The following is a 105,470-nucleotide window of genomic DNA, read 5'->3' as shown; positions in this document are numbered from 1 at the left end:
AGAAAGAAGCATAAAAATCGCAATCTTCAATTGTTTTTAGGACTTTGTTAAAATTAAAACGACACCACAAAAGTTTGTGGACACCTGACCATAACATCCATATATGGGCTTTCCATGAACTGTTGCCACAAAAATTCGGAGCACACAATCGTACAGTCTTTGAATGCCGTAGGCATTACAGTTTCCCAAGCCTGCTCCAGCATGATACAGCGTTGGAGTGGAAGAACTGGAGTGTCCTGCACAGAGCCCTGACCTTTGGGATGAACTGGAACACTGACTGCTTGCCAGGTCTCCTCACCCAACATCAGTACCTGACCTCACTGATGCTCATTTGGCTGAACACGCACATCCCCACAGCATCACTCTGAAATCTAGTGGAAAGTCTTCCCAGAAGAGTGGAGGTTATTACTGTATTACAGCAAAGAGGGAATAAATCTAGAATGGGATTTTTAACAAGTATTATATGGGTGTAGCACGAGGTCAGGTGTCCCAAAACTTTTGCTTATATAGTGTAACAAAAACTAATCGAAACAATAGAACAATAAAGACAACATAATATACTGTAAACATTAACACAAGCATTGTACTCTGGGTTCAATCTTAAGCTTGAAGTACCTTCATGTGTTCCCCCTGGTGTTCGCATTTGGTTTCCTCCGCATTGCTACTAGGGTGCGAAGGAGTGTGTAAATGTCTGTGAAGTGTGGCACGTGCTGGAACAGTGCCCAATCCTAAATGAATTCTCCCACCGTGATTGGCTCTGGATTCACTGCGACCCCAGAGATAAAGGTGAATGAAATAATGAAGAAGATATAAAAGAGTGGAATCTGTCCACGGCTTTAATGCTAGTGACACGTTGGCTCTAGAGGTGTGGGGTTGTTTTCTGTCTCCCAGAGGCATGGGAACACACACAGCAGAGTGGAGATGATTCCTCAGGAGGGACGAATGAATGAAAACCATGGACGGTCTTGTGAATGATGAATATTTTACAAATAAATAATCATCGGATGTGTAGTATGATTCCAGGGGCAAGGTTCTTTCCAGGAGTCGAGCATCTTCACCCAGGTTTTCACGTTATAATTTGTTAAAGAGGTCACGGTTATCTCAAAATCTTAAAATAAAACAAAACAAAAACTAGAGATGCACCGATGTATCAGCCGATAAAGGCTATTTTTCCCTGCTAGCGGCCATCGGCCGACAGTTTAGAAACATCCGATGATCGAGGCCGATTATATCCTGTCGATCAAAAGGGCGGGAAAACACATGGATTTCATGCTGTGTGTAAAGATGATGTCTCTTGTGTGGAATGATATCAAAACTGCAGTTTGTAAGTGCTGTAAGCTCTGCACTGCTAAAATTTTACACCGGTGAAGCAGGAGATCCGGTGTCTAATTTTTTTGCCGCGCTACTCGCGCTGAATTAAAGCGCTAGTACACTGATGAAAGATTTAAATGAAGATGAGTTGACAAAAGTGTATAAATGGCACAGAAAAATATACTTGTAGGGTAGTGTATTTCATATCCAGTTAATGTTAATATATAAAAAAGTTGATATTATATATTACCAGTTTGATGTCAGTGCTGAAGTAGAAATGCTTTTGTTTGTGGTGAATGAATGTGACACTAACATTTAAATAATACAAAAATTACACAAAAATAATATATATTTATATTTTTTTTTACAATTCAGTCAATGTTAATATGAATTAATAACATTTAATAAGTTCAGAAATCTTACTTTAATCTTCAGAATTTAGTTCATGTGTTAATGTTAATTAGAGTAATGTGTTTTCTGTTTATGAGACCAGTTACTGTTAAACAACTTGCTGAAATGGAGAGAATAAAGTTTTTATTTGCATTTGCTTCAGAATTGTGGAATTATCATTAATTTAAAAGAAGGTATAAAAGGCAGAACTAGCGGTAACGGCCGATATCACTCTGAATAATCGGTCATTGGTATCGGCTGAGAAATTTAGTGTTGGTGCATCTTTAACGAAAAACCTTTCTGTATCTCCATTCAAGTGGAGGCTTACAAATTTGTTAAAGGAATGTTGACTCAAGTTTTATCAGTAAAGGCTGAATTTATTGTTTAAAGACATGGAAGGCTCTGAGGTGGACATTATAAAAAAGATTTCTGAGGAACAAAGGAAGCTACAATAGAAAAGTTTAGCTGTCACAATAAAATGGATGCTTAGTGTTCTTGAGAGAAAAAAAAAACAACAACCCAAAAACCAACGTCTTGATTGACAGTACATGTTTGAGCTGTATACATGCTCTTAAATGCCACAGTTTAGTGTTCATGAGAGCAGTGCAGTGACAAACCACACACACACACACACACACACACACACACACACACACACACACACACACACACACACACACACACACACACACACACACACACACACACACACACACACACACACACACACTCGTTCCAACAGCTCCACTTTAGTCAGATCCTCCTGTTCCAATGAGAAACTGTAGCAAATGAAATAAATAAAATCTCAGAAACAAGCAGAAACATTGACAAGAGTTGTGTGCATAAAGTGCAGCCTCCAGGTCATATTTCATCATTTTAAATCATCATCTACAGGATCAAACACCCCCAGAGTTACAAATTAATCAGATAAACACAAGGATTTCCTTAAGTCAAGGATTAATGGAAATGCTGCATCATCATGAGTGTTTTCTTATCACCATGATTCATGTTTAAAGTAACACGAGGAGCAGCATCATTGCTATTGAAACATGAGTAGGAGCATCACTGCCATTCATAAATTAGTGAGATTATAAGATTTACATCATTTTTCAAGTGTCAGTACAGAAAAACAAAAAAGAAATGTGCATCGCTTCTCCTCCTAATCTGTAGTCATAGGCTCACAAATTACTCACCATGGTTTCATGACAGAATATGGCAGGCCAAACATTTGACAGTGATTTCATGTAAACAATTAAAATGCATGGACGATTAATTCAGTAGTCATTTTTTTCAGTACCAACCAGGGCCTGTTGATATGGCATGTGATTTTACACTGATACACTCACACTCACTTTCTCTTTATCGCTCTTACGTCCCACAACGCTCGTTCAGCTGCTTCTATAAAGAAAGCAGGTTGGAGATACGGTGAAATCCACAAAAAAAGACGTCAACGACAGACTATCCCTGCATTTAAAGTTTTGCTCGTTCCATTTTTTGTCGTGGGACATAAAAAAAAAAAAAATGCATTCAGTGATCGACTATGTTGATTGCTACGTTGTTTAGAATTTATGGCAGAATTAAAGGATCTGATGATGCTGCTCCTTACATTAGCAACAAAACAATTACATATACATTCAGTATCCTTTTTAACAAAAGTATCCCATCCTCTCCAAAAAAAAGAAGAAAGAGGAAGAAAAAAAAGGCGAATACACAACTCATGCTAGAACGTGCAAGGAAGTGACGACCCTATATGGTCTGTCTTTGAGAACATCCACCAAAATCAAGAATTCACGAGATCACGTTACAATCAGGTAGTAAAGGCATCTAGATCACAGTTATAACCCCCGAGTCTGTTTAATAAAGTAGTCCGTAAATCCCATTATGAATGAGACTGTTTCTGCAGCCGAACCCTGACAATAATCAATAACCTGCAATCTAGCCAATGATTTGCTGGATAGTCGGCTCTGCTTCAGTACGTAACCACGCAGTGGTAAAACAACCCAATGAGATGGTAATTGTAGGAGAGCCACAGCAGCTGTGTTTAGGTCAGCTGTAAAACCCTGCATGGAAGCAAAGTACTTGGTGCATGCTTAATTTTTTTGTTCCCCCCCAGTGTGTTCAGTTACAGCTGAAGCCACAAAGAACAGTCGTAACATTAACAGTTTGGCTCAAGACTGCAAAACTGACACAGGTTTTATTTTATTTTTTTTACCAGAGAACGAAAAACGACAACCCTGCATTTCCATAGATAGCAAGTTGGAGTGTGTCCAGGTAAATACTCACTTTCAGAGAACAGTTTACATTTCTGAACCCATGAACCTACTGATTACAAACTTCAGACTAGTAACACAAAATAGGTGCATAATGCATAAATACCATGATCAAAAGGATTTCTCCCAAAGCAAAATGGATTTGCAATCACAACAGATTCCTCCAGCCAATGGTGATGCAGGCGATAGAGAGCCAGTCGTACATGATGTGAACAAGCCGTCATGAAGCAGCATGAGTGACTCGGTGAACTCGATTAGATTTAAGTTAGTGTGTAGTAGCACAAGTGGCTTTTTTCCATGTCAAGTAAGAAAGGAAATGGTCGAGCCTTGTTAGTGTTTGCTAGCTGCCCTCCAAGCCCAAAGGAAGAAACGTATCCAGAGTGTGATCCCCCTGGTCCGGACAACACAAGGGTCCTGAAGCACAGCTTTATCCGATCTCAGTACAGTGTGTTTGCTTTTGATCTAATTATAGTCTGTCTAGCTCTATATACTGAACGTAGTGTGCCTCACTGGTGCACCTCGTTGTCGATGAGACTGTCCTCTCCTGACTGGAAATCCCCCTCATTGACAACTGAGCCCGGTGCCATGAGCTCGTCATCCTGCGGGGAACTCTGGCCGTATTCCTCACCACTCCCGGAGACTGACTCCTCTGGGCCCTGCTCCTGTAGGACCTGTGCGATGTACCTCTGTTGAGGGACAGAAGGAAAAGGGGGAAATGTAATCAAACGTAAAAGCAACTGGAGGTGGTTAGCAAACACGTGTTCTATATTTTTTTTAGCATATATTCATTATTCTTTGGTGTTTTAGAGCAAGGACCAACATAATCCCAATACATCCCCAACATCCAGATTTGACAACCTTGAGAAACAAGCTGTAGTGTTTCTCCATCACTAGAGTATGCCTCTCTGTTAGTGCTGGGCAATATGGCATCACTATACTTTTGTATAATACACTGATATGTTACACGAGATATATATATATATATATATATATATATATATATATATATATATATATATATATATATATATATATATATAAATAGAAAAACAACTGCTGGCAAAACAAGTGCAGGTCATAAAACGTCAATATATGATCGATTGTTATTTATTTTAAAATGACATTTGTAATTTTGTAGCTCTGGGTGACCAAAAGGAAGAGTTCTAATGGATCTTGTAAATAGGCCTGATCTCGCTAATGCATTCACGAAAAAGTAATCTGGCTCCATCTACTAGATCTTCCTGATACAACACTGCTTGCGTGCTTTTAATACAACTGGTAAAAGCCACTTAAAACACCCCGTTCAACTTGCAATTTCAACTGGTCAACAGTCCCTTCCCGGTTTACTGAGTGACTTCAAATCAACATGGACGCTCACACTGTGCACAGTGTAAAGTCCCCCTTCTGTACTTTTAAATGAGTTTACAGCAGTATTGGCTTTTGATCAGTTAATATACAGACACAATAAAAGAGCGGTTAAAGCAGCTGTTTATGAGTTTTAGCTGCTTTCACAGAGTAAAAAAAGACATGCGTTTGTGGAGGCGTCCATGTTTTTTCCCCACTTGGTGGGATATGAACTATCATAACTTGTAAATGACCACTTACAAGGCACCACAGATGCAGGATAAAAGTAGGCCTATATGCTATGGGTTTAAGCATACATGTTATGTTATGTTTGAAAATTTCCAGATTATCGGTACATGAAAGGCATCAATCCCAAGCCTAATTAAAACCCTAAAAAATATATTTTTTTAAAAGACTGAAAAGGATGGAAAGAATTCCACTGTTAATTAATTCACACATTTCTTTACTCTTTATATGTGAGAATACCAAAATGCATAGCACTTATGACAGTTATGTAAATGCACGTGATGGTGTGATGAGTTGAGAGAATGACAGACAGCAGGCTACACTCATAGCCATTCACTCTCACCGCAGATTTGGTGGGTGGGGAGGTGCCAGGCGGCTGTCCGTTCTCTACCCCATCCACTTCCTGCGAGTCAATCTACAGAGAATACATGAAGCACAGGTTCACAGAGACGTAAAATACAGTACAGTACACACAACCGCTTTCATGGGCACAGACTTACCTTGTAATTATGTGCGCTTAGGTACTTAAAATGTCCGAAAACAACGTGAGAGACGCAAATTATGATGGTGATTATCAGAACCACAAATGTGAACATTGAGGTGGCAGTGAGGAACCCTAGAAAGAGCGAAGACGACAAAGAACAGATGATAAAACAAAAAATTTTGTTTAAGGAAAAACACACACACACACACACACATATATATATATATATATATATATATGTATATATATATATATATATATATATATATATATATATATGTGTGTGTGTGTGTGTGTGTGTGTGTGTGTGTGTGTGTGTATAAAGGATGTCTTTATTAATTCTATTCAAATTAACAAATGAATTAACGTTCTAAGCCAATACATGAATACTGAATATTGCAAATCTTTTACAAATGGCACCTAGATAATAGGCAACACATTTTATCCACTGAACAGTCTCTATGTCAGATAAGGTTTTATCATTTAAGGCTGGGCGTGCTAAGCAGTGCAAAATATACACAATACCTAAGCTATTGGAATTTTACATTAGCTGTGTGCAGTAATCATTTATGCATGGTAGCAGCAAAAACATTGAATGAAGGAAAAAGACGAAGACAGTTTCCTAAAAGGCCGCTCACCTATGCGTACAATGGAGAAGAAAAGCAACCAGAAGAGGCACAGGATGGGCGCAGCCACCACCTGGTTCACAGCTCCGGAGTGGATCTTCTTATCCAGTTTGGACGGCAAGTAGGCGTAGTACATATTATACCTGTCCACGAGGTGCTTTAACAACATGTACATTAAGCCTAAATGGAGGACAGAAGGAGTGGTTAAAAGGTTCAGGTAAATTTTCATTAAGTCTGCTTTGTGATTGTTTTTGCTGTTGTGCCCTTTTGTTAACCATAGCATTAATCTTCTTGTCCTGCTGTGAGTCGCCCTGTAAAATATTATCTCAATGGAAAGCTGGAGGTGTCAGATCAGACTCGCTACACGTTTTTTCGGACTCATTCGTCATATGACATCAGTTCCTGGCATAAGCATCATGTCTGTGTAACTGCCATCAAGCCACAATTTAAGGCATCAGAGATGGCATGGCTGTTGTGCTAATTCACAGCTACTTTCATATTAAACATTAGGCTACTACTAATGCTTTTTACTAGAGATGCACTAATGTATCGGTCGATAATTGGTATCAGCCGATAAAGGCTATTTTTCCCTGCTAGCGGCCATCGGCCGACAGTTTAGAAACATCCGATGATCGAGGCCGATTATATCCTGTCGATCAAAAGGGCGGGAAAACACATGGATTTCATGCTGTGTGTAAAGATGATGTCTCTTGTGTGGAATGATATCAAAACTGCAGTTTGTAAGTGCTGTAAGCTCTGCACTGCTAAAATTTTACACCGGTGAAGCAGGTGTCTAATTTTTTTGCCGCGCTACTCGCGCTGAATTAAAGCGCTAGTACACTGATGAAAGATTTAAATGAAGATGAGTTGACAAAAGTGTATAAATGGCACAGAAAAATATACTTGTAGGGTAGTGTATTTCATATCCAGTTAATGTTAATATATAAAAAAGTTGATATTATATATTACCAGTTTGATGTCAGTGCTGAAGTAGAAATGTTTTTGTTTGTTGTGAATGAATGTGACACTAACAGGAGGTTTTTTTTTTTTTTTTAAACAATTCAGTCAATGTTAATATGAATTAATAACATTTAATAAGTTCAGAAATCTTACTTTAATCTTCAGAATTTAGTTCATGTGTTAATGTTAATTAGAGTAATGTGTTTTCTGTTTATGAGACCAGTTACTGTTAAACAACTTGCTGAAATGGAGAGAATAAAGTTTTTATTTGCATTTGCTTCAAAATTGCAGAATTAATTATTATTCATTTAAAAGAAGGTATAAAAGGCAGAACTATCATGTCGGTTATCGGCCGACATCACTAATCGCATCTCTACTAGATGCGGTATCGCATCTCTACTTTTTACATTCACAATAAATATTATTTATTTATTTCTACCAATAGCTACGTTACCCTATATCACATGACAATACATGGACTGAAATGCTTTGACCATTATGATATGTAAAGCTTTTTTTATTATTTTCTCCCTATATCACTTTTGTAATGCTTAGGGCACTAAGACAATGCCAACAGATAAGTACATCCTCAGAATAGAAGTCATTAAGAACGCTTTATGACGGAGAACGTAGTGGGCATTACAGCCATTCGACTGTGCAGGGTAGGATTACAAAATAATCTTCAATTAGTTGAATTTTCAACAGTCAAAAGAGACTGCTGCTTTTCTTGAAGATGTGTTGTGGAGTAAAACTCAACAGATAATGTTTAGATATATTTTTAAAGCTGATAATATTTAAAGGCAAATTTTCATGTCTTTAACGACATGTGCGCAGTAAAGTCGTACATTTTTTTTTTCTTCTTCCCATTTTTAAGGGTGGGGTGGGTTTGAGAAGCTTACCGAAAGGAACAATAATCGGACAGGTGATGCTGTAGGTCATGACTACAGTGAAGACGTTCATCAGCCAGGCATACGCTGCCCCGAACTGGAACTCGTACGCTTGATGCTGTGTAGAAAATCTCACATTAATTCAACTTTGTGATTCATTGCATTTTTATTATCCTAATGAATGCATCCGGAAGAGCTTTGATTTAAAATGTTTAAGTAAGAAGAATCGAAAAAAGAGCAACAAAAACAACCCAACAATGTAGAAAGGCATATTTTTTAAAATAGCAAACAAAAATCTATTTTATTCACGGTTCATTCCATTGATCAAGTTTGTGCTCCCTTCTGTACGCACATGAAGGGGTTTATGAAGTAGTATACATTATACGGCCAAAAGTATGTGGACACCCCCAATTTTTGAGTTAAATTTGTGCTCTATGTATGTCTGTTATCTTGTACTGAAGAGCTTAGTGAAGTGGCACTTTCATAAGATGCCACCTTTGCCACAAGTCAGTTCATGAAATTTCTGCCCTGCTAGATCTGCCCCAGTCAGCTGTAAGTGATGTTATTGTGAAATGGAAGCGTCTACGAGCACACCACCACTGGACTCTGGAGCAGTGGAAACATGTCCGCTGGAGTGATTAAACACATGTCACTATCTGGCAGTCTGATGAATCTGGGTTTGGCAGATGCCAGGAGAACACTACCTACTGGAAGGTATAGTGCTAACAGTACAGGGGGGATAATGGTCTGGGGCTGTCTTTCAGGGTTTGAGCCCCTTAGTTCCAGAATAGCATAATGCTAATGTTACAGCATACAAAGATATTTTCGTCAACTGTAGGCTTCCACTGTGTAGCAGCACTTTGTGGAAGGCCCTTTCCAGTTTCAGCATGACTGTGCCCCTGTGCACAAAGTGAAGTCCATATAAACATGGTTTGATGAGTTTGGTGTGGAGGAGCTCAAGTGGCCAGCATTCCCAGAAGAGTGGATGGTGTTATACAGTGCTGTGAAAAATGATTTACGGATTTCTTCTGTTTTCATGTATGTGTCATACTAAATTGTTTCAGAAATTAAAACTAAATCTAAGATAAAACAAAGGCAACCCGAGTAAATACAAAATACAGTTTTTAAAGGACAATTATTTATTGAAGCAAAAACATTATCCAATACCACCTGGGCCTGTGTGAAAATTTATTTGCCCCCGTAGTTAGTAATTTCCCAAATCTATGAAACTGCATTCATAATGGGGTTCAGCCAAAACTGAAAGAAATTCCAGAAATGATGAGGAAGAAGGGGATTAAAATACATCAATCTGGGAAGGGTTACAAAGCCTGTAACCTGGGAAGGGTTACATTATCTCCAAATGGAAAAACTCGGCACAGTAGCGAACCTTCCCAGAAATGGCAGACCTTGAAAAACTCCTCCAAGAGCACAGCAACTACTCATCCAGGAAGTCACAAAAGAGTCAAAGACAATGTCAAAGGTCAATCAGTAAAGATGACTATTCATGACTACGCAATCAGAAAGCAAAAAATGGCATCCATGGAAGAGTGGCCAGGTGAAAACCACTGCTAAAGCAGAAGAATAATTTGGAGACTGGAGAAGTCATTATAAGTTGCATTTTCAGTTGAATTTGGTGAAACCACTTGAAGCATTCGTTGTGTTAACTATTTCAATCGCTTTTGTTTGATTTGTTCATTGCAAACAGCTGAAAGTCTGTACATTTTGATAGTAAACCTGATTTGCAATGGGGACTGAATAATTTTGATTGCAAGTGTAGGTGTGATGATTGGGTGTCCACATACTTTTGGCTATATCGTGTATATAATGTTAAACGTGAATATGGCATTAACTGGTTCTCTATTGTTAAATGGCACCTAATAATTTATACATGCACATGATTTGCCAAAATGCAACCGCATAGAAATATGGAGCCTTCAAATATGGAGGAAATTCAATACCTTCTTTACATTGCGTCTCTCGGCTGCAGAGCGAGCCAAGCACAGACGAATCATGTACATGAGCAGACCCGGAATGCGCAATAGGTCCATAGCATTACCAATGAAGGCTGAGGCAATTACGTAGTTTACAAAAAAAGCCCCATTGTCCGGAAGAAATACACATCTGAAGCAAGGAGATAAAGTTTCAGCAAAAATCTGTGGACAGTCATATCAAGAAATTATATCTATTTAGAGCTGTTAATGAGCAGTGTTCAAACGACAATTGGCATTACTGACATTATTATAACACTCTAGCCCAAGCCTAATCTAAAATAAAATTAAACTGATAGTGGTATAGTATAATATTCCAATAATCCCTTAAGGTACAGAATGGCCTGCTCATGCATCAACTTACTCGAATCTCACTGTAGCATTAGCCAGGAACATCTTGTCAAAAAGCCAGCGAAAAAACACATCCAAACTACATTAGGAAAAGAATGAAAACATATAATGAAAATATTACTAAAGTGACAGTGCACTCACTCAAAATGTGCAGCCTTTATCTGCACCTAAGGTTTACAGGAACTTATATGCCCAGAGAAATCTTTGATACAAATAACACTTGAAAATATTGAAAAAATATAGAGAATTTAATCTATATACAGTAATATAAACAAGTGTAAGATAGGCAAAAGTTTCCATATTTCATTTTCCTCCAGTCAACTGAAGAAAATAATGTATTCCAAGTCTAACCTGCTGAGGCCCAGAGACGGCAGCAGCAGGACCATAAAGATGAGGAAGGTGTAACACTTGTGCATAGTGGTTCTGTTCTCCCCAGAACTGTTAGGAAAAAGTCCAAAAACACCAGAGTGAGAAAGAAGATAGCTTTAAGTGTGTGTCCAACAATGCATGTAGGAATGACACTTGTCCTGCTTAATAATTAGCAGCTTTCTGTTTTTAAAGAACATAAAATATAAATTATAGCTGCAGTACGGAACATTTTTTTTGGTCAAAAATCAATTATTGAGCAAGTACATGAATATAATAAATAAATAAATTAGTGTTCAAAACTGTTTCTTTACCTTACCCTGATTTACAGCGGTAAGCTTATAATAATGATTTATAATTTCAGCTGTAGGGTCGGATTTTGTGGGAAATATCAGTTTGACGTCATTTGTCCTTGTGTGGTTACGTCACGTCCGTAAACAGAAAGAAGAGCCGGCTACTATATCGCGTGTGTGGGTGCTGGGGATGGTGGCGTGTTTGTAGCTTGTTCTTACAGCAGTTGCTCAGAATTTAAACTTGTCATCTAGATTAATCTGGATCGTTCTAAACGCAATCATCGTTGACATCTGGGGAATCAGCTGTTGTCAAAACCTCGAACTGTGGAGAGCCTGCAGTTACAAAAGGAAAGTGAACAAGCCCGTGCTAAAATGAGAATAAATATCGGCATGGCTTTTGAGAAAACTCTGAGATGTGAAGGGACTGAGGACTGATGCAGAGATGTTTTTTTCTGCTGAACAGTTAAGACATTTCAGTGGCTCAATAGGTAGCTAGCTAACATTAGTGCACTTATTCGCTTGATTCGGCTGGGTATCGAATTTCCCATGTATTTTCTTTTTTGCTATGGTCAGTGTGGTAAATTGCACTAATCTTCTGCTAGCTTTAAGAGAGAGCAACTCGCCTCTACTCCAAAAAAACCTTATCCGCCACCACCTCTGTTGTCAATTACTGGAGCTAATACGCAACTCATACGTATACTTCAAATCATCAGATTAATCCGCGCAGAGGAGCAGTGCTGAAGCACAAACCACATGAAAAAATAACTCTGCAAGTAACTTGCAGTTTTATATTTCAAACAGAGATGGCGATAGTGAGGCAAAAGTTCAGTACTACAGCTTTAACATAAACTAAAATATATAAAATAAACAACTGCCAGAACAATAATCTTGTTCTATACTATGAATGTCAAAATGCACAGAACTCTTAATCGTTCCTGTGCCTCCATTACATGCTCTTAACTAGCTAATGTGTGTGAAAGAAATGAAGCAGGGATGCGAGTGTGTACCGTGTCCAGTGTGCCTCAAAAAAAGCAGAGTAGTACACGATGGTGGGCAGCAGGGCCGAGAAGCTCCACAAGAGCAGAGTGGGGAAGAACTGGGTGATTATGGGATTCTGGAAGAAGTCCAAACCAAAGCAGAACACAGTGAAGGGGAAGGATGTGGGAAAGGGGTGACAAATTAAAATGCATTCGGTTGATTAATTTCTAATATAATATCTAACTTTGCATTAAAAGGAGTCCTAAAACACCGACAATGACTAGTCCTACATTTCGTTTTAATCTGGTTATTTCACAAACGGCCATGTCGAAGCTGCGTAAAACAGCATACAAGAATGTGGAGAGTCATACTCGTGCTCTGCGCAACACCTACTTACATTCAGGTACTCCACAGGTTTTGTAACGTTAAACTTGTCCATGGTAGATATGATGATGGCAGGAGTGGTGAGAAAGAAGAGCAGGAGGAAGAGGAAACAGTTGATAACTAGGCAGCGGAGCCACCAGGATGCGCCGCCTATTGACAAGTGCTCCCTGCAGGAGAAATGGCAAAATTAATACCTAACCTGTAACCTAACCGACTGCCTCATTTGCCAAAAAAGGGCTGTCTATATGCTTGTACTGTCTGTGCTGCGATTACGACGGGGGAGAGTCGGACTGGTCCTAACAGAGTCTCTTACCAGTAGACATTCTGTGGGTCAGGAGCGTAGGTGACTGACCAGTTGTGTGTATGTAGGATGCTGCTGAAGGGTGAGGATTTGGGCTCGCGCTGACAGTGACAGCCATGAAACTTGCACGCGTTAAAGTCTTTAAGAATACTAAGAAGGAGAAATTACAAATGTGTTAAACATCAAGTCTAATAGCCTATGGAATTTTTTTTTATAAAAGTGACAAGAGTAAAGAGAATTCTACAAGTTTTGTTTTCAGTCAACATTGCCACAAGAGACATAAAAAGTCAGTTCAGCAGAAAGCACCATACTAATGCACCATTTATATCTGATATTAACACGCGTCTTCAGGGCAATGTATGGTCAGAAAGCGTGCAACAAATAAATCATTAGGTATCACATTGAAATTCCAGTCTATTGGATATGTTCTTTAGTTATACATTTTGTAACACAAAATGTATAACTACAATACAGGGGCATTGTTATCACTATATTTGGATGAGTTTAAATAAATAAATAAATACTGACGATCGAGACAAATTCTAAAAGCTACAGATGAACTCCAAGTAACACATATTTATAATACATACAAAACACACAGCCTCTCAAACCTACACTGCAGTTATGGCTTCACTCTGGAAGGTGACGAAAGCCATGTCCAGAGGCTTAGTGGTGACCTTCTCTCTCTCCTTCTTATATTCCTCTCTCAGCTTGGCCTCCAGATCAGTGTAGTAGGTCATTGCTTCCACCTGCACAACACCATGAAATAGCAGTTTTCACTTTCATTGACACAAGGTCAAAGTTACATATGAAAATATGTAGGTGTTCACTGGAGTGACTGCGCAAACAATCCTACAGATCGAGCATTTGGAGATGATCAGCTAGATTCCTGTCCCAAATACAGCAGCGTATATTCGTCAGTCACATACGTTCGAAAGTACACATTATTACATAATGTGTATATGTTTATATGCGATATGTTTATTATGAAATAATTATTATGAAAATGGTACACACAGAAAAAAAAGACTCAACACAGTAACAGATGATGAAATATGAATGCCATAGACGACCAAGTGGTGTAGTGCTAGTGAGGGGTGTAAGGATCTAATGAAGTCCCAAACTAATCAGATTAGCTAATGAGCTAATCTAATGTGTCTAGGCCATCACATGGTGTAATTCCAAATACACGGTCACTAGTGAAATAACAGCTTTTAACAGACTAGTCAAAAACTAATCAGAAAAATATGAGGCAAGTGAGAAATAATGCAAAGACTAAAATGGCACACGTCTTTAGTAATTTACCAGCCACACAGCACATCTGTATGATTACAGCTGGGTTAATATTTTGTATAGAGGATTTGACTGTTTTTCTTCCATTACTCTATTTCAATATACTCTTACCAAACAATGTTGCTGCTGCCGCCTGTTAATTAAGTTTCAATATCATGTTAAGTCTTCAATATGTTGCTTGCTTTCATTAGACTTTCATTAGGCTTCAATCAAGAGAAATAAAATATTCAGGCCATTTCTTAAATATACTTTCAGTGCATATATCCACATCAAATTAACATATATTATAATGTCTTCTGACTTCGTACCTATAAATATGAAAAGAAAAGTATGTACTCAAGTATAAACAAAGATACATTAAGAAAGTTTAATTGATATGGGGGGTGGGGGGGGGGGTATTTGAACAATACAAATTAACATTAATGCTTGGCAAAGCCTTTGTTGGCGATTACAGCTTCAAGATGTCTAGAGTAGTAATTCACCATTTACAGCACTGTGGTTTAGTTTTGGCCCGTTCTTCTTGGCAAATCATCTTCAATTCCCTAAGGTTACGAGAATCCCCCGATGGACTTACAATATCAACCAGCAAGTCCCCCCAACCGTCCCCCCAAACCCACTGACCCCAGCCCCTTTTAAAAAAAGGCAGGCCATGCCTTCTTTTCCATCTTCTTTTTTAGTCAACCAGTCTTGAGTTCTAGATCTACTTTCTCCCCAGATTCAGTTTATCGGCTGATAAAACTCAATTCTGCTCTAACGTGTCCTGGTACATCGTTCCAACCTATGAAATAAATCTTCCCGACCAACGCTAACAGCTTTTTGACACCTGGTGCAATTTGCCTAAAATGTTACATTTTGCAGTGTTTATATCTGGAACTTTATTTATGTTGATGTACACAGTTTTAAGTGTCTGATTAATTTTTTCCCTATCAAATTATTTTTCAACACATCTTTGCTTATCAATGCATACCTTTTTTTCATACAGTATTTATATGTACAAAGGCAAAAGATATAATGTGTGTACATCTGAAGTGGATATATAGAGAAGCATGTTAAATAACAAAAACAACCTGAAACTCATTTCCCCTCACTGCACAGGAAGCATCTCATTTTCACTGTTTTTTGTCAGCCTGTGCATTTACAGAGCATGCAAACAAAACTGATGCAATCCTACGGATCATGGTTTGTAACAGGACCCATAGAGTGGATGATATACAACAGTATATTACATACAGTTGAATACTGTATGCAGTCCAAAAGTGAACCATTTCTGCTAAACAACTTGTGTTAGAACATGGTTCTGTGTTCTGCATTTTATCCAATAAATACCTGCGGCCCTAAAGAGGCCTTACCTGCTCACAGCCCTTTATGACGCAGCAGCACAGGTGGCCACATGGTTTGGGGTTGATCATAGTATGCACGTGTTCCTTGTTGTACAGGTCAGTGTAGAACTTCTTGCTGCGTTCCGTCTTCCTCCTGTGGAGAATAGCTCAGCATTGACCCTATCACCACTTGGTCATACAGTACTGTGCAAAAGTCTCAGTCTTTTGTAAGTTTAGTACAAACTTTGTTATAGACTTCTATTTTATGATTTTATCTACATTAACCAGTACAAAATTTACAGTACAAGATTTGTTTTCCAGCACAAAATTAAATGTTACAGAAAAATGTTTGTATGTTATTTAATGAAGGCAGCATATTAAGTGGTAAGAGACACTTTTCAGACACAAAACACAATGAAGGCTGCTGGATTTTGCTGCAAAAATAAGAAGCAAGTGCGACAGTCAAAGTCTTCAGAAGAACAGTGTCTGGTTCTGCAAGATGCTCAATAAAACCTACAGCTCACTTCCTTATATAACTGCAGTAATTGTACCTGAGCCTACTTGACTACTATTGAGTAACATTTAATTTCATTATTTTTGAAGGCATCTTTGCTCTACAGCATTTCTTTGCATGTGGCTAAGACTTTTGCACACAAGCATGCTTTTAGCTGTTTAAAAGTAATGAGTTGCACACGATTAAAGTTCACCTTTCTGAGTCCAGAGACATGAGTTTGGCCACGTCATAACAAATGCGAGCTTCCAGCACAACGCAGTTTTCATATGCTTGCCTATGTTGAGAGAGAAGAGGTGAGGAGAACAGAGAAGACAAAAAAAAAGAAGACAGAAGGAAAGACAGTTCGATTAGTGACTAATTTTCTGAAACCCTGCAGGAAAATCAACACAAGAACCTTGTTTAGAAGTGAACTAGTTCAGAAAAATAATTACAGCGAACAAAAACTTAAGTTCTTAAGTCATTTCTAACAGCATTATGTAAACCTATCTGAGATAACCAGTTAATCTTTCTACCTATAATGAAGCCTTTAATGAGTATCTGCTGCAAATGGACATCTGAACTGCCACAGTGCTTGTGAGTAGGGATGTCACGAGATAGCCAGTTATTTGTTAACGACGCTAACACATTGCAGTGTTCTAAAATACCTCCTAATGGGCCACCATGCATCAAAATTCAGCCCGTGTCCTGTCAGCTAAATGTAGCCTAATGTCACTAATAATTATTCAAATGTTCATGCTTTTAATAATCAATTAAAAGGCCTGCCACCAAATCAGTGTATTTAAACTAATGCTTGCATTCAGAGTATAAGGGTGTGTGTGTGCGCGTGTTTAGGAGTGCACCTTAGCACTTGTAGCCTCCACTGTTTTATTAGTCATTGTCAGACAGTGTTTGATAACTAAAATACCCCCCCCCCCCCCCCAAATTAAAAATTGACAGTTTTTAATTTTATTTTTTAATTTAATTTTTATAACACACTGTGGTATCGACTTTGGTATCGAGTATTGTGTACTTTTGGTGGCATTGTGACATCCCTACTTGTGAGCGGCCTCATTTACTTTCAAATGTCTTTGTGAATGTGGTGTTGGGTATAGAATTTGTCATCTAATATATCTGTTATTACAGAAGTACACATTATTTTGTAATGGTGCCTGAGTAACTAACTAACTAGTTAGGAGGCCTAGCTAGCTTTATATATATATTGTGTATTATACTGTATTTGGATTTTCCTAATTTGTTCATCTCCCAATTCCCATCCACCAGCCAGATCCCCGCATTATACAACAGCTACGGACTGGGGACAGTGAAGGATTTCATGTGCTTCCTCTGAGACACATTAAGCTTACTCCATGCTGCTCGTGCTGCGTCACAGGGCAGCTGAACACACTCAGAGGAAAGCACTATCTACCTTCTTCCGCATTCCCGAGCTCACAGACACCCGTGATTCGTTAGTGTCACTGTGATTGACAGGGGAACAAGAGTACGTCATCCCTCCCACAGCAAGAACGCCTGACTTCGGATGGCTGTGGTGTTGATGAATTATAACATAAATTTTGTACTATGCTTTTATAAAGTGTTATGCTAGATACCAGTTGCTCTTCATTTAATATGTAGTGACTGTATATACCTATTTATAACTTTGATACCATTTGATGGCAAATGAGCAACAGATAATCTTGGTTCCTTTGCAGACAATTACAAAAAAGGCTGTGATCGTGTCTATATGCAGGAATCAAAGCGACTAAGGTGCAACTAAAATAATATCAATTGTACGTGATGAAACAGTTCATGTTTGAGTGTCATGAACATTAATGGCCTTACTCAAAGTGCAGCTTTATCTGACTCTCTTCTGAATATCTGTTGATGCCATGAACGAATAAAGTGCGTTTCACCTGTGAAAGGAACAACAAAATAAGTTATGAATGATGAAGTACTTCATTTGGAGAGTGCTCTTGGTAGAAAAGATTACAATATTCCAGCAGTGCTGCAGCCCCACTCACCAAATCGTCTTCCTTGTAGTGCATCTTGGAGGTGTGTCGCCTCATGCTGTAGACGGTCAGTAGCAGGTAAAGGAATGCAAAGATAGTGTGCAGCCATAGCAGGTTATTCCTGGGTTAATATAAAGGGGACAGAACTCATACATCAGTTTTAATTAAAGACAATGATTACAGACATATATAATTCATGTATTCATACAAAAAAAAAATGTAAAAAAGGATTTTACCCAGAGTTCAAGTTAGCTATTGTTGTTCTCCCAAAACTATATGCACTATGATCTGTGAAGCACAAGGTAAGTAATAATGAGCAATTCCTGAATGCTTATTTCAGAGCACAGAAATCTATTTAACTACATGACTGCAATTCAACATGTGACTCCGACTAACTGGAGAAACTGGTGGTTGTTTTTTTTTTTTTTTTTGTGGGACAAAAGACAATTATCAGACTATCTCTTTGGGATAGTCCTGTGCACTGATGACTCACCCTGAAGGTCTCCTGAGAAGTTGACTGGCAGGATAATGCCCACGGACAGCACGCCCACCACCACCAGCAGACCGATGATGTGGCGCTGGAATGAGAGGTAGTGCACTGCGTCCTCACCACATTTCTCCCTGATCTCATCATCTCTGAGGGAGGTGAGAGAAAGAAAAAAAAAGAAGCAGAGCCATATTTCGAGTGCACAGATATACTATCACACAAACAATATTTCAAAAAGCTTTCGCCGACTCATCTTACCCTTCCGGCACTCACAATGACTCAATCAAGGGCTTAATAAAAGTACACAGGACTCACTTGATCCTGAAGATGGCCGTTAGCCAGGAACAGAAACCCTGCAAGGAAGACACACAACACCTTTATACAATGTGTACACACGAGCATAAACACGTGACACTCACATGGTATTAGCTTTGCAGTGTGTGTGTGTGTGTGTGTGTGTGGTGCTGCATTATGTATATATTATAGAAGTGCTGCGATAAATGACTACGTGCAAGGAGGGGGTATCTGATAACCTGCCAACCTAGTGTATAAGGAATATGAGTCATTAAATTATTCTTTACGAGTTTCTTTCTTAGTCATGGTACGCTAGCGCACACACCAGATTACACATTGTGGCCTGCTCGCTGCGGAAAGTGGGATAGGGAAAGTCAAACAAGCGGCTGTCAGGCTAAGCCGTGTAAACTTTTATGTGGATGTGTATTTAAGGCCTGCCCAGGGAGTGACTTGGTGAGAGGTGTGTGCCAGTGTGTGTTGGGAAAGCGTTAGGTAAACTTGACAAAGCTGATCTAAATAAAACACTTACGCTGTCTCTTTGGTCGAAGTCGATGGAACTGGAAACCGAAGTCAAGCGCTCGTAACGGGAATCAACTGGCGTCTGCAACGCGGAGGCCACGCTGTGCACAAACACAAACCGGTTTACTCAGTGTACTCTGCATGAAGAGGCAGCGGAATTCAGACCGGTAGTCTATACAACACACAGCACTATTATTTCCCATGCTAACGTTTCACCTATTTGTAATCTGTTCAAACAAAAGTATAATCGGGCTGGCTAGATTTGTACAAGGCCACTCCATGTCTTAAGAGAAGATTTTTATTTCAGTCAAATGTCATTTAACTAGTATGCTAGACTCAAACTTGAATTATTTTACTTTTCTTAAGTGTACACATAGTTAAGGATACGCGGCAAAGATAAAGGACAAAGATTCCACTAGGCCAAGAGAGAAGGTGACATGCAGATGAAAGAGGAAAGACAATTTAGTGATGGTTAGAGACAGAGGGAGAGAAATCACCACTGTTCCTGAAGACATGAGTGCACTGCTACTACGAGAGGAAGAGAGAGGCAGAGCTAAACAGCATAAACACACACACACACACACACACACACACATACATGAATGAGGTACTGGGTGGACAATAGGTGTATCTGAACCAGCCCTCTAGCTCCCTATGTCGTGAATCAGTCTATCGTGTACACGATCTCAGGCATTGCTAAGGATTCTGGCTCACTACACACTGCGACACTGGTGACTCAATTTCCGGCGACATGACTGCGTATCTTCGTTGTAAAACCACACCACTGGCATTTATCAACAACAGGCAGGACCGATATCTTTCTGACATTATATGTCATATAATGTGTTAGCTTAATCAGAAGCATTTATATCACGGTACTTCAAGCAGGATCTAGTGTATTTTTAAAAAATCATTAACACTTAAAAGTCGTTAGACTAAAAAAACAAACAAACAAACAAACAAACAAACAAACAAAAAAACACATATAGAATGTCAAACAAAGTTAAAAATTGCTAATGTAAATAATAATTTGTGAGCTACAACACTGATAACAAGCTACTTACAGTTGTATACGGGTTTTATTTATTTTTCGAGCTGAGAGGCTTCAGAAAATATGACGTCATTTCCAGTGGAGACATAGTGAGCATCGATGCTCCTTGGTTTTTTGCGCTGCATTGTGGGATTTGCTTTAGGGCGCGACCACTCCACGGGAAGGATTTTGCGACTGAGACAGCCCTTAAAATGGCCGAGTCTTTGATCAGTGCCCTCACTACTGAACTAGGGAGCTGGTTGAGACGCACCCAATATATGAAATCAAATCCCAACAGTTCAGTTAGGATGGCTTTCTGCACTTGCTAATAACTAAACCAGTCACAGAAATAATAAACTAACTACCCTATAAACAGTTTAATTTTTTTTTTTTAGCTAATAACTCTAATAAGCTTTACCTCTCCCTGTAAGCAGTCGGCTGCTGAGAGGCAATTGGTGCAATAGCCAAATCCACAAAATGCATGCTGAGCATCAAATAAACACACATGCATCACTGATTAGCCCATAACTACCGTAGATTAAAAAAAAAAAGCCCTCCACCGCTGGGAAAAATGTATAGGAATACTAGAAAATGATGTAATTATGTAAGAGAAAAGTGTTGACACAGCCATGTTAAAGCAATCCACACCACGCATTTCACACCAAGTATTCACACCATGGAACGAAAAAGGGAAAGAGAGAAGGTTAATTCGATGTTTGGAAAAAGAGAGCAGGAACTCCTAGGAAGTGATGAACGTAAAACCATGACATACTATTCTAGTTCGTCCAGACGCCGGTATCGCTGATCCTGCCTTGAAGTTAAAAACAGAGAGAGAGAGAGAGAGAGAGAGAGAGAGAGAGAGAGAGAGAGAGAGAGAGAAGAAATGGTTGTGATGAGATCATGTGATGACAGACCCACTGAGGAAACACATGTCAGTGAAAACTTTTTCAACACCACCGCCATTTAAAGTGGTGATTCTTATCATCATTAATGTTACTACAGGGTGCATACAGATGCTTCATAATGAAATTCCAAGACTTTCAAGCACTATTTTTTGTTTTGTTTCAAGGACCATACAAAAGATATTGTCATGTCAGCTGACAAAGGAACGAGTATGAAATAGTGACTGAAAACAGGACCAATTAAGAGACTACATGTTAGCCAGCAGTCACTTCCAAGCTGCTGCTCTGCACTGCTAAAATCCTGATTTATAACCGTGACGTCGTCTGACAAAATCAGCAGACACAGAAGTTTAAGACACCTGCTGTGCTGCGATTTTGGCTATATTTACATGTGGAACGATCGCTCAGAAAGAAAGGTAGAAGTGAATGAATGTGCTGCTCCTCTCTGCCACTCACTGAATAGAGCAGCCACACACATACAGAGAGAGAGAGAGAGAGAGAGAGAGAGAGAGAGAGAGAGAGAGATGTACCTGCAGCACCTGGTACAAAGCAGGACCTCACGCTCACGGGGCAGTACTGGCTATTCTCTTCTACTGAACATAGTTTGCCCAAAAAGTCGCTAAATTTGTTGCTTTTTTGAGTGAGAAAAAAATCACTAAAGGGGTCTGAAAAGTGTCCCGAAGCTGTTTCTGTTAAAATGAGTGAGTGAACAGCGTGAGGAGGAGGGGGAGGGGCTCCAGCAGGGTGTTATATTTTGAGTGAAAGGATTACATTCATGTTCTATATACACAGAAAATAAACACTTTAAAGTTATTTAGTGATTTTGTGTTTATTTACTTTTTAATCATTTTAGCACTTTTTAAGCACAACTATATAGAAAATGGTTTAAAAATGGCTATTTTCAAGGGTTTATGGTACTTACACTTTAAAAAAGCCAAATTAAAGCACGTCAAGCACCTTGTACGAACCCTGCTACTAAAATTGACTGTTCAAGTCCAGCGCAATTCACTGGAGAAGCGTGTGCTGAACGTGTCAATGACAACCACGCAGGTAAACAACATAAAACATACACCGATCAGCCGTAACATTCAAACCTCTGACATGTGAAGTGAATAACACTGATTATCTCGTTACAGTGGCACCTGTCAAGGGTCGGGATACACTGGCAGCAAGTGAACTCTCAGTTCTCAAAGTTGATGTGTTGGAAGCAGGAAACATGGGCAAGTGTAAGGTCTGAGCAACTTTGACAAACTGTGACAACTGGGTCAGAGCGTCTCCAAAATGGCAGGCCCTGTGGGGTGGGAAAAGTGGTCCAATGAAGGACAACCAGTGATCCGGTGACAGGGTCACAGGCGACCGTGGCTCAAATTTCGGAGGCACATGGGGGACCTAGGTGGTTTAATGTTATAGCTGATCGGTGTAAATCTTTCAATTAAAGCAGCCATGATCTAAAAATACGGTGGTGATGAGGGTTTTGTTGTATGGTCATGCTGGAACCAAAATAGGAACTGCACCTTTTGACGTTAAAGACTGCAACAAATGTGATAAAGCAGGTTGGTATATGTGTGTAACCTCAGATTGTCAGAGTGTGGTAAAAAAAAAAAAAAAAAAAAAACCTGAAGCTGCAGAAGGCAGCTGCTCATCAATATGAAGCAGACAGACCTTCTCGGAGAAATAGAATTAATGCTGAATTAGATGGGTCATTGTAGCTTGATTTTTCTTACCTGTCTGCATCCGAGACCAACGCCAGACGCCCATAATCCCACGCTACTTTCCTCAGGAAAGAGAACACACAAAGTAGCCCCTGGATGAACACGAACACACACACACACACACACACACACACACACACACACACACACACACACAAAAACACCCCTAACTGTTATAAAGGAATGAACTTGTTTTGCAGGTGTATGTTATGGCAGTGTAGCATTATAACGGTTCTGTAATCGAGACTTCCTGCTAAGCTTTTGTGTGCTAACTTTTGACTTGGTGGTGCATTGCAGGGTCTCTCTCTCTCTCTCTCTCATTTACTCTCTTACACACACACACTGGGGAGGGTGCATTTGTCTTCTGCATCAATTTCCAACTGCAATTTCATTTGCTTTAATTGTTTTCCTTTAAGATTCAATCAGGATTTAGGTGTGTAAATGGATGTAACCGTATCGTGGAGTGTTTTTTAATCGTTTGTGTCACTAGGAGTTGTGGCCTGTTCTACTGAAAGTTGACTAGAGTCACGACTATAATTTATTAACGTTTTTATCTGTACTATGATTGTCTCTTTGTTAACTGTAGTTTTGGTTTACAGTTATAAACACCAGTTCCCTCAGCTGCCCCGCTTCTCGCTCTTGAATTTAGGTTGAAGTTAAGTAGACCTTAGGGTGAAAACATGGATCAGTGGCATCATATAGCCACTGTTAGAAAGGGGTCAGATATGCCATTTTTATGATCCCTCTTATTTAATTATTTATTTTTAAGACTTCCGCAGAGTACAAGTAAACCTCAGCTGTAGATATACTAGGTGTTTTCAGTCATTCTAACCAACTGCAAGTCAAAGCCATGACATACCAGGAAGAACATGAAGTCGAGGGCGAGGACAGTGGGCACTCCTCCGAATGGAAGTCCCTGCAGCACGGTGCTGCTAATCCTTGCCTTATAGCACCACTCCTTGGAGTCATTTTTGCCCGGTGTGCAGTTTGCCGAGCCTGAGCAGGCCAGACTCTCCCCCAACACAGCCATCATCAGCACGAACAACCCCAGCATCATGCACAAGTAGAACCTTCACCAGAGCTTCATTCTGGATCACACACCACCTGCAGAGAGACAGAAAAAAATATAATATAAATATAAAAAAATACATCAAATGTATATATCTTATACAGAGAAAGTTACATATACATACATACATATATATAAAGATGGACACCCCATGGAACCCGTTGGCTTTTTTTTTTAAACACATATTTGGACAAGCAAACACTTGATTTGAAACAGGAACTACATGCAAGAAAACCCTCAAACTTCGTGCAACTGAAAGAATATTGCATGGAAGAGTGGTCAGAATATCTAGCAACTGGTGGACATTTATACAAAACACCTACAAGAAGTTATTCCTGTTAAAGGGAGCAATACTAGCTTCTGAGGCCAAGGGTGTACTTACATTTTCCATAGAAGAATATCCTATCTATTGATATTTCTGCTGAATAAATGAATGGAAAATCTATTTTTCCTTCATTAATAGGCATGTTTTCAAAGATGATCAAATGTTTGCTTGCCCAAATATGTGTACTTATTTTTTCATATATATATATATATATATATATATATATATATATATATATATATATATATATATATATATATATATATATACATACAAAAACAGCTCTACTGGCAAAATAAATAGAGCAGAAAAATACATAGCACCACCTTGGTATGCATAAGACAGGAAAGACAGGTTTAGAGAGAACACGAGTGATTCTGAGGAACGAGAGAACAGCTAAGCTAAACAGATAATCAGAAAACAGAAACTGGGCAGAACCAAGGGTGGTGGGGGGTCATGGGAGAAACCCTAACCAGACTACCCACTCAATACAGCTTACAAGTCACCAAGGGAGGATGAGTATTTCTCCGTGCATGTCTCAGTCTCTCAGCCACTTGCTGGAGCACTCCCTCATACTCACAGATTCCAACAAACATCCTTCACAGAGTCGGGACACTGCGAGTCTCAGGTGTGACTCAGAGATTACGTAATGGCAACAAAAACAAAACAAAGGCTGCAGTTGGCAACTGAGAACTGTTCTCTCTTACATGCGGAGATGTGTATGATCAGTAAAGAACAGCCTCACAGGCTCAGACTATTCTCTCTCACTCACACACACACTGAGCACTCTGTGTGACATCAGCCAAGAAGGAGGCTCAACAATAGACAAATGGAGGTCAGTCAGTTCAGTTCGTCTTTCCCTCACCACCAGTATATGCATGAAACAACAAACTTTCTATCCTGCACGTTTATCCAAATAGGGGTTTGATACATCTGGATTCGCATTTATAAATTAATAAGGCAGATCTTATCACTGACAATCCTAAGAACAGGAATTTGGGCAGCTGTATGAATAATCTAAAGAGTAAACACTCAGTCAGAATATGATTCGGTGACAGGAAAAATAAAGCTGTTGTCATTCTGTGAGCAGCAGACTCCTACAGTATGTACCTCGTGCTAATGTAGGTAAGAGTTCATCACTTAGTATGAATCATCAGTCTTCGTGCACTCCAAGAATGTCTTTAAGCACACACTTTTTTTTTTTTTAATAATGTTTTGTGTAGCAGCAACTGCGCCCGCATTCGTGCTGCTCTTGGTAGTGGCCCAGGAACCTGTAGCTCATAACAGGGTATTTTGGTTTGGTTGTGACAGAGAACATACCAATACAAGACATCAATTCTGATAAACATTTGAAGGGTGTGCATTACGAATAACACACACGCAGTTGTACTGAATGGGTATATATAGCACATCATGTTTGCATGTGTAATATTGCTTTTATACACCAGGTCTACAAACAAGAAATTAATAAAAAGCTCCAACAACGAAAATAGTTCCCAAAGAAGTCACAGGTGAATAGAGAGTTGCATGCTACCATGACATGCAGACTGACAGCCTGTAGTAAGTGTGGTAATGGTTTCGGTGTAATGAACTATCGCATTGCAAATAAACAAACAAACAAACAAACATTCAGATAAAGGTCAAGAGCTTCAGTTAATGTTCACATCAAACATCAGAATGAAGAAGAAATGTGATCTCAGTGACTTTAACCGTGGCATGGAAGTCGGTACCGGAAAGCCTGGTTTGAGTATTTCAGAAATCTCCTGGGTATTTCATGGCCACAGGCTCATTAAAAATGGACAGTTGAAGATTAGGAACAAGAAAAAAATTCCCATGATATCCTCTGATTTTTGTTCTTGGCTGAAAGGAGACGAACCTGATGTGGTCTTCTGCTGTTGTAGCTCATCCACCTCAAGGTTTGATGTGTTGTGTGTTCTGAGATGCTTTTCAGCTCACCACATTTGTAAAGAGTGTTTATTTGATTTACTATAGCCTTCCAGTCAGCTGAGACCGGTCTGCTCATTCTCCTCTGATCTCGCTCATCAACAAGGTGTTCCATCTAAGCTCTTGACCTGTGTCTGCATTACATTATGCACTGTAACGCTGCCACATGATTGGCTGATTGGATAACTACATAAGTTATCCAGATGTGCATGGACGGTGAGTGTAAAGTGTGATGTTAAAATTAAATAAATAAAAAAACAGACATCCAAACAATAATTGAACTAATAAGCGCTATCTTGCAGAAACTCTAACATTACATCAAGTACATTAAATAATAATAAAATGTTCCCCTTGTGTCAATGTGGGTTTCCTCAGAGTTCTCGGTTTTCCTTCCACTTCTGAAAAACATGCAGTTAGGTTGGCCAAAAGTATGTGGACACCTGACCATCACACGTATATATGAGATTGTTGAAAGATCCACCTCAAAAACCAAACGCATTAATATGGAGTTGCACCGCCTTTGTAGCTATAACAGCCTCATCTGAGCTTTCTACAAGATTTTGGAGAGTCTATTGCACCCATTTTGTCAAAAGATCATTTTTGAAGTCCAGTAATGTTGGACAAGAAGGCCTGGCTCACAATCCATGTTCCAATTCATCCCAAAGATGTTCAGAGGGGTTGAGGTGAGGGCTCTTTGCAGGCCACTCGAGTTCATCCACACCAAACTCATCAAAACATTTCTTCATGGACTTGACTTTGTGCACAGGGGCACAATCATACTGGAACAGGAAAGGGCCTTCCACAAACTGTAGAAACAAAGTTGACTAAAATATGTTTGTATGCTGTAACATTAGCATTAGCCTTTACTGGAACTAAGGGGCTCAAACCCTGAAAGACAGCCCCAGACCATTATCCCCCCTCCAACAATTTTACTGTTAGCACTATACATTCCAGTAGGTAGCGTTCTCCTGTCATCTGCCAAACCCAGATTCATTCATCAGACTGAGATAGAGAACATGTTTTCACTGCTCCAGAGTCGACGTACTTTACTCCACTCCAGCCAATGCTTGGCTCTGAGCATAGTGATCTTAGGTACAGCTTGTGTACAGCTGCTCAGCCATGGAGACCCATTACAAATACATAAAATTAAAATATAGAGAAACAAAATGTTGGGATGTATAATTAGACTTTTATGGGTAAAAGCTCAGCTCTTCATGTATAGGCTCTTTTCCCAAAGATGATCAAATGTTTGCTTGTCCAGATATGTCAAAAAAGCCAACGATTTCCATAAAGTGGAAATTGGAGGGGGGGGCTTATTATCCTGTTTATGTTTATACCCATTATGAACATCATTATAGCACAGATACTGCACAAAAATTTTAGGTAAGGAATAACACACGACAGATCTCGCTCTTTCTCGCGCTCTCTCTCTCTGTAAAAAAACAAAAACAACACAAAACACATCCCGTCATTTTACAGAGGAACCAGAAAGCGTAATCTCCTCTGTCCTGAGGAATTTCCTGTGCTGGGAAACCTTGATTGTTATAAAGCTCATACAACTGAGACTCCTTCCATAAACATTAAATAAAATACCACCTAAAAACGTGCCCATATCAACGATTATTGCTTTTACTTTGTTAAAAAAAAAATCCGTTTATTATTCATCTTATGTGATTATGATTCAGATTATGTGAAGTGCTCGCTGTACAAGTCCCTGTGTATGAGCTGTTACTATAGAAACAATAACGTACTAGAACGAGCGCATTAATATTAATCTATTGTTCACATTACAGCCAGAACTACTGTGCGGAACTTTCATTTTCCCTTATACCACCACCTGGTTAACTGCTCAAATCTGATTGGCTGGAAGGTGTGCATTATTTTTCCTATAACATCACGGCTCAGACAGTGCTTACGCTGTAATGATAACCATAAACAATAAACAGAGTCATCAGTATGATTCCATATTTAACCACCCTGAAGGTCAAATGTTAGCTTGTTTAAAAATGTTTTATAGGCAGCTAGCTGCTGGGATTAACACTCAGAATCAAGCATTTAAAAAAAAAAATCTAGACACCCCCAACCCCTGAATTATTAGCATTTATTTGAATAATTTTCAGTGGAATTGTCATAATGGTGTTTTATGGTCACGTTATTAATATAGTGAGATTGGTTGATGGTAGATCTTGCCTTAAAAGATTAAATAAACCCGTGTCATCAGTACTCCCACAGTACTACTGTCTGGCATCCACCTAAAACACACGAGTGTGTCACACCCTTATCAATTTTACTGTACGGATCATGTGCCCTTGTTTTTATTTAGTATATTTCATATCATCCCGCTGAAATGACCTCCTGACTACACCACTGACTTGCACGACCCATTTTTGATAATACAGTGCCCTCCACTTATATTGGCATCCTTGGTAAATATGAGAAAAGAAGGCTGTGCGAAATTGTATTTATTGTTTAACCTTTTGATCTTTGGCTCAAAAATCTTTTTATCAAACAATTGCAAATAAAAACCTGACTGCCTCTGCCAGAAAGCAGAGTTGAAACCCCTAGAAATCCTGACTTGAAACACATAGAAATCCTGTGGGATGAACTGAAGAGAAGAAATTTGAAGGAGCTGGACAGATTCTGTATGGAGGAATGGTCTCAGATCCCTTGCCACGTATTCTCCAACCTCATCAGGCATTATAGGAGAAGACTCAGAACTGTTATCTTGGCAAAGGGAGGTAGCACAAAATATTGACTAAAAAAGGGTGCCAATAATTGTTGCACACCTATATTTAACAAAGATAAACTTTTAATAAACCAGTGTTGTTTGCAATTGTTTGATATTCATGAGAGCAGAGTATTTTTTGTTAACATAAGGTCAAAAGGTTAAACAATAAAGACAATTTTTCACAGCCTTCTTTGCTCAAATTTACCAAGGGTGCCAATATTAGTGGAGGGCAGTGTAATTGAAATACATATTTATTTTCATTTATTATTATTATTATTATTTTTTGCAAATCTTGTTGAGAAATACTACAAAAACAGGATTAAAATATTATTATTGGTCTTCAGTAGGCCAGAGGGTGAGCTGTTAGAAAGATATAAAGTTACTCACTATATCCAATTCCAAGGAACCAGCATACACATGAATTAGTGATGCTTTAATATAATGCTATTTGAAGATAATGAATAATGGATGGAGCTGACACTGGTTGAAGGATACAGTATGTACGAAGTACACTGAACAATGTAACAAATGATGGCACCAATAAAGATTTTATGAAGCTAAAAAAAATTTCTGCTAACTAATAATGTCAGCTTTTTTCCATGTGGTTAGTAAGTAAACTGACAGAAAGAGGTTTACAGGGCTTTTGTAAACTTTCAGAAACTTCATATGAAATCAATGAAATTTCAATAATTCAAATACAGGCACTCAAACAGAATGTCTTTCATCTATTTATTTATTTTTTTTCCCGTACTGCGAGTCTGTCATGCAGAATATCAAGTGATATACTTCATAGGGCTGGGCGATATGACAAAGATAACATATCATGATACCTCAGGACATTTCTACGATACATGATGTTTATCATGATGTATAATTTAGCTTACAAACTGTCTGCAAAACAGTAGTAAAATAAACAAACAAACAAACAAAAACATTCAACTTTAAACAAACTTTTCTTTAATGCCAACAAAGACAAAAATTAAGTTTGAAAACAAATTATATAAAGTCAACTGCATCCATTTAATTTGCAATTATTACAACGTAAACAATACATCGCCATACCAACGATATCAGAGAAAAGTGTACCGTGTAATCATTTATCACGATATTAATATTATATCGATATATCGGCCAGCCCTACTACGACATTCCTGTAGACACCAGTCAAGCAGCTGACAGCTAATTATTCACACTAAATAATTAAGCACAACTGCCATAAATAAACAATTTGGCATAGTTAATTTTTGTTATTCATGTCTCCAAACCATATTATTAGCTAACAGCTACAGTGTGATAATGTGATGTCTGAAAATATCGAAAATTTTGGTTTTTATATCGGAATCGGTTGAAACTGAGAAGAAGGGGATTTGAAAATGTGTCAAGTTTAAATCTATTGCACACATATTTCACTGTTTTTGCTAAACTTGCTTAATGCAAATTGATAAATGACGTCTGTGCAGTTGCACAGTGAGGGGAAATAAGCATTCAGACGCATTTTGGTTTGTTATCTAAAATACTTCCTGTTAACATATCCATTTCAAATTTACACATAATATCTTTTGACTTTGTACTAATGAAAAAATAAAAATGTGTTCATAAGCATGAAAAACTAATGTGATATGGGGAAAGTATATATGTAAAGGGCAGTGGTGGCTTAGTGGTTAAGGCTCTGGGTTACTGATTTGAAGGTCGGGAGTTCAAGCCCCAGCACTGCCAAGCTGCCACTGTTGGGTCCTTGAGCAAGGCTTTTAACCCTCTCTGCTCCAGGGGTGCTGTATCATAGCTGACCCTGCGCTCTGACCCCAACTTCCTAACATGCTGGGGTATGAGAAGAAAAGAAACACACTGTGCTATAATGTATATGTGACCAATAAAGACTCTATCAGTAGATCAAAAATAAATCAAGTTCTAGATGAAAATGTTTTCATGCAAATTGTACCTGGTGTCATTATAAAAGACACTGGTTGGGAAGATTTCACGCAACAAGTAGCAATCATGTTGGTAGAATTTTCAACACCACTCCCTAAAGTGTAGAAAAGACCTTAAACATCACCATCAGTACAACTGGTTTATTTACAGGCAGGTGGAAAGTTCAAGGAACCACAACTGATACGCCACACGAGATTTCACAATGTGTGCTCAGACTAAATGATAAGGAAGGGAAGAGAGAAAGCAGCAGTCACTAGAAAAGAGTTGCAGGACGACTTGAAAGCAGCAGGAACAACTATTACACAGTGAACAATTATCAATAAACTGCACCACAATCATCTCTGGGAACAATATACACTGGTCCGATAAAACATGTAGAAAAATAGAACTCTCTGGCATGAATTCAGCTTTTAATGTTTGAAGAAAGAAGGGTTGCAAGTATGATCCCAAAAACACCATACCCACAGTGAAGTATCATGATAACTGAAACTAGAGCATCACACGTCATAGAAGGAAATATGAATGGAGCGATGTACTAGAAAACATTAGAGGATAATTTAATCTCATGGGTCAAGAAACTGAATCTAGGGAGAAGATGAACACTTCAACAAGACAAAAGACCCCAAACAAACATCCAAAATTACTCAAGAAGGACTTGCATGGCCTAAATAATCTCCTGACTTGAATTCCATTTAAATACTATGGATGGTTTTGAATTTGAGTCTATCAGAGAGATCCTCACAACCTCGGGACATTGAAGATGATCTGCAAGAGGAATGAGCCTAAACTGAACTATAACACTGCAGAAACTAATTACTTCTTACTGCAGGCACAGTCGCTCCAGTATTTAGTGATTTTGCAATCACAGAAATAAACGCTAAATCAAGGAAACTCGGCGATATTCGCAGAAGCTTGCGATTTTTCAAAATTACTTCAGATTTTCCGTGGATTTGGGCGAAGACGTGTCATGTGACATCATCACAACGAGCATTTAGTCAAAATATAACAAATATCACAGAGAAAGACCCTGCAAAACAATTTCGTGCAATTGAAACTTCGCCAATTCAAGTAGATTTTCGGCCAAAAAAACCCTCAGAAAGTTGAATCAGAAATTTTTTAGAAAGCTGCAGCTACATCAAGCATTTTTGGCTGCAACAATCGTAAAAAAAAAAAAAAAAAAAAAAAAACACCTCAGCGAAATCCTGTATGGACTCGAATCTGTAAATGTCCACAACAGCTATGTACTAAAGTTGATCATTTGTGGTGGCTGCATAAATTTTTCCCTAATGAGTTTGTCTGTAACATTTCTTTTTCATATACTTTTCTGTTCATATTTATACATGCAAAGAAAAATGACATTATGTGTGTAAATTTGAAGTGGATAGACATTTCAAGAGCAGCAGTGTGCCATTGATGAGCTGCTGTCCACCTTCTGCTCCAGTTCTGATCAACATATCAATAAAGCCTGCTCACTGCAAGCAACCTTCAGAGTAGACTAGCATGGGCCTAAAAATGCTTAGCAAGAGAAGAAAAAAAAAACCCACAAGTATGCTTTTGGAGAATTTGCAAGTAGCTCTGACGTACCATTAAGACGGGATAAGTTTTCCGGACATGTGTGAGTGTTGTTGCTGGAGGATGTCTGTAGTAATTCTGTTCAGAGGATAAGTGATCTCTGGATAAATCATACTTGCATCTCATATCTGATTGTTTTGCCCTTTATTATTACCGCTTGTTGCAGGAGGGTTTATGGCTGCACAGGTCATGCTGGATCATTAGCAGGTCACATGACCATAATATGAATGCAGGTTATACCTGTACTAGCAACTCGATAACAAAACAAAACAAAAAACAAAAACCCTGGAAACATTACTTCTCTAAAATATCTTGTGAAATGTGGTCTACATGTTATTGTTCTCTGTTTTATAAACAATAGATATGGGTTTCGGTTTGGTTTCAACAGGAGACAACAGAAAAGAGGAATCCTCTTTGCCTGCATAACACGATAGACTCTTTACAAGTATGTCAATCTGGACAGGATATGCATTCCCTGGGGCTCTCTCTACGGGACATTTTATCGACCTGTTTGACCATAACTTATGACCAAAAGCTAAAAGCAAGTGTTTTTGTTCATATTTATAAGCACAAAGTGGATAACATTATGTGTGTAAATTTGAAGTGGATATACTTAAGCAACGGCAGCATATTAAATAACAAAACTGTTCCTCGAATCAGGCCTGTTTACGTCTAGTCCAGCTGAACCCCATTATGAATGCAGGTTCAAAGACTGGGGTAATTAGTAACTATGAGGGCAAATACATTTTCACACAGGCTCAGTTAGTATTGGATAACTTTTTTGCTTCAATAAATAGCATTATCCTTCAGGTTTTAATACTTGTTTTATCTTCGTTTTAATTTCTGAAACTATTTAGTCGGAGATGTACACAAAAACAGAAGAAACCAACATTCGCCGATATTTACATCAGAGAGCAAAACAAAGCAGTGGCAATTAAAGGATAAAAAACATTAGGTCATGTACAGTCAGATAATTCAACAGCAGAATCACTTTATCAAGCTTTATAAACATAAACAAAAGTTTATAATGGCGTTACTTGTGAGCTAAAACTAGCCAGTGAAGTGTAACTAGCCTAGTGTATCTGCCAGGATAACGTTAATGTTACCATAACTAGATCGACCGGCAGGTTGATGCGTGAATTAAATAATTTGTTCCGACAGGTGTTGTACACAGCTTTATATTACTGAACATCATCACAGGAACAAACGAATACATTTTTGGCTAGCTTTCTATCTACTCGCCAAGCTTACCTTTTTATGTAACTAGATCCGTTCATCTATCACAGACAAATCCTCAGATTATTTATTTAACCTAGTTTATACAGACATGACCTATCCTATAATTAGGGGACGGATTCGGAGGTGACTAAAATCCCAGAATTACTCCAGTGATAACTGTATTACCCCACCTCCTTGTGTAAAGCTAATCCAGTCCAGATACAGCTTTAAGCCTCAAGTTAGCCAAAGACTTAAAGCCACTACTGCGTATAACAATTTGAGAGATTTTGCCATCTCTGGCCAAGGAAGCTAGTGGAAGAACATTTGATAATGTAAAGAACAAAACGATCGCATCTGTTCGCTTGGGGTGTTTGTATTTTATTACGTGATCTATGTTTATTGTCTAAACTGTGTATTTTGTTCAGCCTGGCAAACATGTTAGTTTACTAACTTAAGCCGGGTGCACACTGTGCGATTTTTAATAGTCCTTTGCAACTGCTGCTTGTTGGACTGTACGAACATGATCCCCGCTGTAAGCCATGTTATACTGTAGGATCTCAGTTGTCATTAATGTCACACTGTAGGATCTCAGTTGTCATTAATGTCACACTGTAGGATCTCAGTTGTACGACAGTCAAAAAAAATGGACGCATGCAAGAAGACTCGTACTGAGTAAGAGAAGCCACACTACAGGACTGTGCCTCAAATCTTCTGACAGTGCCAGAATTTAATCGGAGGAAAAATTTGATCGCAACGGCCATTAATCGTCTGTCGGGGAACATGTCAAACTAGTGATCAAAGACTACAGATTTTGGGATTATAGGGATCTTTTAGGATTCAGACGAGCAAATCGTGGCCAAAATCGCACAGTGTGAACCCGGCTTCACTCTAGCGATATAGCGTAAATAAACGGCAATATCCGAACAGTTTCAGTATAAAGGTTGTGTATAAGGTTTCAGGTCGAGTTTTCCAACATATCGTGAAGTATCTAAAGTATTTAACAAGCAAAACGAAACATTTGTGTATAGGTTTCAGTATTCACTCTGTTCCAATGTCCTCCATAATTATTGGCACCCCTCACGAAAATGAGCAAACGTTATTCTCCCAAAAGTCTAATACGTGATCTTGATGTTGCTCGTCTCCAAGACAGAGCGCCGCATCTATCTGGGATTATACAGCATACACGACGATCAGCTGCTGAAATAGAAGAATGGATCTGCAGGGTATATTAATATTTATACCGGGGTCTGTCTGAATACTCAAATTCTGATTGGCTGGAAGGTGTGTGCTCAAACCGTTCAATACACAGGTCGTTCCAGTCAGTTTAATCACCATTCTAAATTAATGCACTACCTATAAACAACTGTAACCATCATAACATACAGTTACAGCTGCATACTGTAGTTAAACTCACAGCTTCATTATTAGTAGAGGCGCGGCACAGACACAGGTAATTCACTCATGCGCAATCCCTCTCTCGCGCACTCTCTAATAACTATTTGTTATAATTCATTCAAATAAATGACACTACTTTATCTCGTTGTATGATTTAGAGCGGGCAGAATCCTAGATCTAATGACCCAAATATAAAATAAGTAATGAAAATTAACTGTTATTTTGATCCTTTCAGTCAAATTTTGCACTGCAAACATCAACAACAGCTTTCAATCATCAATGCTGGCAAGTGACCATGGAAAAAGTGGGATAATCCACGGCTAGGTGCGTGTTAGACGATTTTAACGCGACTTCACGTCGGGTGGTTCTTTTCCTTCACGCCGTGCATTAAAATCGTGTAACGCACACTTGACCGTGGATTATCGCACTTACATATACTCACTGCTTTCAAAAAAAGAAAAAAAAAGAAAGCAGAAAAACAACACAGACACTGCCTGCTGTCACAAGTTTGCTAAGGTTGAATCAAACAGATGCACCAATGTTACACAACCTTTGTGAATTGAAAAGAAAAAGTTAAACGTATCGGTACATGCTGTTTATGGTTAAAAAAAAAAAAAGGCCAGGCTAACATCCACACCCTGTCCTACTCTGAAGACTATAGCGAGAATATAGTTGTAGGAGCTTGCTTTGCTGCCTCAGGGCCTTGGACACTTAAAAACATTGAGAGAACAATGAATCGCAGTTCTTACAGCAGAATGTCAGGTGTCTCCTCTCCATCTGAACTAAAACGAGACCGTTCAGGAAACACACATGACCTCATTCATATTGAAGTGCTGAAAAGGGACTTCCAGTAGAAAATCCTAAAAAGTGACGTATCCTGAACCTAAAATAAATAGTAATTTATAATAATTATAGATAAATAAATAATTAGAGTCACTAACTTAGGGAAGTCCAGTCAGTTGACGAACCAAACGGAAAGAGCACATTCTTTGTCTCCTCAGTTAAATACGACAAGCTAAGCGGCATATCAATCTGCGCATGTGGATGCGGCTGCGCATGTGGTTTGAACTCTCCGATATTACTGGTGTGTTCGAGTCATGTTGCATAAGATCGCATTTATGATTTGAACGCACATGAATGGCACCACAAAGTCGTAACGGCAAGTGGGAAACTGGATTTTCTTTGAGCTCGGAGTTTCCGAGTTGGGCGCGTGACAGTAAGAACACATGGTGGAATCGACGGATACAATGTCTATAGTTGACGATAAACTTGCTGAAATCGAATGTTTAATCGTCTCAGAAGCAGATTTCAGTTAATCATGTTTAATATTATTATTAAGCTAATTTCCTGCACAAAATATGATAGCATTGTACAATTATGATATGTAGTTTACAGTGGCTTCCTCTTTTGATTAAAAATATTTTATAAAAGCTAAACACACCTGATGCGCATAGTTTGTTCTTCATTTTTTTAATGAAGTTAAAAAACCTTGCTGTATGTCCTGTAGTTAATTAAGAGAAGGTACACCATCATCTTGCTCCGACCAAGTGACTTGAACGCACTGGACATTGTAATTAGGACTTCCCAAGTACCCAGGACGACTTGAACGCACAGTAGCTGACACCACCTGGAAGCCCCGCCCCCTTCCCGCCATCTGACACGCTCTCGAGCTGGACTCGCAGCGCCCACTAGTTTGTTTGTTTTTTTTACCCCTCAATGGTAAATTCCAATGGAAAATGTTTTAAGTTCCTCATGTTTGAATTAGCTTTTCGAATTATACATTAGACAAGTATATAGTTAACATTACAACTACATAAAAAAAGATTAAATAGACCTACAACAAACTGACAAATCTAACACTTTACAAATAACATTAATGGTGATGATAATGAGAAAAATATTAGACATGGTGGTTTAATTTTTAAGCAGTCGGCACGAATTCAACTCGTGTAAATGTCGGCCATGTGAACATTAGACTTGTAGATTTGTAAACGGATTTGAAAATGGACATTTTCAACAGTTTACTGTGGATTACTGCCGAATCCATCGTCCAGCTGAGCTCTCGTGATTGCCGCTGCCAGCAAGCAGTTCCCGACTGTATAGCTGGTGATAATATTACACTCTTTCCTATTCTCCTTAAACCTGAAATGGTGGAAAAGCTCACTTTGCTGTCATCATCTCTGGTTCATTAAAGGGTTAATCGTGATTTTTTTTTTTTTAGGTTAATCAAGAGCAGGTAAAAGTAAATATTTCCCAATCCTATCACTCATTGCTTAACATAAATAAGCAGTGAAACTCACCAATGAGTCAATGCTAACAGTGGTGCTGATGGGACATTGCTCATTATCTCACATCCACTATATATAATAAACACCAATAAATAACAGCTTTAGCTTATTCAAGCTGATTTACAAAAGGCCACTAGTGTAGGAATCAATCGGTCAAAGATTGAGATCCGTTGATTTTCGGTCTGATCGGCAATGTTGTTTTTACCTAGCTGATACAGCAAACCGCTCAATGACGCAATTATCAATCTGTCCAGCCCAAGCAGACGCTAAATACAATGCAAAGAATTAACACCGCTAGCCTGACACGACACTTAAGAATAAATCATGCAACTGAATACGGTGAGTATCAAAAGCTAACAGACTCTGCGATCTTGGATAGCAACGCCGGCAGTAAGCATTTACTCTACTAGATCACCATCCATTCTTGCGTGTTGAGGATGTTGGAATCTTATTTCATTTGGAGCTGTGTTCTGCACTTCCTAGTCGGTGCTACTTTTCAAATGTCGCCCTTCCTAAGCTTCTTCAAACAGTTCACACCCACATAGATCACCTCTTGAAGAATAACATGACCTCACTGAAGCTTTACAAGCAATATATGTTGAGTTCTGTTGTTAGTCCCACGTCCATATTAAGCTTAACAGCTCGACAGTGGATCGATCAGACAGCGCCGCGTAACAGTAATCCCTGAATCATGGTGTTTAATAAGTAGGTAGCTTTTATTCATGGAAGCTTAACGTGAGCTCATTAAGCAAACGTTTTAACTGAAAAAAAGAGGGGAAAATCCCTATGTAAACAATGTGAATAATAGAGAAGTGAAAATTTACACTTTAGCTTGGATATACATTTTGGTAAAAACCAATGTGGGTGTTTCTTTTCAGAAAGCCAAAGAAACCAGTTCATTACTTCTGAAACAAAGTCTTTATGATTGTTTTTAAAACTGTATCTATTGGGGCTGACAACAACCCTGCACTCACCGTAAACATTTCTACATGGTTAAAGCTCTAGCTTCAGCTCTTTCCTTTCAGTTTGATGGGTGATGATAGTGTGTGAGTGTGTGTGTGTGTGTGTGTGTGTGGCGGGGGTTGGTTAACTGGTTTGCTCTTTGATCCCTGTTACGTGGACTTTACTTTTCATATTGATTACGTTGCTCGCCGTTTGTCTACTTCTTATCTGAACATTGAGACAAATAAAAAGCAAAAGTATTCTGCTTCCCAAACAGAGGAATCATCTGGAACAAAGTGTGCAAACATGCTCCGGTTACTTTCTATATAAAATTCGTTTTGTTATTACAGTAACGTTAACTTTATGAAGTCGACGGCTGCCTCCGGATTCAAATCTGTTACGGTTCCTTAAAAAAAGAAGGAAGAAAACAGTGGAATTAAAGAAGTCTGTTCTCTTCAGTAATCTGCCTGCTGCGAGAATGAGTGATCACGTTACACTGAATCTTACACCACTTGATTAAGTCTCCTGTATCTTATAGAGTGGAGTTAATGATCTTAAATATTTTACTTTTTATAAGTCTTGTCTCTCTTAAACAGAATGACTTTTAGATTTGTTCCTAGATCATAAAAAACAAATGTTATCTCTGGTATAAGGAAGCAGCCATAGTAAAAAACTTTATACACAGTAAACACCTTTATAGCAAACTGTTTCATTTAGCTTTTGTCTGGGAGTTTCTTTGGTTAGTTTCAACTAATCAGATAGTAAATAAGACTATACTATTCATCACATAGTATATTAATAAACTGCATAATTTATACACTTGATATAATAATAGTCATAACAATAATAACGATAATAATTAGGGCTACAACTATAGATTACGTTCATAATCGTTTAATCGATTATGTGGATTATTATTTTTTGACTAATCAGATAGAAAATGAGCTATTTATACATTATTTTTTGTGGATGCATAAAAGAAGCACTGATAATTAAACTACACTCCTAAATTAATAATAAAATCTCACTTTCACTGTACCGTATGGTTTCTGTTACTCACCTATTGTTTTACTTTATGTTTACTTTGAGCGTAGTGGTTTTATTAGACATTACAGATTTTACTTGCGCTCCCACTGTTTATCACCGCGTCTATACTGTCAGTGAGGAGCAACACGGCCTTGTTAATAATATCTCACTCATGGTATAATAAATTATATAACTTACGGTAGCTTTTAAGCAACTCCTCAACCCCTTGCACACAGTGGAGCATTTTGGATATAAACAGAAGTTTGTGCTCGTGCATCACTGTCGTGCTTCCGTCCTACACAAGCTCCGCTTTGTAAAGTTTACAGGTTACAATCTTCTTCAAGGTATTTCATATAAAATGCTCACACCCCGGAGGTGTGAGGCGAACGTGCTAACCACTAAGCAACTGTGCGCCTGTTCAATCACCTATAAAAAGTCCTAAATCTAAGATGAAGCTTTAAAGCTTCCTGGTAATACGATATAAAATGTTTTTTTTTTTTTTTAAATAATAATACTACTAAGGATCTGTTATTAAAAAAGCATTTTACAAGAATTAAGAAATATGCAGCATACATGACTCCATCCATCCATCTTCTACCGCTTACTCCTTTTCAGGGTCATGGGGAACCTGCAGCCTATCCCAGGAAGCATCGGGCACAAGGCGGGGTACACCCTGGTCAGGGTGCCAGTCCATCGCAGGGCACAATCACACACCCATTCACACACCCATTCATACACTACAGACACTTTGGAGACGCCAATCAGCCTACCATGCATGTCTTTGGACTGGGGGAGGAAACTGGAGTACCCGGAGGAAACCCCCACAGCACGGGGAGAACATTCAAACTCCGCGCACACAGGGCCCCGGCGGGACTCAAACCCCAGACCCTGGAGGTGTGAGGCAAACGTGCTAACCATTAAGGATAAATAAGCATTTTACAAGAAATAAGAAATAAACGGGATACATGACTAACTACAATTTAATAATGATAAGTAAAAGCTACAAAAAGTCCTAGTTTCAGCCTGATCAGAAACACAAAAACCTCACCACAGCTCTAGCGCTAGAACTTCCCTCATCCAGCTAGTTTAAAAACCTCCACAGATCAGCGGAGCATAGCGCTGCAACGTGCAGGAGTAGCGTTCACATCACGCCTGGTTTACTGAAGTACATTAACTTCCTACTAACACGCTTCACTGGGAGGCTTATTAAAGCATTTAGGGCTTAGACTGCAGTACGAAGAGGGTGTTAAACTCTGCGCTGCTGCTGCTGCTGTAACCCCGGATATGAAGCCTTCACAGCCTGAGAAGTCTTCTGCCCTCAAACAAACCACGTTGCAATCTTCATTTACCTGCGCTATGGGTTATGAATAGAAACGTGCCAAGTGGCGTGATATAACTAAGACGGTGGCCTCCCACATCGCTAAAGATATGCTCCCTGTTAGAGAAAAGGAAAATCTGAAATTATAGTTTATTTTAATCAGTCTGGACTTATTGTTGTAAACAACTGAAGGAGCATTCTCAGACAGAGAGATAGGCCTATTTCTATTAAAAATAGGCTATTTCTTTTATAGAATTTTTGCATTTACATATATACAGATATATTGTGCAGCTGTGTATTTTCAAACAAGGAAGGAAACCCTGCATTTTTCTTTGATCCCAGTCTGTTTTAATAAAAGCGCTCGTAACTTTAACTTACAACTGAACATTTCGCTCAGCTTATAGAAAATACCGAGATATATATCGCTTAATCGCCATTCAGCCTAAAAATACCAAGATATGATTTTTGGTCCATATTGCCCAGCCCTAATCAGACGTAAACAGATGAATCATTTTTATGAAAACTTTGGTAGCACTGCCATTTCCTCTACCAAGTAGGGTTGTCCCGGTACCATAAACATGTCTTACGATACTATACCAGCTGAAGTGTCACGATTCCAAGTAGTATCTCGGTATCATGCAACGTTGGGTAAATTACTCAAAAATGTAATACACTACAGATTACTAATTACTACTTTAAAATTGTAATCTGAATACATTACTGATTACTGCATGTAAAAAGTAATCAGATTATCAATTACTTTACATTTACATTAGTTTCAAAACCAAAAACTTACAAAAAATACACTACAAAATGAAACTCATCGTTCTGTCATTAATTTTATTGCACATGCACAGAAAAAGTTGTCTCGGGTGTTGTCACTGTTTGTAGGACTACCAGACTGATAAAACATAAAACTTTTCTAACTAGACTGGTTTGGTGTCAATAGCCAAGGCAAGGCACAGCTAAGCTATCATTGTCTGGGTTTAGCTGCTACAGTGCCATGCAAAGCACATGTTATTTCCATATCATGTACATGTAAACTGGAACTCATGTAGACATTTACACACCTTGTTTTCATGCTCAGCATCAGAGGATATTACTGTTTCAGTTTCAACCCATTTACTAGTTTAAAAAAATTTGCGTATATCAATTTTTCACTGACCACACTGACTGTGAGCTAGCGTTTGGCAGACTTGAGAACTGTCAGCCAATAAGACACGAGTATTTCCACATATTTTACTGTAAACCCTTTCTGATTGGTCTCGCCTCCATTCACTGAAGATATAATATTACAACACCATTCAGTTACGTAGCGACAAACCGCTCCAAGTGGAGAATTATTCAGGGATAAAAGGGATTTATTTTAAAAATACATTTCACTTAATATTGTTTTCTTAACAATAAATTTGTAATGCAAGTAACAATTTTATTGACATCAGTAACTAATCAAATTACATACATTTAAAATGTAATGCATTACATTACTGTCATCATAAAAAGTCATTAGATTACTGGAAACATCTTGTGCTTCTGCCTACACATCCAAGGTAAGCACACAGCGTGGTAGTACCACTCCCAGCCCCTCTACGCCGTGTGTTTCTCTTTGTGCAGGGACCGTGCACCCAAGACTTTTCCAGCCGAGGTCTCAGTCACTCCGAGGTCTCCACCTCCGGTGTTTGAGATCCCAACTACGAACCGCTTCGCCCCTCTCCGTCAGACCAGACCAAACGCTGTGATCGTCGGGGACTCCATTGTGCGAAATGTCCGCGTCGCTTCAACAAAGGGTAAGGTGCACACACATTGTTTTTCTGGTGCTCGTGTCCTTGATGTCGCTGCGCAGGTATCCGGGATCCTGAAGAAGGACGAGTGCCTTGGAGCGGTTGTGCTGCACGTGGGGGAAAACGACATCAGGCTGTGACAGACGGAGGTTCTGAAGAGGGACTTCGCCAGCCTGATCGAGACGGTACGAGGCAGATCACCCACCGTGAAGATCATCGTCTCTGGACCTCTTCCCACATACAGACGTTGAGCTGAAAAGTTCAGTAGACTTCTTGCTTTAAATGACTAGTTAGTTTCTTGGTGTAATGAACAGAATCTGCTGTTTGTTAATAACTGGAATCTGTTCTGGGAGCGTCCTAGGTTGTTCCGTCCTGATGGCCTGCACCCCAGCAGCCTCAGAGCGGAACTGCTGTCAGACAACATCTCCAAGACGCTACACACCAAGTGACTGCCTACTGTAAGTACATCTTCCTACAATAACAACATTAATCATAAGAAATGTTCAATTAATAGTTCAACACCTGTAGTACATACTATAGAGACTGTGTCTGTTCCCCGAGCTATACAAATACATAGAAAATTTCGGAAAGTTTGTTTTAGTAACCTAATTAACATAAAATTAAATCACACTGAATGCACATCCAGCACCTTTAATCTGAAGTTAGGACTATTGAACATTAGATCTCTTGCGTCTAAGGCTCTTGTTTTGTTAACGAAATCATTACTGATCAGGAATGTAACTTAATTTTTTTTACCTTGGATTAAACCAAACGAGTACATAGCATTAAATGAATGCAGTCCTCCTGAATACAGTTATATACATCAGCCTCGTTCAACTGGTAGAGGAGGAGGTGCTGGTCTCATCCATAGTCAAAATCTAGGCGTCACACAAAAACCTAGTCATAAATTTTATTATGTTGTAATTCTTTATACCAGTATAACTTATGTAGCCACAAAAAATAACTCAATTCCTCTAATTATTATTTATAGACCCCCAGGGCCATATACTGAATTTCTTAGTGAATCTCAAACCTGGTTGCTTCTGTAGATAAAGCATTAATCGTCGGTGATTATGTATTAGTGTATGAATGTATTAGTCAGGATTTAGACCTCATCATAGCACAGAGACAGCGTTAGTTAAAGTAGTAAATGACCTACTACTGGCCTCTGATCAGGGTTGTGTCTCGCTGCTTGTGTTGCTTGACCTTAGTGCAGCTGTTGATACTATAGATCATACTATTCTCCTTGATAAATTAGAAAATGTTGTTGGTATTAAGGGAACAGTCCTCTCCTGGCTCAGGTCCTATTTGACCGATCGTTATCAGTTCGTAGATGTAAATGGAGACTTCTCCACGCATACCGAGGTTAAACCTTGTGTTCCACAAGGTTCTGTTTTAGGCCCACTGCTTTTTACTTTATATATGCTACTTCTAGGTCAAATTATTCCTAAACATGGAATCAGCTTCCACTGTTATGCTGATGGTACACAGTTGTATGTTTCAGTGAAGCCAGAGGTCAGACAGCAGCTTAGTAAAGTTGAGGATTGTGTAAAGGACATTAGATGTTAGATGCTAACTTCCTTTTACTTAATTCTGATAAGACAGAAGTACTTGTGTTAGGACCACGTGTAGCTAGAAGTAAGCTTTCTGATTACATAGTTACTCTGGATGGCCTTTCTGTTTCATCATGTGCAGCAGTAAAAGACCTTGGTGTGATTATTGACTCCAGCCTATCATTTGATGCTCATGTAGATAATATTACTAGGATAGCCTTCTTTCATCTCATTTCAAAATATTTCTAAGATAAGAAATATATTGTCACTACGTGATGCAGAAATATTAGCTCATGCATTCGTCACCTCTAGACTAGATTACTGTAATGTCTTACTGTCTGGATGTTCCAGTAGGAGCATAAACAAACTCCAGTTAGTCCAGAATGCAGTGTTTAAGTCTAGGCTTAAAATGTATTTGTTTACTCAAGCCTACCATGACTAAACTTTCTGTTACGCTAAGAACAATCCTAACAATCTCTTCTCTCCCGCTCTTCTTCTGTCGAGCCACACACGATTTTATGGAGATACTAGAGATCCTGATCCTTTCTGCTCTCCGGACCTGCCTGATCCGTTTCGGATGTCCTACCTCAGGATGGAGCTCTCATCTACTCCAATTCCAGATTGCTGGGACTACGGCTGCTTCAAGGCCAAACAGACTTCATCTAAATTCATAATGAACTTTTTCACACTATCTGCTGTTACCCAGATGAGGATGGGTTCCCTTCTGAGTCTGGTTCCTCTCAAGGTTTCTTCCTCTTAACATCTTAGGGAGTTTTTCCTGGCCACCGTTGCCACCAGCTTGCTCAATTAGGATAAATTCGCACATTTAATATCTGTATACCGTGTTGATATTTCTGTAAAGCTGCTTTGAGACAATGTCTATTGTAAAAAGCGCTATACAAATAAAATTGAATTGAATTACAGCAGCGCGTTACTTGGTAACGCGTTACACCCAACTCTGATACCACGCGAAATTGTGTTAATTCATAATTCAAATCTACAAAATGAAATAATTTACAGAAATACATACACACACACACATTATATATATATTTATATTTATATATATATATATATATATATATATATATATATATATATATATATATATGAGAATAACTGACAAGCAACTAATTCAATGTGCTACATATTTCATCGATTGTTCTCTAGAGCAATGAAATCATGCAAACGGAAACTGTCCTCAGAGTACTAAGAAAGAAATCTTTAAAGATTAAGGTAAAGAATTTAGGTTAAATGATGTGTCTGAAATCTTTGTGTGTTGTTCACATATAACATTACTTACATAACTGATGCTTTACTATCATGATACTATGGTAGTACCAGTAAGCCATACAACCCTACAACAAAGAACTTGAATCAGCAAGAAAAAAAAAAGAAATTCAGAAATCTCATAACTGAAAAAAAACCCCCAAAACACACAATGTTGTTTCTTTTGTGGTTAAATCACTACAAAAAGCTAATTACCACAAAAAGCTAATCATTGAAAATGATTTGACGGTCGCGTTAAAGTCGCCACCATGGCAACATTTTGCCTTCTCAGTCTTTCATGAAGTCTTTCATCAACGTGTGTGTGGTGGAGAAAAGCAGGCTGAAACACAATAAACCTGTGAGCATACATACACAAAGATCACAAGCACCTCCAGATAAAGAAACAACCCAAAACTGCAATTCATATAAAACTAAACCATCCAGGCCTGTGAGATCATGTGAAATACACCACCCCTAACGACCGCTGGCTAACGACAGCGTCGCTCGTAGCTTTGGAGGAGTGTCAGCTCCAACTGGCATGTGTGTACAGGGTACTGCTGACATACCCAACATGTGTCGTGTACCTGTAACTTCATTACACAAAACAAACAAACAATGAAGATGATTACAAGACAACCGCAGCTTACTTATTAACAAAGTCAGGAACGCTGGAGTGTAAATAAACCTACAGAACCTACAAAACAAACAAACAATGAAGATGATTACAAGACAACCGCAGCTTACTTATTAACAAAGTCAGGAACACTGGAGTGTAAATAAACCTACAGAGTTATTAGTAACTAAAGCTTATAAATGAAATGTAAACTGTAGTTTGACAGTCGCTCCATCTATCTGCGATTCCCAATACTATCTTCACTCGTCTCAGGCAGCTCTCCTGCATCACAAGTGCAACAGGAGCTCATTTCAGAAATGGCCGTTCAGCTGGACCTGCACCCTGTTATATGACAGCATAAAGGTTAAAAGTGATGGAGAGAATAAGCAGCGCATGAGCCATCGCCCTGATGAGCCTTTACTACACGAGTTTTATACGAGCCACTTCAGGGCTTTGTATTATTCATAGCTCGACCTCAGAGTGTTATCAGATCACTATTTTGTACAAGAACATACAACTTTAATGAATTTAACTGAGCTAAACTAATATAAACTGTAATATAAATCATTAGAGATATGTAGAATTAAGACATTTCTAAAATGAATTTCCAAAATATTATATTTTCAACGTTCAAAACTGGAAAAAAAAAAAAGAATAAATAAAAATCCCTAATGGGGTTTCATGGAACGCCTCTCAGGATTCAGCACTTCTGTGTGATTCTTATACAGGTTTTCACTTGTAACACCGCTGCTTAAATTAATCATCTTCAGCATCATTCAGTCAATAGTACACTCTGTACAGGATTTCGTGGAGGGTTTTTTTTTTGTGATTGTTGCGGATAGAATTTTTTTTTTTCCCCAAAATGTGATTCTTGTGCTTTTTTCTCATTTGTTTTGCACAGTCTTTCACAGTGATGTTTGTTGGTAAAGGAGACGTTTTAGCTGTACTCATGTTCGACGCACATGAATCGAAGAGGGCTTTGACTGATGAGGTCACATGACATGTCTTGGCCCAAATCTATGGAAAAATCTGCGGTAATTCTGAAAAATGACAAGTTCCTCTGCATCTCCTTGATTTTCCATTCATTTCTGTGACTGCATTAACCTGGAGAGACTGATAGTTGACTCTTGTTCATACATGTATTTATTTCACCAGAAGCTCACTTAATCTTTGTATAAAACAGCTTCCTGATGCATTTTCACCGGTGCGACCGCATTTTCCAAAATTCGGTGTACTCAAATAATTGCTGACATTCTGTTTTACTAATTAAGACTCATCTTTCCTATTGATCAAAACTGTGCTGTAACCATATGCACGAGTGATTAGGCGATATGCAGGAACCGGCTGAAGTAAAGCAGAAGCTGAAAGCTGTGCTCTGACAAAATCTAATCATGCCAGGTTTGCCTCGGGGCTGCAGTGCAGAGCTGCACCTCGCTTTAACACACAGGACGCAACTCGATATACGAGTTTCAGTCTTCTAAAACCAAATAGGCTTATAAGAAATGACAAAGTAGGATGTCTCATTTGTTGCATATCTGCCAACGCTGTTATGCAACGGAGTTTTTTTTTTTTTTAAATGATCATGTATAGGAAAAATACAGACTCAATGTCCTCTTAGTGAATGTCCTGCAATATCCAATGAGGCCAGAGGGACTCAAAGTGGAGTCCAAATTCAGGGTAATATACCCATGCACCTGTTTGACCGGTCACGTGAAATGAACGTGTTTAATCCAGGGTTTTCACTAGGTTTTCCGCCGGCTTAGGTGCTCTCTGGGCTCCGGGAAGTTGTGGTGGTTTGAAATCATTTGAATGAAATATGGAGTGATTTTTTTAAGCACCTGTTTTACATAATAATCCTATGGAGTAGACTGTGTTTTCAAACACACCCTGGGCTTCTTGGCCCTGGGACTGAAATTACCACATGCAGTTTTGCACTCGGGTCTCCTTTGAACAGTGGACTAGTTCAACAAACAGACTTCATATAAAACCATAATGAACTTTCTTTTACTTCCACACTATCTGTTGTTACCCAGATGAGGATGGGTTCCCTTCTGAGTCTGGTTCCTCTCAAAGTTTCTTCCTCATATCATCTTAGGGAGTTTTCCCTCGCCACTGGCTTGCTCAATAGGGATAAATCCACACACTTAAAATCTGTATCCTGTGTTTATATATTTCTGTAAAAAGTGCTATATATTACAATTTATATAAATTGTAAAAAGTGCTACACAAATAAAATCGAATTGAAATTGAATTGAATTTTGGGATGCCCTCAACTGCGGTTTTCATCAGAAAAAGACTAGATACTATTTATACTATTGGATACTGACGATAGTTTGGTCAAGGTTTCTTTATGTAACGTAGCTATGTTAGCCGTTTCTTTAGTTCAGCAGGCTGCATTACTTATATCTTTCCTCTATCTGCTACAGCTATTGTTAACATCCACAAGAATTACTCCTGAACAAAAAAGTTTATACTTCATTTATTCTTTTACCTTATCAATAGCTTGCAACTTGCTTATCATAGTCGATGGCTGTAACTACCATCCCAAGGTAACGGTACAGAGAAATATCTAATCAGCTGTTTGATTATCTTGGTGAAGAGCATCTGTCCCTCAACAATCACGCTAATGTTCGTCCCAACACTGATTTTTGATAGGCCGGTCATTCCTGTTGCCAGCTTTCCTTTCCGTTTGAGATCGAGTCACCTCTCTGGTTATTTATTTATTTTCAGCAAGTAGAATACTCTCACCGTTGTTTTCACAGTCAATCCGATACGTCGTCCAAATGGCTTTTTACGGTCGTTTGACTTAAGGTGCTCTGCTCAAGCCTTTCTATTGTAGGGAAAATAACTCAATATCAAGTAGCAGTATCAATAATGTCAACTCAGATCTGATCAGAATTTCACCAGCTCAAATATCACGATACAAAACACTACTGAGACGATTATCTTGCATCAGCGATCTTTCTGTTTAATATCAATCATGAGCTCTAGCTCTTCTTAAACACTAGAAGGCAGCACTAAAGGTAGAAGCATACAGAGCATGAAGTTTACGAGGGGAAACCTATATGCCTCAAAGCATATCCAAAAATTCCTGAGTATAGGGCAGCATGATTCCTGCCCCAACAGACCAATATTAGTGCTTGCTGCAGTTCTCATTTTCAACCACTGAGTAAAATAACTCCGCGGAAGCTAAGGGGGCAGTGAGAGTACCATGCCATGGATTAAAAATGGCCACTTAATGGAATTGAAAAAGTATGGAGTTTGTAAATGAGGTCTTTATGAAGATTAACAATTGTTGAACCACTCTGCAACAGCTGCCCCTATGGAGAAGCTGCCCCTGCTTTTGAACTTTCAACTGAAAAACACACTAGGGTCCATCTATCAATTTCCATCTATCCCTTCATCGATCCATTTTCCATACCACTTATCCTACACGGGGTCATGGGGGAGCCTGGAGCCTACCCCAGAGAGCTCGGGCACAAGGCACGGGGTGCCAACCCCATCACAGGGCACAATCACACTCACATTAACACACTACGGACAATTTAGAGATGCCAATCAGCCTAGAGAGCATGTTTTTGGACTGGGCGAGGAAACCGGAGTACCCGGAGGAAACCCCCGAAGCACAGGGAGAACATACAAACCCCTGGCACACACGGTGGAAGCAGGATTTGAACTACCTATCCACAACCCCGGAGGTGCGAGGAGTGTGGTGTGAGGTGTCGATAAGTGATTAGTCAAATAATCAGTCAAACTTTTAAAAAGTCAGGTTGTGATTTCCACTACTGTGAGAAATTTTTTTTTAACCCACACTGTTACAAGACAGAACAGCACACTAATCTACCATGTAACTCTAGGGCCCAGTTGTTCAAAAGTAACCTGATTGGATTTTGCCTATCGGATTGGATCTAATCTTGAAAAATGGGTTGTTGAAAAGAAAACAAATCAGATTAGATCATGTATTCCAATCTTTCTTTTGATCTGGATCAAATCCTCAGGATGTGTTGTTCAAAACTTTTTAGCTGGATTGGGATACCTGTGATCCAAAAAACTCCGAATTATCCTGATCCCAGCAGAAGGGGGAATTCAGGGAGGATTTTTTATTACCGGATGTAATAAAATCAGCATCTATCTACTGCTCTGATAAGCTAAGCATGCTAGCTGGACTTACGTCTTAGCTCCTGCTATCTGTGGTAAAACTTCGAGCTGGGATGTCTGTGGTCATGAGCTCACGAACGTGTCTGCAACATTTCAGGTAGACAGGTTTCTGCAAAACAGCGTCTGCTTGGCGGTGTGTAACGCGGCTCAATACGGTCTATGAGCCTACGAAATCCAAAGTCCTCCCCAACAGAGAACGGCTGATCATCTGAGGCAATAAATTCCACTGTTTTCTCTGTAATGCCATTTGCAATCATTTGCTAATTTCTTTGCTTTTTCAAAGACTGTGGCAACCGATGATGTTTGTGTGCTAGTAGAGGACTCTTTTTTTTTAAATTTATTTATTTTATTAAAGTGTTGTTGTTATGCTGTACTCTGCATATTGAACATCGTGGATGTCGTGTTTTCAGGTGGTGTATCAGACCTGTTGTGAAGAAGTGCTTCGGCACTGTACCCCCTTTGGAAATTTCTGCTGAACAAACGCTGCAGATTGCAAATTTTATGTCCTTACTTCATAACTTTGAAGTATTTCCAAACTGCTGACACGATCGCCCTTTGCTGGGTAGCACTGTAACCGTCGGCTAGATCGAGAGTGAAATCTGAGCGCTGAGCTTTGAGGGGCGGGGCGTGGCGGGATGTATTTTCTGCTCATATTTTCAGCCAAAAACCGAAAATGCTGAGTTTTGGTGCATCACTATTTGTGAATAATGTATATTTGTTTGTTTGTAGGAAGGGGATGTTTGTATTGTTTTATTGTGCTGTTTTCTGTCTCTGCAAAGAAAAACACTAACCTGTTGTTCTTAATGTAGCTAGTAGCATGAAAGGTGTGTATCTGGATCAGGGAGAGCCGATCCAATGGATTACTTGATCCTGGATAGCAAATCCGGATCCGGATCATTAAGTATTTTGCTATTTAACCCTGATGCTTTACAGAAGCATTAAAGTCCCCGTAATGTGCCCTGAAACATGCAGCGTTATTCGATGCGTTGACGTAATTTCCACTGAAACAGGAAATCACGGTGGGACAAATTGAGTAGCTCCTCCCCCTTTTTAAATAGCCAATAGCATCTAACTTTCCTCACATCCCCAGCTAAGCCATACTTGACTGGCACTTTCCAACTGCACAGTATGGCTCGACTGTGCTCTGCTCCCTTTTTGGGGGCTTTCCATTGTGGATAGTACCTGGTAGCTGGTACTGTTTTTTCGAGCCACCACGGTCGTGATTCTGAGCGAGCCGAGCCGATACTAAAAGTGAGCCACATGCTGTGGGAGTAGAGAATTCTCCTTAACGAGTAGTTCTGTATTCTGCCTGAATAAACGTGTCATTTAATACAGACTTTGTGTATGGAAATATTCTATTAATTGAAAATTATGCATCATTTATCTGGTTACAGATAAAATTACAACAAAAGTTTCCGTATTAGAATTTTACATCTCGCTTGTTACTGATTTCCAAACAGGAGTTTATCAAAATCGCCCCTGTCGCCGCGGAATCTAACCGAAGTCATATCGATTATGATTATCGGTCTAAACCGCCGTTATTTTACATGCTTTACAGGGTCCGTGTTCTGTGAACAGGAAAGACATTTGGGATACGGCCTGACCATGTATCAGTACAGAGCTTCGATAATACAACATTATTCTTGCGTGAAGGCAAGTGGAAGATGGCGCCCGCGTCAAGGCAGCATTAAAGTGCAGTGGAAACGCACGCTCAGAATATAAAGCGAGCCGAGTCGTACCGTGTGGTGGAAAAGTGCCTTACCACGGACTCGAGCCCGAGCAATAACATCAACGAATTCAAGTCATTTCCTTCAAAAGCAACTAACAGTTAGAAAACGGAATATAAAACACACGCGTTCGAACAGGCAAAGACACTTTCACGACCCGTGCTTGCCAATATGATTTCTCTCGCTCAACAATGGCAACTTCGGCAAGGTGATCTGCATAATGTTTAGGGGGCGTATCACTCTCTGAGACAACTCATTATTCCTGACCAATAGATGAACAAATCATTCAGAGAAAGAAAGAGAGAGAGAGAGAGAGAGACCGACCGAGAAAGAGAGCGAGCGAGAGAAAAAGAGAGAGTAAGAGCGAGAGAAAGAGAGAAAGAGGAGAGAAAGAGCGAGAACATTTTGAATGCATACATCATCTAAATGTGAGTTTGCCAGTGTTTTGGAGAACATGTAGTTAAATGTAGTTAATAGAGGACTTTAGGCTGATGTTCACACTAAAAGCCACAGGAAGTCAGTTTTAATTTCATGCGGACTTTAAAGTCAGTTTAGGCAAATGATCAACATCATCATCATCATCTCCATCACCATCAGTGGATCACTTAGCGATTGGGGTCTAACTTAATTTGTCATGACTATAATAAAAGCCACAAAGCGGGATGGATGGATGGATGGATGTTTGTGGGATGGAAACTCGCGTCTGTCATCACAGAAAGGAAAGAGAAAGCGCAGAAATATGAAGTGTTTTATATCGCTGTGGATTTTCGAGGTCATGTGAAAACACGTCCTCAGCGACCCTGTAACTGACCGTCTGCTTCTTCCAAACATTTTTATTCATCAGTTTTCACGTCTCTGCACAAATCCCGTCTTCAAACTCACAGACACACATTGGTAATTATCTAAACGAGTGAATGCTTGCTAAGCAGCTAGTCCTCTATTCAGACAACAGGCTTTCACTCAGTAAATATAAATACAATACAGCAACGACGGCTGGCGTTGTTGCTGTTGTTGTTATTGTTTTCAACATTATCCGTTGTTACACTCCACTTTCTTCTCAGTGCCACGCTATAATAAAGTGTTATCTTTCTGAATAAAAGAATGCTAGCCAAGCAGCTAACTCACCTCAGTGGAGTGTTGAAAGCAGGCACGGCGTTAGCAGCGATGCTAAATCTCTTCTCAGGCTGAGAATGAAGCGCGAGGCGCTGAGGGATTGATTCCCAGGACGTCCTGTGCTAATGTCTTCTAGAACAAAAACGCTCAGAACCGCCACAAACCTAAAGAACACGCGATATAATCCATTTCCAACGAGTCCCAAACCGACACTAAAATAAAGGCAGAATAAAAAGAATAATAAAATAAATAAATAAATAAATACACCGGCTGTGATAAAAGTTGCGTCGAGCTGGCTGGTTAGCTGAAAGCCTGAGCGGGGCGGATAGTGAGGGTTGCCAGATCGGAGGCAAAAAAGTCCACAAAACAACAACAACAAAAAACAGGACTCAAAACCGCCCCAAGACAAACACTACTGTTTTTAACCTCCAGTATCATGACTGTTAATATGAAAATATATCATAATACACTCAATAAAGTAGTAAAATATGCAGTTTCCCCAAATCATTCTTAAACCAAAGTAAAGTATATAAGGAATAAAACACTCGTGGAGCACGCTGTTATAGGAAAATAATCAGCAACAGGGTAAATCGACACAAAGCAGAGTGACTGTTACTGACGTCTGAAGTGTTTTTTACTCTTATACCACAGTAATTTGTTAATGATTCAATATTTTAATTTACTAATGACATCGATGACATTTGTACACTACATGACCAAACGTTTTTGGACACACGACCATCACACCCATGTGTAGGCCTTCTGAAAACCGTTGCCACAATGTTGGAAGCACACAATTGTCTAGAATGCCCTTGTATGCCGTAGCGTTACAACTTCCTTCACTGGAACTAAGAGGCCCAAACGTGTTCCAGCATAACAATGCCCCTGCACACACAGTGAGCTCCATGGTTTGCCAAGATTGGTTTGGAAGAAGCCCATGATGAACTTTGGGATGAACTGGAACGCTGACTGCACCCCAGACCCCCTCACCCAACATCAATGCCTGACCTCACTAAGGCTCTTGTAGCTGAATGAACACAACTCTTCACAGCCACGTTCCAAAATTTAGTGGAAAGCCTCCACAGAACATTGGCGCTTATTATAACAGTAAAGGGGGAATATATCTGGAATATGGGATGTTCAAAGAGCACATATGGGTGTCGGGTGTCTGCAAACTTTTGGCTATTATAGTGTAATTATATCTAATGTTGTGAGATACCCATGAAATAATTTAGTTCCTATTATCCCTTACATTGTAGCGGCTATAAACAGTCGTTCCCTGACCAGCCTCTCTTTTTAATTCTCTTTCTTGAAGTTAACAAAGAAAGAAAGAAAGAAAGAAAGAGAGAGAGAAAGAAAGAAAAACCCAGGAGCTTGTCAAGATACAAAAAACCCCCAGAAAGTCCACCAGAAAGACTCTCATGTAGTAGAAAGCTTGGTGTTACAAAGTGCTGACACCAGAGCCTACATGTACATGTAAAATAAACATCTCCTTACAGGACGCTTCATTACATCAATGATTATACATCTTTGTTAAACGCCATGTTGTTAAAATCTGTTTAATATTGGGTTTCGATTATGTAAAGAATGATCTGTAAATATAGAATCAATAACACTTTGGAAAGGGAACATTAATATAAAACTATGACTTGAATTATGGCCAAAACGACTGCAAGCGCTGTTATAGAAAATTAACCAACACGTTCTGACCAATCAGAAGGAGACAACTGAGGCAACTGAACAGAGAGGGTTACAGGTCTTGCTCAAAGGCCCAACGGTGACAGTGTGTTGGTGCTGGGATTTCAACACTAACTAATTATCAGTACAGTGTATGCACTCTGCGTGGAATCGGCGTTTGTGGCAACACTGAAACCTGTCAGGATATATGAGCTCAGCTGTAGTGCAGTGAAACAGCGGGACGTCAAGTTCACAACTAGCCTACAGCTGCCCCTGGCGGTCATATATAGAAACAGTCAACGTTTATGCCAATTACATTCATTTATATATATATATATATATATATATATATATATATATATATATATATATATATATATATATATATATATATATATATAGGATTTAATTAGATTTTAAACTAATAATGCTTCACTGAAATAAATTATTAATAACCCAGTTCAGCTTTAATAACTTTGTTTAGTCTGGAATATCTTTAACAAAACCGTTTGTATTACTTTCATTTAAAATGTTAAATCGTAATTTCTAATTTATTTTGAACACATCAATTTTAGCGTTTATTTTTTTAAAAATTCATACTGAAGGCTTTATTAATAATCCATGGCAAACCATAAGCGCAGTGATTCTCAGCCCTCATCCTGCAGCATAACCACAACAAACTAAAGTAGCTTTAATGTGGTTATATAGGACTGAGAGGTATATAGACAGATTGTCTAATTGTTAAATAATAAATAAATAAATAAATAAATAATCCACAAGTCTTCTTGTGTCTTGTGTGAGGAATATATATATATATATATATATATATATATATATATATATATATATATATATATATATATATATATATATATAAAATATTTATACCGTACATTAAGAATGAGTTCCTTTGAAACATTGTACCACAGCGATATCTAGTGGCCAAATGCTTACTAATAAAGCCCCAGTTTGGCAAGACCTGATTAAAACACACCTTATATTTGTAAATAAGAATATAGTAAATCGTTATACACTTAATTATAACACTAACATGTTTGGAAAGGAGCTACAGACAGTGAGGTGCAGGGTGAATACTGATGACAGCTTAATAGCAAAAACAATGTTTAGGTAATAACTGTGTGTAAGAAGTCTACAGTATTCTGGGCAATCAGTATTATATATGTAATGTCATATGAAGCCCAAAGACAATTGATGGGAAGCCCCAGGATGGAGAGAAAGCCCCTGGATTCCTGAAGATTGGGCAGAAGTAGGCTGCACTTACACAGTAAAAGTCCAGCCATTTTGTTGCAATGTCATTATATGGGAATAAATACATTTTGACCTGGAAAAACCATTCAACCCGGCCTTGGAGTGAGTTTTGTCACATTCACATTCTAAAGTCATAACATGAGAATTCCTGATATTACAATTCTATGACTATGTTCATATAAATATGGGAATACAGCAGAAAGATTGTAATTTATTTAATAAACAAGCCTGATGTTAAAAGAAACATTGATGAACATTTAATTGTTTTTTTCTCTTTTTTCCCCCCCTTCAAAATCCTTTCTCTCTTATCTTCTTCTCTGTTCAAACTCACTCACTCACTCAACCAAGGTCTTCTGCCCAATCAAAGGCTTCATCTGCAAGGTTGCAGCTGCACTCATTGTTTTTGTGCTCGTTTATACTTGTTTACTGGAGAGAAAAAATATTTCACACTTTCTGTTGACATACACGACGACTTTCAGACGTATTTACGTCGGGACACGAACCTTTCTTGGTATGGGATGGAAAAAGGAACTCATGGTTTTACCCATCCCAAAACAAGTGTGCCATTTGTGAACGAGCAGACTCTTTAGATGACTCACACAAAAGGTAGAATCATATGTTAGTGCACATACATTTATTCATTAAAATAGATTTCATAACAGCACACATTGCAAATCTAATCTCGTTGCTTTCTTAATAAGAAGGCAGAGCAAATAATAATAATAATAATAATAATAATAATAATAATAATAATAATAATAATAATAATCCTGGAATGGATCAAAGACTTGGCATTGAAAATGGCATTGAGTCGTTTGGAAGTTCAAAGAGCCGACTCTTCTTGGCGAGCTGAACCGATTCATGCTCCTATATCTACATAAGGCATGCTGCGTCAGCCAGTTTAGTCACATGACCATTTTCAAGCTACCACATGATGCCTGAAATATAGGCACAACATTGTCAGGCTCTTTTTTTTTCAGTCTGATGTTTTAGTGAGCCTATATTATATACGCGTTAGTGAAGCTATTTTATGTGCATGAAGCCCAGGTTGCTTTGATAGCGGCCTTCAGCTCGTCTGTATTGTTGGGTCTGGTGTCTCTCATGGATTCTCTATGGGGTTCAGGTCAGGCGAGTTGGCTGGCCAATCAAGCACAGTAATACCACGGTCAGCAAACCAGTTACTAGTACTTTTGGCACTGTGGGCAGGTGCCAGGTCCTGCTGGAAAAGGAAATCATCATCTCCATAAAGCTTGTCAGCAGATGGAATCATGAAATGCTCTAAAATCTCCTGGTAGATGCTGCATTGACTCTTGACTTGAGAAAACACAGTGGACCAACACCAGCAGATGACATGGCCCCCCAAATCGTCATTGACTGTGGAAACTTCTCACGGGACTTCAAGCAACTTGGATTCTGTGTCTCTCCACTCTTCCTCCAGACTCTGGGACCTTGATTTCCAAATGAAATGCAAAATAAACTTACATCTTCCCCATGATTGTGGTTGAGTGTACTGAACCAGACTGAGAGATTAAAGGCTCAGGAAACCTTTGCAGATGTTTTGAGTTAATTAGCTGATTAGATCTCTTCTCAGTCGACATTTCTGTAATAAAATTAATTATTCTAACATTTTGGGATAATGGATTTTTGATTTCCATGAGCTGTAAGCCGTAATTATCGAGAATAAAACAAAAAAAAAAGGCTTGAAATATTTCACTTTATGTGTAAGGAATCTACAATATATGAAAGTTCCACTTTGTGAATTAAATTATGGGAAAAAAATGAACTGTTCCCCGATATTCATGAGATGCACCTGTATTTCTCTGAACAACAGGGAGTGCAGATCAGTATATTTTCTTTATAACTGGTGTGATTGTGTGTTCTGCAAAACTGACATTCAGCAGTGAAAGTTATACCACAATGTTGTTAAATTCTTGAAGCTGATTGATCAGAAGGTGTTGATTAGTTTCCTGTAACAGCGTGCCTCCGACAGTAATTCCAGCTGTAATTCAAATGATGGATTTATATGAATCCTTTCTCACAGTACACTGGAGTTTGACATATCAGACATTTTCAATCAGTAATTAATTATTTTATCGCTGCAGTTCTGCTATAAGATTAGTCAGAACACTGTTGGGTTTCTGTGAGTAGAGTATCATGACTCTGTGTTTAGCTGCTGGTGAGCAGGGCGATGGGAAAGGGGAGGGGTGTGAGCCCACTGCTGGGCAAACAATAACACTGGTAGAGAAATAAAATGGACAGCATAACCAAAGCCTTTTTTTTTTTATAGTAAAACACTGCATACAACTGCCACAATAAAATGATAACATTTAAATCTAGTAGGCTAGGTTAAAAAATAATTAATTATTATTTAAAAAACCTACAAATTCTTGAAGCCCAGAGTGTCTACTTTCATATAACCACTACTGTGGAGTTTGACATCACAAATACATTCAATGTTGATGACATCTCAAGGATGTACCATAACATGAAATGTAACTATAAACAGTTAATCATTGTAATTGTTGTAATCGTTGGGAAAATGCTGTGGTATAAGAGGAATAAAACACTTCAGGATGTTTTAAAGAAACTGCAGGGTGCTAACAGGAATGTCTGCTTTGAGTTCACACTACCAAATTGTTGAATATTTTCTTATAACAGCATATCTGTACATGTTTTATACCTTAAAGAACTATTCAGGGAAATTGCATATTTTACAACTTTAAAAATAGAAAATTTATACATCAGATAGTTCCGGTGTCCTGACATTTCATCCTACTCGTAATATTGTCCTACAAGGGGTTATTGTGTATGCGCCAGGGATGTCACAATACCAAAAATCTAGTAGTCGGTACCGATACCAACAAAAGTACACAATACTCGATATCAAAGTCGAGATCACGGTGTGGTATAAATTTTTTATTTTAAATATAATTTTAAAAAATAATAAATTTTAAACTCCTGGAGGACATCCTCCTCTGGCTAAAACTGGCAAATGGGGGGGGGGGGGGGGGGGTATTTTAGTTATCAAACACTGTCTGACAATGAGTAAAAAAACAGTGCTAAGTGCTAATAACAAGTGCAACAAGGTGCACTCCTAAACGAAGGAATGGGTGCGCGCACACACACACACACACACACACACACACACACACACACACACACACACACACACACCCCTTATGATCTCAATGCAAGCATTAGTTTAAATTCACTGATATGTGGCAGGCCAAAAAGATTTATTAAAAACATTAACTTTTGAATAATTATTAATAACATTAGGCTACATTTTGCTGACAGGACACGGGCTGAATGGTGATGCATGGAGGCCCATTAGGAGGTAGTTTATAACATTGCAATGCGTTAGCGTCGTTAACAAATAACTGGATATCGCAAACATTACATGGTACATAACATTAGCTGGTTTTATGGCGACAATGCCTGCTGCCTCAAACAAACACGATTTAGGACTGTCTTTCAGGTGTTTTGCCAAATTCCAGGTGTTTTCTTGCTTTGTTTGAAATGAACGATAGCATCGATTGTACACCGGCTTCAGAGCATCCGCCTCGAATGCAAAGTATTTCCATATTTGACTCTTACCACCTTTCCTCTCAACAAGTCGGAGCAGAGCTAAACTTGTCGCCATCTTCTGTAGTTTTTCCTGTGTGCTTGTAGGCGTTCTTCTTCTTTTTTACCACTTGTGGACCAACTAAAACACTTACGCATATTTGCTGCCCCCATCAGTTCCGGAAGAACTGCAACTCCGGTACCTTTATTACCAACGGTACCCAGGCTACTGCAGAAAAACAAGTACCGTCACGTAGGGCTGCACAATTAATTGAATATTGCGATTATGATTTTGACTGCCTAAGATTAAATGAACATGATTGACTGCGATATTGAAGTTTTAAGTTCGTCCTCCACTAATAGAAAACTCTGCTGCAGATCAAATCAAGCGCTTCCTACACTTACAGCCAATCACCATAGAGTGGCGCAGGTATGACGTCATTTTGTAGTGCCAAAACCCCGAAACGGAGTTAACATTTTAACCCTTGAGCTGCCAGCTTTGCTTCGAACTCCAGCACTTTGTGCGAGGGGGAAATTATGACATTAACATGATGCTAAATGGCATTACAGAGGTTGTCAGGGACAATAAACATCATCACGCTGAACGGGAAAAACTTTGCAGATAAACTCAGGGCTCTACAGTGCGGCCATTTCACTCGCATTTTTGACCGAAAAGTATTTTGTGCGACTGTGAGTAAATATTTATTTGCACCGGTGCGAGTGACCTGTTCGGAGTTGTATAATACAATCAGAATAAAAACTACAAGAAGTCCAAAATATATCTACACTGAGCAACAGTCACTTTCACACTGCTTTTCATCACCTCAGTCAACCGAACAAGTGTGTAAATACTGCAAAGAACCATTATGATGTCAAGTAACTCTGTACATCATCTGCTTCAACTTCCCGATCTCACAAACCGCCATCTTTTATTGATCCTGCAAAATGACCTGAACTTGCACCTGCTCGTGTAGACAAAGCGGCTTCGCGTGGAGTAAATTAATAATAATGCTAACGCTACACGGTGGGTTTAATTCAAACTTCTTTATTTAAAAAATCCTCACCAATCATAAGCAAGAGTAGCAACTGTTCAGTCGGTAAACATACAGTATGCTGAAGCTCTCCTTCACTAATTCTAATTCACTTCATTTAAACTCATGGTTGCCAGATATCACTAGAAAAGTCAACTCCAGTTTCCAATTTTTGTTTTTATCACCCCAAAACACAATATTATCAGCAGACATGGCAACACTGTACTGGGGGAACCAATCTAAAACTGATAAACAAACAAAAATAAAACTACTAAAATGTAAAGACAGAAAATGTGCTTCGTTATAAAGAAATCATTTAATATAAAAAAATAGATAATAACTTCATAAAATATAAATAAAATGAGAAATGAAATAATGTTTAATCACTATGGGTTGCATTTAATATCAATTTGACATTAAGCTTAGTTCGCTATTTTCTTAGAAAGCTATTAGCCTTTTTCCTAATATGGAGCATTTTTGGGTTAGTCTACTTTTAATTAGGATTCTTTATTGTTTTTAAAATATTTTAAAATAAATATTTTATGCTCGTTTATTTATCAATTAACCAACCATATTTCTCGTTGCTATTATTTTAACTCAATTAACAGTGACCATGAGCAGAGAGCGTACATTTAACTGTTTTTGACAGACCTCCTGATTAAAGTTTAAACAAAAAAGATTGGTATCTGGATCGGTATCGGCTGTAAAAATCCTGATCGGTGCGTCTCTAATGAACACCATTAAACTTCCCATCTGACGGGTAAATGAACTCACCCAATCACATCCTATATGAGATTATTCAGATATATACACAATATACACAGAGCGGTTCGAGAACTGACTCCAGCCCAGAACCATGACAGCAGAAAATGTCTAATAATGTAGCTTTAAATATATTTAAGAAGAGCAAACTTCAAACACTGAACATTGATGTTTATTGCATTTGTTTACAAGGTGGAACAGGTTAACGGTTGTTTTTTGCATACAGTCTGTAAATTAACTGAAAATATTCAATTTAGTTTATCGGAAGGTAAATTAATGTGTCATGGCTCACACTATGTTCCTAAATTCTGTCATAATTGACCAGCTCAAGTTTTCTCATGCCTACTTGTGTGTTATATTGTGGCAGGAGAAAACCTAATAAATGTGAAAGTGCAATAAAAATATGTTGTCACTAAAATCAATTAATAATCATGATAAATAATTGAGGTCTCAATATTGATCAAAATAATTGGGATTATCATTTTGACCATAATCGTGCAGTCCTACCGTCACGTTTTATGAATGTTGGTACCGAAGTATCGGTTTTCGTGACATCCCTAGTATTAGTAGTAGTAGTAGTGGTATGTTTTTTTGTGGGTAAAATGATTAGATGTGGATTCATGTTAGTGTTAAATATAAAGTTTTAGTCCTGATGTCACGGTTTGGATGGTTGAGCCAGAAGCAGATGCAGACGCAGATGCAGATGTAGATAAAGACATTTATTAAACCAAACGTACTATGAAACAAAGACACTATGAAAACTTGACAAAACACACTGTGGCAAGAAACAAACATCGAGACATGAACAACAGGAGTCTAAGACAACGAAAGACAAGCTAATAGTGCAGACAAGGACTATTTATACCCATGAGTGCTCATTAACCAAAACATGAATCAGGTGCAGGTGGTCATGTGACAACTAGTGCAGTGCAGTGGCTGATGGGAAGTGGAGTCCAGAGTTTCTTGATACGTGACAGAACCCTCCCCCAAGGGCGCTACTCCCGGAGTGCCCAAAATTATACGTCCTCCATCGGGTGGTCCTGGCCCCCTGGAAAACATGTCCCCAGCAAAACCAGGAGGCCGGGTGGCTTCCACAACGGCACAGAGAGGCTGAGATACTTCCTCAGCTGAACATGAAAGCGGGGCAACGTCCTCGGCAGAGCATGAAAACGGGGCAACGTCCTCGGCAGAGCATGAACGCAGGGCGACGTCCTCCACGGGACAGGAGAGGGGAGCGATGTTCTCCATGAGACTCAAGGGGGGAGCGAGGTTCTCCGCGAGGCCAGGAAGAGGAGCGAGGTTCTCCGCGAGGCCAGGAAGAGGAGCGAGGTTCTCCGCGAGGCCAGGAAGAGGAGCGAGGTTCTCCGCGAGGCCAGGAAGAGGAGCGAGGTTCTCCGCGAGGCCAGGAAGAGGAGCGAGGTTCTCCGCGAGGCCAGGAAGAGGAGCGAGGTTCTCCGCGAGGCCAGGAAGAGGAGCGAGGTTCTCCGCGAGGCCCAAGGGAGGAACGATGCTCTCCGCGGAGCATGAGGGGGGAACGATGTCCTCCGTGGAGCAGAAAGGGGGAGCGACATACTGAGAGAAGCGAAGAAAAGGAGCGACGTCTTTAGCGGAACATGGAGGCAGAGTGACATCCTCAGTGAAGCAGGATGGCAGAGAGACGACCTCAGCCGAGCAGGAAGGCCGAGCGACGACCTCAGCCGAGCAGGAAGGCAGAGCGACGACCTCAGCCGAGCAGGAAGGCAGAGCGACGTCCTCGGCGGCGCGGGGAAACAGAGCGCTGTACTCGGCGGAGCAGGAAGGCAGATCGACGTCCTCGTCGGCGCCTGAAAGCGGAGCAACGTCCCCAGCTGAACAGGGAGGCTTAGCGGCGTCCACCGCTGAACAGGGAGGCTGAGCGGTGTCCTCAGCTGAACAGGGAGGCTGAGCGGCGTCCACAGCTGAACAGGGAGGCTGAGCGGCGTTCTCAGCTGAACAGGGAGGCTGAGCGGCGTCCACAGCTGAACAGGGAGGCTGAGCGGCGTCCACAGCTGAACAGGGAGGCTGAGCGGCGTCCACAGCTGAACAGGGAGGCCGAGCGGCGTCCTCAGTTGAACAGGGAGGCCGAGCGACGTCCTCGGCGGGGCATGAAAGCGGAGCGACGTCCTCGGCGGGGCATGAAAGCGGAGCGACGTCCTCGGCGGGGCATGAAAGCGGAGCGACGTCCTCGGCGGGGCATGAAAGCGGAGCGACGTCCTCGGCGGGGCATCAAAGCGGAGCGACGTCCTCGGCGGGGCATGGAAGCGGAGCGACGTCCTCGGCGGGGCATGGAAGTGGAGCGACGTCCTCGGCGGGGCATGGAAGCGGAGCGACGTCCTCGGCGGAGCATGATGGCTGAGCGAGATCCATAATAGGGGAGGGAGGGTGGGAGTTGGTCTCAGCCCCGACCAAAAATTCCCCCTCCCGTCGGCGTGTCCTGGCGTATTCCATTACGAATGCCGGGTGTGGCCTGGTGCATGGTCTGTCCAGCTGCGGCAGGCCTAGCATGCGGTTATTCTGCGCGAGCAGTTCATCTGTCCTTCTTCCCCGCTCCAGCAGTCCTAAATACCACTCCGCATATGCATCAAACCAGGCATCCATCGTGGGGATCTGCTGCTTCTGATAGTTGGTCTTTCATTCTGTCACGGTTTGGATGGTTGAGCCAGAAGCAGATGCAGACGCAGATGCAGATGTAGATGTAGATAAAGACATTTATTAAACCAAACGTACTATGAAACAAAGACACTATGAAAACTTGACAAAACACACTGTGGCAAGAAACAAACATCGAGACATGAACAACGGGAGTCTAAGACAACGAAAGACAAGCTAATAGTGCAGACAAGGACTATTTGTACCCATGAGTGCTCATTAACCAAAACATGAATCAGGTGCAGGTGATCATGTGACAACTAGTGCAGTGCAGTGGCTGATGGGAAGTGGAGTCCAGAGTTTCTTGATACGTGACACCTGATTGAGGACTTGTTCAGCTGAGTGGTGCAGCTCTTGTACACTGTACCCAGACTAGCTAACATGCTTTCATGATTGTTTTATATTCTTTGTCACACTGTTCTTCTGTTGTTGGATAAAAGCATCTGCTAAATGAATAAATGTAAATGTCTGTGCACCAACTCAAACAAATTCTATGCTTTCATTCATAGCAACTTTATCTTCCACTTATCTAACTTCAACAGATTAGTCAACTACCAAAATAATCATTAGTGCAGCCCTAAAGTTGAATCATTATTCATAATGGAGATAGAATTTAGTTTGTCAGAAAGACTTTTGTTTAACTTAATTGTTTTTTTTTTGTGTTGTCATTTGAGGTGTTTTGGATACTGCCAAGGCCTCATTTTGTGCTGTTTGCCCGAGGAGGATGGAGCGTCATGGATGAAGAAGTGCATCTCCTTTGGGGCAGATGGTGCCTCTGTGAACATGGGCCACCATGGGGGAGTGATTGCCCAGCTGTAAAGAGAGGCAGGGAGGCATATAATCCCAAGCCACTGTATGCCACATAGGTTTGTAATTAATGACAAAGGATTCTCTATCATTTTTTTGTATTTATTAGCAGAGAATATTAAACAATACAGTGTGTGTGTGTGTATGTGTGTGTGTGTTTGTATGTGTGCGTGCCCAGTGCTGGAATGGAAAATATTTATCACCAAATTATTTACTAGAGAAAGATAGTGAATTGTTTGAAAGATTTGTTCTGCCTTTCACAGGCTACAGCTGGCAATACTGACCATGCAAAAGAAAGAGCCAAACATGTCTGTTGTATACGATCTTCTGCATCTTATATGGAATACTTATCACTTCAGTGGAAAACCCAAACGAGAGCTCTATGGTCTCAGATAAGAGCTAAATGTGGATATTTGCACACCATCTAACATCAAGGGAACTCACTGGATCCCCGGTGTCCACAGAGCCCTCAAAGTGTTCCTGCGGCATGGACAAGACAAGAACCTGACCAAGGCCAGTACTCAGTTGTTCTGCAGCACATGGAGATATTCATCCATCCATCCATCCATCCATCCATCTTCCATACCACTTATCCTTTTCAGGATGATGGGGAACCTGGAGCCCATTCCAGGGAGCATTGGGCACAAGGCGGGGTACACCCTGGACAGGGTACCAATCCATTGCAGGGCACAATCACATACAGTGGCAAGAAAAAGTATGTGAACCTTTTGAAATTTCATGGTTTTCTGAATAAATTTGTCATAAAAGGTGATCTGATCTTCATCTAAGTCAAGGGTATTGACAAATATAATGTGTCTAAAATAATAACACAAAAAAATTCTGATCTTTCATGTCTTTATTGAACACACTCATTCAACATTCAAAATGGCAGTGGAAAAAGTAAGTGAACCCTTAGATTTAATAACTGGTTGACCCCACCTTGGCAGCAATAACCTCAACCTCAACGCTTCCTGTAGCTGTGGATCAGACCTGCACATCGTTCAGGAGGAATTTTAGTCCATTCTTCCTGACAGAACTGCTTTAGCTCTGTCATATTCTTTGGACGTCTCATGTGTATGGCTCTCTTCAAGTCATTCCATAGCATCTCTATTGGGTTGAGGTCTGGGCTCTGACTTGGCCACTCCAAAAGGTGGATTTTGTTTATCTGAAGCCATTCTGTTGTGGACTTGCTTTTTGTTTTGGGTCGTTGTCCTGTTGCATCACCCAACTTCTACACAGTTTCAGCTGATGTACAGACATTCTCACATTATCCTGAAGAATTGTCTGATATACTTAGGAATTCATCTTCCCTGCAAGCTGGCCAGGCCCTGATGCAGCAATGCAGGCCCAATCATGATGTTTCCTCCACCATACTTTACAGTTGGGATAATGTTTTCATGATGATATGCCGTGCCCTTTCTACGCCAGATGTAGTGCTGTGTGGTTTTTCCAAATAGTTCAATCTTAGTTTCATCAGTCCACAAAACATTTTGCCAATACCGCTGTGGCGAGTCAATGTGCTCTTTTGCAAACTTCAGGCGTGCAGCAATGTTCTTTTTAGTAAGCAGTGGCTTCCTTTGTGGTGTCCTGCCATAGATACCCTGTTTGTTCAAAGGAGCCTCTAGTAAGAATTTGACACTGCACTGCCATATGAGACAATGTTATGTAAACTCACTTGCTCTGTTCAATGCTGCAGATCAGGGTGTAACATGGCTGCAATGCAGGATGAGTGGGAGGGGCTAAAAATCCTGGTCAGCCACAATTTCAAGGACACAATTTCCTACAATGGCTTCTGGGAGACCATGTTGACAAAGGACCCTTTACAGGCTCTATTACAAGGTAGGCCAGCAGTAGTACTGAGTGGTTGTGTATGGTATCCTTCTATGGTTGGTTTTGATAAGTTAATGGTAAGAATTTAAATGAAATTGAAAAGTATCATATTTTCTCTAGAACATGTTGGAGTTGGTACAGATAATGCTGGTGTTGCCCATTTGAGCCACTCAGTGTGAGTGAGGCTTCTGTACGCAGAACCACATTAAGAATTCATCAAGAAGCTGCCTTGGGGTCTCCACCACCAAATACCTGATGAGGATCAGCCTGAAGGGGCCTTCTGTCGAGGAGTTTGATCCCACTCCTGCCGTGGAAAAGTAAGTGAACCCTTAGATTTAATAACTGGTTGACCCCACCTTGCAGCAATAACCTCAACCTCAACGCTTCCTGTAGCTGTGGATCAGACCTGCACATCGTTCAGGAGGAATTTTAGACCATTCTTCCTGACAGAACTGCTTTAGCTCTGTCATATTCTTTGGACGTCTCATGTGTATGGCTCTCTTCAAGTCATTCCATTTACTATACCTCTTCCAGCACTTTTACTATACCCTCATCTGTGACATCTTTTAAAGTGGAGCTGAAGAGGGCTGGTCTACAATGTGGTTTACCAGGTCTTTTGAAAGAAAAGGGGGCCCTGGCCCTCCATGCACTGTTGACACAGCAATCATTTTTCCTGCCAAGAAATCCTCATCCTCCCTAACAGCTGTCATAGAAAGCAAAGCCAAATCACACACTAACATGAACATGTTCATTACATAGATATTTTTGATTAACTGGTTCTGCTTTAAATAAATAACCAACATTTCAAATTAAATACATTCCAACTGAATCGTATACCAGGAAGCGACTATTGGGAGGTCCATCAAAAATGGCATTTTTTTCAGTAAATATTTCCAATGAGATTATTCACATGAAATTTTCACGAGACATCAGTACTAACTCAAGAAATCCACACATATAAAGAATTCACAACATTAAAGTCCATAAATAAAGTTATGTGTAATAAAGTGGAAAGACACAGGGAAAAAAGTACTGAACACGCTAAGAAAAAGCAGTTCTCCAAGACAAGGTAAGGCAAGGAATCAGCTGAAATCGGTAAGTAGTTGCAAAGTAATTATACTTCCTATCTGTGCAAATTAATATCAGCTGGGCTAGTAAATTGATGGTCTATAAAAATGCTTTTCATTACCAAGGTGTCACACAAGAAACATCTCATGATGGGTAACAGTAAAGAGCTCTCCCAAGACCTTCACAACCTTATTGTTGCAAAACATATTGATGGAATCTGATACAGACGTATTTCAAAACTTCTGAATCATCCAGGAAGCACCACTGGAGCCATTATCCGCAAGTGGAAGCAACATCACTCCGTCATCAACCGGCCATGCACAGGAGCTCCTCACAAGATTTCTGACCAGGGAGTCAGAAGAGTAGTCAGAAGAGTAGCCCATGCAGCTGGGGCAAGCACCGCTTCGCACGGAGGAGAGGGAGAAGCGTCGCCGAGAGTTCCGCTGCTTTTACTGTGGAGAGGGCAGCCACCTCGTCTGCCAATGCCCTCTCAAAAGGCCACGGCCCTCTGGGGAGAGTGGGGACAGCCGACCCCGGCACCAAATGGTGAGTTCCAACCACGCTCGTACAACTCATGTATTCATGCTACCTGTAATGATTGAACACTCAGGGGTGTCTACTATGTTCACAGCGCTGATTGACTCAGGAGCTGCCGGCAATTTCATTGACCAGAGAACAGTGCAAGCCCTAAACCTTCCCGTTCATCCCCTACTCCAGCCACGTCGTATCCAGTCCATCAATGGGTCCCCCATAGGAGGTGGGATCATCTCCCACTGTACAGCACCCCTTGTACTCCAGGTCAGTGCCCTCCATAGTGAAACCATATTCCTGTACGTCATTAACAAGTATGTCTCTGCCCGGCACCCCGTAATTTTAGGCTTCCCTTGGTTGGACAACCCCCACAACTCCCAGGTTTCTTGGGCAGTCAAACAGATTACCCAGTGGTCACCATACTGCCTCAGTAACTGCCTGCAATTCCCCGTTGTCCCGGTGGCAGCCACGACAGTGGAGAGCCCCACTACACCCGTCCCAGTCACAGCTCCTCCCGAATATCATCAGGGCGAGCAGATTACCACCACACCGCACCTACGATTGTGCAATTGAGCTCCTTCCAGGAGCCAGCCCACCGCGAGGTCGAGTGTACCCTCTCTCACAAGCCGAACATAGGCCATTGAGGAGTATATTCAGGAGGTGCTCCAACAGGGATATATTAGACCTTCCACATCTCCCGCCTCAGCCGTTTTTTTTTGTGGAGAAGAAGGGAGGTGGCCTCAGACCTTGCATAGACTACCGGGGCCTAAATCAAGTTCCTGTTAAGTACCATTAACCCATGCAACTAGTGCCTGCAGCCCTCGAACAGCTAAGGTCTGCGACCATATTCATCAAGCTAGACATACGTAGTGCATATAACCTGTTCCGCATACAGGAGGGGGACGAGTGGAAAACGGCATTCAGTACCACCTCGGGTTACTACAAGTACCATGGAAGTGCCACGGTGCCACATGACTCACCACCGGAGCCGTTAGACATAGATGGCCAACCAGCCTACCGCGTCAAGACCATCCTTAACTCCAGGTGCAGGAGAGGTTAACTGGAGTACCTGTTCGACTGGGAGGACTATGATCCAGAGGAGCAGTGCTGGGTCCCATCTCAGGACATCCTGGACCCAAACCTATGTAAGGACTTTCATACCGCTCACCCAACATAACCAGGACCCCGGAGGAGGGGTAGGCCTAGAAAGAACTCGGCTCCTGGAGTGAGCCCTTTGGGGGGGCTCTGTCACATCGCAGTGAACCAGCGACTACAATTCCCAGAATGCAATGTAAAGTACAAACATGGCCAACGAGGACTGCACTTCCCCTGCATGCACATGCTCTCATTCCCCTGAGTTCTGATCATGGACACCTGCACCCAATCACACGCACATACACACACACACACACGGTATTTAGGTAACGATTATAGCAGCATTAGCTCGTGAAGTAAATGCTCAGCAGCCTCGTCTCTGTCGTTGACCAAGCCTTAATTTTCGTGTTAGTTAGCCTGGTTTTGGATATTGTGCTTTGTTCACTGAGTACGATTCTCTGCCCAAGCCTAGTATTGCCATTTCATCTGATTGTCCGACCACAGCCTGTCTTGTGACCACGCTTCCTGCCTGATCCTCGCAATTCGGAGCCATTCTTACCTGCGCTTGCTTCCGTCTCAGGTACTGTAATGTAACTTTATGGGGAAAGTTCCCAGTATTAAGGGTCGGGTTACGCTACACATTCAGATCATTATAATCACTGGCGTGAAGTTCACGTGTAGGATTTTAATAGAGTAGAAGTGGGAATTTTGAAGATCTTCTAGACCACATTGCTTACTTGCTTACTTGTAGATTGTTTTTCTGTTGCATGTATTGAGGAGGTGTAACTGCAAAAGCACACAAAGAAAGACTGTGTGTGTGAGTGTGTGTGTGTGGTTGGGGGTTCACACTCAGCAACCGCCGAAAAATCAAACACACTTCACTGCATTATATTTCCAGTATGTTGAAGCACTTAACTTTAAAGATTAGTTTAAATGCTGAGACATTTCCATTTATTCATTTTGCAGACGCTTTTATCCCAAGCAACTTACAAATACAAGAAATTATCACACCTTAATAAATCCCAGCGTTACCCGAGTGAAGAACAGAGGAAACAGGAAACACTCATAACATATTTCTAAAGATATTTGTATTATGTGTAGTGTTATACGTGTGTACATACTGTATGGATGTTTCATACTCACAGACAATGTCACTGTGAAATCACTTCACTGTGATTATAACAATACTGAGAGACTCATCAGTCTGTTAGTGTACTACATAGTGCATTAGTTGAAACTAAAGTTTTTGGAATTAAAGTCCTGATGAGGATTGTATTGCTCTGGGTTTTATGCTCACACGTGGTTTCAATAGAAAAGAACCAGAGCTTCCTGGAGCGTCTTTATGCGAAGAAACAGGTGCAAAACCTCTTTTCCTATAGGACATGACATAACATGTCCATCCAGACAGGATCTATCTAACTGGAGTTTGTAGAAGGTACAATACACCATTTTCCCCCCCTGACACGTGCATGCACAGTGTGTAAGTTAAAATTTAGGTCACAGAAAACCACAGTGAAAACTTCTGAGAATGGATGTGGGGGCTTATTAAGATAACATGTGGTAAGATGACAGACCACCATTTGTAAAGTGTAGTGTGAGTGTTTTTTTTTTTTTGTTATCAGCACTGCTTTATTTTACATCTTGTTAAATCTGAAGTAAGAATAAAGTAAAGGAGCAAATTATGGTCAGAGTGTACAAAAAAATAAACCTTCAATCTTCTACAGAACTGAAGCTCATAGGAACATTCATCTTCTCAGAAAACAGAATGCTGGAGGTCCTACAGTGGCCCAAAGTTCTCACTGCTGTGAATAATAACTGAGAACCTGAGGTTTAGGGTTAGGTGAAAACCACATAAAGAACTTTAAAAGGTTCTTCAGCTGGTCTTTCTAAATGAGATCAGCTAGAGATCAATATAAAACCTACGCCTATGCGATGTGTGAGAAAGTACACTGCCTTTTCCTCTAATAAAAGGGCAGAAGAGAAAGTGTAGGTGTTTCATTTGTAATAACTGAAACCCCTTCTTAATCACAATCTCTCTTACTAATCTTGATTTTTATTTCTCAATTCTGATTGGCTGACAGATGTTCTGAGGCGTTTCAGTAAACACACAGCAAAAGTAGTTTCAGTTCACTTATGATATCACTTATAGTCACGTTAACTGAAATAACAGAAGAGTTAGTCTGCTGCACACACACACACACACACACACACACACACACACAGCTGACAAAAAACAACAGAGAACTAAATTTTTCAGAAATAAGTAAGGAATAATTGACAAGGGGGCACTGAAATAAAAACAAAAACAAAAAACAAATTCAGTTCATGGACAGGTGTCCTGATATTTTCCTTTAGAAATTGTTGGAATCATTCAGAATTCACTGTTCCATCAATGATGGCAAGCCGTCCTGCCAAGATGCAGCAAAAGAGGCCCAAACAATGATCTTTGTTGGTCTCCGCTCCTGGGGAGTGTCACAATTTCCTCCATTTGTACACAATCTGTCTGACTGTGGATTGGTGGAGTCCAAACTCTTTAGAGATGGTTCTGTGACCTTTTCCAGCCTGATGAACATTAACAATGCTTTTTCTGTCCTAAGAAATCTCCTTTGTTCGTGCCATGATCCACTTCCAAAAACATGTGTTGTGAAGATCAGACTCTGATAGATCCCTGTTCTTTAAATTAAACACCTGACTCTAATTTCACCTTCAGGCCAAGTATAACATTTTTGTCTCATTTGTTTAATTGGTTTCTCTTTATCTACTTTAGGACTTGTGTGAAAATCTGATGATGCTTTATATATACAGTATCTCACAAAAGTGAGTACACCCCTCACATTTTTGTAAATATTTGATTATATCTTTTCATGTGACAACACTGAAGAAATGACACTTTGCTAGTGAGTATAGTAGTGAGTGTACAGCTTGTGTAACAGTGTAAATTTCCTGTCCCCTCAAAATAACTCAACACAACAAACGTGAGTACACCCCTAAGTGAAAATGTCCAAATTGGGCCCAATTAGCCATTTTCCCTCCCCGGTGTCATGTGACTTGTTAGTGTTACAAGGTCTCAGGGACTTGTATGACATGGAGTTCTCCTTCTGCTTCAGTTTCCTCTTTTCACAGGGTCACCAATCAGCTCAGGGCACTTCTCCTCCCCCTTGGCAATTCGGTCGCACTTACAAAGCAGGTCATAGTTTATTTTGTCAGTTATCACGCTGTCTTTCTTGTACTGTGGATGCTTGGCAACGAATTCCCTCATCCACTTCGCCATGGTCATCAGTTCTCCTGTGGTTAATTAGAAGCATGCATAAGACATTAATTAAAAAGGTCTATGGCAACACTTGAACATCAACAATGAATAGTACGCAATCATTATGTAATAGTAATGACGTTAGTTGGGAAATCTGAAACTAGCTACTAGCAAAACTAGCTAAATCTAGTTTTGCTACTCAATTAAGACTGCTCGACTTCAGTAAGACGAGGTTGCTTTAAGGACTGCAATATAACTTCGGGTAGCTTTTAATCACGCTGGCCTTTAGAAAACGGACATTCTGACACTGAAGATGATGTCAATACACCAATGAGCCCGGTAACAAATCACAAACTCTGAGGTGAACTAAATTATACGCTGTATCTTTCAACACACACACACACACACACACACACACACACACAGCAGAAAATGTAACGTCCCTTTGTCATGAGACTGTATTTTAAAGATAATTTAGTAAAATCCAAATAAGCTTTACAGGTCTTTATCGGAAAGGGTTTAAACAATGTTTTCCATGCTTGTTCAATGAACCATAAACAATTATTGCACATGCTCCCTTGGAACAGTCCTTAAGACACAAAGAGTTTACAGGCGATAGGCAATTAAGCTCACAGTTACAATAATTTAGGACACTAAAGTGACCTTTCTACTGACTCTCAAAAACACTAGTAAAAGATGTCTAGGGTTCCTGCTCACCTGCGTGAACATGCCATAGACCTACTGCAGGGAGGCATGAGGACTGCAGACGTGGCCAGAGCAATAAACTGCAATGTCTGTAATGTAAGATGCCTAAGACAATGCTACAGGGAGACAGGAAGGACAGCTGATCGTCCTTGCAGTCGAAAATTACATTTAACCATGTGTCCCCCCAGACGTGATCCAGAACTTGCAGATGCCTTGGTGGAAGAGTGGAGTAACATCTCACAGCAAGAACTGACTAATCTGGTGCAGTCCACGAGGATGAGATGCACTGTAGTACTTAAAGCAGCTGGAGGACTACTGTAACTCTATCCATTTTGGATTGCCTAAAACTGCTCTAGATCGCTTGCAAATGGTACAAAATACGGCGGCTAGATTAAGACGCAAGCCTATTACTCCTGTCCTCACTTCTTTACACTGTTTGCCAGTCAATTTCCGCATTGTTTTTAAAATTCTGCTATTTGTTTTAAAAGCTTTACATGGACTTGCTCCTCAGTACATATGCGATCTCTTTACCCCGTATACTGCCGCAAGATCTCATCGATCATCCAGTCAGCTACTCCTTTCAGTCCCTCGTTCACGTTTTAAAACCAAAGGTGGCCTGCTTTACCAAAGCAGAAACCAAAAAGCAGAAACCACGTTTTAAAACCAAAGGTAGCTGCCCCCAGGCACTGGAATAGTCTCCCTTTTCATATTACACCTTACCCCTCTATTACCATGTCCAAATCTTCTCTGAAGACCCACTTTCGTTCGTTATCTTTTAATTCGGTCTGAGGGTTTCATTTGTCCATTGGTATTTAATATTATTAAATGTTTGTTTTAAATCTGTTTTATACTACTTGCACAGCACTTTGGTTTCAACTTCTTGTTTTTAAATGTGCTTTATAAATAACGAAACTAAACCTGACGAGTTTTACATTGTTAGGATTGATTTTATTATATTTATACCTGATCTAATTATATTTACAATGTAAGACGTTTAATGTTTTAAGTACTTAAGTTAAAAAAAATAATAATTACACACACACACACACAGAGTATCTCACAAAAGTGAGTGCACCCCTCACATTTTTGTAAATATTTGATTATCTCTTTTCATGTGACAACACTGAAGAAATGACATTTTGCTACAATGTAAAGTAGTGAGTGTACAGCTTGTGTAACAGTGTAAATTTGCTGTCCCCTCAAAATAACTCAACACACAGCCATTAATGTCTAAATCGCTGGCAACAAAAGTGAGTACACCCCTAAGTGGAAATGTACAAATTTGGCCCAATTTTCCCTCCCCGGTGTCATGTGACTTGTTAGTGTTACAAGGTCTCAGGTGTGAATGGGGAGCAGGTGTGTTAAATTTGGTGTCATCGCTCTCACACTCCCTCATACTGATCACTGGAAGTTCAACATGGCGCCTCATGGCAAAGAACTCTCTGAGGATCTGAAAAAAAGAATTGTTGCTCTACATAAAGATGGCCTAGGCTATAAGAAGATTGCCAAGACCCTGACACTGAGCTGCAGCACGGTGGCCAAGATCATACAGCGGTTTAACAGGACAGGTTCCACTCAGAACAGGCTCGCCATGGTGGACCAAAGAAGCTGAGTGCACGTGCTCAGCGTCATATCCAGAGGTTGTGTTTGGGAAATAGACGTATGAGTGCTGCCAGCAGTGCTGCAGAGGCTGAAGGGGTGGGGGGTCAGCCTGTCAGTGCTCAGACCATACGCCGCACACTACATCAAATTGGTCTGCATGGCTGTCGTCCCAGAAGGAAGATTCTTCTAAAGATGATGCACAAGACAGCCCACAAACAGTTTGCTGAAGACAAGCAGACTAAGGACATGGATTACTGGAACCATGTCCTGTGGTCTGATGAGACCAAGATAAACTTATTTGGTTCAGATGGTGTCAAGCGTGTATGGCAGCAACCAGGTGAGGAGTACAAAGACAAGTGTGTCTTGCCTACAGTCAAGCATGGTGGTGGGAGTGTCATGGTCTTGGGCTGCATGAGTGCTGCCGGCACTGGGGAGCTACAGTTCATCGAGGGAACCATGAATGCCAACATGTACTGTGACATACTGAAGCAGAGCATGATCCCCTCCCTTCGGAGACTGGGCCGTAGGGCAGTATTCCAGCATGATAACGACCCCAAACACACCTCCAAGACGACTACTGCCTTGCTAAAGAAGCTGAGGGTGAAGGTGATGGACTGGCCAAGCATGTCTCCAGACCTAAACCCTATTGAGCATCTGTGGGGCATCCTCAAACGGAAGGTTGAGGAGCACAAGTTCTCCTACATCCACCAGCTCCGTGATGTCATTATGGAGGAGTGGAAGAGGACTCCAGTGGCAACCTGTGAAGCTCTGGTGAACTCCATGCCCAAGAGGGTTAAGGCAGTGCTGGAAAATAATGGTGGCCACACAAAATATTGACACTTTGGGCCCAATTTGGATTTTTTCACTTAGGGGTGTATTCACTTTTGTTGCCAGTGGTTTGTGAGATACTGTATATGCAGATATATGGAAAAGTCTAAAGGGTTCACAAACTTTCAAGCACCACTGTATTCTGTTCCGTCCACTAAAATACATTTATGGGTCCAGCAATTGAGAGCATCTGGTCTAGTGTATATACTCAATACTCATAATAATAATAGTGTATATAATCAAATTTCATTCCTGCCTTTGCAACCCACTCCAATCTCAGTGTGCTGGCTCTGACTGAGACCTGGATCCGTACTGAGAACACTGCCACACACTTGATATTCGTTAATAGATGTTTTTATTCCAGAGTAAGGATGGACTTTGATGGCTTCCTCCCGGCCCCAGCGGGACTTCACACAGCCGAGCCGAGTCTTGGGGTTCTTCTTCAGGAAGCCTTTGAGGATGCTGACTGCATTTTTGCTGAGACTTGATGGATACTTTAGTTTATCCTTGATGATGGAATCAAACAGCTTCCGCTGGTTTCCATCGTCAAACGGCCTGTAGTCCGTCATCATCTCGAACAGGATAACACCCAGGGCCCACCAATCCACCGATGTGCTGCATTTCGATTCCCGGATCATCTCAGGCGCCATGTACTTGGGTGTGCCACAGAATGTCATCTTGACATCTTGAAAGATCTCTTTGCCCAAGCCAAAGTCTGCAAGCTTGCATTGGCCATCTGCATCTACGAGGATTTTCTCGGTTTGAGATCCCTGTGAATGATTCCGTTGCGGTGTATGAACATGAGAGCACAGGCAATCTCGGTAGCATAGAATTGGGAGCAGGGTTCATCAAACCCACCTGAGCGTGTTATGTGGTATGAAATATCCCCTCCATTCACATATTCCATACCGCAGCACAAATAATCGTGGGTCTGGAAGCAGCCGAAAAGGTGTGTAAGGTAGGGGTGTTTGCTGGACAAAGCCAGGATGCGTCTCTCTGTAAGAGTGCAGTCCACGATATCACGTGCCAGAATCCTGTCTTTCTTCATAACCTTAAGCGCATACACCTCATCTGTGCCTCTGAGTTCAGACAGAATGACCTTGCCGAATCCACCCCTTCCGAGCACGCTGAGGAAGTTGAAGTCCTCCAGGCTCTTTCTTTGAGGGTGTAGCTCCTCGTTTGCCTGCCTCTCCTCTGAATTACAGAATTCCAGAGACTGAGGTGCTGAAGCCACGCTGATGTTTTTACAACTCTGTAAACTTTCCACACTGATGGCCTGCGCTTCCTCATCAACTACCAGCTTCACCTTGGTCTTCTTTTTCCGTCTCTACCAATGGTAGATCATTGCTCTTTTAAACGCAGATGAACACATGATGTCACAGTCACATCATTCTCTATGTTGTCATGATACCCATTTATTTTCTTTATACTTGCCATGTTCACAAAATCACACATAATGGTCAGGCATGGTATGAGGGATAGGGACAGACTATCTAAAAGAGGGTAGAACAGGAACTGTGCCAGAAGTAGGGACTGGGCTTATGCTAGACCACTGATTTTAACAGACTGGAACTGTTACCTGAAATGTGTTCACTCTACAGGTATTTAAAGCCAAAGTGGACAAAAGTCAGGCACAAACAAGTTCAGTCTTCATTTTGGAACAATAGTACAGTGTAAAATAAAGCCACTTAAATGACTCATTTTGTTCATTTTTGGTGAAGATAATATGCTATTGCATAATATGTTATTAAATAAAGTGAATAAATTTATCCATCCAAGAGAAATGAGCTGTAAATCAATGAGCATTAACATGGAATTGGTCCTCACTTTGCTCTTATAATAATCTCCACTTTTCTGGAAAGGCTTTCCACTAGATTGTTGAGCATGGCTGAGGGGATTTGCCCCGTTCTTCCTTTTCAGCCACAAGAGAATTATTGAGGTCAGGCATTGAGACAAGTGAGAAGATTTGTTGTGTAGTCGACATTCCAGTTCAGCGTGGTTGAGGTCAGGGCTCTGTGCACGCCACTCCAGTTCTTCCACATCGACCTTGGAAAGCCATGTGTTTATGGAGCTCGCTTTATGCACAAGAGCATTGTCATGCTGAACAGGTTTGGGCCTGTTAGTTCCACTTAAGGGAAACTGTAATGACACAGCATGTGGTAACAGTTTGGGGGAAGAACCATATATGAGCATAATGGTCAGGTGTCCACATACTTTTGGCCATATAGTGAAGTGTGTGTATGTATGTATGTATGTATAGATAGATAGATAGATACACACACACACACACACACACACACACACACACACACACACACCGTTTTCAGTCCTTTTGGACTCTCCCACATTTTGTAGTGTTACAATCTGAAGCTGAATAAATAAACAGATTTATTCCACAACAACAACAACAACAACAACAACAACAACAATAATAATAATAATAATAATAACAATTCTTTAGCCCATTTCATACATTTAAATGCTGCTCAAAGGTACAAAAAAAAATAAAATAAAAATCCAGATATAGAATGTCTCTGTATGCTGTAGCTTTACAGCTTCCCTTCACTGGAACTGAGAATCCCAAACACTGTTCTAGCATGAATCAAAGTGCACAAAGCGAGCTCCATGAAGACGTGGTGTGTGAAGGTTGGAAGAAGGTAGAAAAACTCGAGTGTCCTGTACAGAGCCCTGACCTCAACCCCACTGAACACCTTTGGGTAGAACTGGAACTGGAGGATCCTCACCATCACAACATCAGCACCTGATCTCAACCTCACTGACGCTCTTGTAGATGAATGAACACAAATCCCCATGGCCCCCGCCCCAAAATCTAGTGGAATGCCTTCGCAGAAGAGTGGAGCGCATTATAACACTAAAAGGAGAGTAAATCTGGAATTTAATTTTAATTTTTTTTTTTTTTTTTTACATAACAGGCAATAAAAATAAAACACACACACACACACAGTGTTACACACTTTATTGGCTGTGTTTATGCAAAGCAGAACAATAATCACACAATCACAAAACATTATTAAAATTAGATTATCATCAGTAAAAACCAGTGCAGATTTATAAAGCACATTTAAAACAACAAATGTTGAAAGCAAAGCACTGCACAAGAAATATAAAACATAAAACAGAATTAAAACAAATTAAATGAGTAAACAAAAACCAAAAAGGAAGAATGAAAAATTTACACCCTCGATTAAAACATAAAGAATACAAATAAGTCTTCAAAGAGGATTTAAACACAGAAATGGCAGAGGAAGCTCTAATGTATAGAAGAAGTCTATTCCAAAGCTTAGGAGCAGCCACTGAGAAAGCCTGGTCACCTTTAGCCTTAAAACATGAACGAGGAACTGAGAGGAATAATTGACTGGATGATCGAATTCTACAAAAGATCAAAATGACATGGCATAAAATTTTCCATCTGAAGGGAAAAAAGGCAAAATCAGACACAAGTACTCACTTCACGGAAGTACTGTACTACTACTACTACTACTACTACTACTACTACTACTACTACTACTACTAATAATAATAATAATAGAACTGGCATGAATATTAATAGTTCATATTAGTTTTATGTATAGAAGTGGATATTAATATATATAATCATTGTCTATAATATAACGTCAGTAATCAGTTATACAATAAGATAATATAAGAGTAGAGTTCATCTCTGAGATCATCTCCTAAACACTGAAATTCCACACATCAGTATTTAGACCTCAGACGTAACTACTGACTTCAACACTATTCAGAAGTTAAGCACACGGGGGCGGAGTTTATCTAGAACGGGGGCGTGTCTCGGTTCCGCTCGATTCTGATCTTGATCTTAAGCACGTTTGTTGTGTGATATCGGCTGGCGTGAGGAGCGGTGTTTAGTCCAGCGCCACCGTCTGACAGTTTGATGGAACGACAATATGTCAGGCTGAAATGTATATTCTGGCTGTAAATCCGCTCACACACACTGTGGAATGTTATTCGAAGACAACAATAAATACACTAATATCACACGATAAATTTATTACTAATTAACACAACGTTTTCTCCAGTGATATAACGGTAGTGTCCCATTCAGAAGGAAGGCAGCATAACAGCTGAATGTTGCCAGAACTACTGATTTAGCAACGTAGTAAAATAATGTCGTGATAATATCGGAAAATATTAGCAAACTAGCCAAAAGGCTGATAGCGTATAGATGTCCTTATATATTCATTATAAATGTGTGACCTTTCCAGATATCCAGAGACACCCGGCATTGTTAATATTATTATTAGTAGTACTAGTAGCAGTAGTATTTGCATTATTAGAACTGTTGTTGTTATCAAAATTTATGTCTTGTTAATTTCAGATAAAAGCTAAGAGTTGTCTAAGAGTTTTTTTTTAGATAATAAACTGAACAATGAGGTGTATAAAAGAGTGGCACTATGCTAGCTTGCTAGTTATCGCTAGCTAACATTTGCATGAACAGCCAACTGCCTCTGTTACACAAAGACACTCTTACTGAGCATCTCTGCTAACAAGTACATTTCACTAAACATTTCATTAAAAGAAATAAAGCAAGCTTATAATATAAGTAAATTCAATTTAAAAAGTACATTTAAAAAACAGCATTAGCTGATTAGTGTCCCAACGTCTCAGGTGTGTGTCTTGATGCGTCGAATATACCCTTCCTTCCTCGCCAGCATTCTGGGTGCCTCACAGTTCTCTGTGGCAGTTAAAAAGGTGAATAAATTTGCATGAAGTGTGTAAATATTAAAATCTACCTAGGCTCAGGGTTATGTTAATGATAATGTTAATGTGAAATGCGACTGTTGATTTTGGTTAAATATATCCTACCTATTTTTTTTATTTATGAAAATGTGTGTGTGTGTCTAAAGAACGCAATACATTTTAAAAAGAATGTTAGCCAGTAAGATTCAAAACAGACTTGTAAAAGTGTATACAGAAGTTCATTATGAATTTTTTGTTATTAAAATAATCTTGTGAGCTGGAGAGGAACTGCTTATCTAACATAAAGCCTGGACTTTGGGATGCTAGCTTGCTAATCCAGTAAATAAGAACGTAACACCTCTATAAATGCATACACAGGAAGTGCTAGAGAATTAGTTAATAATATACAGCCAGTGTAACACTAAAGTGAGTCAGTCAGCTGCTTCCTGCTGATCGTCCTGAACGACAGCCTAGAACCTGCCGATTTTCCTTTAACAGACAAACAGAAACAATGTACAGGTAATTCAACATTTAATCCTTAAAATGGAAATAAAATAATTAAAGCAAAATATCCTAAATAAATGCATTTGTTTTCTGCATAGGGTATTATAAAATACTTAAAATACTCCTTAAAATGGCTCCTCACGTCAGTGTGAGTCATCCACCTTCTCCTTACTACTCCTGTCTCCTCCTAACAGGGAGTGAGTGTGTGTGTGTGTGTGTGTGTGTGTGTGTGGGGGGGGGGGGTTAGTTGTGTAGCACAAACCTGTAACATTGTATCCCACATATCACGCCTATGACGATGAAAATGAAGACAGAAACACCAATTCCAGCCTTTCCGGCGGTGTTCAGGCCGGTACCTGAGAGAGAGAGAGACAGAGAGAGAGAAATATATAAATATAAATATAATATAATATAAATATAATATAATATAATATAAATATATATGTGAAAAGATATTATCAAATATTTATAAAAATGTGAGGGGTGTACTCACTTTTGTGATATACTGTGTGTGAGGGGTGTACTCACTTTTGTGATATACTGTATGTATATGTATATTATATATATATATATATATATATATATATATATATATATATATATATATATATATATATATATATATATATATATATATATATATATATATACACACACACACACAGTATATCTCAAAAGTGAGTACACCCCTCACATTTTTATAAATATTTGATAATATCTTTTCATGTGACAACACTGAAGACATGACACTTTGCTACAATGTAAAGTAGTGAGTGTACAGCTTGTGGAACAGTGTAAATTTGCTGTCCCCTTAAAATAACTCAACACACAGCCATTAATGTCTAAACCGCTGGCAACAAATATAATTTTTGTAAATATACCATATGTCTATTCCTAAAACAATCTGCTGCAAGAAATAACAAAGTTTATCTGCGTGTGATACAAACCTCCGTCACCTCCATCACGCTGATTTGTCTCATGCTTCTCTGTAAAGCATAATTGTTGGGGTTATGACATTTTATCTTCTCATGAAATAGCTCTTTCATTCTTTCTCTCTCTTATCACTCTTTCTTCCTTTCCTAAATCACTTTCAGCTTGTTGAAATCAGTATTTATTTCCTTTAGATTTAGTTTGAGTTTTGTTTTAATCTATAAATTTGATGATCTGGACAGTAATAATAAAACATGTAATAAGTGGTGATGAAATAATGTGTCTCACCTCCAATCGGAAGGTTAGCTGATCCCGGTTCACACAAATCTGCAGGAAGAAAAACAGGTGTGAGAAAACATTTTACACACGCTGGAAAAGAGAAATATTTTATTCTGATGGTACAAAGTTCATGTAAGCTGTAAGGAAGAGGATTGTACTGCAGAGATGGATCTTTAAAGCATTTAACGATTTCTAAACAAATCTACGTAGGTGAAAACTGCATGATTAAATAATAAAACGTGTGTGTGTGTAAGCGGAGTTACATTTACCACCCCAAAGTTGATTATTTTCTTTTAACATCACATCACCATGCATTATATTTCTCTTATACATCAGCAATTTACCAACATATAAAAAAAATTAGGAGCAGAAATGGCACTTACATGGAAGCATTGTTATTGTAACTTTTGACTAGTAGGTGGCGCTGTCACGACATTTGTTGCATGTTCATGGTCATGAATGTTTTGAGACAAGGTTTTGGGTCATTTTTTGTGTCAATGCGCAAAGTCGTTGCTGATATACAGCCTCACATCCTGTTTGTCAGCTTTTCTGTCAGATTTGTTGGCCCATTATGGGCAAATTGTTTGGAGTATTCAAAATCCTTTTCATAACTTTTGTGAGGCTTAGTCTGATCATGATGCTTGCCAAATCTGGTGTTGACTGGACAACATTTGTATGAAGAGTAGTGAAAAAACAACAGAAAAAAATCGAACATAGCAGAAAATCTAATTAGATGGAAATTTACATCTCCACCGTCTCGACCCAGGGAATCCAGGGATACCAGGCTTTCAAAATTTGGACACATGGTTCAAAAGTTATGACTGTAATTTGACAATGATGGTGGCGCTAGAGCATTGAAAGCATTTGACCCAAATTTGGTCAGAATGTTCCTTCGACCCTCCTCAATCAGTGTCCCAAATTCACAACTTTTTACCAGACAGTTCTATGAACTCCCAGAAAACTCCTATCCCAGGGTTGGGCAATCTTATCCGGAAAGGGCCGGTGTGGGTGCAGGTTTTCATTCCAACCAAGCAGGAGGCACACTTGATTCCACCTGTTTAATCAGTTGATCTTGGCTTTCAATAGATTCAGGTGTGGGTTCTGCTTGGTTGGAACGAAAACCTGCACCCACACCGGCCCGTTCCAGATAAGATTGCCCACCCCTGCCCTAGCCAGAAGAAGTAGAAGAAGTAGAAGTAGAAGAAAAGGTAGAATAACAAGAGGGTGCCAACACACCTTTGATGCTTGGCCCACTAATAACAGTAATAATAATAATAATAATAATAGTAATAATAATAATGACATACCTGTACATTGAACTTCTTGATTTTTCTGTTTAATAATATTTTAAAAGAGAGTGTAAGAGTGATATACAGTATTTACTCTGTAAAGTAAATAAATAAATAAATAATACTTAACACACCATCATATCATATGTCTGAAAGTAGAATACAATGTCTAAGTAACTCTGATTTAGAGTGATCCAGTTCTGACCATAGCCTATGACAATGCTCTTGTCCACATTGCCATGTTCATCCTTAATGGGTGTCTTCTACACACACACACACACACACACACACACACACACACACACACACACACACACAGTTACACACAGTTACACACAGTTACACACAGTTACACAAACCCATACTCACTGCAAAAAAAATTTTATATTAGCAAGTGGAAATATCTTGAATATGGCCAAATATGTTTAATATTTCTTATTCAGCTTGTTTAAGAGGCTTGTATACATTTAAAGCTATTAAATGTTTATTGTATTAAATACATTTATAAAATTTCTTAAAACTAGAAACAACATATCTGCCAACAAAACATTTCAATTCTATTCTATTTCAAGCTTGAAATGAGTAGAAAATGTTTACTAATCTTCTGCTTTATTTATTCTAATCTTGTAGGAGGAAATGGGATAAATATGACTGATATTGAAGATATTTTCACTTGTCATTTTTGTCATGCAGTTCTCAGATCAGCAGCAAGCAGTGACTGTGTGTCTGTTACATGCCTTTCCTGTGCATTTACAGGCACAAAACGTTCACATACTCACTTCTCATGACATAGTTAAGGCTTATAATTTCCTTTTGAGAATTAGAAATAGTGTTAAAAGCAGTGACATTCCATATTTACACATTTAAAAATATCTAATTATCATCCACATCACATCCTGTTTTTTTGCTATAATTCAGCCTTTAAACATTAGCAGTGGGACTTAAGGGAAGGGGGCAGGGTTAGTTCTTCTTTATGTATAATAAAAAGTATTGATATGATACAGTGATATGAATCAGTGATGTGATACAGTGATGTGATACAGTGATGTGATACAGTGATGTGATACAGTGATGTGATACAGTGATATGAATCAGTGATGTGAAACAGTGATGTGATACAGTGATATGAAACTGATGTGATACAGTGATGTGATACAGTGATGTGATACAGTGATGTGATACAGTGATATGAATCAGTGATGTGAAACAGTGATGTGATACAGTGATATGAAACAGAGATGTGATAGTGATGTGATACAGTGATGTGATACAGTGATGTGATACAGTGATGTGAATCAGTGATATGAAACTGATGTGATACAGTGATATGAATCAGTGATGTGAAACAGTGATGTGATACAGTGATATGAAACTGATGTGATACAGTGATGTGATACAGTGATGTGATACAGTGATGTGATACAGTGATGTGATACAGTGATATGAATCAGTGATGTGAAACAGTGATGTGATACAGTGATATGAAACAGAGATGTGATACAGTGATGTGATACAGTGATGTGATACAGTGATGTGATACAGTGATATGAAACTGATGTGATACAGTGATGTGATACAGTGATGTGATACAGTGATGTGATACAGTGATGTGATACAGTGATATGAAACTGATGTGATACAGTGATGTGATACAGTGATGTGATACAGTGATGTGATACAGTGATGTGATATGATACAGCTCGGTGTGCTCACGTTTCTGGTCCACTGTGTGAAATCGGACTCCACGGTGTTGTTCAGTATGTACACCACTGATCTATTACCAAGCTGCTGAAAGCAGCATGACAGGAGTTCTGTGGTAGAACCTGCAGCTGGAACTACGTTCACCAGGAACAGCATGAACACACCTACAGAGAGGACAAGAACAAGATCAAAAACACAAACAAGAAGAGTAGCACACACACACACACACACACACACACACACACACACACACACACACACACACACACACACACACACACACACACACTTTTTTATTTAAATGTACAAGAATTCTTTCCACAGAGTTTTTAATTCATAAATTCCAGGAGCAGTTCTCTTCAGGCTGACTAGTTCCAGAATTAGTGAGGTTTAGTTTAAACCTGTTGAAGTGATTAGTCTTAAACAGACTAATGATAATGACAACTCATCCATTCATATAACAGCTTTGATAATGCTGTGAGACTTTGTGATATTCACCGCTATAACTAAATTCAGAAAGAAACCTCAGAGCCACAGGCTGTACTGCACGGAGCTTTGAGAACCAGGAGTATGCACGGTCCAGCATGGCCATTTCCTGGGTGTGTCAGAGAGCACCGAGTGGAAATTCAACAGCAGTCGTGCGTCCCCCACTCCTCGATGTGTGTGTGTGTGTGTGTGTGTGTGTGTGCATTATTCCATTTTTGTTCCACAAACATCTGAGAAACATCTTCAGTTTACGTCTCAGTTGTTGAATGTTTTTATGTTCATACCAATATTTACACATGTTTAGAAATTTGCTGGAAATAAAAGCAGTTGAATGTGAGAGGACCTTTCTTTTTTTGCTGGGTTTATATTATTATTCTATATTATAAAATTAAATAGTTTGGCAAATGATTGTCCCTTTTGAGTAAATAAATTCATGTTGTGAACATCAGCGATGTTTCCTAATATCTTATTCACTGTAGAAATGCAGAATGTAATGTCTAATGATGTGAATAAGGGGAGACTGGCACATTTTCTTAACTTCGAGCTCTGCATTCCATCATCTACTCATCACAAAACTCTTAAACATCTGAACTTTCTGCATCATGCTATTTTATTTGAAACTTTTGGCACAAAATTAACTTCATAGTGCAGAGTATTAACGATCTTCTAGTGCACACACACACACACATGCACATGCACACAGGTACTGATCACAGGTGTGTAGTGTTCACTCGGTGTTAATGTTAATGATGTGAGTGTGTGTTAGAGTATCAAAGTGAGTGTGTGTTAGTATTTTAAAGTGAGTGTGTGTTAGTATTTTAAAGTGAGTGTGTGTCAGAGTATCAAAGTGAGTGTGCGTTAGAGTATCGAAGTGAGTGTGCGTTAGAGTATCGAAGTGAGTGTGCGTTAGAGTATCGAAGTGAGTGTGCGTTAGAGTATCGAAGTGAGTGTGCGTTAGAGTATCGAAGTGAGTGTGTGTTAGTGTATTAAAGTGAGTGTGCGTTAGAGTATCGAAGTGAGTGTGCGTTAGTGTATCGAAGTGAGTGTGCGTTAGTGTATTAAAGTGAGTGTGTGTTAAGAGTATCAAAGTGAGTGTGTGTTAGTGTATTAAAGTGAGTGTGTGTTAAGAGTATCAAAGTGAGTGTGTGTTAGTGTATTAAAGTGAGTGTGTGTTAGTGTATTAAAGTGAGTGTGTGTTAGTGTATTAAAGTGAGTGTGTGTTAGTGTATTAAAGTGAGTGTGTGTTAGTGTATTAAAGTGAGTGTGTGTTAGTGTATTAAAGTGAGTGTGTGTTAGTGTATTAAAGTGAGTGTGTGTTAGTGTATTAAAGTGAGTGTGTGTTAAGAGTATCAAAGTGAGTGTGTGTTAGTGTATTAAAGTGAGTGTGTGTTAGTGTATTAAAGTGAGTGTGTGTTAGTGTATTAAAGTGAGTGTGTGTTAAGAGTATTAAAGTGAGTGTGTGTTAGTGTATCAAAGTGAGTGTGTGTTAGTGTATTAAAGTGAGTGTGTGTTAGTGTATTAAAGTGAGTGTGTGTTAGTGTATTAAAGTGAGTGTGTGTTAGTGTATTAAAGTGAGTGTGTGTTAGTGTATTAAAGTGAGTGTGTGTTAGTGTATTAAAGTGAGTGTGTGTTAGTGTATTAAAGTGAGTGTGTGTTAGTGTATTAAAGTGAGTGTGTGTTAAGAGTATTAAAGTGAGTGTGTGTTAGTGTATCAAAGTGAGTGTGTGTTAGTGTATTAAAGTGAGTGTGTGTTAGTGTATTAAAGTGAGTGTGTGTTAGTGTATTAAAGTGAGTGTGTGTTAAGAGTATCAAAGTGAGTGTGCGTTAGAGTATTGAAGTGTGTGTTCGTTAGAGCAGCGGTCCCCAACTCTTTTGTTTTTGCGCCACGGACCGGTTTAATATCAGACAATATTTTCACGGACCGGACGTCAAGGTGTGGTGGATAAATACAACAAAATAAAATGATACCGGCATAAAAACTGGGGTATTTTTAAAATATAATAATAAACGTGAATCCAATGTGAAATCGCAACTTTATTAGCAGTGTCCTCGTAACCTCATGCCAACAACATAACATGAGTAACATCCTCTCTGCCCCGTTACGCTCTCTGGTCGCTATGGTAACGTTTCAACGTGCCTTCAAAATAGGATACACCACAAAAATAAATATAAAGTGCATGAAAAATACAACTCACCATAACGCTGAAACAGTGGGAGCCCTGAGCCTGTTTCTCTGTAATGAGACGGTCCCATCTAGGGCTAATGGGAGACAATGACATCCGGAGTGTGTTGCTTATGTCCAGTCTACTCCGTAATTTTGTTTTGGTTGCTGTCACTGCAGAAAAGCCCGGAAATGGCAACGGGGTTTTCAGTGCTGTTGTGGCGATCTCAGGGTGTTCTGTCATGACATTAATCCAGAACACCGGCAGTTGTTGTCTCGAACATACTTTTAAGGCCACCGTCATTTGAGATCTCCAGCAGTTGATCTTCTTCTTGCACAGACATGCTGGATTCACCTGGTTTGTTGACGAATGGGTCGCGAACCCCTTCCTTGGCAGATCGTGGGTCTTTTGTGGTTGGGAAGTAGCGCTCAAACTCTTTTAAAGCGAAGACAGGTGATCGTGCACTAGCTGGGAGAATGAAGGCTCGGGCTCAGTCTCTTCCAAAATCCCCGATAATGTTGGAAACACGTCAAATATACCTCTGTTCACGCGCCGTTCCCACAAATCACGTTCAGACTCAGATAATAAATACAACGGAAATAATGTAAGTTATTTATTCTTTCTGTGCGGACCGGTACCGGTCCGTGGCCCGGGGTTTGGGGACTCCTGTGTTAGAGTATTAAAGTGTGTGTTAGTGTATTAAAGTGAGCGTGTGTTAGATTATTAAAGTGAGTGTGTGTTAGATTATTAAAGTGTGTGTTAGTCTATTAAAGTGAGTGTGTTAGTGTATTCAAGTGAGCGTGTGTTAGATTATTAAAGTGAGTGTGTGTTAGATTATTAAAGTGTGTGTTAGTCTATTAAAGTGAGTGTGTCAGTGTATTCAAGTGAGCGTGTGTTAGTGACTTTCTCCCTGACTTTAATCCGGTTCTATAAATTTGAATAAAATTCAGGACTTACAGCAGATGAGGAGCTTCATGATCGCGCGCATGGTGAAGAATAAAATCCGATTAATCCACAAAAACAACGGAAGACCTTCTGGAATGTCGGGAACTGATAAATGCTCCTGCCGCATGCTCTGATTGGGCAGTGCGCATGCGCACACTCCATTTCCCTTTTCAGTCTTCTTTCTAGGAAGCGTACTCTGGGCGCTGGCCAGCTAGTGTTTTTTTCCCACCAAAATTAGAAAGAACTCGAGTCGATTTATTTATAGAAAAATAAATAAATGAATAAATAGATAGATAGATAGACAGATAGTTGTAAATACTTAAGCAGCAGGAGAGGGAAAATAACTTTCTTTATATTGTTTTATACTGAAGAGGGAGTTAAAGGTGCAATAGTTGATTATTTATTTATTTATTTATTACATGTACAGATAAAATCTGGGAAATCTGTAGAACATGATTTTAAATTATTGTAAAAGCCATGGCTTCAGCACAAGCAGCTGTTTATGTGGCTGAAAAAAAAAAAAACATGTTTGGAAACCAGTGTTTGTGCCACCTGTCAATCATTTTTTAGAGGCTCTAGAATCTAGATCCTGGTGGCGGAGCTTCCTGAACATGGGCAGGAATAGAGAGGTGCAGGGATGATGTCATTTCGTACGGGAACCTGGAAGTCAGCATCACACTGGTTCCCTCGGCAAACATCCAATAGGATTTTCCCATAGGCTTTTGGATTATTGAAAAAAATAAGACCAACAAAAGTTTACAATACTAACGCGTTTTGTTCGTCAAGATAATTTTCACAAATGAAAACAACTTTTATGAAGTTTGAAGCCTAAATACATTCGCCAGAAATAAACAGCAAACCGTACGCTATAAATGAACTACACCACGATCATTTGACTTCAACGTCACAGTCACCAAGCTTCCCACAACTTTCCCAAACTTTATTTAAAACATTTTCCATAATACGGATTTATTCTGTGGATGAAACTTCATCCACATTTTTTTGTGGAATTGTGCACAGCAAACCTGAACCAGTTTTTCCTGTTCGGCGTGATGACGTTTAATGTCCCCTATAATGTCTGTTGTCCCATGTAGCAACACGTTAGCAACCACCTTTTTCAATACATGTAAAAGCTTTAAAAACTCACGAGTAGGGTTTTACTGGTGTATTTTATGTCTTAGAATAAAACCTGAAAATATTTTGAGCTTGTGTTCTCCACAGACCTTTCAGGCTTTTAACCCAAGTTCCATTCAAAAAACCCATTGACTTCGGGATGATGGAATCGGAAGAGCTAAAATGCTAACTCATTTCCGGGATTTGGCGTACAAAATGACATCATCCCTGCACGGCTCTATTGGCAGTGGTTAACTGTTCAAATGTTATAACCACTGTTAGAGAGCTAATCTTGGGAGAAAAAAAAAACCTTGACTAATCATACCCCCCCCCCCCCAAAAAAAAAAAAAAAAACTTGCTAAAGTGTTTAAGTGATGTGTGCTCCACAGTGACGAGTGCTCCAGCTGTGCTCCAGCTTCGTCCCTTGTTGAGGCATCAAGTGGAAAAAGGAAGCCAAGTCATTTCCTGGAGGGGGAGGGACAGAGAGAGAAAGAGAGAGAGAGAGATTGTTCCTTATTACACTGCAGCGCCTTACACTTTAGCTGTGTATTATTCTTTGTATTACTCGACTGTTTATTATTACTCCTGTCCTCACTGTTCTGTTAGCTGATTGTGTAGTTGAGTTCGAAACTCTAGAGAAGAAGAAGTCAGATATAAGGTCAGCTAGGGAAGAATGGAAGAAGAATGTTGTTTGTATTTTCTCATTTGTATGTCGCTTTGGATAAAAGCGTCTGCTAAATGAATAAATGTAAATGGAAGAAGAAGGATGTCACGTATCGTGACGTAACGGAGATATGACGGATGCAAGTGCAGTATGAACAGGTTTTATTTACGAGTAACACAGACAGGTAAATCCAAAACGTGATCCAAAAACGTAATCCACAAACATGCAAGAGGTCAGGCGATCGGCAAACAGGCATACACAGGAATCAAGGTCGTGGTCACGGGATACAGGGTCGAGACACAAAACATAAAAAATGGCGAGATACTGGGAGCGGAGAAGCCAGTGGACTAGGACTAGGACTAAACGTATTCTACTATATCTAATATTCCGCGCCGTGTGCTGGGAGGTGCGCGGTATATATACAAACCTAATCAGCCTCGTAATGGCTGACGGCTGAGGGTAATTCAGAGACACATGAAACCATAGCCAATGACAGAACAGGGAGGAGACATAACAACATAACAAACATAACAAATGCACGTGTCCAAATGTCACGATTGTCAACAAGGGAAAGCAGGTGCTCGCGCACCTGCTCGTGCACGCGCGCTCATGTGCTCCACAGTGTGCTGCTTAAAGGGGAACTCGTGACAAAGGATATGCTGTACAATTAAATCAAGTCAGTCCAAACAGCAACATTTTTTAAATAAATCAATAAAAAGTTTTTTTTTTTTAAAAAAAACAGCAGATGAAAAGAAAAAACAGAAGATTTTTTTCATAGTAGAAAATTAATTTTTCTTCAAGTAGAGACCAGCTCAGTGCAAATGACAAGGTGTACAAATCATTGCATTGTACAGATAAATAAGGTAAATACGTCCTGTGACCATCAGGTGAACATTCAGAGGGCATCTTGTAGTAATTACTCAGTAATGTGCAAAGAGGTACGGCTGAGAATGAGCTGTAAAGGCAAGTTACCATGCTCGTGCAAATGACGAGAAACTAATGGTATTTGAGACTGCAAACAGCATTAATATTGTACAGTACAGGTTTGTTTTGAGTTCAATACTACTGACTTTAAAAACATTCAAACTCCTGAGATAATAAATCCGTTTTTAGTCAGACTTTTAAATAGATTAAAAGTAAAATCATTCCCTGAGAGTCTCATACAGAGGGATTTTCACCTTGTATTCCCGAGATCCACTCCAGATCTACACTACTTCAGGGGTTTCCTCTGGGTACTCCAGTTTCCTCTCCCAGTTCAAAGACATGAGTTGAGTGGCATCTATTAATTGTCAGTATTGTGTGAATGTGAGTAGTTATATCATACACTTTCTGTCAAACTGTCAATCAAAGTGTTGTGTGTGATAATTTATGACCCTCTGTGCTTCCCTGACTGGCAGGTCTGTAGGGGTGGTGAGGGGGGTAACCCTATGGAGTTTATCAGCTGGTCAATCTGGCTCCTTTGTGTCTGGGGGTGTTGTGGACAGGTGTGTGTTGGGGGGAATAGCCCCCCTCCCAACAAAAGGTGTTTATGTTAATGAGTTTGGTTTTTGGTGGGGTGAAATACGTCTGAAAAGAAATAATGTTTTTAATATGGGGATGTGTTTGTGTAAACACACTGTTAGAAAAGCATGATGTTTGAATGTGTACATACATGAGTAGAATATTTGTTTTGTGAAATAAATGAAAACAATTGTTGATTATGTTTTTAGGGATGCCGGTTTACCTTTGAATAAAAAGTTTAGGAGTTAAAGCGTCTTTTTTTTTTCTTTTTTTTTTTAAAGATTCTGTTTAAAATAATCGTTTGTATTACATACATTCTAAACACAAACCTTTAGGATGTAAAAATGATTAAAAGAGCTGTTTAAAAAGAATCCGTATTACTATGCTTCCAAAAAAACACAAAAACTTTAGGAGGTAAAAATGGTTAAAAGAGCTGTTTAAAAAGAATAGCGCATATTACATGACTTCTAAACAAACATCCTTACGAGATAAAAATGTTAAAGTGCTGGTTAAAAGATGTTTAAACTAGGAGATGAGATTTTTCCAGAGATGTCTTCCAGTCGCTGTGTTAAGCAGTAATGAAGTTAAACTGAGACACCTCACTCTCGCTAAACCCCGCCCACACTTACGTGTTTTCAGACACGCCTCTCTCTCTCTCTCTCTCTCTCTCTCTCTCTCTCTCTCTCTCTCTCTCTCTCTCTCTCTAAACACACCCATACACGTGTTTTCATCGTAGCCAGTACGTTCTGTCAAAATGCCAATCACGGCGGTAGAACTAGAGGGCTAATTTATGGTTTGTGTTTTTCCTGACCGACAGTTCTGTAGGTACACCTAATTTATGGCCGGGGGTGGTGTGGGTGGTGTGGGTGGTGGGGGTAACCCTATCCACTGTATCAGTGGGTCATTTTGGCACCTGTATGTCTGGGTTGTGTCCTTCCATTCCTGGGGGTGGGGGGGTGTTTTGTGTATTGTGGAGGATCTCCCCCAACAAATGTGTTTATGTTAATGACACTGTTGTGAAACTTGTTTCTCACTGAATTAATCACACACAAATGTATACCTTTTTGTGGTATAAGAGAATGTTTGTTTCTGAACTTACTTTTGTGGTATTGTTTTATTTTGAAGCTTAAGGATGGTTTAGGTGAAATATGTCTGAAAGAATATCAATGTTTAATATGGGCATGTGTTTTTGTTACTGTGTGGGTTATTTTGTTTGTGTAAACACATTGTTAGAAAAGCATGATGGTTGAATGTGAATATATATGAGCAGAATGTTTGCTTGTGAAATATATGAAAACAACTGTTGATTACGTGTTTGGGAGAACGGCGTGACTTTGAATAAACATTTACTGAAATAAAAACCCCTGAAACAGATAAACCATCGATGTGGCCAAAGAAATGTAAAAAATGTTTTCACATATATTCTAAACATAAACCTTTTAGGAGGTAAAATGTTTAAAAGTGCTGTTTAAAAGAACGTGCGTTTTGTTTCAACTATAAACAAGATTTTGGAAAATGGTTCGCCAACGAGGATACTTACACAGAACTGCCGTTAAATACATACGATTTTGTCTATGCTTTGACATCCCATGTCCCCACTGGCTGACAGTCAAGTCATGTACATTTAGGCCCTCTGTAACACTGATCTGAATGTGTGAGCTTTCCTGCCAGTGTTCTGTCTGTGTGTGAGAGAAACATGTGATTTCTGGGGGTTTTGCTGACCAGAATGCTTACAAATGTGTATATGTTAACTAATTAAGGAGAGAGTCGTGCGTCTGGTCAAGATGCTAGTGGCTTCAGTTTTCTAGGTGTTCAACTTTGAGCTATAGGCATTATAAAATAAATAGTCGCTAAATAAATAAATAAATAAATAAATAAATAAAAACGTGGATGTTGGACCAAAGGACGTGTCACCTGAATTCACAAATCATGAAGAATAACAACATGTGCTAATGTTTACATGTTTACATGTTTCCTTGCCTTACCTTGCCTTTGAGATCTGCTTTTTCTTATTGTGTTCAATACTTTTTTCCTACGTCATTCCACCTTTACACCTTTATTTATGGACTTTAATGTTTTGAATTCTTTATATTTCCAGATTTCTTGAGTTAATACTGATTTCATAAATTTCATGTGAATAGCCTCATTGGAAATATATTTACTGAAAAAAAAATGTTGACGCATCCAGTACTTATTTCCTCCCACTGTATGCTAAATCTTTCCTTGCCACTGTTGTAGGTGACTTGCTCATTAGGGATCTAAATCTATATCCAGATTTATGTCAAGTGTATGTATTGTGACAATACCTACAAAAGAAGATATAAATAGTGACAATAAATGAAGTCATGAGAATGACTAGATTAATTCACTAAGACACAAGTATGCTGCATTCAAACAATAAAAATAGCCTATTCATTTCTCCAAATGAGCTCCAAATGACTCATCATACAGTTGCAATCAAGATTATTCAACCCCCATTGCAAATCAGGTTTGTCCATTTACAGACTTTCAGCTGTTTGCAATGAACAAATCAAACAAAAGCAACTGAAGCATTCGTTGTGTTTAACTATTTCAGGTGGTTCCCCAAATTCAACTGAAAATGCAACTTATAACGATTTCTCCAGTTTCAAAATTATTCAACCCCTTCATGGTAAGCATCTTCAGTACTTAGTAGAGCACCCTTTTGCTGTTATGACCCTTGGTAACTTCAGTTTGTTTAAAACCCGCCCTAATCGTTTCACTGATTTGACACTAGACCACGTCTATGCTCTAAACCAGTGGTTCTTAACCGGGGGGTAGGCAGAGATTGGAATGGGGGGCGCAAATTTTTTCAAGAAAAACACAGACAGGCATCATTTGGGTACTCAGTGTATTTTATTGCTTTTCAAATAGAATGTGCATATATGAAAAACTCTGCGTTCTCTCTCCCTCTGCATTTTCTTTTTGCTGGCTAGAGGCAGAGCTTAACCTGCCTTTTATCTAGCTGTCAGTGCAGACCAGTGTTGCCAACTTGGCAACTTTTTTTGAGGAAAGAAAAAAAAAGTGCCTAGAGACTTTTTGGACAAACCTTAGCAACTTCCCAAATGTGGCCAGTACTGTCCTGCAAGTCTTGCTTTCTCGCTGCACTCTCACCCCTGTCTGCGTCTGCTCTGTTCAGTGTGTGGCTGAGAGCCGGAGATTTAACTGTCATGGCTAACGAGACATGTAAAATAGTATGTTATTACAACCTAGTTCTCTTGTTCAAAGTAGTTATAGTGTTCAGAAACATTTTTGATCATGTTCTATACCTGTCCGTTATATAGTTTTATAAAAGTCATAAAAGTTATTTTTTAAAAAAATCATGTGAGTAGTTATATCATACACTTTCTGTCAAACCGTCAATCAAAGTGTTGTTGTATATGACATTAAGTCCTAGTTTCCAGCCATCATTACAGCATGGGAGAGGAAATCTTTGTTCATCAGATGTGTGATATACATCTAGACAATCTGATAACAAACTACACACAACATTCATGTTGAGAAAATTCAGCTTGCTCTTTGTTCCAAAATAACATTGGACCAGATCCCATAGTTTACATCATCTGCCCACACGTATTTAATCTGTATTACGAGTACTGAACAAGTTAGAGGAAGAGAACGTGTAGCTTTACTGTTCATTGGAACTTTATTGTTTATTTGGATCTGTCTTGATTCATTTTCATATTCAGATTTAAAATTTTTTTTATTTCATTATGATTTTTTATGAAGTACCTTCAACCTAGGAGAGTCTGGCATCTAACATAACGTATGAATGTAGGAACATGGACATTCACCATGCGCTCCACCGGCACCCTAGTTAAAAAGCACTTTAAAAACATCATCTTTAAATGACTTTCTACCTCCTAAAAAAACCCTCGGGTTTAAGACACGATCTTTGGAGTTGTTGACGCCCTGCTCAGGGTTAAACAACAACGTCTTTACAATACCTTCATGAATAAATTGCCAAACTAATATCTTGGGTTTTTTTTTTTCTTGGAGCAGAAGTCAGGTCCTCTCTCATTTCAACAGATCCTCTTGTTGGTGAATACACAGCATACCTCTAGGGGTATTAGGATTTCTCGGAGCAGACATTGTAACAGAAAGTTGCAGAGCTTCTTCTGTGTTTTAACTACAACTTTTTAACCATTATTTAAGTATTGAGACGCATAACTCTCTCCTTAATTAGTTAACATATACACATTTGTAAGCATTCTGGTCAGCAAAACCCCCAGAAATCACATGTTTCTCTCACACACAGACAGACAACTGGCAGGAAAGCTCACACATTCAGATCATTGTTACAGAGGGCCTAAATGTACATGACTTGACTGTCAGCCAGTGGGGACATGGGATGTCAAAGCATAGACAAAATCGTATGTATTTAACGGCAGTTCTGTGTAAGTATCCTCGTTGGCGAACCATTTTCCAAAATCTTGTTTATAGTTGAAACAAAACGCACGTTCTTTTAAACAGCACTTTTAAACATTTTACCTCCTAAAAGGTTTATGTTTAGAATATATGTGAAAACATTTTTTACATTTCTTTGGCCACATCGATGGTTTATCTGTTTCAGGGGTTTTTATTTCAGTAAATGTTTATTCAAAGTCACGCCGTTCTCCCAAACACGTAATCAACAGTTGTTTTCATATATTTCACAAGCAAACATTCTGCTCATATATATTCACATTCAACCATCATGCTTTTCTAACAATGTGTTTACACAAACAAAATAACCCACACAGTAACAAAAACACATGCCCATATTAAACATTGATATTCTTTCAGACATATTTCACCTAAACCATCCTTAAGCTTCAAAATAAAACAATACCACAAAAGTAAGTTCAGAAACAAACATTCTCTTATACGACAAAAAGGTATACATTTGTGTGTGATTAATTCAGTGAGAAACAAGTTTCACAACAGTGTCATTAACATAAACACATTTGTTGGGGGAGATCCTCCACAATACACAAAACACCCCCCCACCCCCAGGAATGGAAGGACACAACCCAGACATACAGGTGCCAAAATGACCCACTGATACAGTGGATAGGGTTACCCCCACCACCCACACCACCCCTACCACCCCCAGCCATAAATTAGGTGTACCTACAGAACTGTCGGTCAGGAAAAACACAAACCATAAATTAGCCCTCTAGTTCTACCGCCGTGATTGACATTTTGACAGAACGTACTGGCTACGATGAAAACACGTGTATGGGTGTGTTTAGAGAGAGAGAGAGAGAGAGAGAGAGAGAGAGAGAGAGAGGCGTGTCTGAAAACACGTAAGTGTGGGCGGGGTTTAGCGAGAGTGAGGTGTCTCAGTTTAACTTCATTACTGCTTAACACAGCGACTGGAAGACATCTCTGGAAAAAAACTCATCTCCTAGTTTAAACATCTTTTAACCAGCACTTTAACATTTTTATCTCGTAAGGATGTTTGTTTAGAAGTCATGTAATATGCGCTATTCTTTTTAAACAGCTCTTTTAACCATTTTTACCTCCTAAAGTTTTTATGTTTTTTTTGGAAGCATAGTAATACGGATTCTTTTTAAACAGCTCTTTTAATCATTTTTACATCCTAAAGGTTTGTGTTTAGAATGTATGTAATACAAACGATTATTTTAAACAGATTCTTTAAAAAAAAAGAAAAGAAAAAGACGCTTTAACTCCTAAACTTTTTATTCAAAGGTAAACCGGGATCCCTAAAAACATAATCAACAATTGTTTTCATTTATTTCACAAAACAAATATTCTACTCATGTATGTACACATTCAAACATCATGCTTTTCTAACAGTGTGTTTACACAAACACATCCCCATATTAAAAACATTATTTCTTTTCAGACGTATTTCACCCCACCAAAAACCAAACTCATTAACATAAACACCTTTTGTTGGGAGGGGGGCTATTCCCCCCAACACACACCTGTCCACAACACCCCCAGACACAAAGGAGCCAGATTGACCAGCTGATAAACTCCATAGGGTTACCCCCCTCACCACCCCTACAGACCTGCCAGTCAGGGAAGCACAGAGGGTCATAAATTATCACACACAACACTTTGATTGACAGTTTGACAGAAAGTGTATGATATAACTACTAATGTGTGTGTGTGTGTGTGTGTGTGTGTGTGTGTGTGTGTGTGTGTGTGTGTCTGATTTGTTAATTTGTTTTTGGATTTGTTAATTTGTTTTCTGATTTGCTAATGGTTTTGCACTTCAGGGCCACTGTAGATATGGGCTATAGTCTGTATTAAAACATGTAGTTATGCCCCTACATTTTCACTCAGTAGAGCTGAAAACTTTACAATGTACATCTGCTCCATTTGACTTTTTGTTGTTGTTATAATGGTAATTGACTTTTTCTTTCTATCTTTTTAAAGTACCATATGCCACTTTGCTCTTTTATACTGCATGGGCAAAAACAGAAAAATCAACCAACAAATAAATAAATAAATGAAAACATCTGCTGGAGAAAGGAGATAGGCTCAAGCCAGCAATCCCTGAGGCAGATTACTACTGTAGTTTCACAATCTCTTCTAGAGGTAGTCAAATTTTCCTCCATTCACTCAATATGGAAGCTGACTTGGAGTTGTCTCTAGGCCTGGGCTTACATCATTGAGTTCTATTCCACACCAATCACATGGCTCTGGTTCTTGTGACGTCATTTTGCTTCTATTAGAATTTGCTGGGCCTATATAAATGAGTCATAGCAGCTAGAAACAGAAAGCCAGTGGCAGTTTTCTGGCTACGATTAAGTGTTGTTTGTGCTGTTTTTTAACCTGGCGATGTCCTATTGAAATGCTATATTTTTCACTGACTTGATAAACATTCTCCCGATCTTATCCACACTGCATTGGCTCCCAGTGAAATCTAGCATTGATTATAATACACTATTAACTTGTAAAGCACTAAACAGTCTTGCACCACAGTATCTAAGCGACCTTTTGGTTTTCTATGATCCGCCACGCCTACTTAGATCAAAAGGTTCAGGCTATTTGACAGTACCTCGAATAGCGAAGGCTACAGCAGGAGGAAGAGCTTTCTCTTACAAAGCTCCACAGTTGTGGAACAGTCTTCCAATTAGTGTTCGGGACTCAGACACAGTCTCAGTGTTTAAGTCTAGGCTTAAAACATATTTGTTTACTCAAGCCTACCATGACTAAACTTTCTGTTACGCTAAGCACAATCCTAACAATCTCTTCTCTCCCTCTCTTCTTCTGTCGAGCCACACACGATTTTATGGAGATACTAGAGATCCTGATCCTTTCTGCTCTCCGGACCTGCCTGATCCGTTTCGGACGCCCTACCTCAGGATGGAGCTCTCATCTACTCCAATTCCAGATTGCTGGGACTACGGCTGCTTCAAGGCCAAACAGACTTCATATAAATCCATAATGAACTTTTTCACACTATCTGCTGTTACCCAGATGAGGATGGGTTCCCTTCTGAGTCTGGTTCCTCTCAAGGTTTCTTCCTCTTAACGTCTTAGGGAGTTTTTCCTGGCCACCACTGCCACCAGCTTGCCCAACTGGGATAAATTCGCACATTTAAAATCTGTATACCGTGTTTATATGTTTCTGTAAAGCTGCTTTGTGACAATGTCTATTGTGAAAAACATTATACAAATAAAATTAGATTGAATTGAAGACTTAAGAAGTTACTATTTTGAATGTTTGGTTAGATGTAGGCTTTGATTAGAGATAGATATGGGCTATAATCTGTATCAAAACCTATTATGCCTCTACATTTTCACTAAGTAGAGCTGAAAACTTTACAATATACATCTGCTCCATTTGAATTTTTGTTGTTGTTGTTGATGTTATAATGGTAATTGACTTTTTCTTTCTTTCTTTCTTTTTTTTTTAAGTACCAACTGCCACTTTGCTCTTTTATACTTCAAATAAATATGCTTAAATAGCATTTATGTTTCTGTATTGTGTTATATTTTTAATCTAGTAACTGGTGTTAAAAACCGGTCTAACCATCAATGAGTTGTCAATGTGTTATGATGGAGCGTGTTGTGGGCTGGGTGTGTTATGATGGGGTGTGTTGTGGGCCGGGTGTGTTATGATGGGGTGTGTTGTGGGCCGGGTGTGTTATGATGGGGCGTGTTGTGGGATGGTGTGTTATGATGGGATGTGTTGCGGGCCGGGTGTTTTATGATGGGTTGTGTTGTGGGCCGGGTGTGTTATGATGGGGTGTGTTGTGGGCCGGTGTGTTATGATGGGGCGTTTTGTGGGCCGGGTGTGTTATGATGGGGCGTGTTGTGGGCCGGGTGTGTTATGATGGGGTGTGTTATGATGGGGCATGTTGTGGGCCGGTGTGTTATGATGGGGCGTGTTGTTGGCCGGTGTATTATGATGGGTTGTGTTGTGGGCCGTGTGTTTTATGATGGGTTGTGTTGTGGGCCGGGTGTGTTATGATGGGGCATGTTGTGGGCCGGTGTGTTATGATGGGGCGTGTTGTTGGCCGGTGTATTATGATGGGTTGTGTTGTGGGCCGTGTGTTTTATGATGGGTTGTGTTGTGGGCCGGGTGTGTTATGATGGGGTGTGTTGTGGGCCGGTGTGTTATGATGGAGTGTGTTGTGGGCCGGGTGTGTTATGATGTGGCGTTTTGTGGGCCGGGTGTATTATGATGGGGCGTGTTGTGGGCTAGTGTATTATGATGGGGTGTGTTGTGGGCTATTGTATTATGATGGGGCGTGTTGTGGGCCGGGTGTGTTATGATGGGGTGTGTTGTGGGCCGGTGTGTTATGATGGGGCATGTTGTGGGCTGGTGTATTATGATGGGGTGTGTTGTGGGCCGGGTGTGTTATGATGGGGCGTGTTGTGGGCTAGTGTATTATGATGGGGTGTGTTGTGGGCTAGTGTATTATGATGGGGTGTGTTGTGGGCCGGGTGTGTTATGATGGGGTGTGTTGTGGGCCGGGTGTGTTATGATGGGTTGTGTTGTGGGCCGGGTGTGTTATGATGGGGCGTGTTGTGGGCTAGTGTATTATGATGGGGTGTGTTGTGGGCTAGTGTATTATGATGGGGTGTGTTGTGGGCCGGGTGTGTTATGATGGGGTGTGTTGTGGGCCGGGTGTGTTATGATGGGGTGTGTTGTGGGCTGGTGTGTTATGATGGGGCATGTTGTGGGCTGGTGTATTATGATGGGTTGTGTTGTGGGCCGGGTGTGTTATAATGGGGCGTGTTATGGGCCGGTGTGTTGTGGGCTGGTGTTTTATAATGGGGAGTGTTGTGGGGCTATTGTGGTGGTCCGCTCAGGGCCACTTTTTTGGTCCCAGTTCACCCTTGATTATTGCTATTAATGCTAAATAACATGTGCTGAAAATTTAAATATCAATGTTAAAACACTGAAATTAGGGCCCTATACCTATATTTCGCCTGATTAGCTGATGGTTTGTAATGGTATTTGTAGTAGAAACCATTAGAATTGCTGCAATTGTTTCTACTGTTTTTTTAAATTATTATTTTTATTATTATTCAAGACTTGCACATTTGGAAAGGCAAGCATTGTAAAACTTTTGCATAAAAGAGGTGCATCATGTAAAACTGTGTGAAGCACTCCAATCTGGCAACCCTGTACTGTAGCTCATTGGCGTTAGCAGACGGAAGAGCGGTGAGATTTGGCTGACATGGCTGCTGGTGGCTCCTTCAGTATAGTGGAGTATTTCGGGGGTGACGATGGCCATCGTTGTGGTTACTGTAAAAACGCAAAGGGCAATTTTTCCCATGGTGAGTGACAATCACGTTTAAAAAAAAAAAAAAAAAAAACCTTCGAGCGGATGTATATCCGGATCTATCTTGCCATTTGAGCACGCGTGTTCATCTTCACAGCTTCTTTCTTCTCGCCTCCAGTAATGTGTTTTTATGGAAAACTTCATAACTATCACCCAAAACCAGCCCGATCCTGTAGCTGTTACGTTCAGCTTGTCATGACGTCATGTTGATAGTTTGCTAGCAAACAGCTGTAAGCGTGCTAGCTGACTAGCTTGACAGCTACACTTATTGTTGTTCGCTTTTATTGTTTTATTTTGTCGAATTTTTGTGTTCAAGAGCTGTAACTATAATACCACCGGAATGTTATTTTTACATTAGTTAATATAACTTGGCTAAAGTACGACGCTGCTAACAAGACTTGTCTAGTACGGTGTGATTGGTAGCAAGCTAGCATTAGCGTGGGTAGAACATTTGCATCCCTGTTGACCTTTAAGTGTCGTGTGTGTGTGTGTGTGTGTGTGTGTGTGTGTGTGTGTGTGCCGTGTTTAATCCATGACTGAGGAAGAGAACGTGTTGGAGTGAGTTGTTCTAGTGAATGTCCCAGCAGTCCAGCTCAGTCACCCAGAATACATTAGTATCAGTGTGGATGAAGTGAAACTCTATAAACACACCTTCTTATAATAAATAACAGCTTACACACCACAAGAGACTGAATCATTACAGCCTGGCATGTCGTAACACCATGTCCATGTCCAAAAGCTGATACACACTTACTGCTGAGATGCAACACAAAATAATTCCTTTGTACCATTTTAAAACAAACAAACAAACAAACAAACAAACAAACAAAAAAACATTTGTAGTGGTACTAGTGTACCAGTACGTGTGTGTTGAAAATTAGTCCTTCCAAGCAGCTCAAGCTGAAGTAAAGTTACATAAGGAGTAATATAATCTGAGTTGTCGGTGCTGGCTTGTTTTGATGTTGGATCCATCCATCCATCTTCTATACCGCTTAATACTTTAATCCAGGGTCACGGGGAAACCTGGAGCCTATCCCAGGGAGCATCAGGCACAAGGTGGGGTACACCCTGGATAGGGTGCCAATCCATCGCAGGGCATGATCACTTACACATTCACACAGACATTTTAGACTCGCCAATCAGCCTACCGTGCATGTCTTTGGACTGGGGAGGAAACCGGAGTAGCTGGAGGAACCCCCCGCACTACGGGGAGAACATGCAAACTCCGCACACACAGGGCCACGGTGGGAAGCGAACCCCCGACCCTGGAGGTGTAGTCCCCGGACCGCGTAGCGTGGGGACGTAATGACGTGTGCCGTTAATCGAACTATGTTCTATAACATGTAAAACAGGAACATGAAATTAATATTCTAAAAGCGACTCATGTAAACACCTTAATCATAATATTGTCTTATTCAGAATAAGGTCAATAATTAGATTACTGCTGTCTATGTAGACATACTGAGTGATTTCTGATTACCTTAACCCGACTAAAGTCATACTCGAAGTAAACAAATCGAATTAAGATGTGTGGAGTATTCCTGTTTTAGTTGCATTATCAATGTGCATTACGGACATCTACACAGCTTAATCACACTATTAACGTCGTGTGGGAGTTTTCGGTGCAATTTGCGACGGGACATGTTCACACACGGCAGCGCTCAACCGTTTGAAGGCAAACAATAGAGCACGGCTCTTCTGCAGCTTTCAAACGACACTAAAGGATGCGGAAGCCGGGTATTTTAGCCGACTTTGGAGCTCTATGTCTGCTACAGAGCTCATTGTGTTTCAGTCAGTTATTATGCCTAGGTCGGACAATTTGTTTATTCAATCATAATTTTGTGGATGTTTATTGTTAAGTTAAGGTGAACCTGTTGTACATTTTGTTTACAATATTAAACCTCTGTTTAGCAATGTTTGGTTTTATACAGACAAAAATACACATTGTTTTCTGTTGGTTATGATTCAGAACCACCGTTTTTTTTTTTCCAGTCATAATTTTTTCTTCATTGAGATTAGATACAAATATTCCTAGAATTGTGACCGGAGTGTATTGTTGCACCCCTAATTAGAAGGTTTGCTCTATTAGTGTTTGACAATTAAGCTTTTGTGAGCTTTTAAATTCCTCCCAGAGTGATCAGATCTCAAAAAGAGAAACAAGAAAAGGCACTTCTATATTATAGAAGTATTTACTTGAGACGTTTGATCATTATAAATTATAAAGTTTAATGCTTATAAAATGTAAATTATTTCAAAATCCAGCTAAAACTGTTTTAATTCAGTTTATTGTTGACAAAACGGAAATACTTTAGCTGTGTATACTTTCTCTGGTCGCTGTTTCAGGCTGGGAATATAATGTACACCAATCTGACTGTGCATTTGTAGTTTTAAGCTATGTTTAGATTAGAGAAGCTTATAAGCAGTGTTTTATTATTAAGGTGCGGCTTTTGAAATGTGGATAATTGGTTACTGAAAATTTTTAAACAAAGAAATATTGTTTTTAGAGATCACTCAGCCTTAGAGTTTTTAGTGCTTTAGACATTTTGTTATATTAGTTGCTTTAACCATATTTCCTTTTACAAAGTATAACATCTTGTCATTAGATTGATAGTTTTCTGTCCGTTGTATCTCTTTCCCCATTGCTGTTGTATCTGAGTGCAATCAGCAATCTATTATGCGTTTGTCATCATTCAATGTTGGCCAGCAGTTGATCAGTTCATGTTAGCTCACAGCTGAAAGGAAAGGAAATGAAACCTTTCTCCATGGGGATGAGAATATTACTTGAAGCAGTTCTACTAAATACATTGGGTTTTCACTGCATACAGAGGTGCAAGGTCTGTCCTCATTAGCAAGATTATGCTGTTGATGTGATGCTCCAAATGAAACTCTATGAAGAAATCCGTTATAAATCGGCTACAGAACGAACTGTACAGTGTTGCGAAAAAGTATTTTCCCCCATCCTGATTCCTTTTGTTTTTGTGTACGTCTCATACTAAACAGTTTTTTAGATCTTTAAACGAAATACAACATAAAACAAAGGCAACCTGAGTAAACACACAATACAGTTTTTATTTATTATTTTTCTTTATTGAAGCAAAAAAAAAAAAGCTATCCAAGACCTAACACTAATGTGAAAAACTAATTGCCCCCTTAAACTTAAAATCTGTTTGTCACCTTTAGCAGCAATAACTGCTACAAAATGCTTCCCATAACTGGAGATCAGTCTTTCATTTACTTCTAGGACTAGGATTTACTCCTATGCTTTGGATCATTGTCTTGCTCCATAATCCAGTTGCGCTTGAGTTTCAGTTTGCAGACTGAAGACCGGACATTCTCCTTTAGGATTTTTGGTAGAGAGCAGAATTCAAGTTTCCCTCAATTATTACAAGTTGCCCAGGCCCTGAAGCAGCAAAGCATCCCCACACCATCATACTGTCACCACCATGCTTGACAGTAGGTATGATGTTCTTTTTGTGGAATTCTGTGTTTGGTTTATGCCAGATGTAACGGGACCCCTG

The 105,470-nt window shown here is 39.6% G+C and overlaps 3 protein-coding genes and 1 pseudogene across 14 annotated transcripts in view; 1 reads left to right on the top strand and 3 right to left on the bottom strand.

The window, feature by feature from the left end:
- Positions 1 to 2,057: 2,057 nt before the first annotated feature.
- Positions 2,058 to 53,537, bottom strand: tmem63ba (transmembrane protein 63Ba). 2 transcript variants are annotated; one of them, XM_017463713.3, is made up of 24 exons: positions 53,215 to 53,537; positions 24,094 to 24,338; positions 23,247 to 23,326; positions 21,393 to 21,431; positions 19,601 to 19,691; positions 19,093 to 19,130; positions 18,784 to 18,926; positions 18,527 to 18,578; positions 18,303 to 18,411; positions 18,124 to 18,194; positions 16,499 to 16,579; positions 15,822 to 15,945; positions 13,795 to 13,928; positions 13,192 to 13,329; positions 12,892 to 13,045; positions 12,524 to 12,630; positions 11,209 to 11,295; positions 10,871 to 10,936; positions 10,477 to 10,639; positions 8,531 to 8,636; positions 6,684 to 6,851; positions 6,062 to 6,177; positions 5,905 to 5,976; positions 2,058 to 4,657 (listed from the first exon to the last, which is right to left on the bottom strand). In XM_017463713.3, exons 2-24 carry the CDS (start codon positions 24,289 to 24,291, stop codon positions 4,478 to 4,480), a joined length of 2,517 nt encoding a protein of 838 aa, XP_017319202.1. In that variant the 5' UTR covers positions 24,292 to 24,338; positions 53,215 to 53,537; the 3' UTR covers positions 2,058 to 4,477. The 2 variants fall into 2 exon arrangements, with proteins under 2 accessions (XP_017319202.1, XP_047010305.1); XM_047154349.2 differs by lacking the exons at positions 11,209 to 11,295; positions 12,524 to 12,630; positions 12,892 to 13,045; ... (12 more) ...; positions 24,094 to 24,338; positions 53,215 to 53,537 and having other exon boundaries at positions 10,477 to 10,671; positions 10,871 to 10,924.
- Positions 53,538 to 76,127: 22,590 nt separating this feature from the next.
- Positions 76,128 to 78,236, bottom strand: LOC124626817 (protein kinase C epsilon type-like; annotated as a pseudogene).
- A 614-nt stretch (positions 78,237 to 78,850) lies between these two features.
- Positions 78,851 to 89,080, bottom strand: LOC108263836 (uncharacterized). 5 transcript variants are annotated; one of them, XM_017465011.3, is made up of 8 exons: positions 88,916 to 89,073; positions 85,323 to 85,474; positions 83,744 to 83,872; positions 83,628 to 83,652; positions 82,330 to 82,368; positions 82,059 to 82,097; positions 81,374 to 81,467; positions 78,851 to 80,602 (listed from the first exon to the last, which is right to left on the bottom strand). In XM_017465011.3, exons 1-8 carry the CDS (start codon positions 89,028 to 89,030, stop codon positions 80,593 to 80,595), a joined length of 603 nt encoding a protein of 200 aa, XP_017320500.1. In that variant the 5' UTR covers positions 89,031 to 89,073; the 3' UTR covers positions 78,851 to 80,592. The 5 variants fall into 5 exon arrangements, with proteins under 5 accessions (XP_017320500.1, XP_017320499.1, XP_053535480.1 ...); XM_017465010.3 differs by having other exon boundaries at positions 78,851 to 81,096; positions 88,916 to 89,071; XM_053679505.1 differs by lacking the exon at positions 82,059 to 82,097 and having other exon boundaries at positions 88,916 to 89,080.
- Positions 89,081 to 101,775: 12,695 nt separating this feature from the next.
- Positions 101,776 to 105,470, top strand: part of LOC108263492 (arginyl-tRNA--protein transferase 1) — a 95,062-nt gene continuing 91,367 nt past the window's right edge. For 5 of the 7 annotated variants that reach the window (XM_047154356.2, XM_047154354.2, XM_047154353.2 and 2 more), the window contains exon 1: positions 101,778 to 101,947. In XM_047154356.2, coding sequence (XP_047010312.1) covers positions 101,848 to 101,947 — 100 coding nt within the window. In that variant the 5' untranslated portion in view covers positions 101,778 to 101,847. Of the gene's footprint in view, positions 101,948 to 105,470 lie in introns of all 7 variants that reach the window. The other 2 variants (XM_047154355.2, XM_017464316.3) reach the window with 2 other exon arrangements.

The sequence above is a fragment of the Ictalurus punctatus genome, chromosome 3 (assembly GCF_001660625.3).
Source record: "Ictalurus punctatus breed USDA103 chromosome 3, Coco_2.0, whole genome shotgun sequence".
Taxonomy (NCBI): Eukaryota; Metazoa; Chordata; class Actinopteri; order Siluriformes; family Ictaluridae; genus Ictalurus; species Ictalurus punctatus.
Note: the sequence above shows the minus strand (reverse complement) of the source record. Positions and strands in the feature narration are given on the sequence as shown.

What these genes read in the sequence shown, in the direction of transcription:
- tmem63ba (XM_017463713.3), bottom strand. Translation starts at nt 24,291, where the DNA reads ATGATGCTGGGGTTGTTCGTGCTGATGATGGCTGTGTTGGGGGAGAGT. An exon ending in TTGGTCTCGGATGCAGACAG is followed by an intron (nt 21,432 to 23,246) that starts GTAAGAAAAATC and finishes TTTAACTTCAAG; the next exon opens with GCAGGATCAGCGATACCGGC. An exon ending in CAGATAAAGCTGCACTTTGA is followed by an intron (nt 16,580 to 18,123) that starts GTAAGGCCATTA and finishes CTCTCAACATAG; the next exon opens with GCAAGCATATGAAAACTGCG.
- LOC108263836 (XM_017465010.3), bottom strand. Translation starts at nt 89,030, where the DNA reads ATGCGGCAGGAGCATTTATCAGTTCCCGACATTCCAGAAGGTCTTCCG. An exon ending in TCACACAGTGGACCAGAAAC is followed by an intron (nt 83,873 to 85,322) that starts GTGAGCACACCG and finishes GTGTGTGTGTAG; the next exon opens with AAGACACCCATTAAGGATGA. An exon ending in AGCTAACCTTCCGATTGGAG is followed by an intron (nt 82,098 to 82,329) that starts GTGAGACACATT and finishes TATGCTTTACAG; the next exon opens with AGAAGCATGAGACAAATCAG.